This window comes from Atractosteus spatula (assembly GCF_055471065.1).
Source record: "Atractosteus spatula isolate fAtrSpa1 chromosome 10 unlocalized genomic scaffold, fAtrSpa1.hap1 SUPER_10_unloc_1, whole genome shotgun sequence".
Lineage (NCBI taxonomy): Eukaryota > Metazoa > Chordata > Actinopteri > Semionotiformes > Lepisosteidae > Atractosteus > Atractosteus spatula.
Window position 1 is genome coordinate 811682 of NW_028296612.1, and position 143331 is coordinate 955012.

Here is a 143331-nt window from a genome sequence, read left to right on the forward strand (position 1 = left end):
CGTCAATGTCCCAGTCACACACTGCTCCTGTCACTGTCTCAGACACTCACTGCTCCCGTCACTGTCTCAGTCACACACTGCTCCCATCACTGTCCCAGTCATACACTGCTCCCGTCACTGTCCCAGTCTCTCACTGTTCCCGTCACTGTCCCAGTCACTGTCCCAGTCACACACTGCTCCCGTCATTGTCCCAGTGACTCAGTGCTCCCGTCACTGTCCCAGTCACACACTGCTCCTGTCACTGTCCCAGTCACACATTGCTCCCATCACTCTCCCAGTCACTCACTGCTTATGTCACTGTCCTAGTCACACACTGTCTCGGTCAGTCAGTGTCTCAGTCAGTCTCTGTCTCAGTCAGTCACTGTCTCAGTCAGTCTCTGTCTCGGTCTGTCTCTCACTGTCTCGGCCAGTTACTGTTTCAGTCAGTCTCTGTCTCAGCCAGTCTCTGTCTCAGCCAGTCTCTGTCTCGATCAGTCAGTGTTTCAGTCAGTCTCTGTCTCAGCCAGTCTCTGTCTCAGTCACACACTGTCTCAGTCAGTCTCTGTCTCAGTCAGTCAGTGTTTCAGTCAGTCTCTGTCTCAGCCAGTCTCTGTCTCAGTCACACACTGTCTCAGTCAGTCTCTGTCTCGGTCAGTCAGTCTCTGTCTCAGTCAGTCTCTGTCTCAGTCAGTCACTGTCTCAGTCAGTCACTGTCTCAGTCAGTCACTTTCTCAGTCAGTCTCTGCCTCGGTCAGTCTCTCACTGTCTCAGTCAGTCTCTGTCTCAGCCAGTCTCTGTTTCAGTCAGTCTCTGTCCCAGTCACACACTGTCTCGGTCAGTCTCTCACTGTCTCGGTCAGTCTCTGTCTCAGTCAGTCTCTGTCTCGGTCAGTCTCTCGCTGTCTCAGCCAGTCTCTGTCTCAGTCAGTCTCTGTCTCAGTCAGTCTCTGTCCCAGTCACACACTGTCTCGGTCAGTCTCTCACTGTCTCGGTCAGTCACTGTCTCAGTCAGTCAGTCTCTGTCTCAGTTAGTCAGTGTCTCAGTCAGTCAGTGTCTCAGTCAGTCTCTGTCTCAGCCAGTCTCTGTCTCAGTCACACACTGTCTCAGTCAGTCTCTGTCTCAGCCAGTCTCTGTCTCAGTCACACACTGTCTCAGTCAGTCTCTGTCTCGGTCAGTCTCTGTCTCGGTCAGTCTCTCGCTGTCTCAGCCAGTCTCTGTCTCAGTCAGTCAGTGTCTCAGTCAGTCTCTGTCTCAGTCAGTCACTGTCTCGGTCAGTCTCTGTCTCGGTCAGTCTCTTACTGTCTCAGTCAGTCTCTTACTGTATCGGTCAGTCTGTGTCTCAGTCAGTCTCTGTCCCAGTCACACACTGTCTCGGTCAGTCACTGTCTCAGTCAGTCAGTCTCTGTCTCAGTCAGTCAGTGTCTCGGTCAGCCACTCTCTGTCTCAGTCACTGTCTCTGTCTCAGTCAGTCTCTGTCCCAGTCACACACTGTCTCGGTCAGTCTCTCGGTCAGTGTCTCGGTCAGTCAATGTCTCGCTCAGTCACTGTCTCGCTCAGTCACTGTCTCAGTCAGTCTCTGTCTCGGTCAGTCTCTGTCTTGGTCAGTCTCTCACTGTCTCGGTCAGTCACTGTCTCAGTCAGTCAGTCTCTGTCTCAGTCAGTCACTGTCTCAGTCAGTCTCTGTCTCGGTCAGTTACTGTTTCGGTCAGTCTCTGTCTCGGTCAGTCTCTAACTTTCTCAGTCAGTCACTGTTTCGGTCAGTCTCTGTCTCGGTCAGTCTCTCACTGTCTCAGTCAGTCAGTCTCTGTCTCGCTCAGTCACTGTCTCAGTCAGTCTCTGTCTTGGTCAGTCTCTCACTGTCTCGGTCAGTCACTGTCTCAGTCAGTCAGTCCCTGTCTCAGTCAGTCAGTGTCTCGGTCAGTCACTGTCTCAGTCAGTCCATCTCTGTCTCAGTCAGTCAGTGTCTCGGTCAGTCTCTCACTGTCTCGATCAGTCACTGTCTCTGTCTCGGTCAGTCTCTCACTGTCTCAGTCAGTCAATGTGTGTGTCAGTGTTACCTGTGTGTCCGTTGTTGGTCAGCTCTCTCATGATGTTCTTCTCTCTGTACCCAGTGAAGGTCAGCTCAGTCAGATTGGGGTCAGTGGTCACTCTGGAGGTCCTGATGTCCACAGGAGACTGAAGTTGCCCATTGCAGTGACCAAAAGGCCTGGATACCCAGGCAGAAGGGCCTGTAACAGGGACACAGTGCCTGTGTACACTGATCGGTTGTGTAGACAAGAGACTGGACCTCAGTCAGGCCATTCCTTAACCAATCATCATTCAGGGTCATTAATCAGAGCATTCCTTAATCAATCACTGATCAGGATTTTATTGATTAGATGATTCACTCCAGTGTCTTACCACACTGCCCGCGATGGTAGCACCAGTCACACTGATGAGACTCTGAAAGACAGAGTGTTACAAGAGGCAAATTCTCAGGACAACTGGTTTCCTGCTTTCTTACGACACTCAGAATTACACCTCCCATCCTGTTACTGAGGTTTGCAGTGATCTCCTCTCTCACTGTGTCTCCTGTCCTGTTGTGTGTGTTTATCACTGAGATATTCTCTGTGATCTCCTCTCTCTCGCTGTGTCTCCTGTCCTGTTGTGTGTGTTTATTACTGAGGGATTCTCTGTGATCTCCTCTCTCTCACTATGTCTCCTGTCCTGTTGTGTGTGTTTATCACTGAGAGATTATCTGTGATCTCCTCTCTTATTGTGTCTCCTGTCCTGTTGTGTGTGTTTATCACTGAGGGATTCTCAGTGATCTCCTCTCTCTCACCGTGTCTCCTGTCCTGTTGTGTATTACTGAGAGAGTCTATGTGATCTCCTCTCTCTCACTGTGTCTCCTGTCCTGTTGTGTGTTTTATTACTGAGGGATTCTCTGTGATCTCTCTGTCTTCAGGTATTCTTACTCCAGTCTGCAGGTGCTCTGTTGAGATGTGGTATCACCTGTGGGATCACAGTGTGGTTTGGCAGCAGCTTGATGTCTGACTGGAATGTGTCACAAGGTTGATCAGTTTGGCCCAGTCCATTACCCTCTGGTAAGCATTATAGGAGCACAAAGACACGGATCTCCAGACTCAGAGACAGCTTCTTCCCTCAGGATGTCAGCTTGTCTAATTCTACAGTGACTCTACAACTGCACACTGCTTGTGCTGCCTTTTATCTGTGTGTTATTCAGCTTCGTTGTTGCTGCTGCTGTTGTTGTGTGTTGAAGTTGGTGTTTCCTCAATGTCTTTGTATTGGAGCCTACATGCAAATAAGCATCTCATTGCGCTTGCGCCTGTGGCAAATAAACTAAACTGAAACTGCTCTGAGATTGTGTCTAATTAGATTGCTGATTGAATACTCAATAGAAATGTATATCACTCTGAACCACAGCAGAGCTTCAGTTCCAGCTCAGGATCTAAGGAGCAGGAGGAGTGAGAATAATACTCACTGGCCCTCACTGAGGACAGCAGCCCCAGACACAGCAGGAGGAGAAACACATCCATCTGTTAGAGAAAACCAGACAGATGAGTCTGTATCCCTTAACACACAGCTGGTCACTGAACACAGACGAACCCCAGTCCAATCGGGGCAATACAGCAACCTACACAGCCACACACAGCACTGAGACTTTCTGTCAAGTACTATAGTAAGATATACTTTGTTATTGTGTGGTGAAAGCACAGTACAGTGCAGTACAGTAAAACCCAGTGAGATTGTAAAAGAGTTGATTACAGGTAAAGTCCAGCGAGATTGTGGTAAAACAGTCCATTACAGGTAAAGTTCAGTGAGATTGTGGTAAAAACATAGTTCAGTGCAATACACCCCAGTAAGATTGTGGTAAAAACACAGTACAGTGCAATACACCCCAGTATGTTTGTGGTAAAACACAGAACAGTGGAGTACATCCCAGTGAGATCGAGGTAAAAACACAGTACAGTGCAGAAAAGCCCAGTGAGATCAAGGTAAAAATACACTACAGTGCAGTAAAGCCATGTGAGATTGTGGTAAAAATACAGTACAGTGCAGAAAAGCCCAGTGAGATTGTTGTAAAAACACAGTACAGTGCAGTAAAGCCCAGTGAAATCAGGGTAGAAACACAGTACAGTGCAGTACAGCCCAGTGAGATTGTGGTAAAAGCACAGTAGAGTGCAGTAAAGCCCAGTGAGAGTGTGGTAGATGAGACAGCAGATCAAAGGAGACACACTTACTCTGGGGGTCACTGTGGTGTCGATGTGCCCACTCACTCAGCTCTCGGTGTGAGCCCGTCTGTGGGCTGTGCCGCTGTTAAACCCTGCAGACAGCCAATCACACACAGAGCTGTTCAGCCCCTCTCGCCCGCTTGATTTTACGTAACTGATCTGAAAGTGCCGCCCAGCTTCAGTAGCATGGCTGGGCAGCTTGTTCCACACTCCCACCACCTTTCGCGTAAAGAAGATCCTCCTGTCCCGAGGTGAGTCAGGGATCAGTCTCCTGTCTTTTCTGATTCCATCTTCGCAGCTGTGTGTCGTTCTCATCTTGATGAGCTGCTGCACTGGCGCTTGTGTGATTCAACCCTGATAAGCGCTCCCAGACTTTGCAGATAACTCAGGCACACCTGATAGCTCTGCAGACTCCCCGAATCTGATTTCCAATCACCCTGGTGGGGAGACAGCAGGACAAAGCTGGAATTGAACAGACGAAAGAGCAGCTAGACCTCTGGCACTGAGCAGGGGTGAGCATGTGCGCCTTGTAGCGCTGAGGTCCTGGGGTTCAGCTCTGGGGTGCTGTGTGTGGAGTTTGCATGTTCTCCCCATGTTCATATGGGTTTCCTCCCACAGTTCAAAGACACACTGGTAGGATATTGGCCTCTGGGAATATTGGCCCTGGTGTCAGCGTGTGTGTGTGCCTTGTGATGGACTGGCGTCCTGTCAAGGGCGTACCCTGCCCTGGGCCCGTTGCTTGCTGGGATAGACTCCTGCTCCCTCACGACCCTGAGCTGGAAGAAGTGGTGCGACAACGGAGTGTAATGTTTCATAGCCGTTCAGGGACGCCAAATATGTAATCATAGTGGCTTTCTGAAGGCACCAGTTCTGTAGGGTTTGGGCATTTACTGAGACAATTATTAATTGTAGCAGTAAATCACAAAGTTAATTCTTTTGATGGCTTTAGAATCCAACCATGCGACATAACTCAAACAACGCACACACACAGGTACTAATACACGAGGATACATTTATTAATACATAAAATATGCATATAAACCTAACAGATCTTATAGAGAGGGTTATCAGAATACAAAAGGTATATATTCAATCAGTTACGAAGTGTTACACATATCAAGAGGACATACGTTCAGTATATCATTCATTAAGACCGTTTCATAAATGAACTTGGTTATAACTTCTACATTAGATACTCAAAACAAGTACATAACTCTTAGGAATTAAATTGATATCAACTGTTTGGGATAACAATTGAATTCTCGAACTGTAATGCATTGAAGTTGAATACTCATCCAATCTCTGGGGATTCATATCTCCTGCAGGCACAAACAATCAGCTGCAGGCTTGTTGCTGTCCAATCCGCGCTCTCTGGCTCCGTGCCAGGCTGTGCTGTGCGGCTTGCGACGGTGCGCTGCTGATGCTCACTGACCGGCTAGTTAGTGTTGGCTTTAACTAGCAAAGTTTGTGCACAGGAGAAAAGATGACTGTGGGTCCCAGCAAGTCAGGAAGAGGACCGGTTCGTTCCTGATGAAGCGCTAGTTCTGAATAGTGATTCAGCTGTCCACAGTTCCGACCTGTTCACGAGGCCTGCTGCTGGTTACTCTCTGGCAACCTCCACTCTAGACTCTTAGAACAAAGGAAAGTTCTGGCACTCGGACACACTGGCCGTTCCGTGGTTGTCCGGGCTGAGTCTCAGGATGGTCAGGAGGCGCGCTGCGAGAATGTCCTGCCCTTGGGAGCCTTCTGCTCCTGGGCTGTCCTGCCCTGGAATTCTCCTTTGAATTCCCTTTAGAAAAGTCCACTGAATCTTCTGAATCTTACTGAATCTCTGTGTTGCCTGTTTTTACCTAGAGGAACTTCAGCTCGTTGATTGGCTGAAAGTTCCATGGGCATCAGAGTCCCACGTGGGTTACTCAGCCCTACCAGTCCCTGATTGGTTGATCAAGGTGAGATGTGAGTCACTTACTCCTGACACTTAGGAATGCAGTCCAGATGTCCATCCGGCACTCCCTAGACTGATAGGCGCCAGTGGATGACCATTGATCATGATAGCCAGACTTAGCTAAGTGCATCCCCCTTTGGGAGCTGTCCTAGGACCTTAAATCACCCTAATGGTCTCTCTGTGGCTGCACCACAGAGATGAACAGAGAAATGGGGCCTCATTTGGAAAGCTCAGAAACACTTAATTCTGCCTTATTATTAAGCCTCGCCGCTACATATCCCCCCTTTTTGAAGGTCACGAGGTCCCGAGGCATTGTTGCCTTCAAAACAAAACAGAGTTAAGTGATGTCCCTTGCCATTTGAACATTAGTCTTAAATGTCTACATTACTCCTCGAGAATTCATACCGGAACCAGCATTGGATACAAACAGGATGAATAACATCTGGAGTATGTATAAACACGGTAGGAGACATTATCTAAGTCTAGGAATTACACATCAGGAAGTTCACTGTCATTATCTGATACCTCTGTGGTAGATATTTGGGGAGAAGTCACTTCCTTTCTTTTGGCATGCTACCCTTGACTCATTCATGCTACCCGGAGTACATCTTGATGTGAGAGTACATCATTCAGAGTACACTGTCAGTCATGATCCAGCTACCTGGCAGTAGTGTTACAATAACAACAGTTCCTGTTCCCAGCCCCCCCGATAAACCACAACACCTGTGTTGGGTATCTGCTAGGGTGGTTTGGAATTTTGTTCCATTAAAGCAAACTCAACTACCTGTACCTCTTCAGGGCTTACTGTTTCTTGGATTTCTATCCAATTCCTTAGTGTGGCACCTGAAGGCATCCACGACCTCAAGTTTGGTCTTATGTCTGGTTCTAGACAGTACAGTGTTAAGTCACCAAGCTGTACTATGGCCTCCTCGGGAACTTGCAGAAAAACTGATTGATTAGGTAGCTGCATTGTGGTAGCTGTATCATGCCTGTCACAAGTCATGGTGACAGTTAAATGTGGTGTGCTGACCAGCCATTTACTTCCCACCTGCTCTTCATGGGGTTCATTAACCTCCCTCTGCTCGTTAGTAGCTTTACACCCTTCATTGGTGAATCGTTTAGACACAGCCAATGGATAGCTTTAGTAGCCATACCCATCTCAAGATTTGGAACCGAATTCAATCTTGGATTGCCTTCTGGGTGAGCTTATGAGCGATGGGGTTAATGTCGCATACTCCTCTACTGAGAAGAGTGGAATCAAGTGGGTTGGGAATTGTGCCGTGGCTAGACTGGCTACAGTGGCACTAAACTCCCTTAACAGGTCTTGTGTCAACATTCTGGCCTGTTGCACACAAGCATAAACCCACTGTATAACACCAACAATCATGTCCACTGGTTGGGGAATAAGGTTTAACCCTGTTGCATAGGAAATTGCCTGTAGGGTTTTCCCTAAGCTTTCCAACTTTTGCTGCTGTCGATACAGTCTGTCACTACCCTCTGGCATCTCTGACACCTGCCTTCTTGGGGCAGTCAGGGTGAGAGTGCCAGTAGCAAACAAACCTACCAGAAATAGCAAATGCACAACAGTGGCAGCAGCAATCACTCCTCCCAAAAGTCTTTTAGGGTGGCTGATCCCAGTCATCTCCTTCTGAGTGACTGTCGCCTTTCTAAGCTGGCGCAGCGTGTACATGGTGTCTTTCTCAGTATGCCATGTGGCATCTTGGGCACCAACATCCTGGAAATCTGGGGAGATCTGACGCAGCTGCTGATGCTGCTCCTCCTTTTCCAGGGCATCTACTTTTTCGATTTGTTCATGCCTGTGCTCTAGGAACCCTGCAGGGTGTGGTGCAGCGGTGGAGCATGCCTGACCCTCGGCTGAGTGGTCATCTGGAGCACCTGAGTGATCTGGGATTGTTATCCCATTCTCACTGTTCAGGTCCACCCTGCACACTTCCTGATTGAGGAATCCCTCTATCGGCATGTATACAATCGTTCGCTGGGCGTGGGTGTAGGACACCTGCTCGCTCCCCCCTTCCCTCGCTAGGGGTTCAGGGAGCTGTCCCAGCACTGGGATAGCTAGTTCACTGTCTTTGAACTTACTATCACTCACCAGGCCCATGTCAGTGCAGGCGGGGATTCTGACATCCCTCTTTGCGATGTTCTGCACTGGCAGGCAGGTGACTTGACCATCCAGCTCCAGTCTGGCTGAACCACTGTTGGTCAGACTCAGACTGACAGACTGAGCTGGTGGCTGTAAGAAAACCGGCTCGGCTTTCATTCCCTGTCCCTTCTGGGGGACTGGGTGTGTTGGCAACCCTGCCGCTGAGGCAGGAACAATCAGGTCAGTCTCACTCACTACCTGGTAGTTGTGAGAAATAATGTTACCTGACTGCAGGTTCCCTGGGTCGCAGCAGAGGGAATCGGCATCTGGGATCAGGTGTGTCCACAGTGCAGTAGTCTCAGCGTCCAGCTGGACCTCCTGTCTAACCTGTGAATGTTGCACCAGGGACACCTGGCGGTGGCCCCGTGACAGCTGCTCAAGCAGATCCTCACTAAAAGAGGACCTCTCAGGGCTAAGGGTGAGGGCTACATCACCAACCTGCTCTCTTGCCATCTGGATCCCTTCCACCCCTGCGGGGTGGTGGTCCTGACCCCTCTTGGGTGCCAGGGTGCACAGGGAAAGCTCCTTTTCATCACCAAGTGGGGAGATCCGCTCCTCTTTAGGGATGTGAAAGGGGTGTGCTTTACCTGGTGGATCAGGCGGCTGCTTGGAGCACCGCTCCTGTGGCATGGAGGCTGTTGGGACCTTGGGCAGGGCACGACTTCCCTGTATATCCAGGGAACAAGAAAATATTTTTATTTCTTGTCCAGAGGGAACAGAAGGAATCTCCGCATAGGCTTCTGTGTTCGGTGAGCACTGTGTGAGCACAGTCTGCCTCTTGGCCCCCCTTTCCTTCTGTACAGAAGGCTTAGGAGCCTTGACCTGTTTCCACACTTTGCCTTTCTGGTGATCCACCAAAGGTTCCACTCTGAGTCGCATGCCCTTTTCTTTTTCAACCCGTTTGAGCTTGCCGTGTGACATCAAACACCTTTCAACCTCAGTGTCAATCAGTGTCTCACTGGGTAAGACATCTCCCATGGCAGCCTTGAGGTAAGAGCTTCCTGCTTTTCCTCTGTGTTTTACTGCCTGCTCTGTGACTTCAGGGGTGGAGTCAGCACTCGCTTGGGAGTGGCTGACCTCATCCAGGCAGGAACCCTTCCGCTCAATCAGATAGACTGAGGGAGGGAGAGGGGGTGGGTCTCCGCCTCCTCCAGTGGAGAGTATCAGCTCATTCACGCTTCCGGCAGCCTTGGGGAGCGGTTGTCCCTGTCCTAATAAAGCTTGTTCAAGCCTGGCCAGGCGGGCGGCTACTGAATCCTTTTGTTCAGCCTTTTCTAGCCCTTTCCCTCCCCCGGTGTTCTCATGGCACTTAGGACGCTGGGTGCGGTCCTGTGTGCATGCTTTGGAACGGGGCTTAGCCAGCTCAGGAGCCTGTGCTCCTTCGAGCAGGAGGGAGTTAACCCTGCTGGCTCTGACGGCGAACACAGTCGCTTTAGCCGCTTTTTGCTCAGAGCAACTTTGGACATCATACTCCCAGGCTTTCTGCACGAATCTCTTAATATCAGTCATTTTCATGGTCTGTGCATCTGTATGCATTAAGATCATCTTTCTGATTGACGGGTGGAGATTCGCAATGAATAAACCCTTGAAATGTGTGTTCTCTTCGCAACCCTCATCATTTCGCCCTGCAAAATAAGTTCGTCTAAGTCTCTTGTAATATTCGCGAGGGGACTCTGCTCTCTCGTGCTTAATGTTAAGGGCGGCAGCTATCGCGGCAGTCGGGTCAATAAACGCACTGTATTCTTCGATAAGTGCATGACATAGCTGCTCAAAATCATTACAGACTTCTTTCATCTGCCTAGCCATCCACTCATGTACAGCTCTGCTGGTAGTTTTCCTGACCAGAAACACTTTCTCCTGTTCTGTGGCGTTTGGCAGGTACTGCAGGGTATACCTGAGGTCCTGAATATAACTCTCGATATTATTATCTGACACTGCAGGGTCAAATCTCTCTATGTCCTTCGCTAGCTCTCTCAGAGAATGGAGATTTATTCTTCTAGCTTCTCCGCTGACGGAGATATGGTAGAGATCGTGGTCAGACTTGTCGCTGCTAGAGAGAGTGCTTAATAGCGACTCGAATTCAGACCTTTTAGCAACCATCGTTAAACTTAAAGAGTATTACTTTTAAGTCCGAAATCACAGTTTTACCACAGAAAACCACAAGATCAAGTTTGCAATCAACCTGGTAGATTGCAAAAGATCACAGAACAATCAAGCACTGCTTAAAGAGCAAGGGGAACTTTTTTTTTTTGGCTTTCAGCACACTGTATTGTCGTGTATGAAACCCGCGGCGTTTTATATTGAATTATTCCGCTTGGTTGACTCATTTCAGTCTTGCCACGCCCGTGCAGGGACGCCAAATATGTAATGAAAAACTGGTTCAGGGACGCCAAATATGTAATCATAGTGGCTCTCTGAAGGCACCAGTTCTGTAGGGTTTGGGCATTTACTGAGACAATTATTAATTGTAGCAGTAAATCACAAAGTTGATTCTTTTGATGGCTTTAGAATCCAACCAGGCGACATAACTCAAACAACGCACACACACAGGTACTAATACACGAGGATACATTTATTAATACATAGAATATGCATATAAAACTAACAGATCTTATCGAGAGGGTTATCAGAATACAAAAGGTATATATTCAATCAGTTACGAAGTGTTACACATCAAGAGGACATACAGTGGTGTGAAAATGTGTTTGCCCCCTTCCTGATTTCTTATTTTTTTGCATGTTTGTCACACTGAAATGTTTCAGATCATCAAACAAATTGAAATATTAGACAAAGATAACACAAGTAAACACAAAATGCAGTTTTTAAATGAAGGTTTTTATTATGAAGGGAAAAAAAATCCAAACCTACATGGCCCTGTGTGAAAAAGTGATTGCCCCCCCATTAAAACATAAATCAACTGTGGTTTATCACATCTTTGGAAAGCTGAGTTCAATTTCTCTAGCCACACCCAGGCCTGATTACTGCCACACCTGTTCTCAATCAAGAAATCACTTAAATAGGACCTGCCTGACAAAGTGACGTAGACCAAAAGATCCTCAAAAGCTAGACATCATGCTGCGATCCAAAGAAATTCAGGAACAAATGAGAAACAGAGTAATTGAGATTTATCAGTCTGGAAAAGGTTATAAAGCCATTTTTAAAGCTTTAGGACTCCAGCGAACCACAGTGAGAGCCATTATCCACAAATGGCGAAAACATGGAACAGTGGTGAACCTTCCCAGGAGTGGCCGGCCAACCAAAATTACCCCAAGAGCGCAGCGACGACTCATCCAGGAGGTCAGAAAAAAACCCACAACAACATCCAAAGAACTGCAGGCTTCACTTGCATCAGTTAAGGTCAGTGTTCATGACTCCACCATAAGAAAGAGACTGGGCAAAAATGGCCTGCATGGCAGAGTTCCAAGACGAAAACCACTGCTGAGCAAAAGGAACATAAAGGCTCGTCTCAGTTTTGCCAGAAAACATCTTGATGATCCCCAAGACTTTTGGGAAAATACTCTGTGGACTGACGAGACAAAAGTTGAACTTTTTGGAAGGTGTGTGTCCCATTACATCTGGCATTAAAAGTAACACAGCATTTCAGAAAAGGAACATCATACCAACAGTAAAATATGGTGGTGGTAGTGTGATGGTCTGGGGCTGTTTTGCTACTTCAGGACCTGGAAGACTTGCTGTGGTAAATGGAACCATGAATTCTGCTGTCTACCAAAAAATCCTGAAGGAGAATGTCCGGCCATCTGTTCGTGACCTCAAGCTGAAGCGCACTTGGGTTCTGCAGCAGGACAATGATCCAAAACACACCATCAAGTCCACCTCTGAATGGCTTAAGAAAAACAAAATTAAGACTTTGGAGTGGCCTAGTCAAAGTCCTGACCTGAATCCGATTGAGATGTTGTGGCATGACCTTAAAAAGTGGTTAAGGCTCGAAAACCCTCCAATGTGGCTGAATTACAACAATTCTGCAAAGATGAGTGGGCCAAAATTCCTCCACAGCGCTGTAAAAGACTCATTGCCAGTTATCGCAAATGCTTGAATGCAGTTGTTGCTGCTAAGGGTGGCCCAACCAGTTATTAGGTTTAGGGGGCAATCACTTTTTCACACAGGGCCATGTAGGTTTAGATTTTTTGTTCCCTTAATAATAAAAACCTTCATTTAAAAACTGCATTTTGTGTTTCCTTGTGTTATCTTTGTCTAATATTTCAATTTGTTTGATGACCTGAAACATTTCAGTGTGACAAACATGCAAAAAAATAAGAAATCAGGAAGGGGGCAAACACTTTTTCACACCACTGTACGTTCAGTATATCATTCATTTAGACCGTTTCATAAATGAACTTGGTTACAACTTCTACATTAGATACTCAAAACAAGTACATAACTCTTAGGAATTAAATTGATATCAACTGGTTTGGATAACAATTGAATTCTCGAGCTGTAATGCATTGAAGTTGAATACTCATCCAATTTCTGGGGATTCATATCTCCTGCGGGCACAAACAATCAGCTGCAGGCTTGTTGCTGTCCAATCCGCGCTCTCTGGCTCGGTGCCAGGCTGTGCTGTGCGGCTTGCGACGGTGCGCTGCTGATGCTCACTGACCGGCTAGTTAGTGTTGGCTTTAACTAGCACAGTTTGTGCACAGGAGAAAAGATGACTGTGGGTCCCAGCAAGTCAGGAAGAGGACCGGTTCGTTCCTGATGAAGAGCTAGTTCTGAATAGTGATTCAGCTGTCCACAGTTCCGACCTGCTGCTGGTTACTCTCTGGCAACCTCCACTCTAGACTCTTAGAACAAAGGAAAGTTCTGGCACTTGGACACACTGGCCGTTCCGTGGTTGTCCGGGCTGAGTCTCAGGATGGTCAGGAGGCGCACTGCGAGAATGTCCTGCCCTTGGGAGCCTTCTGCTCCTGGGCCGTCCTGCCCTGGAATTCTCCTTTGAATTCCCTTTAGAACAGTCCACAGAATCCTCTCCAGAATCTTACTGAATCTCACAGGCTCTCTGTGTTGCCTGTTTTTACCTGGAGGAACTTCAGCTCGTCGATTGGCTGAAAGTTCCATGGGCATCAGAGTCCCACGTGGGTTACTCGACCCTACCAGTCCCTGATTGGTTGATCAAGGTGAGATATGAGTCACTTACTCCTGACACTTAGTAATGCAGTCCAGATGTCCAACTGGCACTCCCTAGACAGATAGGCGCCAATGGATGACCATTGATCATGATAGCCAGGCTTAGCTACTTGCATCCCCGTCTGGGAGCTTGCTTCTTATCAAAAGAAAAACATCTTAAATCAGCCTGCACTAATGGTCTCTCTGTGGCTGCACCACAGAGATGAACAGAGAAATGGGGCCTCATTTGGGAAGCTCAGAAACACTTAATTCTGCCTTATTATTAAGCCTCGCCGCTACAGGAGTGTCCAGAAAAGCGCTATATAAGTGTAAGCAATTATTATTACTACTGGACTGGTTAAGGTACAAAGCCCTCTGACTGGCCATTTGAGCATGTTTACACCTCTGTTTCTTGGCAGCTCCACTGTAGCTAGGACGGAGTCAAAATATCTGCAGACTTTTCAGGGCTTCGTGATGTTGTTTGGTGAAACGCAACCTCCGCAGGAACACAGGACCGCGTCCACACCCGGGCTCAGACTCCAACCCCCGGTGCTGTTATTTCAGATACGCAGCGAGCTTTTCCGACCCGGGAGCAGTCGGATGGGCTGGTTTTCCACCAGGAGGAGGACAGCCGAGGAGGAGTAGGTGAGACGGGGGTCTAGCGAAGATCCTCCCCTATGGGCTAGGTGGACCTGAGTGATGTAGGTGCCCCCTGCCCTGGACGAGTGATAGAGAAGGGATCGAGCAGGCCGGAGCCACGCAGATTGATGGGTTTCTCTCATGCTTGGCCATTCCTGCCAACAGCTGTGTCACCCTGCAGCTCCCAGCTGGTAGCCCCCCCACTGGAGCTCAGCAGGTGTGAGCCTGGCCAGTACCTGGAGGGAAGACTCCTGGGAAAACTGAGGCTGCTGCTGGGAGAGGTGTAAGTGGGACCAGCAGGGCGTTCACCCTGCAGACTGTGTGGGTCCTGATGCCCCAGTACAGTGATGCCGTCCTTCGAATGAGAAGTAAAACCAACATTCTGACTCTCTGTGCTCGTTAATCCCAGGGTGTTTCTGGCTGGAAAAGAGTAGAGGTGTTACCCCAGCATCCTGGCCAAATTTCCCAGCGCAGGGTGTGTGTGAGAAAGATGTCCAAGGTGTGCAGTGCCAGATCCATACCGCAGGGTGATTAAATGTGCTGGTGTTTGTTCCGTCCACAGGGTAACGGGTCTTCAGACCAAACTGAACTCCAGCCTGACGGGTGTCACTACATGCTATTTCCCATTTTAGTTTCATACTCGCACATGAGTCCTAGCAATTTCAGCTGTTCATCTCATTTTATCACTAGGAAATAAAATATTAATTTTATGTGCAGGTTTTATTTTCTAAATCAAATTATTTTCATTAAAAATCTGAAATATTTTTGCTTTTATTTTCATAATCTTTAACATGTGCATAAGGACTAGCATTCTGCCTCGTCACTGTCACACTGAGCAGCACCTGACTCAGCTGGGATAATAAGGAGTGATAAACTGAGCTGTCAGACCCTTTCTAACAACTACAACATGGTGGAAACTGAAAGTAAGTCGGAGGTCCTAAGTTCATCTGATAACTTGTGTCTAAAAGTGTAATAAAGATGTTGACACAAAAGGCGTGATGCTTAAGAAGACATTCTAAATAGATACTTTATTGATCCCGTGAGGGAAATTGCAGTAAAGGTTGTGTGACTGTCTTAATGCTTAACAGTGTTTAACATAATAGCTCCCTGGGTGAAAACCTAGCACCTCATCCTCCACCTCAACTTCACCCTTGTAGCTGTCTCCCTGGTTCATTCCTCATGAAGGAGGTGGGTTATGACAGTGGTGATCTTCGGTCAGTGCTCTCAGTTCCTCAGCCAGGCAAGCTAATGTCAAAAACTGAAATATTAAGGAAGTATGCAATATCACCTGAAGACTATATTGACTTTATACCCATTTGTATAGTGATGATATATGAAAATTATAGTAACATTACAGTATTTTTTTCCCATATCAGCCTACTATATCAGCTGTATATGTATCTAGGTTTCTCTGAACTTTATATTATGAATCGATACTTTCAAAAATGATCTGTAACACAGGGTAATACAATAGTTTGTCTCCACAATCGCATTTAAATGATTTGATTATTCATGTTTTTTTTTATTGTGACTTTCTTTATGCTGCTGAAGATGGTAGCATAGGTGGGTGTTTGCTCTCATCCATAGAGAAGCTAAATAAAAATGTCAATCCAAAGTGATAAGGTCATGATGCCCCTATCCCGCCAAAAAGCCCAGAAGATCTACTTTTATCATGCCATGCAGGAGTAATTTCAACACATAAATACGCAGAAGAAGCTGGTCAATAGGCTTGCAAACAACAGCCTGTTACAAATCCCAAGAACCACAAGGGCAAATATCCACCCATTTGTTTTCCAACCCCTCTCTCCAGTACAGGGTCGTGGGGAAACTGGGGTCTATCCCAGCAAGCAACAAGTGCAAGGCAGGATACACCCTGGACAGGACACCAGTCCATCACAGGACACACACAGACACACTCACACACCCTGGACAGGACACCAGTCCATCACAGGTCAAACACCATGGTCAATTTTCCCAGAAGCAAGCTTTGTATGTCTTTGGACTGCAGTAGTGAAATAGCACCAGGGTTGTCTTTATTTTGTATCCACAGGACACAGTTGGAAGTCGTACAGGTAGAGAGACCCCACATCCGAAATGTTGTGTTTCTTCTCAGCATGGAATACACCCTTTACTTGTTCTTCCCATAGTTGAAAGTCTAAATATGTCATCCATAAATAAGACCAAAAAATTGGTCTATAGAAAGTCTGCACACTTAACCTTTTAAATGAGAAAGGAATAAAAAAAAACATACAAACTAAAAATAAACGTATAGAACTCAGTATTTCTGAAAGAATCACAGGTAGGAACAATTATCATTGCAAACGGATCATGTATTGTGCTGTTTGTAGAATAACGTTGCTATTATCCAGACCAACGCATGATCTGCAGTTAACAATACACTTTACATTACCACAAACAACCTGTTTTTTTTAACTGTTTCTCAAAGTATTGCAAATGCAAGTCATCTACAATACTCACTGGATACAAAAATCCCGTTTGTTTTCACAGCAGTGAAACTGTTTTGGTAACAAACAAATCAAACCGATAGTTTAATGCCGACAACTGCACTTCAGACAGAAACCGCACAACGAACATTTTGACCAGCAAACTCAAAACACGGCGCCACAAATTGCATATTGCAAGACATAAAACAGCAGCGTGTTTCATAACCGGATACAACCGCACATGAATCTTTTGTCAAAGGAACGCATAATCTAGTGTTGCAGTTTCTCCTGCAAAATACAAACCTCAAAGGCACAAATGCACACAAATACATAAAAGCCATTGTTTTTTTTGTTTTTTTTTTTGGGGGGGGGGGGGATAAACGAATTTCCAAAGTATAATGAATTCACAAAAGCAAGGGAAATAAAGAGATTTAAAAATGGCTATCGAAGGTCCCATTCTCTTTTCAAACTGACCGCTAGCCAACAGGCTGATCTCATGGGTGGAAAGAGCTGTCATTCAGCGAATTCCGACTAATCAGAGACTCGGGGCGGGTCTTAGCCGCGCTTTCCGTTGCTTTTTCCGTTTTTTTTTTATTTCGGAAGCTTGGAAAAAAATATTGCTTTTTTTAAAAGAGAAAATGATTATATTTAAACGCAATACTTATTTTGTGAACAGTATCACCACTATATTAATATCTTGCATTAATTACCTCTGTAATAATATTGGCCCACCCAAAGTAACATTGACTTTACCAAGAGAAGAATATCGTCACACTCCATTTTCTGGAAAAGTAAAATAATGTAAAGGAGCGCATGTATTGTCTCCCTGTCAGTCAGGAATGCAGTTTAATGACTTGTTAGCCTGTGTTAAGATGCCTGCGAGAGAACACCAGCACTCTCAGAAACTGCTACATTTATTGAAGTGTGAGTTATGAGATTAATATTTCTGTTTTTTCCAAAGGCAAATTAGTGTCCTGTGATGGACTGGTGTCCTGTTCAGGGTGTGTGTGTCCCGTGATGAAATATAATAACAATAATTGCTAACACTTTATATAGCGCTCTTCTGGACACTCCACTCAAAGCGCTTTACAGGTAATGGGGATCCCCTCCACCACCGCCAATGTGCAGCATCCACCTGGATGATGCAACGGCAGCCATAGTGCACCAGAACACTCACCACACACTAGCTATCAGTGGGGAGGAGAGCAGAGTAATGTAGCCAATTCATAGACTAGTATCCTGTCCAGGGTGTGTGAGTGTGTGTGTCCTGTGATGGACTGGTGTCCTGTTCAGGGTGTGTGTGTCCTGTGATGGACTGGTGTCCTGTCCAGGGTGAACCCTGTCTTGTGCCTGTTGCTTGCTGGGATAGACTCCAGGTCCCATTGTGAGCCTGAACTGAATAAAGTGGTTAGAAAATTGATGGATGCATCCTATTTTATACATGGAATAAATATATAAATAAAACTTTGTTACCTTAATATAAAAGATTATATGCATAACAATGGGACACACTTAAACATAATCTTTTAAATCCACATGAAGCTTGTAGGTACATAAATTGTTCTCAGGAATCACAAGCCATAATCTGAATAATCCGATTCAGTTGTGATATTGATAAACAGTGTAGTCCTGCTGTTTTTGTATATATTTAATAATAATATGAATAATATTCATATTAATATCATAATGAATTTGTAGAATTATTATCTACATATGCATGACAGCAAAACAATTTTAAATACAATTTTCATTTTCAGATGCACTAAGGCTGTAAATAATAAAAATCTCAGAAAGGGAAAAGAAAGAAAGGATATTGCTTCTTATGAAGTGCTGCCTTTTCATGAAAAAAAGGTTCCTTTGTCATCATTCTAAGTTAAGTTTTATTTGAAAGTCAAATGATTTCCTGAAAAGACGCATAGACAAAGGTTCCTCATTCCAGTCCTGGATTGAGAAGCATGAAAAATGCAGTGAAACAGGAACATTTGCCAGCTTGCACTCTGTTACAGATGCTTTTTCCTGATTGGACCACTTAAAAGTGAAAGCATCTGTAACACTTCTACCCACAAAAGGTTACGAGCAGATGTATTGCCTCTCTCTGAAAGTTACCATCCTCACTGTGTTTGGTTAAAGACTGATCAGCTGTTATGGTAGCTCTGGGTATGTGGAATAGTGTGGCACAAATTGTATAACACCAGTGTAATATAATTTTTAAGACTTTCGCTATCTGGGCTTCTTTGTTGGGTTTTTGGTCTTTAGACTTTAGTCTTAACCACAACAGCAAGCTGAGCCTACGCACTGAACTGCAGACTAAAAAAGTCTTGACATTTATAGCAGCAGGTGGAAAATATTTATTTGAAGTTGAAATGTAGAGGCACTTCAACCTATTTTTGTGTACTGTATGGCATACTTTCTGCCTGATGATATAAATTTGTCCCACATATAAATCAATGGATTTTGAAAAAAAACAAACATACATTTTTGACAATGTTCCAACCCTTCCCAGTGCTTCTAACATAGCATCAGACTCGATTTTTTAAATACTAGTAATTTAAAAAAGCACAGTAAAGTCAACAAAGTTTTTAATTCATTCACCATTTTACCTAATTTCTTCATGTCTTCAGACAGACCCCAAGGCATCTATTAAAGTCTTAAGGCTTTAATAGAAGGCTTTATTAAAGCTAATGGGCACTTCTATCCATTTATTGTTAATGTTTTTTTTTTCCAATTCAGGTTTGTAGGGGGAGCTGGAGCCTATCCCAGCACGCAAAAGGTGCAAGGCAGGGTACAGTCTATTGCAGGGCAAACACAGGACACACACACCACACCACAGCCCGTTTTCCCAGAAGCCCATTAACCCACCAGCATGTCTCTGGACTGTGGGAGGAAACTGGAGCACCTGGAGGAAACCCACGCGATTATGGGGAGAACATGCAAACTCCACACAGACAGCACCCCAGGAACAGAATGCCCCAGCTCTGCAAGGCAGGAATGCCAGCCCATTCCGCCTTAACGGACACTTTATCAAGAAAGAATGTTTCCAAAGTGAGTATTGCTACCACTTTTTATTTAATATTGTAGTCGACTGAATGGGTGCATCACTTCTCAGATTCATGAACACTGAAACCCATAGATAACTGGTGCATGTTGTGCAATATTTGAGGTTTCTTGTTATCTTATAGTTCATAAATATTTATTTGTCTGTCCAGGTTTTGACTGATTTCATTAGTGGTCTGCCAGAGCTGTCAAGAACTCACATGCAATTTCTTACCTCAAATTGTTCCCTGCTGCTTGGGTGCATTAACTTTGTATTCCCTGTATAATTTATTAAACCCCTCCCCTCTTATTTGGTAATAATACATATTAGCCTCAACAATTTCATTATTCCTAGTTCCTTCACCGAAGGTGATTTGATAGCGCCTACAGTTCTCTCACCGCATTTCAATCTTCCCTTCAAAACTTTCAGCAAGCGTCTGCGCAAAGCAGCCCTTCTCTCAATTCCACTCATCCTTGTTTCCCTCTTGTTTTCCCTAGGTGAGCCTATTATTCCCACTTTGTACCGTAATCCCTCAAACTTTTCCCGACTCTACCTGCAGATGTTTGATGTAGGATTTCTGGAGCCACACGTTAAGTTAAGTAAACCTTACATTCACTGAAGTAATAAATGCAGATGTCAATATCAGTCCTGCTTTGTCTTCTTGGCTTGCTTGTTACCTGTCATGCAAAGCTGTTTAATTGCACACCACTGTATGGTACCTTCTATTTTATCTTTCTTGAAATACAAACTTAGCAACAAAGCTGTTTTAACCAAAAATCACAGTAATATTAGTCTTTGGCTCGTCATTTACATTTTGCTGTACTTCCTAGCATTTCGACTGTTGCTCCACGATTGGATATTTATCCTTTCAGGCTGACATTTCCTTAGATATTCCAGAGCTCCTACAACACATACAACAACAGGTACAGCAGAAATCATGACACACAGGCATGTTTTGAGCACATAATTTTCAACACATCCTCATATGTCATTGAAGATTCACTGATTGTATTTTAGCATGCATTTAGCACGGCTGAGTTGAAAAACCTTGATGAGGCCTGTCGACCACCTTAAGTTATATCTAAAGATAAAATCTTCAGCAATCCATTATGTGTGTAAACGTATCAAATACAGAATATTTAAAGAAACGACAGTGCTCGCTAATATATTAATGTTCTTACAATGTTTAACTAATAACTGTGGAAATCGTGAAAGAAAACCAAGCAAGCCATCTAACAGATCCAGACGAGGCTGTATAGGACTTTGTTTTGTTTTGAGAGTCTGATTACAAAAACAATGATTAATGAAAGAAAAGCTAATTAACCATACAAAAACGGGATCTGCAACTCTTGTTTTTAAGTCGTTGGTCCTGACAGTGACGATGGATATATAAGACAATACAGCAAGATGAAATTGATCAGTTTATTGCATTTGAAATGCAATGAAATAAGTTTTTGAAGTCACTTGAATGGGTTTGGAGCTACAAGCTGTAGGGTTACTGCACATCTTGTTACAGTATCTGTCAATTCTGTCTGTCTTGAAAAGATATATTTTTTAATAAAACTATACAGAGTCATTTAAAGCTTAATAAATACTGAAAACAACTTCTTCCACTTCTTCTTTCATAATGTAAAATGAAATGGTATGTATGAAACATAAGTATGACCTGTTTCTCAGTGTGTTTAAAACTGAAGGTTCTCACAAAATGCAAAGCGCTGACATGGCCTCAGTACAATCGAAATCAACTAGTGGGTTTTTTTCAGACTTTTATTTTAATTTCAAGATTGCTCAAACATAGTCAAACAATACATCTTCTATTCAGAGATTACCATAAAACAGTATGATTAAAAGTAGTCCATTTGATTAATAGTAATCCCACCAACCTGTTAAAGCATTAGAAAGAGTAATTTCATTTGAATTGAGTGCTAGTTAACAGCTCCTCTCTTTGTCTGAATAAGGCAGCTAAATTCGCAGTGGAAATGGTCCATCTCTATCCATGTAATTTATTGAGGCTTATACAGAACTGGCCTGACTCTCCATTAGGCTCCTATAATATCTGTATTGAAACTTCTGAGCTATCATCCAGGTGGATGCTGCACATTGGTGGTGGTGGAGGGGAGTCCCCATTGTCTGTAAAGAGCTTTGACTGGAGTGTCCAGAAAAGCGCTATATAAATGTAAGCAATTATTATTAATTATTATTATTATTATTATTATTATTATTATTATTATTATTATTTTCAGCAGGGTGCAGGTCTCCTTCTGACTACTGAATTCTTTCTGTTTTTATCTCATTTGTAGTATATGTCAGCATTCAAAATCAAGAAAAGCTTTTAGTTTCTTTTAATGCTGACTTCAACAAGCTTTCCCAAAACCACAAACCTCTTGCTCTCTGTCTTAATTGCTCATTGTGCTCATTTTCACATGTTTCAGTCTGGATCCTGACATGCATGTTGGGCTAAATCTGTCAGTACTTGTCAGCCTATAATAATATTAGAATAGAAGGTCACAAATGAGAAGAGACCATTATTGCCTGTTCTGTATTTTCAATGGCTACATGCTGATTTATCAGAAGATCTCCCTCCTGGCTTTTAACCCGGAATCATTCATCTTCAACAACACTGTTCCAGTTACTTGACCTTTGCTATTATTATATTACCTTCACCCCATATATAGCCTTTTTTTCCCCTGTACAGAGGCTTTACAAACTATAGGCACATACAAAGTCTTGCATGACCTTCATCACTACACAGACCAACATATTTAAACAGCTGTAACAATACAAGTGACCATTATCATGATACTATTTGTGTGGAAAATGTTATGGAACACTGTATTAGGTACACATACATGGAAATAAACATTGGTATGTATTGGTGTGATTCAATGCCACTCAGTGCCTCTGTTTCTCACTTGTTGTTCTAACAATTTTACATAGCTTTTATTTTTAAATTCATTTATTGCTAAATAGTATAATATTGTATTTTTACACAGTATAATAATGCCATTTATAAATTGTTGTAAATCATTGGCAGTCATAGATCACTGACCACTACCGCTATTGGGCAACATTGATGTGTTTTCTTCAGCCTGTTCTGAATTCCTTATGTCCAGGCTCACCCCTGGAATAAATGCATTAAAAATTAAACAAGTATAAATGACAAAGTATCTAACAATGATGGTTAAATATTTACTGGTTGTGTTACAGCACAGCCTTAATAATCAGAAGTAGATATGAATAGATGACTGTGCAGTCTGAATACTCAGAAGACAATAGAGGACAACACGGACAGCGCAGCCTGAATAGTCAGAAGACAATAGAGGACAGACACGGACAGCGCAGCCTGAACAGTCAGAAGACAACAGAGGACAGACACGGACAGCGCAGCCTGAACAGTCAGAAGACAACAGAGGACAGACACGGACAGCGCAGCCTGAATACTCGGACGACAACAGAGGACAGACACCTACAGCGCAGCCTGAATAGTCGGAAGACAACAGAGGACAGACACGGACAGCGCAGCCTGAATAGTCCGAAGACAATAGAGGACAGACACAGACAGCGCAGCCTGAATAGTCAGAAGACAACAGAGGACAGACACGGACAGCACAGCTTGAATAGTCAGAAGACAACAGAGGACAGACACGGACAGCGCAGCCTGATCAAGAAGGACAGAGGACTGACACTGATAGCAGAGTCAGACCAAAAAGAAACTCAGAATACCAAAGTACAAATCCAAAAAACAGTTTACCTGTGCTTGACCTTGTGTCTGTTTCATTTCTCTCTGCAATTTAAAAAATAATAAGATTTCAATCTTAATGAAATAGACCACTTATGCAATCTCCACAACACACATTGCCAGTGCAGAAAAAAGAAAAACGAACAGAATATTCATTAAAGAAATGGTCAGAGAAAGTAAGAAGAACTATCTGATCGAATGTGTACAATTCCACAATACAAGGCTTTATGAAAGAAAAAATTTAAATGCAAAGGAGCGTTTGGGCAAAATATTAAACAGACTATACAACACGTGTTCTGTGATTTAGTAATAATGAAAGTCATTGTGTACAATACTTAAATAATACTATGCTAAAGTATTATATTATTGCATTTGACAATAAGGTACAGCACCAGCTGACCATGTGGACACAGGGGAGAGCAAACAAAAGCTCCCATTGGGAAAAAATGAACTTCTGGGGTTCCTAGGACTGGTGGTTCCTACACTACATCCAGAAACTGGGTTTGTGGTACATTGAGTGTGATAAATCTTGCTCCCCCAGATCTGTATTTCCTCACACTACTGTGGGCTCCTCGGCATTAAGGGGTGGATCAAGATTTTAAGCTGTTAAATGTTAGGCACTTTCAGGTCCTTGTGAGGAAAAATACTATGAAAATCCAAGGACTGACTAATTATTACTCCTTCTGTCAAGCTACTCCAACAGCAAGAAAAGCAAGAAAATCACGTGGTTCACTTGTCTCTCTGTTAATGATATTTCTGCCCATCATTCAGAGAATCATAAAATAAATATTTATTATCCTGCCTTGCTTCTTCTTCCAGTATAGTAAAATCCCAATGCTGGTGATAAAGCCAATAACTCCAACAGTAGCAATGCTCCCAATAAGAGCAGCAGAAGTGGGATCTTCAGACTCATGATCTGCAATGACTATAGAGAGTACATTAAACATCACACTGTAATACATCCCTGTATGAAAGTTTTAAGAAAGAAAGATTAAGAGGAATATGAAAAGCATAACGACTGCATTCAGTGTGCAATTCATAGCGTGACAACCAGTGTATCAGTAAAAACATCTGTCAGATGTTGAGTGTCAGACTGAGGGTGTGTGAGGCAGGGTGTCAGTTTGGCAGTTAATAAGTATGTCAGTCAGATGGTAGTAAATAGTCTATTGGTCTTTCAGTGTTGCGTGTCAGTTGTTTACCAAACCAAGTGATATTTGATTCACTCCTTCTTGTGACATTGCAGTAATAGAGCCCAGCCTCAGTCCTTGCAATCTCCAGGCTCTTCCGCAGCTGGTAGGTGCCCTCAGGGTCACCATTAGGCCTGACTCCACTGGATACAACCCCACCACTCTCCCCCAGCTTCACGCCCTGTCTGTACAGGTCGAGCTGGACATCTCTGGGGAAGAATCCTGTAGCCATGCAGGTCAGAGTGACGCGGTCATTTGACGGAGATCTCCTCTGTCGACGTCTTTGAGAGACATTGTCAGCAAGGGCAGATTTTGGAAATGCATAGACTGAGGCATTAACTGAGACAGAGAAGGAGAAAAGGAGTACAAAATAATTACAATAAATTCTCTTTGAACGTAGGTAGAAAAAGAGATGATGGACTGTATGCCTTAACTTACACAACAGTGATTTTGTGGCCTCTGCGCTGTTACTGATACGCTGAAAACAAATTTGACTGAGGTATAAAGCACTGTGTTTGTTGAAATCTCTCATCTTGTCCCAGATCAGTTTGACAGGGAGAGCTCTGGGAGACAGGGCCATCCACTGGCAGTTGTTCACATCAAATGACAAGAAGTCTTCGCCGTCAAGCCCGATGAGGTCAAAGACTCTCTTTGTGTGTCCATCTTCCAGCTCACAGCCAGTTCTCCTCTGCAGCACATGGGCGTCTGCACAAACACAGACAGAGTGAGGGGCTTAGAAATTTAGAGGATAGCTGAAGGGAAAATAAACTGCCGGGCTGTTATCAGACCTCTTCTAACGCAGGACCTAATATAACTACTGTTAATCTACTCAGAGGAAAACTATCTCTGTCCACACCATTTAAAGTCAGTTTTTAGACCTTCATTTAAATGAAAATGTAAAAATGTAATCAAGCAATTTAGGATTAAAAACACCCTTCTTCTTCTTGACTGGAAAGTAATCATACGTGACTGTGAAGAAATCCTACTAAGGTAAGAGCCAAGTACAGTAAAGCATTGCTTAGGGAAGAAAGACAGGTATTTAATCCTCTCCATTTTCTCTATCCTGACGATGGCACCCATTTCACAGCAGTCTGAACACTTTTCTTAGTGCTCTCAGATTCCCAGTGGTCAGACCCACTCAAGGTTTCACAGAGGGATCAATCAAAATGCCATTGAGTGCATTCTAGAGTGAGCCCATTTATGAGGCTATATGAACTCTTTCCCATCCATTCATTTTCTTACTGCTTTTTCCAGTTAGGGATTCTGAGGGGAGCCAGAGACTGTCCAGATTACGGGCAGAAAGCAAGGGAAACTCCCTGGATAGGACACCAGTCCATCACAGGACACACACACAAACACACCCTGGACAGGACACCAGTCCATCACAGGACACACACACACTCACACCCTGGACAGGACACCAGTCCATCACAGGACACACACACAAACACACCCTGGACAGGACACCAGTCCATCACAGGACACACACAGACACACACACCCTGGACAGTACACCAGTCCATCACAGGCCACACACACCAGTTAATCTACTGGTAGGCATTTGGACTGTTTGAGGAAACTGGAGCACCCAAAAGAAACCTGGAGAACATGCAACCTCCACACAGACAGTTGTGTTCCAGGTCTGGAATTGAACCCAGGGCCCCAGGTCCGTGAGACAGCAATGCTGATCACAGCACCACCGTGCCTCTCTTTCAAAAGATTTCAAACGCATTTCAATTTCTGTACATTGGACTGAGGAAATGTGCAAATAAACTATATATAGTTATATATATAATATGAACACAACAATTAATTTACAAGCACACAAGGCACAAAACAAGCCCTGGCCCATATTGCTCTTTAATAATTTTGTTATTAGAACTGTATCTTAACATCATTTGTGCCAATATTTCCATATACTCACTGCCTGTCATGTTTCTAACTGCTAGCTTCAGCATCCTGTTGAATATGTGTTCCTCATCAGAGCAACTTTTGAAGCGTTTTGTTGTGTCCCAGGTTTTTAAGGATTCTGCATTGTGGGTATTGCTGTCATAATGCATAACAGGCAGGCCATCAAACTGAGTTAGTGCAAAAAATCCTGGCATGTTCTGAGATGGGGAGCTCACTGTGTAAAGGTCTTCATAGGTGTGCTTTTCTGTGAAGAGAGAAACACTGTGATAATGAAAGAGCAAATCACACTGAGATTAGATCCTACTTGAGTTATCTTAGTGAAAATATCTTTACCATTTAAATCTCTCTCTGTGTGCATATGCTGTTGTGTGCATCAGGATATTAAGTGCACCTAGAAATATTTTCTTAACTTCAAGGAGTGACAATGTACTATAGACACCTCTAGAGTAATAAACACACCTCCACAGTGATAACAAGTATAGAGCACTGCAAAACACTCCCTTCCAATGATTTCTCATTTTGTTGAATTACAGTGATTGTTCAAATTAAAACACAAATGCTCAAGCCGAACTATCTTACTGGAAAAAGAAGCCAAAGCTGTGAAGAATAAGCAAATTTACTACAAATTAAAATATATAAATTAACTAAAATATATTGATTGATTCTCTGAACTGGCTTCATCACTCTGCTCTCCTCCCCACTGAGAGCTGGTTGGGGAGCGGACTGGAACATCATCCAGGTGGGGCTGCACACTGGTGGGGCTGGAAGGGATCCCCATGACCTGGAAAGAGCTCTGAGTGAAGCGGCCAGCAAGACGTTATATAGGTGTAAGGAATTATTATTATGCAAGTATTCAAGCCAGTTGCTATGAGATACATAAAATAGTTCAGGTGCACAAGATGACTTTGACAGGTCACTTGTCCTCAGTTTCCTTAAAAAAATACTGGTTCACTTGATTAAGAATATATACACGCATCTCTGAAAGGTTCCCTCAGTGAGTGAACTTCAAGCAAGGATTCATCTATGAACACCGATAAGCTAGCTAAACAACTCTGAGGTAAAATTTACAAAAGCACAGACCAAAAGAAGTCTATAAAAACATTTCAGAGAAGGGGGAAACTCATTTCATTTTCATTTTTTCCACAGTGATAAAGATAACCTCCAGAGTAACAAAACACCTGTATAGTAATAGAGGCAGATTCACAATAGCTGACACTTATAGGATCAAAAAAATCCCTCCATAGCAATAAAAAAACAACTCAGTATCATATACATTTTAGATGTATAATTTTTATATACAACATAAAATAGACATCTCTGCAGTAAAAAAAAATGTCCCATCCAATAAAAAAACACCTTCTGCATTAACTCTCAAACTATTTATTATTTTCCATTGATATACATTGTGTTTAACTCTTCATTGAGATTTCATGTCTTGCTTTTCAGTTTTCATTTTCTGAGGTCAGGGTTACATCTAAGGCTGCACCAGTAACTGATCTTATAACAAAAACTCTCGAGAACTTACTACTCACCAGCAGCAGTGCAGTGGCAAAGTCCTACAAGAAGGAAGAACAAGATCATGTTAACTTTCAATTAAAACAAAAATATAATTTCAAAGTCAGTTTGGTAAGTAATTGAAATAAAAATCTAGCTGTACTGACGCAGTTTAATTTTTTACTTCCTGATTCAAGAAATTTCTGTTTCAATCTTCACTGCAAAACCTGTCAGACAAGTACCTCAAATTACAAAGCTCCTGCTGTTCTGAGTATATTGACAGCATCACTTTGTTGTAACAGAAAGAATAAGGTTCTGGATCCCGAGATGAAGTAAAACAGATGAGTTTATTGCATGCAAGGAAGTATTGTTCGATGTGCCAGTACAAACTTTTAGGTTATATAGTCCTTGCTTGCTGCTTCAGACGTCATTCGGTGTTATGGTAAGGGGAGGGGGTCATGGTATTTGGCCAGTTAAAAGACCCTGGCCAAATGGTCAGTTTAAGATTATGCCCCCAGGGGGTTCCTAGCTCGCATCTGGAATCCTTATCAGTTAACCCCCTTTCCTGCCATAAACCCCTGTTGCTTAGAAGTCTAATTTTCAGGCAGAACTGACTTAAGTTAACCCTTTTTACATCTTGTCTCTTACTTCACAGCCTAAGGAACAGACAGTGAGCCTGTCTCTCAATAATAATAATACAGTGTGTGATCTCCTGTCCCAGCCTGAGGAACAGACAGTGAGCCTGTCTCTCAGTAATAATAATACAGCGTATGATCTCCTGTCCCAGCTTGAGGAACAGTGAGCCTGTCTCTCAATAATAATTATAATGCAGGGTGTGACCTCCTGTCCCAGCCTGAGGAACAGACAGTGAGCCTGTCTCTCAATAATAATAATACAGTGTGTGATCTCCTGTTCCAGCCTGAGGAACAGACAAAGAGAAAATGTGTTTGATTTGTATAATTGTCTAATACTGACATGTTTTGGTTGTAAGGTTTGCAGAAAGGAGCCACACAATATTTTGTCTGTGCAGCGATGTCGCTTCACCTTGCACAGTGTCCACACTAATTCTCAGTGTGTTAACATTGCTTCCGGTCTCCCTCTCAGTCTCTCCTCAGGTGTTTGTCTCTTCCAAGCATCTGGGAGACACACAGAGCTGTTCTCTGTCCTGTCTGGTCACTGGCTTCAGTCCTGGAGTCGTAGAGGTCAGTTTGTCCAGGCCTGGAGAGACCGAGGGAGAGGACGTGTGGTCCAGTGGGCTCAGACCCAACGGAGACAGCTGAGGAAGAGTGTGGAGATCTGAGAGAGTAAGATCGAGGAATACAGCTGTACTGTCACTCATCACAGCTCCAACCACAGCATCACGCTGAGCTGGGGTAAGTGTCTGGAGCAGATCAGTGTATGTTATACTATATCACACACAGGGGTGAGAGTGGAGCAGATCAGTGTGTATTATACTGTATCACACACTGGGGTGAGTCTGGAGCAGATCAGTGTGTATTATACTTTATCACACACTGGGGTGAGTCTGGAGCAGATCTGTGTGTATTATACTGTATCACACACAGGGGTGATACAGGAGCAGATCAGTGTGTATTATACTATATCACACACAGGGGTGATACAGGAGCAGATCAGTGTGTATTATACTATATCACACACGGGTGAGTCTGGACCAGATCAGTGTGTATTATACTGTATCACACACTGGGGTGAGTCTGGAGCAGATCAGTGTGTATTATACTGTATCACACACTAGGGTGATAACAGAGTCACATTCTTTTTGTTATGCAGCAGGTAACGTCTGAAACTTTTCTTGTCTCTATAACAGATTATGCCGCATGTCTGAACTCTGACCGCCTGGATTCCAGACTGCATGTCAGGGTGATTCTGGCACTTCTGTGTGTGATGGCAGCAGGGGCTGTAGTCATCTTGCACCAGAAGAAGCTGTGCTGTGTGCCATTTTTACCACTGTCTTCACAAAGATAAGACCCCAGCTTGCTCTCCATGAGACACACAGACAGGGAGAGAAGCTGGGGGTCAGAGTGCAGGGTCAGCCATTGTACAGCACCCCTGGAGCAGTTGGGGTTAAGGGCCTTGCTCAGGGGCCCAACGGAGTAGGATTCCTCTGCTGGCCGCAGATTTTTAAAAAAGATTTTAAATCTTTTCGGTTGCTGTGGTTACTCGGAAGGGTCTTCGAGCAATCCAACGTGAGCAGGCATGATACAATAAACAAAGCCAGCAAGGGAAAGGTCAGCACTTCGATATAACCGCAACTATGATCTCCAGTATTCTCTCTCTTATATTCTAGTTTAAAGCCCTTATTAACTCTATAACTCTACCCTGCACTTTTGGGCCTATTCATATGCTCCCTTAATTCAAAATGCCAAAAGGAAGATAATAGTAATTTCTTCTGTTTGTTTTTTATTGTGTTTATTAATCACTTCCACTCCCCAGTTTATAAATACTCCCAGTCTGTCCACAGCTCTGCGCTCATCTTCTCTTGCTCCCCTCCCTCCATCCCAACTTGACCCTTGCGTCTGCCTCCCTGGCTCATTCTTCACAAATGATTTCCCCAGCCAGGTGAGGTAACACTACAATAATAAGTACACTATCCCTTTATATTCATCTGATTGTTTCCTGAATTCCTAAAATGCTGCTTTTTAACCAAAGAAAATCCCCAATAATGATTCATATTGGTAGGAACCCACTGCGTGTAATGTGTGACAAACATTTTGATTGAGTGTATTTCTGATTTCTGTATAACGTAGCAATGTGTGGCTCATTATGCATAGCATTGACTGGATGATCTTTTTTGTCTACTGCAGCTCCAACAGTATGATTTGCTTAGTTTCTTCTTTACGAGGAGCCTGGAATATCGCAAGCCACCTGTACACACTGACACAGTCTAGTAGTTGATTTCCTATACCTGGACCAGAAGCCACTCTTTAACATCTGGGTCATTAGGATTCACTTCTGAGTCCATTAATATCCTCACTCTCAGCACCACTCTCTTCCCTGTGGAGGAAAGGATGAAAACAGCGTAGAAGACAAAAAAAGAGGCAAACCCCATTCTGAAGTAGCATTAAGTGATTCACCCTGCCTGGTCTGAGGGACAGTTATATGGTCAAGGACGTCAAAACATCACTTACAATATTACAAAAGACTGGTGCTCCGGAGGTGGCTCCAGAGTCTATCCCAGCAAGCAACGGGTGCAAGGCAGGGTTAACCCTGGCAGTAATGCCAGTCCATCACAGGGCACACACCACAGCTCATTTTCCCAGGAGCCGATTCAAAACCTACCAGCATGTCTTCGTACTGCAGGAGAAAACCCACGCAAAGACAAGGAGAACATTCAAACTCCATGCAGACAACAGCCCAGATACTGAACCCAGAGCTCAGGCACTACGAGGCAGCAATGCTAACCACTGCACCCAGTGCACCCTGGGACCGACTCTGGGCCACCACAAGTGCGAACAGGACAAGCGGTTGCGGAATAGCAAAGTGCCGGCGACGTTCCCCGCAAGGTTGCCCCCATAAGGCTGTTGAAGTGGCAGCGCGATAACTTACCACTGTAGCAGAAGAAAGCGTAGGTGGTATTGCAATAATAGTCATTCCAGGAGCCTCTCACGCTCCCCTGCAGATTCACGGCGCCACAGCTCTCGATGCCGCCATAATTGTTGGGCTCGCCCACGTGCCAGGGGCGGAAAGTGGAGACGTCCCCATCGGACCAGTTCCAGGGCTCGGTGAACAGCCTGATCCAGACATCCCTGCCTCCGGCCGTGACTCTTACTAACTCATTCTCGCTCTGGCTCCTCACCCGGGTCAGCTCGGTGTAATGTTCTCTGCAAAACGTCAGGGCTTCTGTCCAGTTCTTGGCCTAAGTCACCAGGAAGTATTGATCGGCTGCGCCTTCCCCCCTGAAGAAGTGAACCCCAGTCAGTAGTCGGGTTGAGGGTCGCGGAGCAGCCTCAGCAAGCAACAGGCAGGATACCACCTGGATGGGATGCCAGTCCACTGCACGGAGGCACAAGCACCGCATACAGTCACACCAGGGCCAAACATTCCCAGCAGCCAATTCACCCACCAGAGCGTCTTTGGACTGTGGGAGGACACTGGAGCACCTGGAGGAAACCCCCACGCACAAGGGGAGAACATGCAAACTCCACCTCGCCACCCCAGGATTTGAACCCAGGGCCCCGGTGCCGCCATCCCATCAGCCCAAGAGCCACTCGAAGGATTCAATTCCGAGAACAATCGGGAACTTCATAAGGAGGAATTACTCGTACTCCCAACCCCCACACCACCTTCACATGCAGTAGTCGCGTGAGAAAAGTCGCGTACGACCATAAAAGGCCGTAAAAGACTCAGGGGCCATTTACCTTGTTAGCAAATGGAATAGCTCACGAAACTGCAAGGGCGATCGGCCCACAACCCGCCGCCGATCATCGCCACGCAGTTCTCCTTGCCGCCGTAGTTGTTTGGTTCTCCCGTATGCCAGCTGGTAAAAGCAGACCTCCCCGTGCCGTAGAGGTAGCCCCCCCCAAGGGACCACTGCCACAGGTCCCAGACGTAGTACAAGCCGATCCAGGCGAAGCTGGTGGCTGGCTCGGCTGTGGAGAGGAGCTGCTCCAGGTCGGCTGGCCCGCTCACGGTAGCCATGTCCGTGTACTGGCCCCAGCAGTACTCCCGAGCCCCCGCCCACGTCCTGCACTTGCTCACAAAGTGGTAGCGGTGAGGTCAGGCCAACGCCCAGAGGCCTGAAACGCGGGAGGCAGGGTTGAGGCTTAGGAGCAGTGGGTGATCAGCTCGCGATGCCTGGCCAAGCCAGCCTATGACGGGCCAACGCATTGGAGAAGCAAATCCGGTCAGGAAATGGCCCGGCACTTCTCAACCCCACATTTGTGGCTGTCGTTTTGAGTGGTTTCGTCTTCCCTGGGGGAGAATTTCAAATGGGTCTGCCCATGCACTGTGAAGTGGCACAGGGGCTAGAGCACTGCAGTTTCTCAGCGCTGGGACGCTGGGTTCAGCTCTGCTTCTGGTCTGGTTTGTATATTGAAAGGCATGCTGGTATATTCACTGACGTCTGGGAGAGTTAGTGCAGGTGTGAGTGTGTGTGCCCTGTGATGGAGTACCACTCCTTGTGCCTGCTGTTTACTGGAATAAGCTCTGGCTGTGCCACCACCCTGAACTGGATGAGGTTGAACAGGTGGGAGGATGGAATATCATATAATCAAGAGCACCTCTGATATAAATGTCGGGTGGAACGATAAATTGACACAAAGCAACGGCATCAACAAGACCAGATGATAATCCGTCTAAGGAGGTACGACCTCCAAGTTGATAGGCTGGTGGCCACAGGTTTCTTGATGAGCAATCGGCCCCTCAGTCATTTCTGTACTTCGCTCAGGTCCAGATGAGCGGACCAGTCCAGACCGCAGACGATCGCAGGCGATACAGAGGGATTAGCGGAGGCCGAGAAGCGGGCAGCAAATGAAATTCAAATGATTTAAACCAGAAACACCTGTCAGATGACGTCTAACTGCAGGGTTCTGGCGTGCAGGCTGGGAAAACAAACTTTTGATGCAAAACTCAGGGAGGCGACTCAGGGAAAAGACTGAGGTGTTTATGCTGATGAGTCGTTTGCATCCTCAAAACAATGTGGGCGAGCCATAAGCCACAGGCACAAGGCAGGACAGATGAATGACTACGTCAACACAGGGACACCAGCCCATTGCAGGGCACAGATACGCCCACACTCACATCAGGGCCAGTTTTCCCAGAAGCCAATTGACCCTCCAGCATGTTTCTGGACTGTGGGAGGAAACTGGGGCAAACCTATAAGAAACACACATGAACTAGAGGGACATACGACCTCCATACAGCAGACAGCGGAACTGAACCCAGGGTTCAACCACTCCAGTCATTATACATCAAATGAAACCCAGTTAACTGACTGAAAAGGATCTATCCAGGTGAGCCAAGTGCTTATGAGAGGTTAGCCATCTTGATCCTGCAGAAAGAGACTGTACCCCCAACAGAAAAAGTCTTGAACAGGTGTGCATGTGCAAAACTCTTTGCAGAAACTCCAAACTCTCCTCGCAAAGCACATAATCAAAGGACATATCGATGTCCTTTCCTGGACTCTTAATGGCTTGAATACACTCTTCATGTAATTAGACTCGATTGGCGCTGTTACAAGGCTCTTACTCACATAAATTTACCTGTCATGCTCCAGGACCAGGAGTAAATAACAGTGCTTTGATCAATTAATAAAGGCCTGGATCACCTGGACTATGATCGATTAAACAGGTGGTCTGTTCAATAAAGTAACTGAGGGATCATTGGGAGCAAACATCAATAAAACCGGCGATTCAGTGTGACCTGTAAGATTTACTAGACCTGAGCTCTCCCTGGGTCAGGATCAGAGAGCCCTGCACTGACTGGACTAGAGTCACAGACCCCTGGACTAACTGGACTGGGGGCACAGATCCCTGGAATGACTGGACCAGATTCACAGACCCCTGGACTGACTGGACCAGGGACACAGACTCCTAGACTAACTGGAACAGAGTCACAGACCCCTGGACTGACTGGACCAGAGACACAGACTCCTAGACTAACTGGAGCAGAGTCACAGACCCCTGGACTGACTGGTCCGGGGACACAGACCCCTGGACTAACTGGACCAGAGTCACAGATCCCTGGACTAATTGGACCGGGGCCACGGACCTCCTTAACTGACTGGACCAGAGGTCACAGACCGCCTGGACTAACTGGACCGGGGACACAGACCCCTGGACTGACTTTATTGGGACTGACTGTAAGCGCCAGCCCTTTCAACACCGAAGTTCAGAGGTCTGAATAAACCCCTTTTCATCTTCCATCTCTGCCGGTCCATATTGGAAAGGAGAGAAAAAGCCCACATGAGGAGATTACAATACATATACTGTATATAATCATTTTTTAAAACCAGCCATAAATTAACCTTGGCAAATTGTCTATAACCGTTCACTGTTTTTTTTTCCCTATGACACTATATAAATTTGTGACCAATTCTAAATAAAATAAACAAGTAGGCAGGAGCAAACGGTGTATTTGAATGAAGCTGCACACATATTTCTTTGCCTCTTTACTGGAGAACTCCAAAAAGGTCGATCATGTGCCCCAGGAAAAACCTTATAGGCCATCATGGACATCTCCCATCTTTCCCTCTAAGACACGCTTGGGAGAATGAAGAGCACATTCAGCGACAGGCTGATCCACCCGCGGTGCGACAGGGGGCGCTACAGGAGGTCATTCGTGCCTTCTGCCATCAGACTGTACCACTCATCCACTGTGTGTCTGGGCAGGAGCAGCACTGACACTGACCTGGTTTTGGACTAAACAGTAAACTCTCTGCTTCCCTCTGTTTTTTTTTCCCCCGTTTACAACTGTTTTTTGTGCAATACATGCTAGGGACAATATATTTATATTGTGCAATACAACTTTTTTTGTGTACTGTTCCTGCTTGCTCTTTGTATATTCTGGACTGTGAGCGACTCTTCTTAGCACACTTCTCACTGACTGGACTGATTGGATTGTGTTGTTGTATTGTTGTATCATTTCGTTACACTGTTGCTGTGATGACTGTGCTGCTGTCGCACTGCAATTTCCCCTCAGGGGATCAATAAAGTATCTGTCGATAAGTAACCGTCGTTGCATTTCAGATAGTTACAGAGAGCTGGTGACCCAGTTCTGTTCACATACTGGGGCTGCCCTCCCATCTATACAGGACATTGATGACAGACGGTGCCTGAGGAAAGCTTTAAGCATCATCAAAGACCCCCACAGACCCCAGCTACAGACTGTATGACCCTCTACCATCTGGAAAACGGTACCGGAGCATTCGGGCCCAGGCTACCAGACTCAGAGACAGTTTTTACCCCTGCACTATCAAACTATTAAACTCCCAGCCTCTCTCACTCTCACCTCACCTCTCACCTGTGATCTGAACCTCACAGTGCCTTCTTTCTTACCAAAAACCCAAACACATATTGAAATCTACCTCTACCTTACATGTCAAAAAGCTCACTCCCCATAATTTCTATCCTTTTATTTAATTCTGTTGATGCATGTTTTTGCACATCTGATGTTGTTTTGCACATTACCTGTTACCTTTTGTTGTTTTGCACACTGCCTGTTGTCTCTGTCTTTCTTTTATTATACGATTGATTTTTTGTTTTTTTGTACTACGTATCGTGTGAGAGCTCGCTAAATAGCATTTCGTTATACCATATACCTGTATATGAGTATAATGACAATGAACTTGAACTTGAACTTGAATACTGTGCAGTAAAGCAACATCATCCATCCAAACAGAGGTTCGGGGTTAGTCCACACAAATGAAAAAAGGACTCACTAACCTGAGACGATCAAGGTGAGGCATGTCTTCTTAGCCATCACTGTGGGTCAGTGAATCTGCAATCACAGAAACACTTAAGAGCTCCTTTCAGATTTCTTCGATTTTCATTTAGATGTAGTTTCCAAGTAGGTTCCAGCCTTTAGTGGCCCAGATGGGAACTTGGCTTTGCCGGACAAACACAACACATACATAATAAAGACATACTGTAATACATGATCAATTTACCAAGACCTGTGATGGAGTGGCGTCCTGTCCAGAGTGTAGCCCGCCTAGTGCCCTTTGCTTGCCAGAATAGGTCCTGTGGCCCTGAATTGGTAAGATCAGATCACTTTTATTAGCCATATTCAATTTCTTGCATTAGGAATTTGTCTTTTCACAGACCCCAGCTTGTTCTCCATGAGACACACAGGCAGGGAGAGAGAAGCTGGGGGTCAGAGCGCAGGGTCAGCCATTTATACGACACCCATGGAGCAGCTGGGGTTCAGGGTCTTGCTCAGGGGCCCAACAGAGTAGGATTCCTCTGCCAGCCGCGGGATTTGAACCGGCAAACCCTCCCAGCCACAGGCACAGAGCCTTAGCCACAGAGACACCGACTTGTTTTTAACTGGATAAGCAGTTACTTAAAGCAAGGTGATGTCATGAAAATAAAGGAGAAGCTGATTTGTTTTTCATCTTTCTCATCAGGCTCTCCCTGGGTCAACATCGCTTGACCGGTACAGTTTCACTTAAGGCAGAGCCTGGCTTTGGAGTCGCCACTTACTCCAATAAAGCAACCAACCACTCCCTCTTCAAAACAGGTTGCGGGCTTACAGTGAAATAAACACTCTTTTTGAGCCCTGTCGGTTCACTAGGTACTTAAAAAAAACCTACCCATTTAAAAGTTCCCAGACTCTCAAACGAACAAAGCTTACATTTCTCGCAGGTTTGGACATTGACAATCTTTAAAATTTCCTGAAATTTCCCTATAATCCTCAAAATCTTCCTCCACACCTCGAAACAGTAACATCGGGATTTCCTAATAAGTCACTCATTACACAGCGTTTCTGAAACTTTACACTTTTTCTGAAACTTTGCTCCTCGATATTTTTTTCCTCTCTAATTTAGTCACCACTCACCCTTCTTCTCCCCTCTGGATGCGGGGAGTGTCTCCAACCTCCCGGGACGCTGCGTAGACACGGACTGTTACCAGGCCTGTACAGCCCTCGAATCACCTAGCTGGGGTCCCCATGGAAACCATTTGGGCTTAGCTAGGCCCTATCTAATTGGTTCTCCGCAGGGACAATATTCAAATCGGACTCTTCCCCCCACCCCGTGCCAGGTGCCTAGGCAAATCAGTCTCTCTGCTTTACTTTGGGCTCATTTAAATTTTAATCCCTGGCAAATCAGGTCTGGATTTATATCTATTGGGGTGGGGGGATAAATTTGTTTTCTTACGGCCAAGGTCCAGCAAAACCAATACGACAAAGACAAAACACTGTCAACAAAGAAGGTGGCGCAACAAAGTTTCAGCAGATTATTTCAGAAAATTAGTTTACACTGTTCAGAAGTCATACAGTGGCACAGTTCTGGTACAGTGGTTAGCATCCTTTGACGGACTGGCACCCTGTCCATCAAAGGTACACTGACAGGCTGAAAGAAGTCTTTAGTCTGAAGGAACTGAGTCTCTTTAGTCTGAAGGGAGTGTCCCACACTGACAGGCTGGAGGAACCAAGTCTCTTTAGTCTGAAGGGAATGTCCCACAGGTCAGAAGGAGCTGAGTATCTTTAGTCTGAAGGGTAGTGTTCTACACTAACAGAATCTCTTGAGTCTTGAACATAGATCAAAGTCAACCCATCTGATTTCTTCGGGATGAACCATGAAACTCCAACCACAAGTGGAAACTACCCTAAATTGAGAAGAAGAGGCACCAACATTATATGCACTATTCTAAATGAGATCCTCCTACTCCTACTGTGCGATACAATCTTAACACAACATAGTGTCATCTCTGCTGGCAGCTTTTCCCATATATATTCTAATCTATTTACTTCAGTACCGCTTCCCATGTGTCTGCAAATGTCTTGTTTAGCCAGCAAATACTCGTCTTTTTCAAAAACAGCTTCAACCTCAGTGGGTCCCCTTTTGTAATGGCATTTAGTACCAGCATGCAAAAACTCTTAACAACCTAGGTTGAAGGTGCAGGATCGTGGCCATAAACCCTGCTATTTACTTTGCAAATCACGGCAGTGAAGTGGTGTTTCTGTCCTGCTCGTCCCGTGATCACCACAGGGTTAGATCAGCTTGTCCTGAGCGTAAAAGACTAAGCCCACAGGCAAAGAGGTGCTTAACCCACCCAAGAAAAGTGCGATTTCTTAAAAATAAGTCATTGGCGATAAAAAAAGGCTGGATCTTGGGTTCCCCTGAAATTGTTCCTTTCTTGATCACGTACATTACGACGCATTACTTCTGGTGCGATAGCACAATCCCCGGTTGCCATCTTATAGTACAGATCGGCACTGGAATCAGTCTTCAAGAGAGCTGCAAACGTCTTACACTCACAGGCTGTGGCCCTGAGCCTTTTTTTGAGCACCGAAAACTCTGAAAACTAAGAGGGAAGATTCTCCAAAGCACGGACAAAGTTAACACAGTTGGGGGATGTACCCAGATTTGGGGGGGGGGGGGGCAAATCAGCTGCCCCCACCACCGTTTTAGGCGTTACCCCCAAAACCCCTATTGTCTTACATGTACCAACACAAGCACAAGAAAATGTAGAAACGTTTCAACAATTGTGATGTGTCTTCATGTGGGTCCGGCAGTCCCAATTTCTCATACCAGTGATTAAGCCCCAGTAACAAAATAAATCCATGGACAATTTAGAAAAATTGGAAAAATTCTGAATTAAGCACAAAATCATAAGCTTTGTGAAGTGCCGTAAAGCACCGTGTTGTTGCAAATCCCTCGTCTCTCCACAGGCGAGGGCAAGAGTTCCCACAAAAAGCACGTTGTGATGTAGCCCTTCCTGCTCACGAGATCACTGTGATGACTGATGTAATGCGATGGACAAGTGAACAAGTGCAGGTGGTGCAGCAGACATTTCACTGCAGAAAACATGACCTGCATGCAGAGTTAACAAGTCAGCTCCACGTATCAGCACAACAGCCTGGAGGTTGACAGCAATATTTCTGTTAGATCAAAAGACATGTATCCGCAAGCCTGCTTGTTTACAGTGTAATAAAGGCCGCTTCACCTCAGCCGAAGTCTTGTTGCCTCACTGAATCTATTTTGTGATGCAAATTGGAGGTTTTACAAGTTACTGTGTACATTTTACTTTTATTGTGGTTTGAAGTGCGCTCATCAATGGCGATTCTCTCTAACCCAGAACTATAAAAATAGCCGTGCAGCTCCCCTTTGTTTTAAGAGTGCATGTGCAGCCTATATCAGCATCTTGCAAATATGCAGCAGATCACTGCAGATCACATAAACAGAAAAAAACAGAAACTGTCACCAGGACCTTGTGTTATATTGCAAACAGGGAGTTTTTATTTAAAAAGCTCTTGAACTGTATGACAAAATATAGTGACAAATTACGCGGCCCACATGTCTCTCCTCACACAGAACGCATGTCCATTCCAGGAGATATCCCTGGTTTTGCGACCCTGAATCGGATAAAGGGCTCGGAAAACGGAGGGATGGAATGAGATTAAAACGTGTGTGTGTTCCTGTAAGGTTGAACCGGCTGCTGTTGACAGTTGGGAGGAGTGGAGGGGGTCAGAGGTTGGTTAAGCCACTGTGGTATGTTCCCGTAAACAGATTCAAACCCAAGACGCAAAGCCGCCTCCGGACGAATCGGTTGGATGCGGACGGTTGCCTTAACCCATCCGAACCGCTAACGTGACAAATCGTCTTCGGGAAAATGCATCATAACCTGTGACAGGATGTGCCCATCACGCCTCACTTTCGGTCAGTACTGGCGGCTCAAGTGCACAACCGGGAGGATCCGCCGCAGCTGTCTAATTATCCCGGACTTCGGCGAGGTTCTTCCGGACAGTGGCGAAGCGGATGACCCTGACCTCATTCACACGCTGCTTCTGGTCGTCCCACATGCACTCGGAGGACAGCAACTTGGTGGGCTTGTTGAGGATCAGGTACTGGTTCAGGTGGCTCTCCTCCTGCCAGGCCGCCTCGACGTCGTTCCTCTTGTCCACCAGCAGGTTCTCCTCGCAGGTCTTGACCAGCCGGTACACGTCGTCGACGAGCCCCCCGAACACGGCCGCCGGGTAGTAGAAGTCGCCCCGGTTGAAGGGGACGTAGGCGGCGGAGGCCGGCCGGCGCTCGTAGGGGAACTGGTCCCGGTGACTATAATAGAACCAGGCGTGCACGGCAGCCACCAGCTCGCCCAGCACCTCCGCGCCCACGCGGTTCTGGAAATGCATGTCCACGTCCAGGCTGATGGACCAAACCTCGATCCTGCAGTTCTTTCTTTGTGGAAAATCGTTTTTTTTATTTTTTTATTTTTGTAAATATACTGGGCCTCCCGCCGGATCTGCTCCTCGATGGTCTCCCGGATGATCTCCATCCGCCGCAGGGAGATCTCCTGCCAGCGGTCGAACTTGGGCACCTGGACAACTTGGGCGGTGAGGTTCCTCCCGGGGGCCAGGGACACCTTTGGCACCTCGCCCAGATGGTCCCTGAAGACATAGTAGTTCAACCGGAACCCCACCAGGAAGTGTTTCTCCACCGACTCAAGGAACCCCTTCAGGAACCGCATGTACCTGGGAAAAGAGGGGCAATGGTTCAGGAATGGAGGGGGCATGGTGGTTAGTCTTTGCTTCCTCGCAGTGATGGGGCCCTGGGGTGCTTTTTCGCATGATGTCACCCTGGGTTAGAGTGGGTTTCCTCCGGGTGTTCTGGCTTCCTCCAACAGTCCAAAGATGTGCTGGAGGGTAAATTGGCATCTGGAGAAAATTGTCCCTGCTGTGAGTGTGTGTGTGCGCGCGTCTGTCTATGCGTTTGCCATAAGATGGACTGGCGTCCCATCCAGGGTGTACTCTGCCATATTCCCTCTGCTTGCCTGGACACTCCACTCTTTTTTCTCTACCCCTCGAAAGAGATATCTTCCCTTTCCAGGGCCTTTTCAATAGCGGATCCTAAATTTCAGCCCTGCTAAAGATTTTTTCTGCCGACTCCTTTTTCCAGGCATTTTCAAAAGCTGGCCTATATGAAGTGAAATGTATTAAAAAATCAACATCAAGAGTTTAGCCCCCCCATAGCCAGTTAAATCTGCCAGCTTGAGTTTGTGATTTGCTAAAATGGTCTACCCCCCAGCCAGGAATCCAGAAGTAAATTGGATCGACCTCTTTTGCCCTTGAGGGAACTTGTCTTGCACATCAAAAGCTCATGAACACGTAACATTTTCGACAATAATAATGCTGTACAAGAACAGTGCAATAAGATAACACAAAACATTCAATTGCACTGCTCAATCAGAACTCCAGTACCATTAATAATAATAATTGCTTACACTTATATAGTGCTTTTCTGGACACTCCATAACTCTTCACAAGTAATGGGGAATCCCACTTCACCACCAATGTGCAGCCCCCACCTGGATGATGCAACGGCAGCCATAGTGCGCCAGAACGCTCCCCACACACCAGCTCTCAGTGGGGAGGAGAGCAGAGTGATGAAGCCAGTTCATTGATGGGGATTATTAGGAGGCCATGATTGGTAAGGGCCAATGGGAAATTTGGCAAGGACACTGGGGTTATATCCCTACTTTTTTCAAAGAACACACTGAGATTTTTAATGACCACAGAGAGTCAGGACCTCGGTTTTACATCTCATCCAAAGGACAGCACCTGTTTACAGTATAGTCCCCATCACTATACTGGAACATTAGGACCCACACAGACCACAGTTTGAGCACCCCCTGCTGGCCCCACTAACATCTCTCCCAGCAGCAGCCTCAGCTTTCCCAGGAGTCTCCCCTCCGGGTACTGACCAGGTTCACACCTGCTGAGCTCCAGTGGGGGCTGCCAGTTGTGAGCTGCAAAGCGATATGGCTGCTGGCATTAGATTTGAATCAAACAATTAGCTTGTAAAGAGTCTAAAAACAACAGTAGTAATAAGAGGCCTGCCTCTTTTTATTTTAGTGTTCAACAATAGAATGCTTTTAGTTAGAAAGAAAGTAAATGCTCTCTTAGTCTTGATACAGGGGATCTGGAACAGTGCCTCCTCCCAGAGTGTAGGAGAGCACATTCTAAAAGAAGGCACGGATAGAGAAGATATATTTTTGTTAAGTACTCTTTGTGATAAACATGTCTTGCTTGCCAACCGTGAAGACTGTGGTTGCTATGGTGACATTGAGGAGCTTGTAGATGCTGTCGATGATCAAGGGGTCAAAGGTCCCATCTCAGACGATGGGAGCCAGCCAGGGGGTGACGGTCAGCACGTCTCTCCTCCTGGGACACGAGAGAGGCGATCAGAACTCTGGAGACCCCAATTCCGGCTGGCGCCTTATTTTTACTTATGATTGCAGGGATTGAAACCCGGGGGGGTGACAGTGTTATGACACAGACCAGCCAGCAGAGGGCAGCAGCTCAGACGCGTTGTCTTTATTTCCAGGCAAAGCCAACAGAAAGTGTAAATACATGTCCTTCACTTATCAAATTTATTACATTTAAGGCCCGTCGAAAGCATCTAGTGAAAAAAGAAACGCTTCAGTTTGACCATGTTAACAGCAAGGCAGTCAGAGCCAACATGAGAAATATGAGGATTTGAATACTCACGGGGGCTCCAGGACCTTAGTCTGTTTGAAAGCTAACCTGAAATAAGGAAGATGAGGGTTTTCATTTGACATTTGTAGGGAGCAGATCATCGCTTGGCAACTATGGGATTAATTCTGATACTGAATTATCAAAGGATCATTAAGTATGATGCCAGCAGCCATATCACTCTGTAGCTCACCACTGGCAGCCCCACTGGAGCTCAGCAGGTGTGAGCCTGGTCGGTACCTGGAGGGGAGACCTCCTGGGAAAAACTGAGGTTGCTGCTGGAAGAGGTGTTAGTGGGGCCAGCAGGGGACGCTCACCCTGCAGTCCATGTGGGTCCTAATGCCCCAGTATAGCGACGAGGACACTATACTGTAAACAGGTGGCGTCCTTCGGATGAGACATAAAACCGAGGTCCTGACTCTCTGTGCTCATTAAAAATCCCAGGGCATTTCTCGAGAAGAGTAGGGATGTAACCCTGCTATCCTGGCCAAATTTCCCATTGGCCCTTACCAATGGTGGCCTCCTAATAATCCCCATCTCTGAACTGGCTTCATCACTCTGAGAGCTGCTGTGTGCTGGAGCGGACTGGAGCATCATCCAGGGGGCTGCACACTGGTGATGGTAGTGAGATCCCCATGTCCTGTGAAGAGTTCTGAGTGGAGTGTCCAGAAAAGAGTTTTGTTGCCTTATTCTGAATCGCAGAACACGGCACTGCGCAGACCTGGAGATTCAGTCTGCTTTGGAATGTAAATGGGAGGTTTTCCAAGTTACTGTGTACATTTTGCTTTTATTTGCTTTTATTGGTTGTCGATGCTGATTCTCTCTAAGCCAGAAACTAGCATTGTAGTCCCCCTTTAAACCAAAGACAGCTTTATCATGTATTAACAAACCTCCTAATAAAGGGGAACTCAACAGATACCAGCGATAACTCTTACGCCTTTGGTTAGGTAGTAACATGTAGTGCGCGCAATGTGTCCGAGATGAAAGGGGCAAAAACTGTGTTGCATTGTTCAAGTTCAAGTTTATTGTCATTATACTCATATACAGGTATATGGTATAACAAAATGCTATTTAGATAGCTCTCGGACATAAGTAGTACAAGAAAAAAAAACAACCACAACAATACAATTGTATAACAAAAGAAAGACAGAGACAACAGGCAGTGTGCAAAAAACAACAACAGGCAATGTGCAAAAACAACAACAGGCAATGTGCAAAACAACAAAAAGGTAACAGGTTATGTACAAAAATATGCATCAACAGAATGAAATAAAGGGATAGAAATTATGGGGAGTGAGCTTTTGACATGTATGGTAGAGGTAGATTTTCAATGTGTGTTTGGGTTTTTGGTAAGAAAGAAAGAAGGCACTGTGAGGTTCAGATCATAAGTGAGAGGTGAGGTGAGAGTGAGAGAGGCTGGGAGTTTAATAGTTTGATAGTGCGGGGGTAAAAACTGTCTCTGAGTCTGGTAGTCCGGGCCCAAATGCTCCGGTACCGTTTTCCAGATGGTAGCAGATCATAAAGTCTGTAGCTGGGGTGTGTGGGGTCTTTGATGATGCTTAGAGCTTTCCTCAAGCACCGTCTGTCATAAATGTCCTGGATAAATGGGAGGGTAACCCCAGTGATGGACTGGGCAGTTTTCACCACCCACTGTAGGGCTTTGCGGTCAGCAGCACTGCAGTTGCCATACCACACTGTGATGCAGGCTGTCAGTGTGCTTTCTGTAGTGCATCTGTAAAAGTTAGTGAGGATCTGGGGACATATCTTAGCCTTCTTCAACCGTCTTATGAAGTACAGGCACTGTTGTGCTTTCTTGATCAGACAGGTGGTGTTAAGAGACCATGTGAGGTCCTCGGTGATATGGACGCCAAGGAATTTAAAGTTACTGATCCTTTACACTTCAGTCCCATTGATGTGGATAGGGGCATGTCTGGTTTACAGTTTCCTGAAATCAACGATCAGTTCCTTGGTTTTGCTGACGTTGAGGGTGAGGTTGTTGTCATCACACCACGTTGTAAGGAGATTGACCTCCTCCCTGTAGGCCTTCTCATCATTGTCTGTGATCAGACCTACAACTGTGGTGTCATCGGCAATCTTGATGATGAAGTTGGTGTTATGTTTGGCCTTACAGTCGTGGGTGTAGAGGGAGTAGAGCAATAGACTAAGCACACACCCCTGGGGGACCCCAGTGTTCAGAGTTAGTGTGCCGGAGGTGTGGTTTCCAAGCCTGCCAGCCTGAGGTCTGCCTGTCAGAAAGTCCCGAATCCAGTTGCAGAGGGTGGTGTTGAGACCCAGTGCACTGAGTTTCTTGACTAGTTTCTCTGGGATGATAGTGTTAAAAGCTGAGCTGAAGTCGATGAATAGTAGTCTTGTGTATGTGTTCTTTTTGTCCAGATGGGATAGGGCAGTGTGTATGGCAATGGAGATTGTGTCATCTGTGGATCTGTTGGACCGGTAGGAAAACTGGTACGGGTCCACTGTGTTTGGAATGGTGTCCTTAATGTGCTTCATGACCAGCCTCTCAAAGCACTTCATGATGACAGGTGTTAGTGCCACTGGTCGGTAGTCATTAAGATATGTCACTGTGGTTTTCTTTGGTATTGGGATGATGGTGGTTGTCTTGAAGCAGGTGGGGACTACGGCTTGGGCCAGAGACATGTTGAAAATGTCTGTGAATAGACATTTGATTGGCGCAGGCTCTGAGAACGCGACTGGGTATGCCGTCGGGTCCTGCAGCCTTGCGTGTGTTCACTTTTAGCAGAGATCTCCTCACTTCATCTGCAGACAGTGAGAGCAGCTGGTCAGCTGCGGAGGGTGCAGTTCTGATGACTGGTTCTGTGTTGTTGGCTTCAGACTGAGCATAGAATGTGTTGGAGATGAGACTAGATGGGTCTTGTATCGGCCGAGAGATAACCCGGAGCCCACACATCCATCGTGACTTCCAGAGCACATCCGACCCAACCCTGAAGTTGAGAAGAGCTGGGGAAGGAATGATGAATCTTCAGGACAGCCCCCAGGTCTGGCTTTTGACACCCAAATCTTTCAAATAAACAATCCAGGATATTTCAGCTCCTTCAACTGCTTTCCTGTCTTATAGTTACCTTATCTTATCTTCTGGCTCTGTCCTCCTGTATTTAAATGGGCCGGGTGTTTGCTCAGTCTTGAACTGTATCTAGCTGGTTTTCGAACTTCTTGATACCGTTTATGGGCCAGTGGGAGTGTCGGTTGCAGTGTGCATATTGATTTCACTCTGTGCTCAGGACCTCGCTCAAAAAGCCGAGAACAATGAGCAGTTGTTTGACACCGGGGTTACACCCCTACTCTTTCCGAGAAACGCCCTGGGATTGTTAATGAGCACAGAGAGTCAGGACCTCGGTTTTACGTCTCATCCGAAGGACAGCACCTGTTTACAGTCCAGTGTCCCCCATCACTATACTGGGGCATCAGGACCCACACAGACCACAGGGTGAGCGCACCCTGCTGGCCCCACTAACACCTCTCTCAGCAGCAGCCTCAGCCTTCCCAGGAGTCTCCCCTCCAGGTACTGACCAGACTCACACCTGCTGAGCTCCAGTGGCTGCTGGCTATACAACACCCTAAAAGTCTGTGGATTTGAACCCAGGCTCTCATCGACCGCAAACCAGCACGCTACATACAAGCTACAGCACCACAAAGAACAATGGCACCTGGTGGGCTTGAACCACCAATCTTTTGACTAACAGCCAAAACTGCTAACCAAGTGCGCCACAGAGGCCCAGATCAATATGCTCCCAACGAGAACAGGAACAGAGGCAGGAAGAGGAAACAAAAGGCTGGAAAGGCGAATCGTTACACCTGAATGAGGCAACAGGCCGAAACCAGAAACATTTGCTTTGGGAGTGGAGAGACAGAGTATCTGTGAGGTTTTTTAGGTTGGACATGCTTAATTTTCTGGATTTAGCTGGGATCTTTGTTGGGCAAGATGACGAGCCAAAAGGAATTCAGGGTTACAAGCACAGCGGGTCATCTGTCTGGCTCTTGGTCGGATGAGAGGGACAGCGACAGAAAGCACTCCCGCTTCTGACTAGGGAGAAATATCAAGGTTAGCTGCGAAAAGAGATCATTGCAGGACACGTATGCAAAATCCACTAACAGCGGATAACAAGCCTTGACGTTCCAAATGCAGGAAACAGGCACTTGATAAAAACTGCCTAATGCGGGCAGTATTTCTAAGGTGGGGAGAAAAAAGCTGTCTTAATCAAATCTTTCACATGGGGCTCAAAAGACAGGAGAGGATCGAGTGCGAGACTTAGATTCCTGGCTACAGATATTGTCTGGGGGCCTTTTACTTCTTAACGATCAACTTCGCTGCGCTTCAAGTGATATTAAACATCTTGGAGATGTTTTAAACCTTGCTCCTGATCTGTGGCCTTAGAAAACTAGCTCCTTCATTTTCATTATTGTATCTTTGCTTGAAATTCACTACTACAATTTATTCTGAAATCATGAGAACCCCTAGTATTGCATCCAGACCGGAGGCCACTTCCATTGTGTGGCTCGTGAAGATAGTTTTGTGCACATAACTGAGGTATTCCAAAACAAAGAGTTAGAATCATGTGTTTCTTTCATACAGTATGCTCAATTTATTTTTTGGGTTTTTACTTTGAATGCATGGAGTGGGTTGTGGCCACTACCTAAATATGAATTGCCGGTTCAAAGGCTTGTGGCTACAAGTAATGAAATGTGAAGAGTACTGTATGCATCTTGTAAAATCCACTGAGCACTGAATGTGCTCATGAGGCCCGAAGGAAACCCATTCTAAAAAGTGTCAATACTTTTGCAGGGCTCTGTATATAAGAATCATCACAAGGAGAAACAGGAAGAATGAATAATGTAGTTAATAATGGCAATAAAGTAACAAAACGGTAAAAACTAGCAATAAAGAAGCAAAAGGAATTGCCCCGATGTCTTTCTGGTTTCTTTAAACAGAACCAAAACACTGTCCCATAAGGCCTCTGCCTCCTGTTAGCACACACAAAAAATTGTGGTGGGTTTTTTTTTTTACAGACTTGAGAAAAGCTGAAAAATGTACCCCCTTCTTGGCCAATAGCAGTGATCCAACAACGCAAAAATGAAGCACAAGAGCCAGTCCAGGGACGACCTCCAAAAAATCGCCATGAGAGCAACACAACTCACCTGATGATGGGACTGGAGGGGGCAGAATTGCAGGAGCGTCTCCGAGCCCCGAAAAGACAGCAGCTTCAGTCCCCTTATGAGCAAATGGACCAGGAACAGGAACGGGAATAGAGACCATGGCCCAGGAGCACAGCGCTGAAAAACTAAATCACAAGGAAGTTAATGGTTAACCCGCCAGGCAGGGGCTACGCCTCGTGTTGTGGCAACAAGTTGGGTTGCTCTGGAGATTCATCATCTCAAGCGGAAAGCAGGGCATCAGTGGTTAGCGCTGCTGCCTCACGGAGCCAAGTCCCCCCCCCCCCCCCCGAGTCCAACTGGTTGTCTGTGTGGAGTTTGCATGTTCTCCCCATGCTTGGCCATCCTACACCGACAGGCTGGAGGAACCAAGTCTCTTTAGTCTGAAGGGAGTGTCCCATAATGACAGGCTGGAGGTACTGAGTCTCTTTAGTCTGAAGGGAGTGTCCCACACTGATAGGCTGAAGGAACTGAGTCACTTTAGTCTGAAGGGAGTGTCCCTGTCCATCGGGGCAGTGAACAGTTTCTCAGACAGGCGCTGGTTACAGGATCTCTGAAATCGGCTCTGACCCACCATGCTGCTACTACAACGGTGCACCGCCCAGTGAAAGTGGCAGCCTGTCCCTGGACTGTGGGCAGAAACTGGAGCACCTGGAGGAAACCCACACAAACCAGGGAAGAACATGCAAACTCCACACAGACAGCACCCACACCCCAGGTCCAGCACTGTGAAGCAGCAATGCCTGATGATGCGGAAGGGTTTTTCCAAATTAGCGTGTAAGTCACACTGGTGCCCAGGACGGCCTACTACCGGAATGCAACCTCATTTTTTTTAATTTAGTTTATTCGAAGTGGTTCGCAGGAGCTGGAGGTGAGGACTGATCTGGAGTCCAGTGTGCGAGAGTGACTGCTGATGTTGTGTGTGTGTGTGTCTGGATCATTGTGAGCGCCGTCAGGTTTGTGTATTTGTTAAAACAAGAGGACGTGTCTGTGCGTGTCCGACTCTGTGTGAGAGTGCAGCTCTATCTATGTACACACGCGCGTCTGTCTCTCTACAATGCATGAGGGGCTAAATCTGCCTCCGAGAAATCAGCTTTTCAGAAGAAAAATCGATGAAAAGGCATGGCCTGGCCCTCTTCTCTCACTCCCGATTTATAATGCTCATTACACACCGAGGGGCGAAGCTGGTGTCTCCAGCTGTAACCTCAGCTATTTTATACAATGGGCACAGAATGGAAGAGAGACGTTAGGCCTCTTACAAAGAAAAAAGACACCCAGATGCATCTTTGATTTATGGTTTACTCAACGCAGATGGAGCCCTGCGATACTGTATGTAGGAACCGGAGATGAAGGATAAGCTGTTTAAAGAAATCAGCTCAGGAGTGCCGAGTGTGAGAGAGGTGGGGGTGCACATTTGTGAACGGGTAAGGCTCGTGTGTTTTTATCCTGACCTATCTTTATCAAGCTCGTTTGTGTGTGTGTGTGTCAAACTCTGTTTGTTACGGTGTGGGTCTTCTGTGCATGTGGAGGGCTAAGCCTGTCTCTGAGAAGCTGGGTTTTCAGAAGAAAAATGAATTAAAATGCAAGGCCTCACCCTCTTCTCTCACTCTTGATGTAGAATGCTTGTTTCACACTGAGGGATGAAGCTGGTGTCTTCAGCTGTAACCCTAGCTATTTATGCAAACAGACCAGGATGGAAAAGCAGCTCTAGGCCTAGACAAGAGGAACAGATACAACAAATCTGAGATTTATGGCTTATTCAAAGCAGACTGAGCGCTGCTATACTGTATGTAGGAGCCAGAAATGAAGAATGAGCTATTTAAGGTAATCAGGAGTGTGAGAGAGGGAGTGTGTGTTCCCCCTCCCAGCAGAGAAGGCTTGTGGTTCTTTCTGCTTTTCTGCACAGGCTGCCAGCGTGAGTACGTGTTGGGTTCTTGGTGTGAACGCTTGAATTGTCCGGCTGGCATTTTTTGTTCCTATTGGAGCCCATATTTCTGCACAAGGTGCTTGCGGCCGTCTCTGTGCGGGTGTGCGTTTGTAATGACGTGTGCGCGCGTCTCTGTTTCAGTATAAAAAACGCATTTAAGACATTCAGCCTTTTCATGTTCCTAATATTCTTTCCTTCTTGACAGTAATAACTAAGGTGGCTGCTGGAAGAGGTGTTAGTGGGGCCAGCAGGGGGCGCTCACCCTGTGGTCTGTGTGGGTCCTGATGCCCCAGTATAGTGATGGGGACACTATACTGTAAACAGGTGCCGTCCTTCAGATGCGACATAAAACCAAGGTCCCGACTCTCTGTGGTCATTAAAAATCGCAGGGCGTTTTTTAAAAAACGAAAAGAGTGGGGGTGTTACCCCGGCGTCCTGGCCAAATTTCCCATTGGCCCTTACCAATCATGGCCTCTTAATAATCCCCATCTGCTCTCCTCCTCACTGAGAGCTGGTGTGTTGTGAGCGTTCTGGCGCACTATGGCTGCCGTCGCATCGTCCAGGTGGGGCTGCACATTGGTTTTGGTGGAGGGGAGACCCCATGTCCTGTAAAGTGCTTTGAGTGGAGTGTCCAGAAAAGCGCTATATAAGTGGAAGCAATTATTATCAATTATAATGTAATAAGTCCATTATTTCTCACCACTCTATTGCAAGGCATACACAACACAAACACCAGGAACAATTATCCCTGAAGCCAGTTAATCTACCAGCATGTCATTGGACTGTGGGAGGAAACCCAATTGAACACAGGAGGACATGCACACTCCCCCCAGATAGCTCCCAAGAGTTGAACCCGAAAACCCCAGCAATACTAACCATCCCCAAGCTACTCCACAATCTGCATCCAGTCATGGCAAAAGACTCTTACCTCTTAAAATATTACCCTCAGTGGGTCTATATAACCCTGAGGAAAACCTTAGCACAACAGCTGGCTGGCCTCACAAGTTTCAGAAAGAGAGGGGACGTCATCAAGGAGCTCAGAAATAAGATCGGGAGGGACTGGAACTGTGGGAAGGGAGAAACTTCAGCAAGGAAGTCAGAGTCGGCGTGCTCTTCAAGGACAAAGTCAGACAGGAGAAATTGAGATCACTTCCCATTTCACTTATTAATAACAGGCTGCTCCCAGGCTCGGTGATTCTCAGCATGCACATCGGCACCACTGTGCAGCCCCAGAAGCGCTTGAACTTCAGTTCAGGATCATACAAGACTGCAATCAACTTAAGCATCCTTCACAAACGGAGGGTGACTAAGAAAGCCAAAAGCACCAGGGAGTGTGTGACTCACCCCCTCCATTTTGAATTCACACTCCTCCCATCTGGGAGACACCTCTGTGCCCCCCCCAGGTGTAAAACCAGCAGACTCAGGAAATCTTTCAACCCCACTGCAATCACACTCTGAAACCAAGCAGAGTAACTACCCAGTCTCCTGTTTCTTATCTCCTGTAACACCACTTTATTCTCTTCCCTTTTGATGATGTGTATTTGTCATTGTGTTCTGTTTGACTGTGCCGGAAAAAAAAATTTCCCCCAGGGGACACTAAAGCTTGAAATTGATGTTGTGAGCATTGCTCAGGACAGTCGTATTGGTCTCCAGGGACAAAAATTGACTGTAGCCTAGCAAGGGTGGATGAAAACAATTTTGTATTTTTTAGAGATCATGGATTCATGAATACCGCATGGATTCATGAATATGAATATGCGGTATTCATGAAGCTATGGATTCATGAATACCGCATCAGCCAAAGTAATTAACAAGGGTTCGTTTTGGCATCTTGAGAGCCACTGGAGTCAGTGGGGAGATAGGGCGAGATCAGATGTCATATTTGAATGCATATCTCCAGTTATCTGAATGGACTGCCCTGGTCACAGGCAACACAGAGAGTTTCCATACTGAAAGAGTGGGTAATTTGAGGTACGTGGCCTTCATTCACCGGTTCTAAATGCGGCCTGCACCAGCCTTTCTGAGCGTAAGCTCTCTGCTCTCTTCTGTCAACAGCCCTTGAAGGTCTCACATGTTTTGCAGACGTGGGCTGTGTTAAAGGAGCCTGGATGATGCCCAGAAATTGTCTCATTGATAAATTCAGGTGGCAAAACGAACTTGTCTTCTGGATGTTGGCTTTGCAGACGACACAGTTGTGTAATGTGGTGTCAGCTAAGATACACACTGGCATGCACACACTCAGACCAGGGCAATATAATAACATAACATCACTTAATTAACCCTTCACAATTTCTTGCACTTGGAATGATCTTTTCGCAGACCCCAGCTTGCTCTCCATGAGACACACAGACAGGGAGAGAGCGTCGGGTCAGAGCACAGGGTCTGCCATTGTACGGCACCCCTGGAGCAGTTGGGGTTAAGGGCCTTGCTCAGGAGCCCAAGGGGGTAGGATTCCTCTGCTGTGGGATTTGAACCGGCAACCTTCCAGCCACTGCTCCGCCCCACACTATATATAATATAACAGTGTAATAATACAGTGTGTGACCTCCTGTCCCAGCCTGAGGAACAGACAGTGAGCCTGTCTCTCAATAATAATAATACAGTGTGTGATCTCCAGTCCCAGCCTGAGGAACAGACAGTGAGCCTGTCTCTCAATAATAATAATACAGTGTGTGATCTCCTGTCCCAGCCCAAAGAACAGTATGCCTGTCTCGTAACAACAATAATACTGCATTATGTGTTGATTCTGTTTTTTAAACTCCAACCCTTGCACTGCCTCATTTAACCAGCCTGTTCATAATAGCAATCGTCGGGTTATGCAGCCCAATGCAAAATCATAAGATTAATTAAAATCATTTGCCCAGAATGCCTTTTGGAAATTCCTCCCAGCACTTCTACATAGCACTGGGGCCCTTGGTTCAATTCTGAACTTGTGGTGCTGTCTGTGTGGAGTTTGCATGTTGGTTGGTAGCTTCTGAGAAACCTAGCCCTGGTGTAAGTGTGTCTGTATCTGTGTCTGTGTGCATCCTGTCCAGGGTGTGTGTGTGTTTCTTTGTGTGTCCTGTGATGTCCTGGTGTCCTGTCCAGGGTATGTGAGTGTCCTGTGATGGACTGGGGTCCTGACCAGGGTGTGTGAGTGTGTGTGTGTCCTGTGATGGACTGGTGTCCAGTCCAGGGTGAACAGCACCTGTTGCTTGCTGGGATAGACTCCAGCTCCCCCCTGTGACCCTCTACTTGATAAATCAGTTAGAAAACAGACAGTAATAACACAGAAAAAAAAACAATACTTTCCCATTCCCTGCCATTAGTTTAAGCTGCTCTCTTTGTGAGGATAAAGAAAGCAAATACAAATTTGCATTTTTTTTTGCCTTTCAGCACAATTTCCTATGCAAATGTTCCCACAGAGTATTTAGCGACGTCTAAAACAACACTATGTCTAAGAAACAAACCTACAAAGTGCTCGGGGAACAAAATCTCTTTGCCTGTCGTGTTCATGAGGGGGAGGCAGGCTAATTTGAATGGCCTCTCTGTGATGCATCGAGCCGGAGGGGGTCTGGGTGTCACCTTTGCTGAACAGCCACGGGATCCCAGGCTTGCTGGATCCCAGAGGCTCAGAGGGAACAGGAGAGTGCAGGAGGAGAGGGGGGAAAAAACATCTTTCATCTCCGAGCAACGGACCGCACCCCACAGACCAGCAGCCTTCACCGCCAGAGGAAGGAGTTTTACCGCCGACTGAGGACCGGGCGAGAACCAGGCTGCCTGTGGATGAAACAGAAACACAGGAGGGATAAGAGACAGGCAGGGAGGAGGAAGGGGGATTTTGTATACTGTGCACATACGGTTTACAGACGTGCAGGCGCATAGCTCAAAGGTGTTTCTCAAAATACGCTGGAGTGGAAACCAATCTGGATCCAAACTCACTTAGAGGAGGGCGTTTTACCTCCAGGCAGTAAGACTGCTAAACAGCCGACCTGCAGCTCCTTCAGGAGATCACCCGTAATGACTACATGGACACACAGTTTTCACTGTATTCAGCATAACTGCACTACTTGTATATATTGCTTACACCATGGACTCATAGCAGCTCTATTCATACTGAGTTTCATTCAGTTTCTATTACATTATTATCTATTATCATGTAACCTTATTTTCGTAACCTTAAATTTGTGATTCTTGTGAGCTCGCAGAAAAGACCTTTCAATACCAGCAACTGCTGCTGCATGCTGTATTGTTGTGCATTTGATGAATAAATTTCGATTTGATTTGGTGTATTCTGTTCCATGCCTCGATTATTTGGCAGTGCTCTGCTTCTGTCACGGCGGTTTTTCCCCCATTCTCTGGGCTGAAACATAGCTCTGCGGTCCAGCGCGACCCGGGCGTTTCGCAGCTCAGGAAGCAGCTGTTCAGATGCATGCCGGAGCTGCACGTGAAATCAGGAGGAAAACGAATGGGGCGAATGATGAGACTTGAGGGCAGGTGGTTTGACTGGGAACTGCACCTTGCCTGCTCATGTGTAGCTCGAGTCCCAGCGATCGGGTTTTTAAAGACTCAGATCAGTGGAATAAAAATTGCAGAACGACAAGGTCATCTTGGAGTCCATCACAGTCCATCACAGAACACACACGCACACCCCCTGGACAGGACACCAGTCCATCACAGGACACACACACACCCTGGACGGGACCAGGCTCCAAAGTCCAGAATCGAACCAAGAGCTGTAAGGCAGCTATGCTAACCACTCCACTACTGTGCTGTCCACCAAGTGTACCAGGTTCTGCTCTTTGCATTCCGTTAACCTGTTAGCCACGTGATCTAATTAACCAGTTCAAAAATTAATTTTCTGTTTTGCCCGGCAGCGCAGAGACAGAATTCATTGGCAACCATTTGCTCTTTTGCTCACAGAGCGGGGCTTCCCCGTGATGGAGAGGACCGTACTCCGCCACCTGCTTTTAACAGGTCAGTGTCTTGCTGAGGACTGATCACATCGATGTACCCTGAACTCGTGCCTCCTTTATTCCAATCATCGTTTTTGGATCATTTGGTTATTTCAGTGCACGATTGTTTGCCAGGTCCCTTCTCATCGAACTTCACCGGACCTCGAACAGGTTGCACCACAGGCACAGAGCCATCAGAGACCAACACTATATCCTCGAAGGCGCGTTGATGCGTGCCTCCCTTCACACATGTGAGCCTTGGGGATCACAGAGTGGATTTATAGAAAGCTGATGTTGGAGAAGGATGATGGCACAACTGCTTTTTAAAGCTGATCATGCACAACATTTAAAACATGGGCAGGGGGTGGCTAAGCTTACTGTTAGTAAGCCTTGAGAGAAAAAATAATAAAATAATTAAAATATCCTTACACTTATATATGGTGCTTTTCTGGACACTCTGCTCAGAGCTCTTTCGAGGTAAGGGGGAATCAAATTACCTGCAGACTTTGCAGGGCTTCGTGATGTTGTTTGGCAAAACGCAGCCTCAGCAGGAACACAGGACCGTGTCCATACCCGGGCTCAGACTCCAACCCCAGCACTTGCAATGGAACTACACCCTCAATTAGGACAGTGTGGGGGGCAGTGCACTATGGGAGTTGTAGCTGTCTGCATGTGGCCTCGCAGTCCCGGAAAACGTCCCCACGGTTATGTCCATTTTCCAGGCACCGGAAGCCAGACACGTAGGTGCTTGAAAGATTATTTTGCTCCAGAAATGGGAAAAAAACAAATTGAGAGCAAAATCTGACATGCAAAACTCCCCTTCCTGTCGACAGTTGTGCTGTGACACATGAACTTAGTTTATAAATCCTGAAATAAAGTTAAAGTTGAGTTTTTACCACTATGCACTATCTCTGACTTTATAAAGCGTGAAACATCGACCCTGAACCAGTGCATGACTTTATTGGTTTTCTATGAGACAGCAGCTCAAAAGGAGTTGGTGATACTTCACTTTTTTTGCTTTGTTTTTTGTGAGTTACTTCCTCATGTAGATCAGATCACTTTATTGGCCATATACAATTTCTTGCACAAGGACCTTGTTTTGTCACAGACCCCAGCTTGCTCTCCATGAGACACACAGACAGGGAGAGAAACTGGAGGTCAGAGCACAGAGTCAGCTATTTATATGCCACCCCTGGGGTGAAGGGCCTTGCTTAGGGGCCCAACAGAGTAGGGTTCCTCTGCCAGCTGTGGGATTTGAACCAGCAGCCCTCCAGCCAAAGGCACAGATCCTGAGCCACAGAGCCCATATCTGAACTGTATGTTGGGATCAGATCACAAGCTCATTATTTTTTATGGATATTAATTCCCTTTTGCTAGACGTTGCATTATTTTTTAGGAACATAAGATGGCCTTATAATGGGACCTCTCAGTACTAGATTTGGTAGCTGCAAGTGAACCACAAACTCTGTTTAACTGTCTATAACCTGCCTCTATTCCATTTATTCTTATGGGAAAAGAACTAGAAGCCAGAAAGTTCACAAGGATTATTATTAATTATTATTATTGTCTTTCTCTTCTCCTCCGGTCTCACAGGACCAACTCCTCCAGGACGAGCTCGTGTCCTCTCCTACCTCATCCCTGTCCTGACTGTCCTGTCTGCCCTGGGAGTCCTGGCTGGTCTGTACTATAGCAAGACCAGGAGAGAGAACCAGGCAGGAGACAGGCCTGTGACATTCTCTGGCTTCAGAGATGGCAACGATGGAGAGACGGGAGAGGAGGAGGAACAGTCAGAGAGGAGAGAGTCTGGGAGAGTAGAGGTGCACACTGCTGGTGACAATGGAGAGATGAGAGAGCAGGAGGCACAGCCACAGAGGAGAGAGTCTGGGAGAGTAGAGGTGCACACTGCTGGCGACGATGGAGAGATGGGAGAGGAGGAGGCACAGCCAGAGAGGAGAGAATCTGGGAGAGGAGAGACACACTGCTGGTGATGATGGAGAGACGGGAGAGCAGGAGGCACAGCCGGAGAGGAGAGAGTCTGGGAGAGGAGAGACACACTGCTGGTGCCATTGGAGACGCAGGAGATGAAGAAGCACAGACCCTCCCCTGTGCTGCAGTGACATAAGATCTGTCCTCATCTGTTTGACAGGACTATTTAAGACCTGGCATTAGAAGACCCATCCCTTACACATGTCAAAGGGTCGATGTTTTCTTTTGGAACTAAATAATACGCGTTAAGCATGTTAGTCCCTTCAGCCAGGCCGGCGCCAGGGGGGAAAATCCGTAGGGTGGCGTCTGAAATTTGGAGGGGGGCGATTATATTTTGGTTGAAACAGAGCCATTGCAAAGCTCCTTTTTGCTGGTGCAGAATGATCACTGTGCATCTCCCAGGTGGAGCTGCTGGTGCAGAACGATCACTGTGCATCTCCCAGGTGGGGCTGCTGGTGCAGAATGATCGCTGTGTGTCTCCCAGGTGGGGCTGCTGGTGCAGAATGATCGCTGTGCGTCTCCCAGGTGGGGCTGCTGGTGCAGAATGGTCACTGCGTCTCCCAGGTGGGGTTACTGGTGCAGAGTGGTGACTGTGCATCTCCCAGGTGGGGTTACTGGTGCAGAATGATCGCTGTGTGTCTCCCAGCTGGGGCCGCTGGTGAAGTACGATTACTGTGTGTCTCCCAGGTGTGGTAGCAGTTCAGTGGGGAGTATATCCCCTCCTATATATAAATTACTATCTGGGTGAAAGGTGTTATATAAATGCAAGGAATTCTTTATCATTTTATTTATTGTCTGAACCTAGCCTTTGAGCCAAAGGAATGCATTTATTTTGAACAATGGAAGGGATTATTTCTACTTGGGGCAGTGCGGTGGCTCTGTGGCTAAGGATCTGTGCATGTGGCTGGAAGGGTTTGCTGGTTCAAATCCTGTGACTAGCAGAGGAATCCTACTCTGTTGGGCCCCTGAGCAAGGCCCTTAACCCCAGCTGCTCCAGGTGGTGCTGTACAATGGAAGACCCTCTGCTCTGACCCCCAGCTTCTTTCCCTGTCTGTGTGTCTCATGGAGAGCAAGCTGGGGTCTGTGAAAAGACAAGTTCCTCATGCAAGAAATTGTATAGGGCTAATAAAGTGATCTTAATACGAGGAGGATGGTCTTGGCATGCTCTGTCACTACATGCCACAAGGGGGCGCTGCTTTTGCTCTTTGCACTGTAGCCTGTATTACCATAGAGCTAATGTACGTGAGCAAAACCCATTCTTGAATTTTGAGACCCAGCTTGCAGGTAGATAGCAGAGAATTGTTCGAGGATTGCAGACAATTATCTCCTGGTACCGAAGAATAAATAATCGCATCTCTCAGCATTATAAATCCGTGATATGTCATGATATACGATCACTTTATTAGCCATTTACAATTTCTTGCATTAGGAATGTGTCTTTTCACAGACCCCAGTTTGCTCTCCATGAGACACACAGACCAGACAGGGAGAGAGAAGCTTGGGGTCAGAGCGCAGGGTCAGCTATTTATACAGCACCCCTGGGGCAGTTGGGGTGAAGGGCCTTGCTCAGGGGCTCAACGGAGTAGGATTTCTCTGCCAGCCATGGGATTTGAACAGGCAAACCCTTCCAGCCACAGGTGCAGATCCTTAGCCACAGTGCCACAATCCTGATATATCCTGAATGTACAAATATATATCCTGATCATGTTGGTGCTGCTGATTTCTGTAATGAACTTTTAGGCTCTTTAATGCGACTTTAAGTACACTACACTTCTAAAGAAGTGCTGAAGTCTGTGAACATGATCTCAGACCATTCTCTCGACATCTTCAGAGCTCTGTGATCTTTTAGCTCTTTTAATGTTAGCCAGTTTCCAGAACTAGCGTGGACCATAGCTTCTCAAGACTAAACTTGTTTAAAACAAAAAATGAACAACACTGCAATTAAAACCAATGACATTAGAGCAGGGTATTTTTTAAAATATTTTGTCAATACAAGTTGAAGTACATTGAAGAGTTTTACTTCTTTGTATATTCTATGAGGTGCTAATGACTGTTAAAGCATTGTAGCGTTAGGACTGATTTTGTTTTTTGATCATAAAAATTAACATTCCGGTTAACATTCTTAATGCCTTTTGGGTATTAAATCAGCCTGAGACATCCAGATGTACTGCTGTGTCAACAACTGTGCTGTTGTTCCCAAATCTATCCTGAAAATTGTCTCTGTATTTTAATTGAAGCTTTTCCGAAAATTTGGTTGGACTCACAAATCGGACCCTGGACACTGTCTCTGCACGTATCCAAGCCCGTCTCACACAGGTTTACCAGCGACTGGAATCCTGACTACAATCCTTCATTCAAAAGCAGTTCAGATTGTCTCTGAGGGCTCCAAAATGTGCAGATCAGAGTTTCACCACCCCCACCCCCCCAGGAGAGGGCACTGACAGAAGAAAAATCACAAAGCGACTCACTAAAGTTGTGTCTGTGGCACAGTTCTTAGTGGAGAGTGGCACAGCGGGGCACGGGGGGGCACACTTCAATTCTGGACCTGGGGGGACTGTCTGTGTGGAGTTTGCATGTCCCCCCCGTTTGAATGGGTTTCCTCCGGTTGCTCCGGTTTCATCCCACAGTCCAAAGGGATGGTACTGGGTTTCAATGGCTTCTGGGAATATTGGTCCCGTTGTGTGTGTGTGTGTGTCCCCTGTGATGGACTGGCGTCACATCCAGGGTGTACCCTCCCCTGTGCCCATTGCTTGCTGGGATAGACTCCCGCTCCTATGGCGTACACAAGGGGGGGGGGCAGCCGATTACACAGGTTACGCAGGGTCTCCGTTCTAATTCCAGCATTTCACCCCGCAGCCCCCAGCTGGCAGCCCCCCCCCCTTTTGGAGCTCAGCAGGCGTGTGCCTGGCCAGTACCTGGAGCGGAGACTCCTGGGAAAGCTGAGGCTGCTGCTGGAGAGGGGTCCTGAAGCCCCAGTATAGCCTTGCACGAGCCCCCGAGCAGAGCAGGCAGGAACCACGCGTGCAGAAAGTCTCAGGCAGGGCCATGGTGTCTGGCAGAGAGCACTGTGCCAGCTGAAACTTCTGACTATGTTGTCTTTATTCGCATGAGCAACGACTGTGGCAGACGTCTCTTCTTGAATCGGTTCAGTGACGGCGCAGACAGGCTGATCCGGGACACACACACACTCACGCACCCATCGGGCCCTCGTACAGCTCGCACAGCTGGGGGGCCGTCGTTTACAACACCTGAGCTGTCATACTGACGATACGTGCAGATTCACACCTGTCTCCTCTCTCTGTGCTTCAGAACTTGAACTTGAACTTTATTGCCATATGTAACCGGTACTGGTACAATGGAATTCTTACTCACAGAAAGTCTCTCGATTGTAAAACAAGTGTAAAAAACAAGACAAAGTGCAAACAGTGCATCAAGACAATGTACAAACAAACAATAGACAATGTGCAAGTAAACATGTAGACAGGTTGAATGTAAACAATACAGACGTGTAAACAATGACTGGAGATGTGCAATAGATAAGAAATCATAAAGAGGTAGATGGTGATGGTGTAGGTGAGGTCCGAAGGGGATGGCTAAATGTGTTCGCCAGTCTCACTGCTTGTGGATAGAAGCTATTGAAGAATCTGGTGGTAAGTGTCCATATGCTCTTATATCTCTTGCCTGAGGGCAGTGGGGTGAAGAGCTCATGCCCGGGGTGGTGACTGTCCTCTGTGATGGCCAGAATTCTACCACGGCAGCGGTCCTCATAGAGCTGTTTAATCTCGGTGAGACCGCAGCCGATGATCTTCTGGGCCATATTGACCATTCTCTGCAGTGCCTTTCTCTCTCGAGAAGAGGTGTTGCCATACCACACGGTGATCCCGTTGGTGAGGACGCTCTCGATGGTGCAGCGGTAGAAGCTCACCAACACATGTATTGGCATCCCCCAACGCTTGAGGCACCTCAAGAAATAAAGGCGCTGCTGAGCCTTCTTCATGATAGAGTCAGTGTTCACAGTCCAGGTTAGATCTTTAGAGATGTGAATTCCCAAAAACCTAAAGGCTACTATTGGATATATCTGTTGTACCCGAGCTCACAACCGGCACGTGCACACAGAACCACGCTTGGCTCGTCTCTGGGCTCACCAGAGCATTTAGACACACTGAATGTGCACACAGAATCACATCTGACTCACCTCTGGGCTCACCAGAAGCTGAGGCTACTCTTAGATGTATTTATGATGCCAGAGCTGCCCTGGTCGTGCGCACAGAATCACACCTCTTTCCCTGCACTGGGGGAGAGAAAGCGAAGACAAACAGAGTCTCTGCTAGAAAAAGAGATGTTGTACCTAGACTGAGAGGCGGCCGTTGTGAAAGAAAATGCTCCCCTCTCACTGCTCAGATCAGTCCAAACTGCGTGGGCATCTCCTCATCATAGTGAGGGTGGCTGGTGTGTGTCTCTGCCCAGCTTAATTATCTTCTGTCACGGATGTCGGAAAGGATAGACAGTGGAGAGGCAGGAGCACGAAAAAAGACCCTATGCGAGGCGGCGGAACAGGGAGTTAGCCCAGGCTCGATAGTGCAAAGAGTTCTGGAGTGCCGTATAGAAACCTATGCCCTCAGGTAACGGACGTGGGGCGACCTGGTGCTAGGCGGGTCTCAGGACATCTGAAAGTCAATGCCGAGCGAGGCAGAATAAGTGACCCTGAAATATATAGCCCAAGGAAAGAGGGAAACCGGAAGGACAGCAAAGCAGGAAACTAGGGACAGGACAGAGTAGGAGCGCCCTCTGGCTGCAGAGTGCGTGACACTTTCAGAGCTTTTGCCCATTGATCCCACATTTTTGGGGGGAGTCGGTGGTAAACGAAGTTAAGTCTCTCAACATCCCAGTTTCACGAAGGATCGTCTAAGAATGTATCACGCTACAGACACAATCAAAAGACCGCCCCTATCGCCAATCACACAAACACACGCATGCACACATGCACTCACACACCAAAATCCATTAAACACACTGGCGTTATTCCTAAATATTCAGTCATTTCCAGACCAACCAGCCATACGTTTTCTAATAATTTTATCTAGTCCAGGGTCACAGGGGGGAGCTGGAGTCTATCCCAGCAAGCAACAGGCACAAGGCACGGTTCACCCTGGACAGGACACCAGTCCATCATAGGACACACAGACACACTCACACACCCTGGACAGGACACCAGTTCATCACAGGACACACAAAGACACACACACCCTGGACAGGACAGGAGTTCACCACAGGACAGACAGACAGACACCAGGGCCAATTTTCTTAACCCACCAGCATGTCTTTGCACAGTGGGAGGAAACTGAAGCACCTGGAGGAAACCCACTTGAATGCAGGCAGAACGTGCAGACTCCACACAGACAGCACTCCATGATCTCAGACGGCCAGAGTCACTGACCTCATCTGCTCGGTGGGAGAGGCAGTAGAAGGTGCAGCCGGAGGAGATCAGGGTGAAGAGGAGGACGGCACCAGCCAGGAGCCCCCAGGACATCAGGGCGAGTCCGGACCGGTCACACTCGGTGGGGGTCACTCCTGTCCGGTTGGAGGATCCTCCTTCAGGTGCTGAGCCTTGGAAGAAGAGCCGTGATGATGGAATTATCTGCTGCCCCGATACGGGAGATGTCCGAGATCTCTGAGCGCTGGGTTACACAGCAGTACTCGGGACTGCATGACAGCTCCATCTAGACTCGTCCGTCAGCGCCTCGTCAGGTGGCGGCGCTGCTGTCCAGACAGACACCCCACCTCGGATACCCCCCGGGGCCACTGGGGGCATGAAAACAAGAAGACAGTCCAGCCCAGGAGGACAAGACCTGGCACACTGACACACTGATTGATTAACTGGCACACTGACCTACAGACTGGCACACTGATTGATTAACTGACATATTGACATACTGAGTGACTGATTAACAGGCACACTGACACACTGATTGATTAACAGGCACACTGACACGCTGCACTGACTGGCCAGGTCCAGCCTTGCTGAGCCCCCTCAGATCTCTCACCTGGGTCGGGTTCCGTTTCCGAAGGGGATCTGCCCCCCGACTCTCTCAGCACAGTAATACAGCGCCAAGTCTCCCTCGGTGACATTCTCGATCCGCAGGCTGCTGCTGTTCGGAAGAGCGGTGAAGCGAGACCCCAGACCCCCTGGCCTGTACGCCATATTAGTTTTCTCCTGTTTGGAGCCGGAGCGCATCAACTTCAGCACCGGGACCGGGTCCGCCAGGCGCGGTGCGCGAACCACACGGTCCCCGTTTTGGTAAGTGACGTCACAGCCCAGGATGACCGTGTCGCCCGGACTGTCACCTCGGCTTGTCCGGACAGCGGCGTCGGGCCGAGGACGGCGCCTGCAGAAAAAAAAAGACCTTCACAACCAGAGCTTTTCAATCCAGTCAGTCAAAACGGCCCCCTAAAACAACCCAAAACGAGTGGCAACGTGACATTTTTAAACGAAAAAGTGTTTTTGGATTGAAAAAAATCTCTGCTAACGCGTTCCGGCCGGGAAACACTTTGCTAGATAAACGAGTCTCTGAGTTGACTTCCAAGGTGAAGTAAAAAAAAAATAAAACGCTATTTTATGCTATTCGGCACCATCGTCAATTTCACGCTTTAACAACGCGCTCTGAGGGATTAAACCGTTTTGGCTCAAAGGACGTCGATAAGTGCTGTTTTTTGTTTTGCCAAAAAGGAAGCTAGTTGCAAGTGGTGCTCCAAAATCATGGTTTACGAACAGACGTGTATTAATAAGCTTCAGTAATTAGCGCAGCATTCATGTGCCATTTTTTTGCTGATTAGTCAATATTACGCGACACGCGGCAGGGGTATTTTGGTCAGTAGTGTTGCTACATTACAGGTCTGGGGGTCCCAGGTTTGATTCTGGACCGGGGAGGACATTCTGTGAGGAGTCTGCATGCTCTCCCCCCGTTTCCTGACGCTTCTCCAAACCTTCTGAAGCACGCAATGCCCGATTCTATGGGAATTTAAAATTTACACGAAGCACAACGCACAGGGCATTTACAACAATAAAAAACTCAACAAAACAAAACACCAGCATTACAGGAAGCTAATTAGATTTCAGACTGTCTGGAAACAGAGAAGCGGCTCGTTAAAATATTGTACCTTGCACCTTAAACACGCTGGACATCCCGAGGATGACATATTTAATTTATAGACTTTGAGCGTGTGATACCGAGTGATACCGTGTGATAGCGTTTGATACCGAGATACCACATCATACCGAGAGATATAGTTTGATACCGATTAATACCGTGTGATACCGATTGATAGCGTGTGATAACGAGAGCTGCACCGAACCTCACCGATTTAATCATCGACGTGCGGGGGGCAGTTTGGCACGCGTGCCTGGGTGTTCACTCCTGAACTGTAAGCGCTGTAATTAGCGGCGCCTGTTACTTGGCCCCTGCGCGGTGTCTTTGCCTGGTTCGGGAGCGATGTGACCTGAATGTAGATCCTGGGCGGTGGAGACGCGTTTTCGCTGGTTCTCACCGTCTCCATTGAGAGGTTTTTCGATGTTCTTTTAACCCCGAACATCCGGGGCCGTTTATACAGCAAGTGTCGTTCCGCATAAGCAAAAAAAAATAAATGGAATTTTATGTGAAAGACTACATATCAGTTCAAAAATGATTGGATTAATTAAACATCTGGGAATGTGTTTTCTCTGTCGTTAAGCGTCGTCGTTCTTCAGTTCGTCATTGGTTCGTTTTTGATCAGTGTTTCTTTTAAAACTAATTTGAGAACGCAGAGCTTAGACGTATATCCATATTGATCATCCTGTACGTTAATAATCTGTAATAGTGTGATTTCACGTTATTGTCTTGACTACAAATGACTTTTTTTAGTAACGGGCTTTGTCGTTTTGGATCAGAAAAGTTAGTGCTCTGAAATTATTATTGTGGTCGTGTTACAAATCTGTGTTTTCTGATTGATTCGAGTGTTCCATCGCCGTCAACGCGGCAGTCGATTAAATGATCGGCTTGTAGTGGACATTGGTCGAGTCGTTTAAAAATCGAACTTTGCTTTCAAAGTCGCAGAGTGGATAAATAAGAGACCTCAAACATCGAAGTATTATTAAAAAAAGCATTGCTGTACTTAAAAGTCACCCAAGGTCTAACGTTAAATAACCTAACACTTCGTGCCTTTTTTTACAAAAGGTTTCAAACCTCAGTATCTTGGAGTCGAGGATATTCTCTAGTGCCCAAATGCGTTTTAGGACATTTCCTTGTTCATATCATAGTTTACCTGTGGGACTCGCAGAGTTGTCCTATCTCTCCGACCAGGGACAGGAGAAGGTTGAAAAAGACATTTTCATGGGAAGCCCAACACAAATCGATTTAAAAAAAACGACTACTCACTGGAATCGAACAAAAGTCGAGCCCAGCGATACATTTTGGAGGCACGATCCTGCACGTGTCCGGTTTTGAAACGCATCGAGATCGATGTGACGGTCCAACAACCCACCCGGCGTCGAAAAAGTCTTGATTTCTGCAAAGCACACAAGGTTGTCGGGGATATTGGCACAAAATCGAAAAGTCCATTTTACACGTTTGGCGGTGTTCAATCTGTGTGTAAAAACTTCGCGCTTTTCTACAACGGTTTTCAAAGCAGCACCTCATCGCTCGATCAGACTGAAAGTTGTACGGGAAAATATTACGGTGGCTTTAAATTCGGAAAACAAAATGTACTTAAATCTTGCGATTAATACCATAACGTTAAAAAACAGCGCTTTTCCGACACTCTGTGAAGAGTTCATTTACCATGCCAATACGGAGCTATTTTTTCCACGTTGTATTTAATTCCAACCATTGGGTTATAAACTTGTTCCCAATCCAAAAATGTACCGTCAACCGTCGTCTCTAAAGTTACGCTGGAGCACCCCGGTTACTTCAAGAAGCTGGCACTCCTGTGAATAATTTAGCAATATTGCCCTTGCAGAGACCTAATAGGTTCTAAACCAAATGTAGACAATTCTACTTTAATCACTCTGAGTTGTTCAATAGTCACCGAGGAAGGCGTTTTTCGCTGATCGCGTGTTTTTACCAGCCTCACTAGATAATCCACCAGACGAGAGGTTTAGAACCGCTTTTCTGATTAGTTTTACGAGCCGTCTCAAGACGTCAATAAAATCGCCTTCGTTTTTGTATCCCCCTCCCCTCGTGTTTTCGGACATTAGGGAGCCGTGAAAAGACGAGAGAAGTCAGTTTATGTCCGTCTAAAAATAAAATAAAATAAACTTTGGCCGAGTGCTGCATGTTTGAACAACATTTAACCGTGACATCTTGCCTAGGAGGCCAGTTAGACATTTAGGCAAAAACGGAAGAAAAAAAATCAATCTTACGTTTCTACAATCTATTTCACTTGTATACTCAAAGATCACAAAGAGCAGCTTCATTATTTTTTTTTTTTTTTTGCTGTGTTGATTCTCAAACCGAACTCAGGCGGCTGACACCTTCCATAGGCAGCTCGACTCTCAGTGTCTCTGAGCTTTATCGCCCCGTCTGCCTCCTTGAACGATGTTAATCAAAGCCCCGCCTTGGGCTAAGCTTTTCTGTGACGAGAGGTTAAGGGCAGCCGATGTGTTCCTTAGAAATGTTGTTGGGAGTCGCGTATTTTTCCATTTTCAATGGGTTTTCACTGTGCCATAGTTAAATTTGCAATCGAAAAGTTACACAATTGGGATTAAAATCATTTTAAGGGTGCAAGGAAAAGTCGGGGTACCCCGGCATCTTTTGGGGGAAACAGCTGGTTAAGATCCTGCAGGCAGGACAGGAGGTGTTTCTTTACACAAAGGGTGGCGGGGGTGGGGAACAACCCCCTCCCAGCCAAGATGTTGAAGCCGCTATCCTGACTGGGTAATATCGATTAGAGGTGTAGCTCGAGGTAATGGCCTCCTCAATATTATATACCTTTTCTGTATAGAGAAAAGTCGCCAAAGATATGACCGTGCAGTTACTTAAAGGGAACAAAAGCGCAGATCTCGGGGGTTCTTTGAAGCTTTAATAGCGCATAAATGTGGGAGGTATCTTCAACTTTCAGAAACCCAGAGCTTCTTTTGATCATTATCTATGTAAAAAATGTGTCGAGATGTCGCACTCTGGGACAGTTCTATAAGCAAGTAACGTTTCTGTGTACAATGGATTCTTTACCGTTGCTCTGAATGTGATGCGGCTTTCAAGAAAATACGACGACCGCCTTCTCGTCTTTGTGTGACCGATCTCCCTGCTCGCTGGTGTCTTGGAGTGTAGAATTTTCTTCGGGGGAGGCACGGCATCGTAGTGGCCAGCATGGGTGCCCTCGCATTGAAGGGGACCTGGGTTCAATTCTGGACCTGGAGTTTATCTAGTGTTCGTGTGGTTTTCCTGCACACAGTTCAGAGACATGCTGGTGGGAAAACTAGCCCTGGTGTGTGTGTGTGTCCTGTGGTGGTCTGGCGTCCCGTGATGGGTGTATTCTGATTTGTGCCCGCTGCTTTCCGGGATAAGCTCCGGTTTGCCAGCGACCCTAAAGCTTTATCATGCGGTTATAAAATGGCTGAATGGACAGTCAGGCGATTCAGGCACGATCCTCCTATCAAAGCAAGCGTCCTTTCCTGGTCGCATGACTCTGGGGTGTGTGGATTTGCTCGTAGGGAAATAAACATTATCAAGGACCGTTCAGCTCAACAACGGACTAGAACATCAAGCCAGTTCTAATTTCTCCCTCGTCAGGGGTGGCTGAAATGAATTGTCGTTACTCTGATGAGTTTGACCATTATGTAAAATGATTTTTTTGTTGTATGTGTGTGTGTGGAGGGGGGTGTTCGTCTATATACGGAAAAAGGGTGTGATCTGGTGAATTTTTGCGTTTACCTCATCATTTTCATTTTCAATTCAGTTTTCAATTTCAAGCTTTATTGTCCCCTAGGGGAATTTTATTTTTACGGCACAGTCAAACACAACACAATTACAATACACATTATCAAAAGGGAAGGGAATACAGTGGTGTTACAGGAGATAAGAAACAGGAGACAGGAGACGAGGTACAGTAGTTACTTTGCATTGTTTTGGACTGTGATTGCAGAGGGGATGAAAGATTTCCTGAGTCTGAATCAGTGCGTCAATACCGATATGTCCAAGACCTGGCCTCATCCTGCTTTTGTTTGTATATGTATACACGTCGGACGCGGGATTGGTGATTAACTGCGACCGCTACTATTCTCTTGGGTGATATTTTGTTGTTGTTTTGCTATCTGTGGGAGGTTGGCGTAGCTTGGTGTGTAAAGACCTGCTCAGATCTGAGCGCAAAACCACTGTTGACATCCTGTTGACACTGTTGAAACTCTGGAAAAACTTGTACTGGACCACCTCAGAACCCTGGTGAGTACAGCACTGGACCCCCTGCAGTACGCCTATCGGTCACACCTGGGAGTGGAGGATGCAGTCATCTATCTGCTACACAGAGCTAACTCTCACCTGGAGAAGACGGGGAGCATTGTGAGAGTTGTGTTCTTTGACTTCTCCAGTGCCTTTAACACCATCCATCCACCTTTACTGAGAGATAAGCTAAGGGTGACACAGGTGGACACTCCCCTGGTGTCCTGGATTATAGACTATCTGACTTGCAGGCCACAGTATTTACGGCTACAGAGCTGTGTGTCTGAACAGGTTGTTAACAGTACTGGGGCTCCACAGGGGACTGTTCTTGCTCCATTCCTGTTCACCTTTTACACCTCTGACTTCAGGTACAACTCTGGGGCATGTCATCTGCAGAAGTTTTCAGATGACTCTGCAAGTGTGGGGTGTATTAGAGAGGGGAGGGAGGAGGAATATAGGGGCTTGATTACCAACTTCGTGGAGTGGTGTCATCTTAACCATCTCCAGCTTAACACCAGCAAGACCAAAGAAATGATCTTGGACTTCCGAAGGAATAAGTCTCCGCTGAACCCTGTTTCCACCCAGGGTGAGGACATAGAGGGGGTACAGTCCTACAAGTACTTAGGGGTACACCTGGATGATAAGCTGGAGTGGTCTGGTAACACTGACGCACTGTACAAGAAAGGTCAGAGCCGACTCTATTTCCTAAGGAGGCTCAGGTCCTTTGGTGTGTGTGGAACTGCTACACATTTATTATGAATCAGTGGTGGCAGAAGCCATCTTCTACGCTGTTGTGTGCTGGGGCAGCAGCATCATGACAAAAGATGCAAATAGGCTCAATAAACTCATCAGGAAGGCTGGCACTGTGCTGGGGATGAGCCTTGACCCCCTGGAGGCGGTGGCTGAGAGGAGAATGCTGACCAAGCTCACAGCCATCAGGAACAACGCCTCTCATCCGCTTCATGGGACTGTAACTGGGCAGTGGAGCACTTTTAGCCACAGACTGCTCCGGCTCCGGTGTTCAAGGGAACGTTTCCGCAGGTCTTTCCTCCCGGCGGCTGTCAGGGTGTATAACGCTGCCTTAGGCTAGGACTGTTAGCCCTTCATCTGCTCGTCTATGGACAGCATGTTGCTCCATTGTACTTTTTGGGCAATCAATCTGTATAAACCTATGCACATTTTGCACATATTTTTATTGTTTCTACAGTGACTACAATCATCATATTTTGCACACACCTATGTATTTTTATTTATTTTATATTTATTTTGTATAAGTTTTCATCTATTCTGATGTCTGTTTTTGCTTGTCTTGGGCTGGACTGCTATTAACACATCAATTTCTCTACGGGATTAATAAAGTCTTATCTATCTATCTTATCGAGTGTAGTATTCATGCACATGTTTTTCAGAAGCCAGTGCAGGAGATGAAGAAACCAGAGAAAGAACAGAACAGGGAATAATTGAGGAAGAGCTGAGGATTGGAGGAAAAGCAGACAGAACAATCGATGACTTCAATTTTCTCCCCGGACTGTCAATGCATCAGGGCTGGTTCCAACACTAGAGCTGTGATACCCCGGAGCTAACAGTAGATGTCACTGGTTGCAGTGGAGCCTTTAGTTCTTCTATATTATAAGATCACTTTATTGGCCCTATACAATTTCTTGCATTAGGAATTCATCTTTTCACAGACCCCAGCTTGCTCTCCATGAGACACACAGACAGGGAGAGAAGCTGGGGTTCAGCCATCATACAGCACCCCTGGAGCAGCTGGGGTAAAGGGCCTTGCTCAGGGGCCCAACAGAGCAGGATTTGAAGCAGCTGTGGGATTTGAACTGGCAACATTCCAGCCACAGGCACAGATCCTGAGCCACAGTGCCAACACTCCACCTTGAGAGACTTCAATCAAGAGACTTTGATTAAGTAAAAGTATGAATGATACAAGCCATGATACTCCGAAATACTGCAGATCTCACAAAGATAGCCTCCGCAAGAGCTAAATTCTAATGAGAATTTGGAATCTTTTAGCAGAAAACTGGTGTTGCTTTTTAAATCCTCCTTTTATTAGCAACAGTGTCAGGGCACCCCCTGCTGTTCTCTGGACAGTGCTCTTAGACAAAAGCAGACAGCAGGACTCACAGCATTGCAAGGACCAGGAGTTGATCAAGTTCCACAGTCTCGTTGCAAGCAAACACTTTCAGGAAGTTTCCTCACTTTTTACAACTTTTAACAAACAGAACTTTATCACCTAAAACAACTGGCAAAGATGTTGCATGTTACTCCATAGTTTCCAGGAAGAAAAACCAAAACCTTTATATTATTCCTTTCAATATAGATAGCTAAGTCTTTATCAGTCCCGAAGGGAAATTGATGAAAAACTGCACTGCCCAACATGGGGCTCAAACCCATGACCCTGAGATTAAGAGTCTCAGGCGCTACGTAAAATGTTGAACACAGCAGACTGAAACAACCCCCAATATACTAACATACTGAGAGTTCAGATCCACACACAGCACTAATACGAGGGCTGAGGGCTCAAATATCGACGACACTGATGTCTGTATGAATTACATTCATCTCAAGGTCTCTCAAGGGAAGTTTGTCCCTTTGTCCTCTGAGGCTGTATAACCTGAATTAGTACCAATCTCGTATGTAGATTGCGAAAATTGACGCTCAATCTAGTTTTGATCTGAATTTGATCAACTCAATCCATCATGAGTACAAAGTCAATAAAAATGCAAAAACAAAATCTTCAATGTGCCGATAGCCTGAGTATTCAGTAGTCTTTAGAAGCACCTTTGGCAGCAGGATCAGACTCGCTCATGCTGATGGGTACGCGTATTTAAACTGTATTTTGGGAAGAAGAGTAAGATTTAAAACCACAAAGAAATATCTGTTGGTCTATACTCAATACTGAATCACTGACCTTTGAGAGCAGAATTATTTTTATTGCAAAACATAATCATCAGATGATTGAGGTGTTTATTACACCCATTTAACTCCCTCAACCAGATCTCAGCATTAGGGGACTGACAAAACCATAAAGCAGGTTACCAGAGTAGATATGATATACTGACCCATGGCATTTGGGTAAGTTACACAATAATCCTAGAGTAACTTTTTTAGAAGTTCATGAACACACAGCCACAAACACAGGAAAGGTTTTCTGAAAACTTTATTCAGAGTTGGAAAGCATCATGATATACAAAGCAACTTCATTCAAAAATCTAAAAAAATAACAGAAGATCATGCATCAGACAGCTAGATTTACTGATACTGGTCTAAGAGGGTGAGGAGAATCACTGACTCTCCCCGACAGCCACGTCTCTCCTCTCTACACTCTCACCTTCCTTACCTTGCACTACAACACCTCCATCCCGCAGTCTTCCTCCTGTCCACTGCTGGACAGGCCTCCTCTCCTGGGCCAGGAGCTCAGCGGTCAGCACAGCCACATTCAGCTCCTCCCAGCCTGTCCCGGGACACCAGAGCCTGATGAAGAATAAATATTGAACACCATGTTAGCACACAGTCACAAATGAGAGGAGGCCATCTAAGCCATTTGGTAATAAGTAGCTAATTGATTGGAGGGATTTGAGAAGCTAGGTATTAGCTTCAACAACAGGGCTTGGCAGCTTGTTCCCCACCCCCACCACCCAGTGTGTACAGAAGAGCTGCCTGTCCTGACTGGAGGAGCTCAGCCAGCTGTGTTTTGAGAAGTCAGGATATCAGCTTCAACATACAACAGCATTCCTTACACCAGAATTAATCTCAACAAAAGCTGAGGCCCAAAACATTTTTAAACACGGTCACCCCTTGGTCATGGCATTGATAATAATTGCTGAAGAAGCTGTTTTTTAAAGTAGCTCTCCCAGGGCTGATGTATTTATGACAATGAACATTTCAGTAAAGTGTAGTTCACACCCAATAAAGTAAAACCAAAACAATCCAATGACATATCATGAATGTAATATTTTTCTAAACCTCACGATTGATTTGTAAATTACAACTCCTTTTACTGTACCTCTTGAGTGTTAAGTAAATATTACAAGTAGATATGTAGACACAAAATAGGGGGAAAAACGATACATTTTCGATAATCAGGAAGCAGAATCCCGTGGCAAACATCTAAAACCGAAACAGAAACAAAGTACTCTCTTCCGTTTTTTTGTCTGCTAAACCCTGCAGTGCTCATGTTACCAAACCGGCAAGTACATAAAAACGACAAAAGACACCCGAACAGATCCGTTGGTTAAAACTGTCAAGAAATGTTTCGTTAGTGTCCATATTGGGTTACATTTAATACAGCGCGTCAACACAGAGTGTGCTACAGAGGGATACTTTAAAGACTACGACAGCGCCTTCAACCTTATCGCGTTACCTCGTATCTACGAGATCCGCAGCGATCGTGTCCGTGTGTGAGCAGCTTGTCACACTCGGCAATCACCGCACGTCCAGGCTCCCGACAGCTGTGCTGGCTCTGTGGCTTGAGCGTTTCTGACCATGTGCGGCGCTGCAAAACGCACACAGCCCGACTCTCCCCCCGGAGATTAATGATGACACGATACAGTTTGCACCCCGTGTAAGCACGAGGTCGCTCATACCCGTCGTCCGTGTCCTGAAATCGATCCCACTGCCTAAAACCGAGTCAGATAAATGCTGTTATTCCGTGACAATTGTTCAGACGTGTATGATCACACACTGCACCGGGGAAGGTACCCAGGAAACGCTTTGAGATCCTCAATCTTTCTAACCCCCCCGCGTCCTCTGACACACGAATAACACTCTGCAGGTTTCTTGTGATTCACTCCACCGTTGAAAGAAATCGGGACTAGTCTGCGCTCATCGCGTCTCCTAATGAGATAAGAAGTGCGCCCTCTGGGGAAACTGGCATGCCTCCGCTCCAACGCTAAACGGTTTATACGCCTCCGCATATAGACAAACCTGGACAACTAGGAATTAAAAAAAAAAGAAAACTGATTTTTTTTATTGGGGCCAGTGACGCGTAGTTCACATTTCTGGGCGAGGCTGATCTCGGATAATCAGCGCGCCGTTTACGAAAGTAAGTAATGTTCTTGAAAACTGTTCGGTCTGAGAAGTTTCTCGAATTAAATGTCATTTCAGTCATTGCTTGTTTAATCACAATAACGGTAAAAATGGTGTTATACCAGCACCCGTTTGCTCTACAGTACGTGTGTAGTATTGTGCATGCCCTGAGAGCTCAGTGCGAATAAGAATCCCAGTGTACACGAACACAGGGCAATGAACTCCTCACTCTGCTACTACTAAAACATCAGGGTCATTGTTTTCTGTTATAGCTTTACTCCTGTCGCTCATATCCTTACTGCAGGTCCCTCATCATGTTGGTCCTGAGTATCGTCCTGACGGTGTTTTACTCTCAAGGTATCAGAGATCGGAGTTGTCGTTTGCTCGCCTGTGAAGAAATGCTGTCCACAAGCAGTTACAGTCACGTCCAGAGTGCTGTGTCTCACTGTTGTGTGTTTTAAGGGAGCTGAAGTCTCTCTCTGTCTCTGTCCTCTGTCTCCCAGTGTGCTCTGCTCTCCTCTCTGTATCTGGGCTCTATGGGGACACAGTTGCTCTACCCTGTGATGGGAGCTCCTACAGAGACACTCCGGAGGAGAGAAAGATTATACAGTGGGAGACAGCTGACCACTATGTGCTGGAGTTCAACAGAGGGCTAAACCGCACTGGCCCTAGGTTCGAGAACAGAGCTGAGCTGTCCAGAGAGAGGATCAGAGATGGGGATTTCTCCCTGATCCTTCATAACGTGACGTTCTTGGATGAAGATATCTATGAGTGTCGATTTGTGGATGACAAGAGCAACAGGAACTTCCTCGGAGATGTGAAGCTCACAGTTCTAGGTAATCTCCTTTTCCTTCCTTGTGATCTGAGCAGTTTGAGGGAATCGGGTGTTTACAGTGTAGTGATTCCTGACTCGTGTCGACTAACCTGACCTACAGTTGTTTTCTCTCTCAGTTCTCTAGGGTGCACCAGCATTTTCTGTTTATAATTTTTCTTCCTTCTCCTTCATCCCAAACCCCAGACCAGGGCCCTTGGTGAATTTTAGCCGGGGTTCAGCTTAAACAATGTTGACTGAATTCACTCTTCAGGACAGACAGGGAATTCTGGGAAAAGGCCATGTGACTTGTCTGGTCTTGCTGACTGATCACTTGTCAATGTCTTCCTGTAGGACACGAGGAGAACATCAGTCTCTCCTGGTGAGACCCCCTCAGTGTCCCTCTGCGCACACAGCAGGCTTTAGAGCTGTGGTTCAGGCCTGAGGGAGGAGAGTCTCGCAGGCTGTGCTCTGTGCTCGACAGCACTGTGACCCCAGACTCCAGCAGGCTGAAGGCCTGGGTTCAAGACCAGGTGCTGAAGATCTCCAGTGTGAGAGCTGAAGACGGGGGCACTTACACAGTGCAGGACTCCCAGAGGAACCCCATCAGCACTGTGCACATCACTGTAGGAGGTGAGGAGTGGGGCTCCAGTGGGGAACTTGCACAGTGTGACTCTTTTACGAGTGTCAGTCCCTGACATCTGCTTTTATAGGAGCTAAATGTGATAAGGTATTGATTTCCTGATATTTAAGGATTTTTCATTATAGCACTTGAATATATTTAACTTAAAACTCTAAATCAGTGTTGCTGTTATGAAACTATCTTCAATTTCAAGACTTACTGTCTCCTCTGAGTGCGTGCAGTCTTGACAGCTGTTTAATTGCTGTCTGCATCATTCTTACACTCTGCTCTTTTCCTTGAATTTCAGCTCGATCAGAAGTCCTCACCCTGCGGTCTGGAGACAGTCTGACTCTCCCTCTCCACACTGCTGCTCCAGTGGAGGTGCTGTTTGATCCTGCAGGATCTGCCCAGTCTCCCGGAGTCTTACTGAGCAGCGCAGGGATCCCTGGCCCCGGGTACAAGCAGAGAGTGTCGGTGCAGGATGGCTCTCTGACACTGCGCTCCCTCACACCAGCTGATCAGGGGAGCTACACAGTGAGGGACCTTCAGGAAAACACCATCAGCACTGCGATCGTCACTGTCACTGGGTGAGGTGAGTCTTCATTACAGGAAAAATTTAGTTAGATGCAGATTAGTTTAAATTAATTGTCTTCTGTCATTCAATCTCAGTAGACAAAATCAAGCAACTGTTTAAATACAATTTACTTGATCAGTGAAATATCTGCTGCACAATCTGTACTTCGTTCATCTCAGTACATCAGTCATCACTGTGACTAGTGAGCAGGAAGGGCCGCATCACGTCACAATTCTTGCCCTTGGCAAGATCAAGGCCAACTTTCCCATAGTACCTGATTTAGTGCTTTATTTGGAATTATTAAAATTTTGTGGTACTGTCAATTAATTTATTTGGTTACTGAGATTTAATAACTGGCCTGACAAAACTGGGACTGCAGCTCCCATTAAATTCTCTCTTTCCTGTTTTTCAGAGATTTGGCCTGGAATTGTTACTGGTGTCGCTGTGCCAGTGATTGTGCTGGTGGGAGGTGTACTGGGCCTTGTTCTCTATAAAAAGTGGCTCAAGAGAAGAGAGAAGAGAAACACAGTGTTGATAGCAATGTAGAAAACAGACAATTGGAGGAATCACAATTGGAAAGGCTCACTGATGCTGAAGACGATGGACAAGGAGAAGAGATTACGGTAATTGTACATTCTACTCCAGTTCCCAGTGGATCCAGTTCTCCCAGTGCTTCTACAGTAAGCCCTTCAGACACAGTTATTGTGAAAGACCCAGAGCAGAGAAAAGACTCAGGATTTTATATGGAGGAGGAGAATGATGATCTTCATTCAGGGGCGACTCTCTCCACAGGAACCTCACTTTCACAAAGAGGGGCCCCTCTCCTGCCTGCTGCTCCTGACCTGATCCCTGTGTCACAGAGCTGAATCAAGTCCTCACAGAAAACCACTCTAATTGACCTCCTGCGTGGATAATTTACCAGATTCGCTGGTTTGGCTTGAACAAAACATTGATAAAATCAGGGAAAGAGCTGAGCTGCAGGACACAATCGAAGCTGTGTGAACAAGGAGCCTGGACACTCACGCCCCCTAGGGGCAGGTCCTGGATTCTGAATGGGCTTTTCCCTCTGCAGCTGGACATGGGATTTGAACCCGACCACAAGTCTTGTAACCTGCGGGGTTCATTAATTTCACATTTTAACTAATTGCTGAAATGGGATATTTAAGCTTTTCTTCCCCATTTACCGCAATGCTGTTTTTAAGCTTTAATTTATTTTTTTGTTTCTCGTAGTGTGATGTTTAAGTATGTTTTATAGGTGTGCGATTCAGGCAGCTGAACCAGTAGGCCTGCTGGTCGTCCTGAGAATCTTCTTAAGGCCCTCACCTGCTTTATTCGTGTCTTTTTGTAAACTGTAACCTTTTCCACGAACGGGACTATAAAAAAAAATCGGTTGTAACATGTTTCAGCTCTACAGTGGTGTGAAAAAGTGTTTGCCCCCTTCCTGATTTCTTTTTTTTTTTGCATGTTTGCCACACTGAAATGTTTCAGATCATCAAACAAATTGAAATATTAGACAACGATAACACAAGTAAACACAAAATGCAGTTTTTACATTAAGGTTTTTATTATTAAGGGAAAAAACAATCCAAACCTACATGGCCCTGTGTGAAAAAGTGATTGCCCCCTAAACCTAATAACTGGTTGGGCTACCCTTAGCAACAACAACTGCAATCAAGCGTTTGTGATAACTGGCAATGAGTCTTTTACAGCGCTGTGGAGGAATTTTGGCCCACTCATCTTTGCAGAATTGTTGTAATTCAGCCACATTGGAGGGTTTTCGAGCCTTAACCGCTTTTTTAAGGTCATGCCACAACATCTCAATCAGATTCAGGTCAGGACTTTGACTAGGCCACTCCAAAGTCTTCATTTTGTTTTTCTTAAGCCATTCAGAGGTGGACTTGCTGGTGTGTTTTGGTTCATTGTCCTGCTGCAGAACCCAAGTGCGCTTCAGCTTGAGGTCACGAAAAGATGGCCGGACATTCTCCTTCAGGATTTTTTGGTAGACAGCAGAATTCATGGTTCCATTTACCACAGCAAGTCTTTCAGGTCCTGAAGCAGCAAAACAGCCCCAGACCATCACACTACCACAACCATATTTTACTGTTGGTATGATGTTCCTTTTCTGAAATGCTGTTACTTTTATGCCAGATGTAATGGGACACGCACCTTCCAAAAAGTTCAACTTTTGTCTCGTCAGTTCACAGAGTATTTTCCCAAAAGTCTTGGGGATCATCAAGATGTTTTCTGGCAAAACTGAGATGCGCCTTTATGTTCTTTTTGCTCAGCAGTGGTTTTCGTCTTGGAACTCTGCCATGCAGACCAGTTTTGCCCAGTCTCTTTCTTATGGTGGAGTCATGAACACTGACCTTAACTGAGGCAAGTGAAGCCTGCAGTTCTTTGGATGTTGTTGTGGGTTTTTTTCTGACCTCTTGGATGAGTCGTCGAACTTGGGGTAATTTTGGTAATTTTGGTCGGCCTGCCACTCCTGGGAAGGTTCACCACTCTTCCATGTTTTCGCCATTTGTGGATAATGGCTCTCACTGTGGTTTGCTGGAGTCCCAAAGCTTTAGAAATGGCTTAATAACCTTTACCAGACTGATTAATCTCAATTACTCTGTTTCTCATTTGTTCCTGAATTTCTTTGGATCACAGTATGATGTCTAGCTTTTGAGGATCTTTTGGTCTACTTCACTTTGTCAGGCAGGTCCTATTTAAGTGATTTCTTGATTGAGAACAGGTGTGGCAGTAATCAGGCCTGGGTGTGGCTAGAGAAATTGAACTCAGCTTTCCAAAGATGTGATAAACCACAGTTTATCAATCACAGGGGGGGCAATCACTTTTTCACACAGGGCCATGTCTTTGGATTTTTTTTCCCTTAATAATAAAAACCTTCATTTAAAAACTGCATTTTGTGTTTACTTGTGTTATCTTTGTCTAATATTTCAATTTGTTTGATGATCTGAAACATTTCAGTGTGACAAACATGCAAAAAAATAAGAAATCAGGAAGGGGGCAAACACTTTTTCACACCACTGTATAACGTTCACCGTGTTACTATGTGAGTGACTGGAAGTGTTGTGGAGTTAAGTGCCGCTGACAGACCCTGAGCCAGACTGTGCTTCATCTAATAATTGCTTACACTTATATAGCGCTTTTCTGGACACTCCACTCAAAGCGCTTTACAGGACATGGGGATCCCCCCACCCCACCCCAGTGTGCACCCCCACCAGTCCTCTCCCCACACAGCAGCACCCCGGGGGGAGGAGAGCAGAGTGATTAAGCCAGTTCAGAGAGGGGGGTTATTAGGAGGCCATGATGGGTAAAGACCAGGGGGGGAATTAGACCAGGACACTGGGGTAACACCCCTACTCTTCTCGAGAGACACCCTGGGATTGTTAATGACCACAGAGAGTCAGGACCTCAGTTTTACATCTCATCCAAAGGACAGCGCCTGTTTACAATCCAGTGTCCCCGTCACTATTCTGGGGCATTAGGACCCACACAGACTGCAGGGTGAGAGCGCCCCCTGCTGGCCCCACTAACACCATCTGACCAGATGAGGAAAAGTCGACAGGTCTGTGTGGGGGGAAAAAAACACTGCACTGAGGATTTTCTCCAGCTTAATCCTGGTTACTGGTGCAGTTTTAATGTTCTCTAACCCTTCCAATCGCCAGGAGTGATTAACTACAACATGAGCCCTACAGATGAGGAAGAGCGAAGCCAGTGTGAGCCGCTTGAATTTAAGATCCCGTCTGAAGTCTGATGCCGTCAATAAGGGTGTTTTATAAACTGTGGAGAAAAGCCAGATAAGCACAGTCGTTCTGTTGCTAGGTCTCAAGTCTGAAAATTCAATGTAGGCAACATTATCCTTTTGCAATGCACTTGTATTGCTTTCTTGTGTTGAAGTATGGTGCATGTGCTTGCCTTAGTCATTTTTAAGGGGAATAATCACAGCTTGTATTCGCCGAGAACGAGAGGAACTCAGTGAAACCAGCCGCCTGTTTTCTAGCTGGACTTTTGCCAGTCCGTAACCCTTGCCGTTTGTGAGGGGAGCTTGTAAGCTTGTATTTTTACTTCTCTTTCAAAAAAGACTTAACATCCCCAGGGCTGTTTCACAGATCACGTCTGTCTTTAAGCTCAGCCTAAAACCGCCTCTGCAGCATCAGATGGTTTCGAATGAGCTGCCTGAGTTAGAGATGAAACCTTTGCAGCACTGAAGTTGCCATGTTTATGCAGTTGGCAGTTAAAGCTACAGCAGGTATCTTCAATGTCCCTGTTGTATAACATTCCTTGCTTTATACCAGAACAGTTTCAGCTAAGGTGCCTTACAGCTTTCATTTTTAAGAATACCAGTATTTCCAACACTAGTTTCATTTTTGCTATTTCGTGGTAAAAAAACCTTTATTCCTCTTTGACTTGGTGACACTTATTGTTTGAATGTAACTAAGATATCACACATAGCATTTTGTTTTTCCGTCTTGGGTTAGAGGCTTCTTGCTTCCACTTACTGATAATTCTTTCTGCAAAACATTAAATCAAACTAAAGCCTCCGTTCATTAGTTTACTCATCCTGGTACATTTTTAAGGGACTGTTTAATATTTTAAGGAAAAAATCTATATTAATTTTACCCTGCAACTTAGCAAAACACAGCATCATGACTGTTCAAATCACAAAATCTCCTTCTAGAGAAGAATCACAGTCACAATAAAAAGTGACTAAAAAATGAGGATTGTGTTTATATCGTCTCGTCTGTCTTGTGTCCGTATCTGCTTTGCTGATGAGATCTCGCTTAGACTCGGCTTTTGTAGCGATAGAAGTCCGAGTCTCATCACTATGAACTCGGGGTGTCCACCTGCTGTTATTACTATACTGATGGCAAGGGGCTGATCTGTAAATAATGGGAGCTGGTATTTGGGTAACTGTATTTCCAAATATATCAACACTTCCCTGCTTTGATGCATTTAGATGCTCTTATAAGAAACTCCACTGCAGAGCGAGGTGTGTGTGACGACCGTACAAGAGAGACTTGATTGACAACAGGACAGGAAGAAAATATTTAGCAGTTCGAGTGGAGCATTAAAACCCTAAACACACAGGATCCACAAGGTGGCGCTCTTGAACATTGTAACATCAGTGTAGTGACGGTGATCTAAAACGTAAATCGAGGCTGAACAGATGGAAATCGTGGGAATTCGTGTTCGTGTAACCCTGTCCCAGTGCCTTCGTATGGCAAGCTCAAAAACCAGCTGCAGGAACAACAACTACAACTCCCATGAAACCCGCGGAGCGACTTCCTGACGGCGAGTGCGTCACCAGTGGTGAAGCGGTCTGGTGACGTCATGGAGACCCCGCCCAGCGCTGGTGTCTTCTCTGAAGCGGGCAATGAAAATGAACAGATGGGATCTCTTATTTACAGGTTTCCTTTCTAAACAATTAGAGAATAGCGCAGGCGGCGACGGACAAGAGTACTGCAGCTGACGGAGGGGAACCGCTTCTTCTAGCATAGGGTTGAGGGGAAGCTGGAGACTATCCCAGCAAGCAATAGGCGCAAGGTAAGGTTCACCCTGGACAAGACACCAGTCCATCACAAGACACACACGCACACACCCTGGACAGGACACCAGTCCATCACAGGACACAAACTCACACACCCTGGACAGGACACCAGTCCATCACAGGATGGACACACACACTTACACCGGGGCTCATTTCCCCAGAAGCCAGTTAACCCACCAAGCATGTCTTTGGACTGTGGGGGGAAACACACCAACACAAGGAGAACATGCAAACTCCATACAGACAGCACCACAAGGGAATTGAGCCCAAGGCTTCAAAGCTGCAAGGCAGAAATAATAATCATTGCTCCACCTTGTTGCACTGAGTGAGTTTTATTCAGGTAAAAAGGTTAGTATCAGCAAAGGAGGCTCTTCTTTACACAGAGGGTAGTGGGGGTATGGAACAAGCTGCAGAAAATTTGTGATTTACTTTTTTCTAGTTGAGACCTTCAGATTGATTAACTACTAACTACCCATCGGGCCAGCTGTGCCCAATAGCTGCCTCTCATGTGACCTGTCTTGTGTCCTCTGTCCAGGAAGGCACCACTTGTCTAACAGGTGCAGCTCTCCTCTGCAGAATCAAAAGCGTCTGATGTCTGAGAAACAGTCTGTGGGTCTTGAAAACAGGGGCACAGGCCTGTGTGGAATCCATTTTTACACCGTTTTATTTCTTGCCATCACATGAGTTTTTGGCGGGTGCTTCTGTTTTCTTCTTGACGATTTACTCAAGACAGGAAGCTCAATGCAAACTTGTTCTCAAGTTTGAAACCAGAGTCTCCACCTTCCTCCCCAGCCCCCTCTCCTCTTGAGCCCAGTGTGAAAATCATACGCCTAAGATAGAGAGTAAATATACAGAGCAGTTGAGCTCATGGAAACATCTGCGGTCGTCGTGCTGAACATCACTTAAGGGCTCACTAGCTTGTGCGAGACTCAAAGAATTAGTCAATCTAAGTTGTTTGGCTGCTTTCTTGTTTACTGCTTAAGAAACTCACACACCAGTCTTTGCTTCTGTATGGTATATTTTTTCATGCAATTCTCTGGCCAGACCAGGGATACTGTTTAATCCTGTAATTGCACTGAAGAGTTCGGAAAAAAACAATAGCGTAAATAAAGGCAGAGCCTAACTTCCTGATGCTTTCCAGAACAACTACTGTTGCAAGACTCCCCTATCAGTGCAAGGGCCTTGCTTTTATCAGCAATTAAGATTTTTTATAATTTTGCATTATCCTTTTTATGATTATATTTGTGTGTTTTTTAGATTCTCAGGGCTTTACAAGATAACTGCCAAGCAAAAATTTCTTGATCTGAAATAGTGGTTCGCATTGCTGCCTCACAATGAGCAAAAAGAGTACATTGTGCGATTCCTGGGGGTGCTGTCTGTGTGGAGTTTGTATGTTCTTTCCATGTGCGGGTTTCCTCCAGGTGCTCCAGTTTTTCTCCAACAGTCCACAGACAGGCTGGTTGGTGAATTGGCTTCTAGGAAAATTGGCCCTGGTGTGAGTGTGTGAGTCTGTGAATGTGTATGTGTCCTGTGATGGACTGGTGTCCTGTCCAGGGTGTGTGTGTGTGTGTGTGTGTCCTGTGATGGACTGGTGTCCTCACCAGGGTGTGTGAGTGTGTCCTGTCCAGGGTGTGTGTGAGTATGTGTGTGTCCTGTCCAGGGTGTGTGAGAGTGTGTGTGTCTTGTGATGGACTGGTGTCCTGTCCAGGGTGTGTGAGTGTCTGTGTGTGTCCTGTGATGGACTGGTGTCCTGTCCAGGGTGTGTGAGTGTGTGTGTGTCCTGTGATGGACTGGTGTCCTGTCCAGGGTGTGTGTGTGTCCTGTGATGGACTTGTGTCCTGCCCAGCGTGAACCCTGCCTTGTGCCTGTTGCTTGCTGGGACAGACTCCAGCTCCCGTGTGACCCTGTACTGGATAAAGAGGTTAGATAATAGAGATGGATGGATATCTTGCATTATCTATGTTATGATTGTAGCTATATATTTAAATTCCAAGGACTTTACAATATTGCTGCCAAGCATATAGATTTTTCATGTGAAATAAAGAGATACTTAATCTAAGAATAAATTTTAATTTTTAGAAATTTGGATCCCTCCCTCCAGTGTTCAACAAAAGATTCCTAAATTTCATTTCAGAGGAAGTTGTCTGGATGGTCCCCTTAATCCATATTAAAGCAGTGGAAAAAAACAACTGGAGACAGGAAATGTATAAATCTAACAGAAATCACAGTTTCACAGGATTATTGTGTAAGAGGACAATTCAATCCAGTTTAACTAGTTCTCCACTGGAAGACTTGATAAAATACATTTTTTATGAGTTACACATTTATCCATTTTGATTCCCAATACTCAACCTGCTTATGTTTTTTCAGCTCAGCTAAGCACTCTGTGAGTGTACTTCTGTACTTTACTTTCACACGCGTCTCCCATGCTTGATCTCAGCATACACAGTAGACTGTGTGTTGTGGCCACCTCTCTTCATGTGCTTTGTGTTTTGGCTGCTGATCTCTATAGTGGTCTCTCCTGCCTCCTCCTGCAAACACACAGACACACAGCACAGCTGCTGGTGAGGACGAGTCTGAACACACACACACACTCTGCTAATTTCGTCTGTGACCCACCTGACACACTGTGGTAAGAATGGCCAACTTTCGTCAGGATCGAAATAAAAAATCCAGAAAAAACACTTAGCTGCCCACAAAAATGCCAACAAATACCATAATCACTAATAACAGCTGGATCACACCTTCATTTATGGTTTGTATTGTTGTTGTTGAAACGAGATATGATCTGAGAATGTGTTATATCACAGACAGAAGCGACACTCCTGGTGATGAGACACAGTGTTGTATCAGAAAGAAAAATCTGATCGGTACCTGACTGTCCTGTCTCTTGCTGTGTCCTCCAGTCTGGGGGCGACTCTCAGAACTTTTACTGCCTGGTTTTTAAAGAGGAAACACAGTTATACTCCGCTGTGACCCCCAAAAATGACCAACAGTGACTGTAATACATTTATCACAATACATTACTTAGTACACTGAGAACCTACTGTATGGAGAACCAGAGTTAAAAGAACTTTTTGTCTCAGACAAAAGGTGACCAGAAAATAAAAGGAAATCAATGTTCTACACATCTGAGCAGCACCGTGAAAGATGTTTTTGTTAATCTGTCAGGTAACAGAGAAAGAGAAGAAAATGTAACCGGCCGGTGCTGACTGTATGTCGAATTTAAAATACGTCTTCCTGCTTTGATGCAACTGGTAAAATAATCATTGTTATACACAGTGACTTTTCATATCAGGGATTGACAGAAAACCAGTGTGAAAAAGTTCAATTCCAGCAAGCTGTTATATAAGGATAAGGCTTTGGATCAGTTTCATCGTTATTTTTATCTTTTCGCTCTCCTGGTTGTAATATAATATTACGATGTAATCTTTAGCATCACAAATACGAAATCCCAGTTTCAGCCCATGAAAATGTCAGCCCAAATACTTAGTACTCAATTGTCGCTTTTGTTTTTAAAGTGTTTTCTCGTGTTTTATCGTCATGTTAAAGTAAGTCCAGATACAACATTCATATCGCTGAAACCTTCATGAAACCATAGCAAATGTAAATGCTACAGTATCTCAATGATTTAGCTTTCACGCTTTTGCGTGTCTGTTGATGTTTTCCTAACTAACAGCAGCTTTTGCGCAAATTGTATTTCACTTTTCATAATAAAACACAGCAGTGTGAACACTCTTACCTCTTCTAAGGGAAAAGCAGGAGAAAACACAGACAGAGGACACGATGGCACAGACCACACTCACAGAGGGCAGAAGAGTCCAGCACGTCAGGCAGGGACAGGGACTGACCACTGTCCGGTCAGGTTCCTCCAAGGAGGAGTTTTCTAAAGGACACAGAGCAGGTGAGAGGCTAATTCACAACATCTTCACTGCCGCTGGACAGCCTTTCTGAAGTAACAGCTCAGACATGAAGAGTCACGGACTGGGATTGACCAGTGTCCGGTCTGATTCCTCTACAAGACCACAGATAGAGCAGGTGAGAGGCTACTTCACAATATCTACACTGCCGCTGGACAGCCTTTCTGAAGTAACAGCTCAGACATGAAGAATCACTTACTGGGACTGACCACTGTCCGGTCAGGTTCTTCCAAGGAGGAGTTTTCTACAAGACAAAGAGCAGGTGAGAGGCTAATTCACAACATCTTCACTGCCACTGGACAGCCTTTCTGAAATATGGACAGGACACTGTTCATTTTCCATGATATTGGTATTGATTATCGGTTTCTCTGGGTGCCTAAATGACTCTAACTAAGCTGTAATAAAGCACAGTAAAATCAGGTAAAGGGAAACGATTTCACACTAAGCAGGTGTGAAAATGGAAAGCAGCCGGTGTCGGGTATAAACATGTCAAAAACGAAACAGGTACCGAACAAGACTGTAGTGTTGAATAGTGAATGAATGGGACCCCAGGGTGTCTGTGCTGTGCAGGGGAATATGTGCACAGACTGGAACTGCAGACGCGTGTTAGCGTGCGTGAGGGGTTATCGGGGTGTCGGGCGGTGGTTGGGGCTCACCGGGGAAGACGAGCTCCGTCCCGTTTCCGAAGCGCAGCCGCCCGTAGACTCTGTCGGCGCAGTAGTACAGCGCCCGGTCGGACTCTGTCAGGTTGGCGAGCGTCAGGCTGACGGAGAGGGTTGAGGGTTCGAGGACGAGGGAGAGGCGAGACCGGTACTCCTCTTCCACATCCTTGGTGATTTCAGAGTTGCTAATTCGGGCGATGGCGGCGATGAGCGGCACCTCCAGGGGGCGCTGTATCACCCACAGCGTCTCCTTCTGGTGCCTGATGCCGCAGGGCAGGGTGACCGTGTCTCCGGCTCGGACCCGCAGCTCCACCATCGCGGCCGAGCCAGCGAACAGTTCCCCTGCCAGGAAGACATCTGAGACATGAAACTCGCGTCAGTCCTTTCAGAAACTCATCAGGATACAAGATCTATCTCTGCGATCTGAACAATACAGTAGTTTTGATTCAGATCATTCTTATTAAACATAATGAACAGAACAGTTACATATGACCATCATTTTGGGGTTTATTCCATCTTTCTGGTATTATTAAGTACCGTGTCACCAGTTCACGACTGATCCAAGAGTTAAATACCTCTAGAGGGAAACAACTTTCATGCTACTGTTTAATATTGATTTTTTCCCCTGAAATTTGTGAAAATTGACCATGTTTGGAAATTCTGGAACAATATAATAAAAAGTATAATAATATAAAAATATAATAAAATCTCAAACTCTTTTCGGCAGTTTCGGATAATTTCAAGATAACCAAAAACGTACATCACCTGTTGTACCATTTTTATTGACGTCGAATAAAGTTCGACTTCAGTGTGATAATCCAAACTTTGCATGCAGTTTTGTGAAGCTAACTGTAAATTATTTTAGACTTTTTTTTTCTGTGGCAGCTCATCTCAACTGAACAAACCCCCTCGTGCCTTCACACTATTTAATTGCTTGATAGCGAGTTACTTCCCTCCGGAAGAGAGCTGGCTGTTTCTTTCAGAGATCAACCGTGTAACTCAGCTTGGTACACTGTATCCAACCAACAGCTACATACCTTTATACTGTCTTTATCTCCAACCAAGAGCTATACCTATATACTGTACTGTCTTTACATCCAACCAACAGCTACATACATATATACTGTCTTTATATCCAACCAAGAGCTACATACCTATATACTGTCTTTATATACATCTAATAGCTGTATATTTTACATACTGTTTTTATATACAACTCACAACGATATACTTTATACACAGTCTTTATATACGTTGTATACACCTGTACATATACGGGTAATACATATTGTAAACATGTTATACATCATCTTTATATACAAGTACAGCCCTGCAGAAGACAGAGCACTGGAGAAGCACTGACCCCAGAAACTCTCATGCCGCCCAATATAATGTTTGAATGTATAAAACAATTTTAATTCACTGCTTTGTTGACAGAAGCATATTAACGAAACAAACATATATACAAATATATCTACTCACAGAGGAAGAGCAGATTATATGTCGTCCGCACAGTGTCCATTCCGTCTGGTGAAAGAGATAGAGCGGGTCTCTTAACCTGCGCCTCACTCTGTGCACACCGCGCTCTCATTGGGCCCAGATATTCGTTTCCAATGACGTGTAAACCGATGTACGCCAGTCCAAAAAAATTCACAAAAAATATCTTTAAGAAATGCAGACAGAAGGTGTCTGTCTTTGTATCTCCTCATCCCCTGAGACCAGAACCGCTGCACACTCGGGTCACAGGAATGCACATTTGTAAATGAATTGTTCGTTTTAATCGTTTTACGTGAATTCCGTGTGGTTTAGATGAAAAAGCCTTTGCACGCGTTACTGGGTGTCGTGTTAATGGCTGCACCATTCATGGCCGGTGCGGGACAGGAAGACAGAGAGAGCAGAGCTCTGTGATAAATAATCAGAAGATCTGAGGGTTGTAGGAAATCAGACGGATCAATTGCTCATTTAAACTTTCTCCCCGGACTGTCAGGGAATCAGGGTGGTTTCAAACCGAGAGCAGTCATGTCTGGAGTTGACAGTAGATCTCGATGGTTGTCGTGGAATCTTGTCGTTAATAACAGAAGTGACTTCAACAGAGTTTTTTTTTATTATCAAATGGTGAGTGATGTAATCTATAAACAGAGCTATAGAGAGAGCTGTTTTTTAATTAGGAACCTTATTAGACACGAGGCAGAATATTTTATATGCGTATACCTGGCCTGTCTCCTTAGTTTCTCCTTTTCTTTATTAGCAGCAGTTTCAGACGCGCCCTGCCGCTCTCTGGACACGGCGCTCTCAGAAATTGTCTGAAATTGTGATCTTTTCCTGTGAGTGAATTAGGTGTACTTCATTTATTAATTATTGACACTTTCTCTCTCTCGTGTGCAATAAAAAGAACAGGGAACGCAGGACCGGCCCTTGGTTTAGGCGAACTTGGGAACACGCGAAGGTTTATTCCGGTGCTGATAAGAGCAGAAAAGAAACTCGACGATTCGGCTGCGGAGGGTTCTCCGGGCGCCTTATCAGCTGACTGTCCCCTCTCTCCCTCACGCCTGAAGAAGGCTCCCGCAGCCGAACACATGGGCGGACTGGCGCACTCTGGCTGCCGTCGCATCATCCAGGTGGGGCTGCACACGGGTGGGGCTGGAGGGGAGTCCCCATGACCTGGAAAGAGCTCGGAGTGGAGGATCCAGCAAGGCGCTATATAAGTGTGAGCAATTTTTCTTTTTTTCCTCTTCCTTTGCAGCCTACGCCTGCTGCTACAAACACGTTGGTTTCAGTTTGATCCCATGCAACCACAGGACGGAAGACAAGCCCGATTTTCTCGCAGACAGGTAGACTGCTGGAGCTGTTTTACTCCATGTTAGCAGGGTAACATTTCTTGTTTTTATTTTTAATGTTAAAATACGTTACCTTAGTAAAAAGGGGTGCTTCTTGCTCTTGTTTGTAAGGTGTCTATTGTTACCACCCCGGCGTCCCGGTCAAGCCTTAGAAGGAGGCATAGACCACGCTAAATCAGCTAACCTATCGGTTCGCTTATTTTCCGACACACCCTCTCCTCTCAATGTGTTTAAGCACAGTTTGCCTCAGTGTTGGGTTAACCTGTCGAGCGTTTCTCCCGGTTAGTGTTTCTTCACTCCTCATGATAAAAAGATTGACACTCTCACGCCCCCTAGTGGCTACGAAAGCTTATTAGCGCCACGGAGAAAAAAATCTCGTTTAGACGAGAAATGCATTACATTGAAACACAATAGTTCATCTGTGAACAGTATTGCCAACTTCGATATACATATATTGCGTTACATTTGTAATAATATTGTCCCGTGCAAAGTTGCACTGACTTTAACAACAGAACAATATCGTTACACTCCTCTTTTAAGGGAAAAAATAATGTAAAGGAGCACGTGTTCTGTCCCCAATTTCTGTTTCTGCCTTGTGATTTTCATGTTTTCTAATGGAGTTTAAGTAATAACTGCATTTCATTAACATTACATCACATCACTTTGCTAGCCCTATAGAGTCATCTAGCGCAGATCAGATTATTAGCCCTATACAATTTATTGCATGAGGATTTGTCTTTTCGCAAAGTCGTCAGAGCGCAGGGTCTGCCATTGTACAGCGCCCCTGGAGTAGTTGGGGTTAAGGGCCTTGCTCAGGGGCCCAACGGAGTAGGATTCCTCTGCCAATTGCGGGATTCGAACCGGCAAACAGAGCCACCACTCCGCTCTAAACTCATGGCGACAGCTAAATTTGAACACCCGACCTTAGTGTTACAAGTTAGTGACGTAAACCATTATGCCACCAATACAGTCAACCTTCCACCTTATAAGCACTGCAGATGGGAGACGCATAAGACAATTCTGTATTGTGACTGTGATATCTGCCAGTCTTAATACCAGATTAAGTAATAAATAAATGTCTTCCATATACCATTTTGGAAAAACGTCACGTAATATCAAGTTTGAGCGACTGGGTTCGTATGACGTGAGGTCACATCTGGCGTCTTCCCGGAAGCGAAGGACATCAGGTCGCCGTCGTGTTAAGTAACTGGCGGCGCAGCGGTTGAGCTCAACACGTTTTGCGCCGAAAGTGTTGGATATATGTCGTCTAACTACATAAGATAAAAATGTTCTATCGCTTACCCCAGACCCCAAAAGAAAATAGAGAAACGAATGAGTTTTAGGTTACCTCACACTCATTTTGAAAATTACTTTCACTTTCGGCTGAACGTAACCTCCACTGACGCATCGAGCGCTTGATTCGGGGGGATCAAAGGTAAAGCGTTTTCCTTTCTCTTGTACCGCGGTGAAGTTGGCTCATTTCGGAACGTCAATACCGTTTTTAATAAATGTCCTAGGTATATGGAAAAGCTTGCGTTGTGATTTGTGAGTCTCAGAGAGGTTTGTTTTCAGAGCCTTCACTTCGGCTACTTCGACAGGAAGTTATGAATTACAGTAACACACAGGCCTGCGGAGTTTCTAGAGATCTCTGACTCCTCACAGTGTGAATTTCGACAGCACTGCTCTCTCTGAGCCACTGGGGTTAGAAACTACAGTAACACACAGACCTGCAGGGTTTCTAGAGATCTCTGAATCCTCACAGTGTGAATATCAACAGCACTGCTCTCTCTGAGCCACTGGGGTCAGAAACTACAGTAACACACAGAACTGCGGGGTTTAAAGAGATCTCTGAATCCTCACAGTGTGAATATCAACAGCACTGCTCTCTCTGAGCCACTGGGGTCAGAAACTACAGTAACACACAGAACTGCGGGGTTTAAAGAGATCTCTGAATCCTCACAGTGTGAATATCAACAGCACTGCTCTCTCTGAGCCACTGGGGTTAGAAACTACAGTAACACACAGACCTGCGGGGTTTATAGAGATCTCTGAATCCTCACAGTGTGAATATCAACAGCACTGCTCTCTCTGAGCCACTGGGGTTAGAAACTACAGTAACACACAGACCTGCAGGGTTTATAGAGATCTCTGAATCCTCACAGTGTGAATATCAACAGCACTGCTCTCTCTGAGCCACTAGGGTTAGAAACTACAGTAACACACAGGCCTGCAGAGTTTCTAGAGATCTCTGACTCCTCACAGTGTGAATTTTGACAGCACTGCTCTCTCTGAGCCACTGGGGTTAGAAACTACAGTGACACACAGACCTGCGGGGTTTATAGAGATCTCTGAATCCTCACAGTGTGGATATCAACAGCACTGCTCTCTCTGAGCCACTGGGGTTAGAAACTACAGTAACACACAGGCCTGCAGGGTTTATAAAGATCTCTGAATCCTCACATTGTGAATATCAACAGCACTGATCTCTCTTCTAGGTCTGCACACAGCCTCTACATACTTGTTTGCTACATAGATACAAGAATCGTAGTGAATATGGCTGCATCTGTGTTAAAAGCCGAAATTACTGTTCTATGTGTTTTTTAATTGGGGAGTGCTAAGGATCTTGCTCCCAGCCTGGTAGTATCCCTGTATCTCCCGGCTTGTCTTGTAGTGGAGTTCTTCATCACAGAGTTTGTTCAGATCTTCTATTTGAGGCCTCTTTGTCTTTTTGAACTGGTTTGATCCCGGTGCAGTTCAGTGAGGTTCAGGACTGTGCTGGCTGTGCAGGTGTGTTTGTTGGACTGGGGCAGGAGACAGGCTGGCTGCACTCCCAGTTTGCAGTGAAGGTGATGATGGATATTCCCCAGAACCCCTCACACTGGGCCAGGGCACCTGGGTAGACCACAGAACAGCTCCAGAATAAACTCATGAGCCCAGAGAGACGAGATAGGTTTCCCGGAAACTTTATTTAGAGAGTGGAATACAAAGTGAATTCATTCTGAAAAATCTGAAAGTCTTCCTCCTGTCCACTGCTGTCCGCCATGACACCTGGAAAATAGAGAGAGACAAGTTCAGGGTCAACCGTTGTCGTTCTGAGTGCGGTTTTCTGTCCCCGGTTTTTTAAACATCACATTCCAGAAACCTTTAACTGTCCCAGATGGGGACACCCGCCTTGCAGGCAGGGATCACACAGCATAAACCCCTTAACAAATTTGTTCATTATCCTACATGTACGTCTTATTATATATATATAAAGCCCGGTGGCTTTTGAATTAGCTTCATCTCGATAATCGCAAGATTTAAGACCTGATTATGTCCTCATGAAAAAAAAAATCAACTTTAAACTTTATGAGCCATCGCTGAAATAAAGGATTCAATAACAGAGCCACACAGGCTGCATTTGTAAGCCGCATTTTTAACAGCGTGAAGTCCCTCGCTAGAGCTGTGTTCTTAGGACAGGAAACTGGAAACTCCCCTCTGTGAGACGGGTTTATTTCTACTCTGCTTGTTCTTTCATTTTTTCCTCTAACATCGTAAGCTGATGGTGGATGTGCTTGTTTTTTAAAGGGGTTGGTAAATATGTGCTAAGTCTTGAAACCAGAAATTGGAGATAAAAGTAGGTTTATTCGTGGTTGTCCGAGTTGAGGGTGTGGTTTATTATCGTTCCAAAGCTCAGTGCGACTCAGTGGATGGGTATTAAAAGTCCTTCTTAAATCGTGAGCTGATGGTGGATGAGCTCGTTTTTTTGAAGGATAGGAATGAGTAGATTAGGAAAAAGGATTGGAAAAATATCAGAGTGTTTGGATAGCCTGGTGAGCACTGCTGGCTCAGTCATCAAGAAGGGAAAGCTGTTTCACACCACCCAGACCGTGCCTGGAAAAGGCTGTTGCTCAAAACGCAGCCTCTGAACAAGGAACAAGTTGTGAGTGTAACGTAGCGGTTCCGCGCGGGCTCGTGCCCTCCGCCACCTGTTCCATCCCGCAACACCTGGGGCGCGAACCCGGGTCTCCGGCGTAACGCAACAGGGCACCAACCGCGTGAGCTAAGGAGACCTCCCTCAGCCCAGGCAGCTGAGGACCCTGCTACGCGTAGTGAGGGCGCTGACGTCACCACACCAGCTCCGCTACATGAGCAATACCGCTGAGAGTAGTCACTCTGACAGACCTGAGGAGCTCAGGGGCTCAGAGTGGAGTCAAGGTGCGTCAGTCGACGATATCCAGAACTCTCTCGGCATAACGCCGGTCAGTATGAGAGGGTTGTAAGAAAAAAGCTATTGCTCAGAAAGAACCGTCTTACAGTCTCTCTGGAGCTTGCAACACAAGCGTGATTGAGCTAGGATTTGGGAAAAGGGTCTGCAGCTGGATGAGACCAAGATAGAGCTTTTTGGACCCAAATTCAAAGAGCTGTGTGTGACACTAGGCTGACACAGCCCATGTCCCTGCAGTGATGCGTGACAGAGGCAGCATCGTGCACTGGGGGGGACTGTTTCAGTCTGCTGAGGATCCAACGCTTGGGAGCAGGTCGGTGATGCCACATTCAGGGCTGGAGCAGCATGGGTGTGTGGCTCAAGAAAGACAAGCTGAATGTCCTCGAGTGGACCAGTCAATAAAAGTCAAAGTCCCCACCTCAACCCCAGCCAGAATCTGTGGTCCTCAGGTGCTGTCCCATAACCGTGAGTGAGCATCACTCCTAACCAGTGTGCTGAGCTCGTACACACCTCCTGTGCCCTGAGAGACTGTGTGTGGGGTCTGAATACATCTGCAAGCACTAGATTTCAGTTTTTGACTTTTCGATATTTGGCAGCAGATAACGGGTTATTCTGTTTGCCATCCCCGTACTGAGTGGAAAAAGATGTGCGAGTATATTTTGTAATCCAGCAACTTTTGTAAATGTTTAAAGGGTTTGGATACCTTTGCATGGCACTGTAGATGAAAATAAACGTGTGCATGTTTACCTGGCTGTTCCAGTGTTGAAAGAACTCATTGAACATTATTATGACATCCATTTTTATTTGTAGAATTTACTCCTTGTTGCTAGATCCTGGTGTCTTTTCATCATTTTACAAATAACTTTCTCTCTCTCTTTTCCTAACTTATTATTTAAACCAACTGGGACACTGGTTTTCTTTTTAGCTTTAATTTCCTCACTCATGTTGCAGGTCTCTCATCATGATGGTCCTGGTTGTTGTCCTGACGGTGTTTTGCTCTCAAGGTAAGAGATCAGAGTTGTCGTTTCGGTCTCCTGTTAAGAAATGCTGTCCACAAGCAGTTACAGTCACGTCCAGAGAGCTGTGTCTCACTGTTGTGTTTTTTAAGGGAGCTGATGTCTGACTTGTGTTGCTGAGTGTCTCTCTGTCTCTGTCCTCTGTCTCCCAGTGTCCTCTGCTCTTCTCTCTGTGACTGGGCTCTATGGGGACACAGTCACTCTGCCCTGTGATGGGAGCTCCTACAGACACATTCCTGAGGAGAATAAGATTATACAGTGGGAGACTGCCAATCACCCTGTGGTGGATTTCTACAGAGGACAAATCCAAACTTACTCTGAATTCGATAACAGAGCTGAGCTGTCCAGAGAGAGGATCAGAGATGGGGATTTCTCCTTGATCCTTCATAATGTGAAATTCTCAGATGAAGATACCTACGAGTGTCGATTTGTGGATGAAAACAGCTACAGGAAATTCCTCGGAGATGTGAAGCTCACATCAGTTATAGGTAATCTCCTTTTCCTTCCTTGTGATCCAAGCAGTTTGAGGGAATCGGTTCTGTAAGAGGAAGATCCCTACAGCTGTTTTTCCTCTTTTATATTTGGGCATATCTGATTTTTCTTCTACACTTCTTTTATCCCAAACCTCAGAAAAGGGTTGTTGCTAAATTTTAGCTCATTATAATGGCCGGGGCTCGACTCAGACAATGTCGGGTTACGTTGCTGAATTCTCTGTTCAGGAGAGACTGATCATTTGTCAGTGCACGAGGAGAACATCAGTCTCTCCTGTGGAGACCCCCTCAGTGTCCCTCTGCACACAGCAGGCTGTTGAGCTGTGGTTCAGGCCTCAGGGAGGAGAGTCTCTCAGGCTGATTATTTGCTGTATGAATCAGTCTTACTCTGTACCTTGAATTTCAGCTCGTTCAGAAGTCCTCACACTGCGGTCTGGAGACAGTCTGACTCTCCCTCTCCACACTGCTGCTCATGTGGAGGTGCTGTTTGATCCTGGAGGATCTGCCCAGTCTCCCAGAGTCTTACTGAGCAGCGCAGGGCTCCCTGGCCCCGGGTACGAGCAGAGAGTGTCGGTGCAGGACGGCTCTCTGACACTGCGCTCCCTCACACCAGCTGATCAGGGCAACTACACAGTGAAGGACCTTCAGGGAAACATTATCAGCACTGCGGTCGTCACTGTGGGAGGTGAGTCTTTAGTACAGGAAAAACTATGAGTTAAACTGATCTTCACCTAAAGTAAATGTCTTCTGTCATTCAGTCTCGGTAGACAAAATCAAGCAACTGCATGAATAAAATTGACTTGAGATCAGCTGATTTTCTTCTGTAGTGTGAAACCATCTGCTGCTGTTTCAGATATGAGAGTGAGACTGTCTTGTTTTCCAGCCCCTCTCATGGCATCTCTCGGGTTCTGAGCTGCAATTAGAGATGTTTCAGGATGTGATTCTTGACAACAAGATCCGTTACTGATGTAGAAAGCTCTGTGTCTCTGACGCCGGGTGCTGGATATTTTTCATTTTGCTGTTCTAGGTTTGTTTATATTGAATTGCCTCTGTTCTTGTTTTTTTTTTTTTCAGACGCAAGGACCATGTCATGGCCTGCAATTGTTGGAATCACTGTTGCAGTGTTGGTTGTGCTGATGTGCTGTATTGGGTGTGTTAAGTGTTGTTGTGAGGACTTGTGACCACTGTCCGGTCAGCTGAAAGAGCAAGATTGTTAATAACCGTAAAGAAAACGGACACCTTGAGGAATCTGAAAAGCTCACTGATGTGTGCAGAATCAAAAGCATCTGATATTTGAGAAAAAAAAAACGGTGGGGTTACAGGCGTCTTACAAAAACGGAGCACAGACCAGTTTTACACATTTTTGTTTCTCACCATCACCTTGGGATATTTTGGACACATTTGGGTAGTTTCTGATCCAAATTCTGCTTGACGGTGCCCTCCGGGGTGGATAGGAATAAACCAGCACACAGCCCAGCAGAGACACAGCAACAGACACAAGACAGGAAACTGTCAGTGCAAGTCTGTTGTCAAATTCTCCACCTTCTTCCTGAGCCCAGCGTTCGTGCTGCAGACGAGACAAAGGGAGCTTGAGCTCATGGGAACATCTGAACATCGCTCTGAAGCTCTGGTCCGGAGCCAAGCTCAGCCTGCGGTCGGGTCAGTGCTGCACAGAGCCCTTGATCTGCTCACTGGGGTACAGTCCAGGGCTCGTTAGCTTGGATGAGCAATCAGACAGGACGTTTTAAGAAATATACTGATGGGGGAAAAAGAAGTGCAACATTTTCGGGAATGAGAATACTATAGTTATCGTAGTTAAGGTGGGGAGCTGCGTCAGCATGCGTAGGCTGCAAAGGAGCAAGACAAGAAGATAAGACAACTTTTCGGCTCACACCTGAAGAAGGCTCCACAGCCGAAACGTTGTGTTTTCTTTCTTCTCTTTTCAGCACCGGAAGAAACCTGTTACTTGCAGCCTCCTATAGTTATAGCTTGTCAATTTGTTTTAAGCCCTCTGACCAGCAGTACAGCTTGTGCAGTGAGGCATTGCAACTTGCCAATCACATGAAAGCTCGTTAGGTGCACTTTTACCCAACGAGGTCCAGGTGGAACAATGCCTGATCAGGTTACCTTTAAAAAGGCCTTAATTCAAAGCTGAGGTCACTACAAGAAAAAGGCCACACTTAGTCAGTTTGCTGTGCATTCCATAATGCCTCGAATGTCACCAGAAGCAAGGGAGAGGGCCATTGGCATGCTGCAGGCAGGCATGTCATGTGCCAGCGTTGCCAGACACTATGGAGTAAGCCGCTCCACTGTGTCCCGACTGCAGAGAAGGTTTCAGCAGACAGGCAGGACAGATGATCCGGTCATCCTCGAGTGACCACACCAGAGCAGGACCGACACATCAGACTTGTCCATCTGAGAGATCGTTTCAGATCTGCCACCCATACTGCTGCTGAAACTGCCGGCAGACACAGTGCCCGCATCAGTGACAGGACAGTGAGGCTCCATGCTGCTGGCCTTAGAGCAAAGCGACCTGTCAGAGGCCCTCTGCTCACACCTCCTAGACGTCGCACCCGACTGGCTTGGGCCAGACAGAGGCTTTGTCAAGCAAAAGAGTAGTTTATCCACACGACAGTCAGGGACCCATTGAAATAGTTGAACATGGCCAGATTAGCAGTATTAATAATCAGTGTCCTGACCACATTCCTGGCTAGATCAGAGCTTGAACAGTCTGAGGTTCACGGGTGAACAGTGCCCTCCTATATGTAAAGCACCTTCAGGTCCTTTGGAAAGGATTTCATGAGTTTATTAACTTAATTTTATTAATTTGGGAGATTATTAAACTCCCAAAATTGAATGCACAGCAGTATTGATGTAAGTCTTATTTTCCTTCGCAAATATCCAGAAGGAGGTGCGTTAGGAACATCCCTTCAGGCTGGGGGTGGTCATGTGTCCTGATACATGTCGCTCCCTCTGTTAACTCCAGACTGCGCTCCACGGTGCTGAGGGATGACCCCAGCAGGAGTCTGTGATGGTCTATGGTGTGTGCCATTCACTGACACAGTGCGAAGCTCTTTGCACTCTGTCAAGTCTGACTCCACAGCGATGGTCTTCTGCTCTCCTCTCTCAAATCCTCATTCTCCTGACTTCCTCAGATCCGCCGGTCTGTCATGATCAATACCTCCCCAGTTCCCTGCAGTGCTAATCTTGATCTGGGATTGTACATTTTACTGACAGAGTACTTAATACTGGAGAATTGGCTCCACTGTTTTTCAGGAACCAAAACACAAGTTACCAGAAGCCTAAGTGCCTCTGTTTCCTGTGGGATTTCGGGAATAACTGAAAAATTGGAGAGAGAGGGAGCAGAAGACTGCAGAGGGAATTCACAGTATTGATGTGTCTTATTTTCATTTGCACATATCTAGAAGGAAGTGTGTTAGGAACATTCCTTTGGACGTTTTTTTATGTTACACTCGGCACTGAATCGATCAGATCTGAGTGTTTTGAGTGTATCATTGCACTGATGCAACATCTCTATATGTCTTACTGGAAACATCACACACTCCAGGCTGATTATGCACTGATTAGAGATTTGTTTTTTTTAAATGATGAATTGGTTTGTGCACAGGTTAATGCCAGTCATTCACAGAGTATAAATCTGGACACCTAGGAGATTTTTTTATATTGCTCAAAGAGCTTTAAAGCACTTATATAGAAGTAATTCTGGATACAAAACTTCTGAGTGTCCCAAAATGGGAAGGTAAACAATATAATTTCTGGGATTCAAAAATATTCTTAAAAATGGTTTGCTGAATAATATGAATCGTTGCAGAAGAATCTAGACTGTATTAAATGGGACTGGGAGATATACGGTGTTGCTGAGTGTCAGTAATCAAGTGGCAGTGTTTCCAGTGTAGCTGCCAACAGATTACAAGCCATGATGCGATTTCCCCTGTAGTGTGATAAAAAATACCCATTGGATGTGTACCTATTAGGTTTTTTGTAATTTTATATGTTTTCGGTACATGTTTTCATGTCTTGTGCCCTGTGGTTGAGCTTTCATATGAATTTCATGGTTTTGTGGTTTTGCGTTGATGGGATTTTTGTCTATGGGGTGTCGCATCCACACTGATACAGTTGCTGCTGTACAAACTGTGGAAAATGTTCAGTGTTGACGGTTGGAATGAATGGATGTACGGGGCTTGTACTGAGGGGTTTGGGGCGTTTTGAAGTGTCAGATACATGTGGCTTTCAAATCTGACAAGGGTTCAAATCTGACCTTCAGCTGTCTAGAAGTTTTTTTTTATCTATGTATTTGTGAATTTTTCTTTGTATAGATTTATGTTGTGTTGTTAATTGTGAAATGTGTCTATTGGAGCCATATGAACCAGAGGGATTTTAACTCTGGGTTTGTGCAGTATTTACATTAAGTTTTCTTGTCAGTTTTGAGATTTCAGATCGGGGCTTTGACTAGGCCTGTTTATAAAAGCAGGTCAAGGTTCATGCTGCAGCTTGTCTGTGGGGGGTCTGTGGGGCCCTCGTCTCCAGGTGCGAAGGAGAGATGGGGTGTGCAGCAGATCTGCTATCGTCCAGTCTCGGGGAGGAGTGGAAAGCTGAAACCGGCAGATTCACTTGTGGCTTCGTTCAGTAGGAGTTTGTTCAGTTCCATTGCAAGTTTCGGCTTTCCAGACCTTTCCTCCTCTTCTCCCCGAGTTGGGGCTCATTCCCGCCTGCTAAATGCCCTTCTCCTCCCTGCTCCTGCTGTTCTCCTGTGCCTTATTGATCTGCAGCTTGCCCTGAGCTGTGGAATGAACCTTTACCTTTTCCTGTGGAGCCTGTACAGGCTCCCCACTGGAATGGCTTCAATACATGTGCCATGTACTGTATGTGAGTGTTATTCATTGCACACCCAAGGTACATAAAAGGTTATTGTGTGGGCAGTGGGAGTGGGAAGCAAAACTGCCCAGCCGTGTGGTTGAATCCGATACCCTGGCTTCTCTGCAGACACAGCTGCAGAAAAGTCAGGGCAGGAAGCTCTTCTTTACACAAAGGGTGGTGGGGGTGGGGAACAAGCTGCCCAGCCCTGTGGTTGAAGCAGATCCTTGGCAAAGAATCATCAATGAGCCATTAACTACCAATATCCTCTTCCTGTTGGTGGCCTTACTTTTATTCTTCAAGCGCTGTCATTGTGTTGGGTGCTGGCAGTATGAGGGAACTGTGACTGTTACAGGAGGCCATGTCCCAGTTCTGAGAGAAAGAATGTTGCTTTAATATGGAGACGTGATCAAATTCAGATTCAGAGGAGAAGAAGATGCAATAAGCCAAGTTGTAATTTTTTTATCACAAAGCAGACACTTAAAATATGTTCCAGATTATGCAATACTGCTGCTGTGATATTCCAGATACTTTTTCCCCAAACCTGAGACTGGGCAGGACAGCCTTCGTTCAAAAGAGAACTGGTGTCAGTAAGCGATAAAGGTTCTGTTTGGAACCCTTTTTGTAAAACATTTTAATTTTTCAATAAAAGGGGGGGAAAAGACACAAGGGGCTTGTTTGTCCTTTGTCTTTGAAAGACGTTCTTATTTCGGAAGCTTTGAGTCCCAGTTTTCTGATCTCTCTGTGGGAGTCTGAGAGCCGCTGTCCCTTCAGATCCAGACAGATGCTGTTCCTCGTCCCCGAGCCGAGAAGAGTCGGTCCCCTGGGAGATCTGGGCCTCGGAGCCTGTTCTGTATTCAAACCCCGGCACCCAGGGGCCAGAGACGGTCTCCCTGAAATCTCGGTGGTCTTGACCTCCGTGAAGAGAGCGGGCGTGGTCCTCTTGACCAGACACCTCTCCAGGGAACTGAGGGAGATTCCCCTGCAGGTCAGTGTGGTGGTAAGATGGATCCTGGGTTTCCGAGTGTAGTGGGATCACAGGACACCAGTCCCTCACAGGACACTCACACACTCACAATTGAAACCTGGGCCCCGGTGCTATTTATACTGACCCATGGGCATCTGGTTAGATTCCAAATGTCAGAAATAACTTAATGAACACAAACAAATGAAAGGTTTTCTGAAAACTTTATTCAGAGTTGGAAAGTCGTGATATACAAAGCACTTTCATTCCTCTCTACACTCTCACCTTCCTCACCCTGCGCTACAACACCTCCAGCCCACAGTCTTCCTCCTGTCCACTGCTGGACAAGCTTGCTCTCCTGGGCCAAAAGCTCAGCGGTCTTCCTTCTGTCCACTGCTGCACAGGCCTGCTCTCCTGGGCCAGGAGCTCAGCGGTCTTCCTCCTGTCCACCGCTTGACAGGCCTCGTCTCCTGTGCTAGGAGCTCAGTGGTCTTCCTCCTGTCCACTGCTGGACAGGCCTCCTCTCCTGGGCCAGGAGCTCAGCGGTCTTCCTCCTGTCCACTGCTGGACAGGCCTCCTCTCCTTGGCCAGGAGCTCAGCGGTCAGTGCAGCCACAGTCACCTCCTCCCAGCCTGTCCCGGGACACCATGACACCTGGAAAACAGAGAAAAGGTCAGGGTCAGGAACAGCTGGGAAACTCTGAAATGTATTTGGTGATGTGGGGTACCACCACCCAAACCAACACAAGACCAGAGACCGAGAGGCAGAGGCTATCTGGCCAGTCTGGTCCTCTAGTGAGCAGTTAAGTGACCTCATCCAGCTGCTTCCTGCAATTAAAAAATCTCCATTAAAAACTAATTGACAACATTAATAATACCATAATATCCCACAACAGCGTAATACAATAACTTAGGATTTGCAAAGGTCCCCAGTTGAAGGTGCAGCTCATATCTCCCATCCAGTTCAACACTCGGTGCTGCCGTCAGCTGCATGAAGACGGACAGTTGGTTGTGATGTTTAGTCAAACATATCGGTGGGTCACAGCCGCGTCACAGCTGAGCAGGCAGCTTTAGATCCCGGGGAGAAGAGCAGCAGCAGTCAAAAGCTGGAGTGGGTCACTGTGCTGTCTGTAGGGGGAACCCAGCTTCCTCATCAACTGGAGCTTCACCACACAAGGTACAGAAACATGTTTAGGAAAAAAAAAGAGCTTCTACAATTTTTAGATCCTCCCATGCTGCTCTTTTGCACTATCCAACATTAATATACACTGCTTTTTTTCTGCTTAACAAAATAAAAATTACAATACAAACAAGAGTACGTATAACAATTCAAGACAAAAAGATCGTCGGGGGTACATATTACTACATCAATTCAAGTTATGAAAAAAGGTTAAATAAAAATAATGTCCGCACCGCTCTCATATTTTTTGCACTTCAAAATAGTCTGCAAATACCCCCTTACGTCCATTTTAAAATGCTCAAGCAAAGGGGTCTTCCCAGACCACTTCATTTTATGTATATAATAACATGCCATTAGAATAATTCAAGGTATTACAAACGAAATTTTAATATCGTTTTCGATGGGGCTGAAACTTAACATAGCATCTTTTTTCCCTCAAAACAAATTTCACTATTGGTTTCTCTTTTATAAGTCTGCAATTTAGTCCAGAAACTTTTTACCCTGGGACATAACCAAAACAAATGCTGAATAGTTTCAGGGCAATTGTCACAAAAAAACACATATGTCATCTATATTGATTTTAAATCGCTGGGTAACAAGAGTCTTAACTGGGTAAATTCGATTAATTATTTTGTATGATAATATACACTGCTGCAACACATCCGTGGAGTGACACCAGCTGCTGTGAGAGCTTTCTGACTGGAGAGGAAGGGAGTGTGGTCAGTCTCTTGCAGGGGATCATTCGTGCTGTAGGAGTGACTGGAGGGGAAGGGGGGGTGCTCAGTGTCTTGCAGGGGGACATTCGTGCTGTAGGAGTGACTGGAGGAGAAGGGGGGGTGCTCAGTCTCTTGCAGGGGATCATTCGTGCTGTAGGAGTGACTGGAGGGGAAGGGAGTGTGGTCAGTCTCTTGCAGGGGATCATTCGTGCTGTAGGAGTGACTGGAGGGGAAGGGGGGGTGCTCAGTGTCTTGCAGGGGGTCATTCGTGCTGTAGGAGTGACTGGAGGAGAAGGGAGTGTCAGTCTCTTGCAGGGGGTTCATTCATGCTGTTGGTTGACTGAACCCTCTTCATTTCCGTAATCCGCTGTGGTCTATCTGCTGCCTGTCAGAGCCAAAAAGCAAGAGCACACAGACATATTGTAACGAATGCGGGTTCGGTGAGGACGAACACAGAGACACTCAGACTTGCGGAGTTATAAACGGCGCTGTATTTCTTTCTCCGTTATCACCTGCCAGCAGCACTGCACTCTCCCGACCAGCCGAGAGAGAGCGAGAGAGAGTTTGCCCACACTAGACAGCGAGCGAGTCCGGTGTAATCCTTGCTTCACCTCGGCTCACAAAGTCGTTCTTCCAGCTCCTGGTTTTCAAAAGCGGTTCACGGTTCTCACTCCAGAAAAAGACTACTTTTTTTTATCTGGGCTCTCCTTTCCGGTTAATTTTTTTTCCCTCTTAAAGGAAAAAGGGCATCACCCGTCTGTTCTTCACTTTTGCTCACTTGCTCAAAGGCGATTTGCGGTAAGTAACCTTTTAAAGCTGAAAAAAGGTTTGTAAAAAACTTGGTTTAAATGGGGGATGTGGTCTCGGCCCCCAAGGAAAACTAATCTATAGACACTTGGTGTGTTTTAGATATATATATACACCGGTTTTGTTTCTGCTTGTCTAAATGGAATTTAAATCCGATTTTTGAAGGAAAGGGACAGATTTTTTACAAGCTACACAGCAATCAAAAAGAAGCCACTGAGGTTTAATCCATATTAAATGTCCACAGGAAATCTCCAATCTGACTTTCGCTTCTACTGTAGTTTCTTGCCAACCCGGCGACACAGTGCAGCTCTTATCATGCTGCCCGACGGAGACGTGTTTCCTAATTAAAAGAAAATGCAGTTTTTAAACCCCGTAACGCCAGAGACCTCAGTGCACCACTCAACATCAACGTTTCCTTTATTACAATGTTTGTAATTTTTACAATAATTGTAATTTTTTACAATTGTGAATTCCCCTGGCTGTGAAGTGTCTATTAATGTATATAGTTCACTATTCTGTCTCCTTTTTTGGTGTTTAGATAGATAAGACTTTATTGATATTTATTGTTTAAATAAAAACTTAATTTTAACAAAAGGAATTCAGAACAGGAGTAAACCTTTCCTTAGTCAAAATAGCGGGGGGTGAGTCAAGTAGAGAACCACGGTTTCCTGCCTCGTTTTTTTAAAAGAATCATTGAAGAAACCCGTAAAAGTACTTTACAGGCAGGTAAAGCATGAATATCTTGACAAATGAGCCACATGAATCCCCCGAAAATAAAGAGGAGCCAGTTAGACAAACGTGCTTAGTGAAGCACAGCGATTACGCTTTTGTTTTTATAGAGAGACGAACATCGCCATTAAGTCCATACATTAAAAAAAAACCCAACGGCAAACTATGTAGGAGACATCGTTAAATTAAAGAAACAAATAAAAAAGCACACGGGCTTGAAATGGAAGTGAAATCCGTCGGTAGAGCAGTGCTCTCAGGACAGAGACATACAAACCACTCCTATTGTACCCACCCCTTAGGACACTTAACTGCAAAACACCTTTTTAAGCTTGTTCTTTCCCTCCCCTTCCTTAAGCCTTAAAGCTGATTTGGCGCGTCCTGTACCACATTGAGTGGTTAGCCTGGGGGGTATTTAATGTTTCCCTGCGGCTCCTGGGCGTGAGATTGTTAGTTCAGCACCAGTGGTGCGATGACAGAGTCACAGTGCTTTACTCCAGTACCCCAGTACCCGGCCGGTCTCTGGGCTCAGGAAGGTGAGTCGAGGTCTGTCCCGGGTGCGAAACTTCAGCGAAGGAGATTCCCATCGCTTTACACGAGTAACCAACCAGGGGTGAGGACATAGAGCCCGGCTGCCAGCCTGCTGTACCCCGGATCAGCAGATATCTCTGCAAATCCTCCCGAGGTGTTCTTCTGATTTCGTAGGTAAGAGCCGTAAACCCGAAGTAATGAGGTGCTTTTTTAAAAGGTCTGAAGTTTCGTTTACCGCTGTCACCGTTTCAGTTTAAGGATTCAGCGTGTAGTTTTGTTGTGAAGTGTGTATTCAGGGGCTGCGGGTTGTCACAGATGAAGACCGACCCTCGTTTGCGAATTGTGTCGAGTCGCTGGGTGAAAAGTGTGTTGTAGTAATATTAGAGCTCATTCTGTTGTTTAAACGTGAGGTTAGAAAATAAACTTTAGAAAGGAGCTCCTCCCCTCGGCTGTAAGTGACTGCCCCCCCCCCCACTCGGCTGTGAGTGCCGGAAGTTGCCCAGTGCTTTTATGGGAGTTGTAGTTCGTAAAGGCAGCTGTGAACAGCTGTACCCAGTTCTAAAACCCGGCTCCCCTTAAGACAAGGTTACACGTGCAATAGCAAAAAGATAAGAAGCCCTCTGTTGTTCTGCGGTAAGCAGGCTCAGCTGCACCAGCATTAAACTTATTTTACGGTGTTACGAGCGGGGAAGAGATCCGAGAGCTGTTGCTCCTCTGTCGCCGGTCAGTTCACACTTAGCCGAAATTCGTCTTTCATCAAAGCAGAGCGAGTTTAGGCAGAGCCCGGGGTCAAGAAAGCATTTTATCAAGGAGTAGCTTTCATCTGAAAGCTCTTCAGGTGAGAAGTTTATTCTGTGAAACTGTCGTATCAGTGCAGTGTTCTGGGTGAGATCACTGCGTGAAGTCTATCTGGTACTTCAGTCTGTCTCGCTGGCATTAACAGATTGTGAGAGCATGTATTATGGGCATTACGGTAATACTGCGCGGAAATCACTCCTAACCAGTGTGCTAAACTGGTAGACACCTACTGTACCCTAAAAGACTTAAAGCTGTTATTGTGGTAAAATGTCTACCAAATATTAATGTGTGGGGTCTGAATACTTCTGCAAGCACTGTATTTCGGGTTTTGACTTTACGATATTTGTCAGCAGATAACTGGTTTTATCTTTAAATGCATACTGTTTGCAGTCCAAATACTGACTGGAAAAAGATGTCTTTTGTAATCCAGCAACATTTGTAAACTTTTAAAGGGTTTGGATATTTGGGCAAGGCACTTAAAATGAAAATGGGATATGGGGAGATATGTGTGCACGTTTATCTTGCTGTTCTAGTGTGAAAGAACATATTGAAAATTATTACATCATTGTACATTTTATGTGTTCAATTCAGCTCCTTGTAGCTGGATCCTGGTGTCTTTTCATCATTTTTTACAAAGAGCTTTCTCTTCTTTTGTATTTTTCTTAACTGATTATTTCAACCACACTGGACACTGGTTTTCTTTTTAGCTTTAATTCCTTCACTCATATTGCAATCTTATTGCAGGTCCCTCATCATGATGGTCCTGGTTGTTGTCCTGACGGTGTTTTGCTCACAAGGTAAGAGATCAGAGTTGTTGTTCCCTCGCCTGTGAAGAAATGCTGTCCACAAGCAGTTACAGTTACATCCAGAGAGCTGTGTCTCACTGTTGTGTGTTTTAAGGGAGCTGAAGTCTCTCTCTGTGTCCTCTGTCTCCCAGTGTGCTCTGCTCTCCTCTCTGTGTCTGGGCTCTATGGGGACACAGTTGCTCTACCCTGTGATGGGAGCTCCTACAGACACACTCCTGAGAAGAAGAAGATTATCCAGTGGGAGACCGCCGACCGCCGTGTGCTGGAGTTCAACAGAGGACAAATCCACACTTACCCAGGGTTCGAGAACGGAGCTGAGCTGTCCAGAGAGAGGATCAGAGATGGGGATTTCTCCCTGATCCTTCATAACGTGACGTTCTCGAATGAAGATATCTACGAGTGTCGATTTGTGAATGACAAGAGCAACAGGAAATTCCTTGGAGATGTGAAGCTCACAGTTCTAGGTAATCTCATTTTCCTTCCTTGTGATTTGAGCAGTTTTCAGGGAATCGGTTGCTTACAGGACAGTGATCCATGACTCGTGTCAACAAACCAGATCTACAGTTGTTATTCCTTTTTTTAATTTTGGTGCACCAGCATCTCTAGTCTTTCTTCTAAACTTTTCATCTCAAACCCCAGATCAGGGTCATTGGTAAATTTTAGCTCATTATCCTCACAGTAGCTGGGGCTCAACTTGAATGATGTCAGGTTCGATGACTGAATTCTCTCTTCAGGTTGTAGAGAGGGAATTCTGGGACACAGCCATGTGACTGACCGGTCACTTGTCAATGTCTTCCTGTAGGACATGAGGAGAACATCCGTCTCTCCTGTGGAGACCCCCTCAGTGTCCCTCTGCGCACACAGCAGGCTGTAGAGCTGTGGTTCAGGCCTGAGGGAGGAGAGTCTCGCAGGCTGTGCTCTGTGCTCGATAGCACTGTGATCTCGGACTCTAGCAGGCTGAAGCCCTGGGTTCAAGACCAGGTGCTGAAGATCTCCAGTGTGAGAGCTGAAGATGGGGGCACTTATACAGTGAAGGACTCCCAGAGGAACCCCATCAGCACTGTCCACGTCACTGTGGGAGGTGAGTAGTGGGGCTCCAGTAGGGAACTTGCACAGTGTGACTCTTTCACGAGTGTCAGTCCCTGATGTGTGGGGTTAATAGGAGGTATTGGGTTAGGTATTGATTTCCTGACATTGAAGGATTTTTCATTACAGTACTTGAATATATTTTAACTTAAAACTCTAAATCAGTGTTGCTGTTATGAAAATATCTTCAATTTCAAGACTTAAATGTGATAAATAATGTCTCTGAGTGAGTGCAGTCTTTCTAGCTGATGAATTACTGTCTGCATCATTCTTACACTCTGCTCCTTTCCTTAAATTAAAGCTCGATCAGAAGTCCTCACCCTGCGGTCTGAAGACAGTCTGACTCTTCCTCTCCACACTGCTGCTCCAGTAGAGGTGCTGTTTGATCCTGCAGGATCTGCCCAGTCTCCCAGAGTCTTACTGAGCAGCGCAGGGCTCCCTGGCCCCGGGTACGAGCAGAGAGTGTTGGTGCAGGATGGCCCTCTGACACTGCGCTCCCTCCAGCTGATCAGGGGAGCTACACAGTGAGGGACCTTCAGGGAAACGCCATCAGCACTGTCTCCCTCACTGTCACTGTGGGAGGTGAGTCTTTAGTACAGGAGAAACTGAGTTAAACTGATCTCCACCTGAACTTACCTGCATATAAAGAAAATACTTGACTTCAGCTGTTTTAGTGCTGATTTTCTCCTGTGGTTTGAAACCAGTCACACACATCCAGTGTTTCAGCTGGTATTTCAGAAACTGGAGTTTTCCAGCTCCTCTCCTGGTGTTTCTTGGGCTCTGAGCTGGGATGTGAAACCGGGCAGCAAGAACACTGTCAGACACTGGCTGCTAGATAGTTTTTTTTTTCCTTCTTGCTGTTCTAGATTTGCTTTCTGTGTAACTGTCTCTGTTCTTGTTTTTTCAGAGATGAGGAGTGTGTCATGGGTTGGAATTATTTTAGTCATCACAGCAGCAGTGGCTGTGCTGATGAGTGCTGGACTGGGTGCTGTTGTGTGTAAGAAATGGTTGAAGATGAGAGAGGAGAGAAGCATGATACCAGTTGCATGCAACAATATTGTAACGCAACGGGGACTCAGGCCCTTGCCGCATTAGGTTGGCCCCCCACCGTCGGGGGCTCGAACCCAGGACTCCCGCGTCTCTCTGCAGCGACCCAGCCCGGTGAGCCAAAGAGAGATCTCTCTACAGCCTAGTAGCTGTAGTCCTGCTATCACAGGGAAGGGCGGTGACGTCACCTGCTCTGGTACGCCGGCTTTTACACAGTGCCTGTCGGCTGTAAGCGTTACAATATTAATATCCGTAAAGAAAATGAATTCCTTAAGGGGTCTGAAAGGCTCAGTGATGCTGTGTCCCTGCGCATGGAAGAAGACGATGGAACAGGAGGAGAGATTGTTCCAGTGCTGAAACCCCAATCTACTCCAGTTTTCCCAGTAGATCATTCTCCCAGTGTTACTCCAGGAATCCCTTCAGGCACCGTTATTGTGAAAGACCCAGAGCAGGGGACAGTCTCAGGATATCCATCTGAGGAGGAGGAAGGTGAGCTGCCTCCTCCAGATGAAGAAGGATTAGTCCTCGAGCTCAGTGGAGTGACGACCCCAGCTGCCCCTGAAGACCAGGAGCCCAGCTGCTGTGTGGAGGAGAGGCAGTCGAGTCTGGAAGAGGCTCTGCTGTTTGATGGAGGAGGTCATTGACAGCAGAGACGGAGAGAGACATGGTCAAGCCCAGGACGAGAGCTGCTGATGTCACAGTTATTTCACTTGTCAAGGTGAAGGGACTCCCAGCTCTCCTGCTGTACTGGGGATACAGACTGATCAGAGAGAGACCCCCTGGACCGACAGCTCTTCTTCACCTCCACCAGTCTGATCTTCATCCAGGGGCGACTCTCCCCACAGGAACCTCACCTTCACAAGAGGGTTCCCTCTCCTGCCTGCTCCAGAGCTGAACAAAGACCTGAAGATTTTATCTTTAGATATAACTTAAGGTGGTCGACAGGCGTCATCAAGGTTTTTCAACTCAGCCGTGCTAAATGCATGCTAAAATACAATCAGTGAATCTTCAATGACATATGAGGATGTGTTGAAAATTATGTGCTCAAAACATGCCTGTGTGTCATGATTTCTGCTGTACCTGTTGTTGTATGTGTTGTAGGAGCTCTGGAATGTCTAAGGAAATGTCAGCCTGAAAGGATAAATATCCAATCGTGGAGCAACAGTCGAAATGCTAGGAAGTACAGCAAAATGTAAATGACGAGCCAAAGACTAATATTACTGTGATTTTTGGTTAAAACAGCTTTGTTGCTAAGTTTGTATTTCAAGAAAGATAAAATAGAAGGTACCGTACAGTGGTGTGCAATTAAACAGCTTTGCATGACAGGTAACAAGCAAGCCAAGAAGACAAAGCAGGACTGATACTGACATCTGCATTTATTACTTCAGTGAATGTAAGGTTTACTTAACTTAACGTGTGGCTCCAGAAATCCTACATCAAACATCTGCAGGTAGAGTCGGGAAAAGTTTGAGGGATTACGGTACAAAGTGGGAATAATAGGCTCACCTAGGGAAAACAAGAGGGAAACAAGGATGAGTGGAATTGAGAGAAGGGCTGCTTTGCGCAGACGCTTGCTGAAAGTTTTGAAGGGAAGATTGAAATGCGGTGAGAGAACTGTAGGCGCTATCAAATCACTTTCGGTGAAGGAACTAGGAATAATGAAATTGTTGAGGCTAATATGTATTATTACCAAATAAGAGGGGAGGGGTTTAATAAATTATACAGGGAATACAAAGTGAATGCACCCAAGCAGCAGGGAACAATCTGAGGTAAGAAATTGCATGTGAGTTCTTGACAGCTCTGGCAGACCACTAATAAAATCAGTCAAAACCTGGACAGACAAATAAATATTAATGAACTATAAGATAACAAGAAACCTCAAATATTGCACAATATGCACCAGTTATCTATGGGTTTCAGTGTTCATGAATCTGAGAAGTGATGCACCCATTCAGTCGACTACAATATTAAATAAAAAGTGGTAGCAATACTCACTTTGGAAACATTCTTTCTTGATAAAGTGTCCGTTAAGGCGGAATGGGCTGGCATTCCTGCCTTGCAGAGCTGGGGCATTCTGTTCCTGGGGTGCTGTCTGTGTGGAGTTTGCATGTTCTCCCCATAATCGCGTGGGTTTCCTCCAGGTGCTCCAGTTTCCTCCCACAGTCCAGAGACATGCTGGTGGGTTAATGGGCTTCTGGGAAAACGGGCTGTGGTGTGTGTGTCCTGTGTTTGCCCTGCAATAGACTGTACCCTGCCTTGCACCTTTTGCGTGCTGGGATAGGCTCCAGCTCCCCCTACAAACCTGAATTGGAAAAAAAAAACATTAACAATAAATGGATAGAAGTGCCCATTAGCTTTAATAAAGCCTTCTATTAAAGCCTTAAGACTTTAATAGATGCCTTGGGGTCTGTCTGAAGACATGAAGAAATTAGGTAAAATGGTGAATGAATTAAAAACTTTGTTGACTTTACTGTGCTTTTTTAAATTACTAGTATTTAAAAAATCGAGTCTGATGCTATGTTAGAAGCACTGGGAAGGGTTGGAACATTGTCAAAAATGTATGTTTGTTTTTTTTCAAAATCCATTGATTTATATGTGGGACAAATTTATATCATCAGGCAGAAAGTATGCCATACAGTACACAAAAATAGGTTGAAGTGCCTCTACATTTCAACTTCAAATAAATATTTTCCACCTGCTGCTATAAATGTCAAGACTTTTTTAGTCTGCAGTTCAGTGCGTAGGCTCAGCTTGCTGTTGTGGTTAAGACTAAAGTCTAAAGACCAAAAACCCAACAAAGAAGCCCAGATAGCGAAAGTCTTAAAAATTATATTACACTGGTGTTATACAATTTGTGCCACACTATTCCACATACCCAGAGCTACCATAACAGCTGATCAGTCTTTAACCAAACACAGTGAGGATGGTAACTTTCAGAGAGAGGCAATACATCTGCTCGTAACCTTTTGTGGGTAGAAGTGTTACAGATGCTTTCACTTTTAAGTGGTCCAATCAGGAAAAAGCATCTGTAACAGAGTGCAAGCTGGCAAATGTTCCTGTTTCACTGCATTTTTCATGCTTCTCAATCCAGGACTGGAATGAGGAACCTTTGTCTATGCGTCTTTTCAGGAAATCATTTGACTTTCAAATAAAACTTAACTTAGAATGATGACAAAGGAACCTTTTTTTCATGAAAAGGCAGCACTTCATAAGAAGCAATATCCTTTCTTTCTTTTCCCTTTCTGAGATTTTTATTATTTACAGCCTTAGTGCATCTGAAAATGAAAATTGTATTTAAAATTGTTTTGCTGTCATGCATATGTAGATAATAATTCTACAAATTCATTATGGTATTAATATGAATATTATTCATATTATTATTAAATATATACAAAAACAGCAGGACTACACTGTTTATCAATATCGCAACTGAATCGGATTATTCAGATTATGGCTTGTGATTCCTGAGAACAATTTATGTACCTACAAGCTTCATGTGGATTTAAAAGATTATGTTTAAGTGTGTCCCATTGTTATGCATATAATCTTTTATATTAAGGTAACAAAGTTTTATTTATATATTTATTCCATGTATAAAATAGGATGCATCCATCAATTTTCTAACCACTTTATCCAGTTCAGGCTCACAATGGGACCTGGAGTCTATCCCAGCAAGCAACAGGCACAAGACAGGGTTCACCCTGGACAGGACACCAGTCCATCACAGGACACACACACCCTGAACAGGACACCAGTCCATCACAGGACACACACACTCACACACCCTGGACAGGATACTAGTCTATGAATTGGCTACATCACTCTGCTCTCCTCCCCACTAATAGCTGATGTGTGGTGAGTGTTCTGGTGCACTATGGCTGCTGTTGCATCATCCAGGTGAGGCTGCACAATGGCGGTGGTGGAGGGGATCCCCATTACCTGTAAAGCGCTTTGAGTGGAGTGTCCAGAAGAGCGCTATATATAGTGTTAGCAATTATTGTTATTATATTTCATCACGGGACACACACACCCTGAACAGGACACCAGTCCATCACAGGACACTAATTTGCCTTTGGAAAAAACAGAAATATTAATCTCATAACTCACACTTCAATAAATGTAGCAGTTTCTGAGAGTGCTGGTGTTCTCTCGCAGGCATCTTAACACAGGCTAACAAGTCATTAAACTGCATTCCTGACTGACAGGGAGACAATACATGCGCTCCTTTACATTATTTTGCTTTTCCAGAAAATGGAGTGTGACGATATTCTTCTCTTGGTAAAGTCAATGTTACTTTGGGTGGGCCAATATTATTACAGAGGTAATTAATGCAAGATATTAATATAGTGGTGATACTGTTCACAAAATAAGTATTGCGTTTAAATATAATCATTTTCTCTTTTAAAAAAAGCAATATTTTTTTCCAAGCTTCCGAAATAAAAAAAAAACGGAAAAAGCAACGGAAAGCGCGGCTAAGACCCGCCCCGAGTCTCTGATTAGTCGGAATTCGCTGAATGACAGCTCTTTCCACCCATGAGATCAGCCTGTTGGCTAGCGGTCAGTTTGAAAAGAGAATGGGACCTTCGATAGCCATTTTTAAATCTCTTTATTTCCCTTGCTTTTGTGAATTCATTATACTTTGGAAATTCGTTTATCCCCCCCCCCAAAAAAAAAAAAAAAAAAACAATGGCTTTTATGTATTTGTGTGCATTTGTGCCTTTGAGGTTTGTATTTTGCAGGAGAAACTGCAACACTAGATTATGCGTTCCTTTGACAAAAGATTCATGTGCGGTTGTATCCGGTTATGAAACACGCTGCTGTTTTATGTCTTGCAATATGCAATTTGTGGCGCCGTGTTTTGAGTTTGCTGGTCAAAATGTTCGTTGTGCGGTTTCTGTCTGAAGTGCAGTTGTCGGCATTAAACTATCGGTTTGATTTGTTTGTTACCAAAACAGTTTCACTGCTGTGAAAACAAACGGGATTTTTGTATCCAGTGAGTATTGTAGATGACTTGCATTTGCAATACTTTGAGAAACAGTTAAAAAAAAACAGGTTGTTTGTGGTAATGTAAAGTGTATTGTTAACTGCAGATCATGCGTTGGTCTGGATAATAGCAACGTTATTCTACAAACAGCACAATACATGATCCGTTTGCAATGATAATTGTTCCTACCTGTGATTCTTTCAGAAATACTGAGTTCTATACGTTTATTTTTATTTTGTATGTTTTTTTTTATTCCTTTCTCATTTAAAATGTTAAGAGTGCCTAATTTTTTGGTCTCATTTATGGATGACATATTTAGACTTTCAACTATGGGAAGAACAAGTAAAGGTTTATTCCATGCTGAGAAGAAACACAACATTTCGGATGTGGGGTCTCTCTACCTGTACAACTTCCAACTGTGTCCTGTGGATACAAAATAAAGACAACCCTGGTGCTATTTCACTACTGCAGTCCAAAGACATACAAAGCTTGCTTCTGGGAAAATTGACCATGGTGTTTGACCTGTGATGGACTGGTGTCCTGTCCAGGGTGTGTGAGTGTGTCTGTGTGTCCTGTGATGGACTGGTGTCCTGTCCAGGGCATGTGTCTGTGTGTGTCCTGTGATGGACTGGTGTCCTGTCCAGGGTGTGTGAGTGTGTGTGTCCTGTGATGGACTGCTGTCCTGTCCAGGGTGTGCGAGTGTGTGTGTGTCCTGTGATGGACTGCTGTCCTGTCCAGGGTGTGTGAGTGTGTGTGTGTCCTGTGATGGACTGCTGTCCTGTCCAGGGTGTGTGAGTGTGTGTGTGTGTCCTGTGATGGACTGTTGTCCTGTCCAGGGTGTGTGAGTGTGGGTGTCCTGTGATGGACTGGTGTCCTGTCCCAGGTGTATCCTGCCTCGCACTTGTTGCTTGCTGGGATAGACCCCAGTTTCCCAACGACCCTGTACTGGATAAAGGGTTAGAAAACGAATGGGTGGATATTTGCCCTTGCGGTTCTTGGGATTTGTAACAGGCTGTTGTTTGCAAGCCTATTGACCAGCTTCTTCTGCGTATTTATGTGTTGAAATTACTCCTGCATGGCATGATAAAAGTAGATCTTCTGGGCTTTTTGGCGGGATAGGGGCATCATGACCTTATCACTTTGGATTGACATTTTTATTTAGCTTCTCTATGGATGAGAGCAAACACCCACCTATGCTACCATCTTCAGCAGCATAAAGAAAGTCACAATAAAAAAAAAAAACATGAATAATCAAATCATTTAAATGCGATTGTGGAGACAAACTATTGTATTACCCTGTGTTACAGATCATTTTTGAAAGTATCGATTCATAATATAAAGTTCAGAGAAACCTAGATACATATACAGCTGATATAGTAGGCTGATATGGGAAAAAAATACTGTAATGTTACTATAATTTTCATATATCATCACTATACAAATGGGTATAAAGTCAATATAGTCTTCAGGTGATATTGCATACTTCCTTAATATTTCAGTTTTTGACATTAGCTTGCCTGGCTGAGGAACTGAGAGCACTGACCGAAGATCACCACTGTCATAACCCACCTCCTTCATGAGGAATGAACCAGGGAGACAGCTACAAGGGTGAAGTTGAGGTGGAGGATGAGGTGCTAGGTTTTCACCCAGGGAGCTATTATGTTAAACACTGTTAAGCATTAAGACAGTCACACAACCTTTACTGCAATTTCCCTCACGGGATCAATAAAGTATCTATTTAGAATGTCTTCTTAAGCATCACGCCTTTTGTGTCAACATCTTTATTACACTTTTAGACACAAGTTATCAGATGAACTTAGGACCTCCGACTTACTTTCAGTTTCCACCATGTTGTAGTTGTTAGAAAGGGTCTGACAGCTCAGTTTATCACTCCTTATTATCCCAGCTGAGTCAGGTGCTGCTCAGTGTGACAGTGACGAGGCAGAATGCTAGTCCTTATGCACATGTTAAAGATTATGAAAATAAAAGCAAAAATATTTCAGATTTTTAATGAAAATAATTTGATTTAGAAAATAAAACCTGCACATAAAATTAATATTTTATTTCCTAGTGATAAAATGAGATGAACAGCTGAAATTGCTAGGACTCATGTGCGAGTATGAAACTAAAATGGGAAATAGCATGTAGTGACACCCGTCAGGCTGGAGTTCAGTTTGGTCTGAAGACCCGTTACCCTGTGGACGGAACAAACACCAGCACATTTAATCACCCTGCGGTATGGATCTGGCACTGCACACCTTGGACATCTTTCTCACACACACCCTGCGCTGGGAAATTTGGCCAGGATGCTGGGGTAACACCTCTACTCTTTTCCAGCCAGAAACACCCTGGGATTAACGAGCACAGAGAGTCAGAATGTTGGTTTTACTTCTCATTCGAAGGACGGCATCACTGTACTGGGGCATCAGGACCCACACAGTCTGCAGGGTGAACGCCCTGCTGGTCCCACTTACACCTCTCCCAGCAGCAGCCTCAGTTTTCCCAGGAGTCTTCCCTCCAGGTACTGGCCAGGCTCACACCTGCTGAGCTCCAGTGGGGGGGCTACCAGCTGGGAGCTGCAGGGTGACACAGCTGTTGGCAGGAATGGCCAAGCATGAGAGAAACCCATCAATCTGCGTGGCTCCGGCCTGCTCGATCCCTTCTCTATCACTCGTCCAGGGCAGGGGGCACCTACATCACTCAGGTCCACCTAGCCCATAGGGGAGGATCTTCGCTAGACCCCCGTCTCACCTACTCCTCCTCGGCTGCCCTCCTCCTGGTGGAAAACCAGCCCATCCGACTGCTCCCGGGTCGGAAAAGCTTGCTGCGTATCTGAAATAACAGCACCGGGGGTTGGAGTCTGAGCCCGGGTGTGGACGCGGTCCTGTGTTCCTGCGGAGGTTGCGTTTCACCAAACAACATCACGAAGCCCTGAAAAGTCTGCAGATATTTTGACTCCGTCCTAGCTACAGTGGAGCTGCCAAGAAACAGAGGTGTAAACATGCTCAAATGGCCAGTCAGAGGGCTTTGTACCTTAACCAGTCCAGTAGTAATAATAATTGCTTACACTTATATAGCACATTTCTGGACACTCCACTCAAAGTGCTTTACAGGTAATGGGGAATCCCACTACCACCAATGTGCAGCATCCTTCTGGATGATGCGACATGTGGCTTTCAGTGGGGAAGAGAGCAGAGGGATGAAGCCAGTTCATAGAGGGGGATTATTATTAGGAGGCTGTAATTGGTAAGGGCCAATGGGAAATGAGTTCATCCAACTGAGATTTGAATCACCATTGAAATTGAAAATTCATGGAATGATTTTGATGGTGCATCAACCGTCCCCTCTATAATTGATTTAATTGAGCTTTTGAAGAGAAGATCACTTTAATGGCCATATACAATTTCTTGCATGAGGAATTTCTTTTCACAGACCCCAGCTTGCTCTCCATGAGACACACAGGCAGAGAGAGAGAAGCTTGGGGTCAGAGCACAGGGTCAGCCATTTATACAGCAACCCTGGAGTAGTTGGGGTTAAGAGCCTTGCTCAGGAGCCCAACAGAGTAGGGTTTCTCTACCATCTGCAGGATTCGAACCAGCAACCCTCCAGCCACAGGCACAGATCCTTAGCCACACAGCCACTGCACATCTTACAGATCTCTAGGAAGGGATGAGCTAACATTTCCCAATCTAGGCGTGTTACACGGGTACAGACCTGTCCACACAGAATTATGCCTGTGATTTCAGATTAAAAGGTACTTCCACCAAGCACTAAAACTGAGGGGTGTGGACGTGTATCCAATCTGTTGCTCTTGATTTTCCTTTGTAGGAACTTTTTGGAATTTTTCCGAAGGTCTTTTTCCGATTGGAGGTTGTGTGTTATACAGTGTAAATATGGATACAATTATATTTTGATTTCGGCATGTGAGGTCTCGATGTGTGTTTCTATGGAAGGAGTGTGCAGACTTTCTATAGACATTGTGATTTAAGGCGGGTTTTAACATGATTTGATAAACTGATATGGTTCTTTAATGACAAGGAGTAGGATAAGGTTTGTAGTGTTAAAGAATTAGGGGATCCAGCAGGAGACCCTGTTTTTACCTACCTGGCCTAAGAGATGTTCTGTCATTTCAGGGTTATTTGGGTTCAGCCTTCTATCCAGAGAGATTCTGACCTTCATCACCACCCTCTTCTCTACAGAGACAAGCAAAAGGAATGTGAAGACATAACAGACTGGTAGGTGGAACAGTATCTGCATGGAGTTGCGTCACATCTGCTCATGGCAGACAGCACCCCTAGTCTGGAATCAAACTCAGGGCTCCATCACCACAATGCTTACCACCACCACTATTTCCTTAATCAACTCTGTCTTCTTTTCTACTTCCTGACAGTATGAGGCCACAGCCAGACTAGTAAGCCCGGACTCTCGGACTTGTTCCGCTGGCGTTATAACCTACGATTCCCCTTGCAATGTTTCTTATTATTGCTTACATCTTTTTGCAATCAAACTTATTTAAATTCTTTTCTGTTTTAATGACCAGAACTGAAGCTGTGATCCAACTTCCAAGTTCAATAGTTGGGTCAAATTCTAATAATGGACAAAAACCAAAGCCAACCTGCATAAAAAGATACGGTACTTCCTACATTAACGTTAACTAAACGCTCAAGAAGTGACAGAGTTGGCTGGAGAGCAGCTCTGTCACAGCTCTCCCATTGTAGTTACAAGGAATGAGCCAGGGAGTCAGCTGCGAGGGTGACGTTGGAATGAAAGGAGGGGAGCTAGGGAAAACGAACACAGAGCTGTGATCAGCCAGGAAATATTGATATGTAAGAGAACGGAAATGCAAGTTTAGGACTTGACTGCCTCCCTAGTTTCTGATATGTAACACTATTTGTCATGGAATGGATTTGCAGCAGCAGAGCGCAATCCCATTTTTTTTTCCATCTCACATCATCTATCATCTCCCCTCCCACCCCTCGCTGCTTCCTTTCCTCCTTTCTGTCACATTGGGCGTGACCAGGGCACGCTGCAAAAACGGTCGAAACAAGCGCCCCAAAAACCCCAACCAAACACAAATGCTTACTCTTGGAACAGAAGAAGGAATACTCCTTGCTGCAGTCGTCGTCTCCCCACATTCCCGTTCTTCATCATACTCCTGCAGTCTTCGTTCAGGGGCTGTGCCTTGCCCCAGTGGCGGAAAGTGAGGCTCTCCCAATTGGACCACTTCCAGGGATCGAGGAACAAACCAATCCACACCCATGTGTTCAGCGCCTGCTTATTGACTATGGTGTTGTCACTCAGATTCCTTATGATGGCCAGGTCTGTGTATCGGTCCCGGCAGTTCTTCTGCGCTTTGGTCCAGTTCTTCTGTTCCTGGATCAGGGTGTACTGGAGCGCGGCGCCACTGCCGCCGGTCACGGGAAACATCCACCCACCCGTGAGAAAATTTCATTTCGTGATCCGGCCCGCTTTTTCTTAAAAGCTCGCAGGGGAGGGCTTGCCCTGCTTCGCGTTAGTAATTAATGTAGGAGGATCTGCTGAGCTTAACCTCCATTTGCCATAATGCAGCGTTTTGTGTCAACCACTGGCAAAAAAAATAATTCCAAACAAATGCATTTTGATTTCATGTTTTAACATCTTAAAACGTGAAAAAGTCCAGGATGGTGAATACTTTTTCACCTCCAGGCGGGAGTACGCACCAGCCACTGTATAATGTACTCATAACCCTTAAAAACAGTAAATAGTAATAGACAAGTACCTTACTCCTCTTGGAAATGGATTTTAAGCTTAATGGTGGAAGTCTGTTTTCACAGCTACTTTCCCGCTAAAGTTGCCCTCTTAACTCTTAACGTTGCGCCAGCACCTCGGTTCCCACTCAGGGTTACAGGTTTGGATAGATACATTAAGATAAAGCATGTGCAATGCATTCACCTTAAGACCTACAGACAATGAGGAGGGGCGACGCAAAGGATTGTGGTGTGTGATGTCATGGCACACTACACCGCCATCACAGAACACGCCCGGCCTGCTGAAAGAGGTGTTAGTGGGGCCACCAGGGGGCGCTCACCCTGCAGTCTGTGTGGGTCCTAATGCCCCAGTAGGCGCTGTCCACTGGATGAGACATAAAACCGAGGTCCTGACTCTCTGTCGTCATTAAAAATCCCATGGCGTTTCTCAGGGTGTAACTTCCCAGTGGCCTTTACCAATAATAATCCCCCTCTATGAACTGGCTTCATCACTCTGTTGTCCTCCCCACTGAAAGCCACAGTTCTTCTGCTGCTCGCACGGGGCATCGTTCCAGTTCCGAAAGCCGTAGCTCCCCTCCCCCTCGCCCGACGACCACCGCCAGCCGCCGCCGTCACAGTACAGTCCCAGCCAGGCCCGGCTTGAGGCAGGACCCCGGACCAGCTCCAGGAGACGCCAGGTGTCGGCCGGGATCAGGACTGATCACACCAGGACACACACACACACACACACACACACACACACACACACACACACACACACACACACACACACACACACACACACACACACACACACACACACACACACACACACACACACACACACAGGACACGACCCCAGTCCATCAAAGGACACACACACACCCTGAACACGACCCCAGTCCATCAAAGGACACTCACACACCCTGGACAGGACCCTAGGCCATCACAGGACACACACAGACGCACACACTCACATACACTGGACAGGATGTGCACACACACAGATACAGACACTTACACCAGGGCCAGGTTTCTCAGAAGCTAATGAACCTACCAACATGCAAACTCCACACAGACAGCACCACAAGTTCAGAATTGAACCCAGGGCCCCAGTGCTGTGTAGAAGTGTTAACCACAGCGCTGGATTATTTCCTAGGAGGAATTTCCAAAATAAATTCTGGGCAAATGATTTTAATTATTCTTATCCTTATTTTGCATAGGGCTACATAACCCTACAATTGCTATTATGAACAGGCTGGTTAAATGAGACAGTGTTAGGGTTGGAGTTTAAAAAGCAGAATCAACACATAGTGCAGTATTATTGTTGTTATGAGACAGGCATGCTGTTCCTTGGGCTGGGACAGGAGATCACACACTGTATTATTATTATTATTACTATTGAGAGACAGGCTGACTGTCTGTTCCTCAGGCTGGGACAGGAGATCGCACACTATATTATTACACTGTTATGTTATGTATAGTGTATATTATATTGCCCTGGTCTGAGTGTGTGCATGCTGGTGTGTATGTGAACTACATTACACAGCTGTGTCATCAGCAAAGCCGACATCCAGAAGACAAGTTCGTTTTGTCACCTGAATTATCAATGAGAAAATTTCTAGGTGTCATCCAGGCTCCTTTAACATAGCCCACGTCCGCAAGACCTGTAGCGACCTTCAAGGGCTGTTAACAGAAGAGAGCAGAGAGCTTGGCTCAGAAAGGCCCCATTTAGAACCAGTGAATGAACTTGAAGCCCACATACTGTACCTCAAATTCTCCCCCCCCCCCCTTCAGTATGGAAACGGCTGTCCGTGTCGCCTGTGACCAGGGCAGTCCATTCAGATAACTGGAGATATGCATTCAAATATGACATCTTATCTCGCTCTATCTCCCCACTGACTCCAGTGGCTCTTAAAGTGCAAAAAATTGAACCCTTGTTAATTTCTTATGCGGCTGATGCGATATTCATGAATCCACAGCTGTGATCTTTAAAAAATGCAAAGTTGTTTTCATTCACCCTTGCTAGGCTACTGTCAGTTGTTTTCCTGGAGACCAATATGACTGTCCAGAACAATGCGGTCATGATTCGATTCGATTCGATTCAATTTCAAGCTTTAGTGTCCCCAGGGGAAATTTGTTTTCCGGCCCAGTCAAAGACAACGCAATGACAAATACACACCATCAAAAGGGATTTGTCTCAAGACAGAAACAGAACTGAGAACAGTCCCTCTGTCTCAGCTACACGCTCTGACTCTCGCTCATGTTAATGTGTATCAGAAAAAACTGTTTGTTTTTTTTGAGAAAGGGTGTAATGTAGCGGCCTCAGAATAAATATTTTTCTTTTTTTGTTTAACAATGAGAGGATTTACAAATACTACACAAAATAAGAACTACTGCTTTCACCTTCCGGTTGTTTTTATTATATAAAATATTTACATTATGCCAGCACAGATAAACACGGTCTTTCAAAGAAATAATGTCACAGACCCGTTTTAATGATTACTTTAAGAGCAGCTCTGTACATATTTCGTTACTTAATGCTGTAAACATATTTTCCATTATAAACTCACCGGAAATTTTTGTGGGTCAGTATTATTATATCCAGGGTTGTAAATATGCATTTAACGACAAAAAAATACTTTCTTTGCACCATTTAATGGGCTTTGAAACCTCATGTTAAAGCACCGGTTTATCCCATAAAAAACAGAAACTGAACCAAACAATGGATTTGTGTATAAAACCGACCCGAGCTGAAATATCCAATGTCTTTAAGCACAGACACACACTGCTGGGTCTTTAACTTTTAACAGCCCACAACAGACACATCCGACTACACGTGTGTATTTGCTTACAACGCGACGCTTCTCAGTTCCCCAAACGTTTTGAAATCGTTTCTCAAAATAAACACAAATGCCTCTAATCACGAACATTAACGTTTGTTTTCAAAGCAATTAGACTATTTTGTAATAAACGAGTCAACACTGACCAAGGCACTTCAGACAGGAACTGCCCAACAGGCAAATAAAATACATTTTTACCCGCAAAATCAAAACAACACCACGGACTAAACACCACAAAACACAAGACAGCCTAAACTTTGTAGAACCGTGTTGTGGCACCAGATACAACCGCACAAAGCAAGCGAACCTCTTTCACAGAAATATTCACCTCGCGTTTCAGTTTAAAACACGCCAAAGCACATCGCTCATGTATCAGCTTTCCAGCAAATGTCCTCTAAATTACCTAAAAACGCTTCCCCTTACCTTGGAAACAACGTTTTAGAACAGTTTAAAACACGACAGAGCATATCGATAACTTACCGGTAACATTTAAAGCAAAGGTTTGCTAAAGGTGCATCAAAACGGTTTCCTTCACCTCCTTCACCGGTTTGTTCTCGCAGTAAAAGCAGCGCACCTGCTCGCCTGAACACGCCTCACAGCCGGAATGACGACCAGCCCCTCCCACCGGCTCAAATAGCCCGGCTGTGGAAACCGCTCCTCTAACAGGTGGAAACCTCTGTCACTCAGCGACCTCTGGCCAATCAGAGACTGGTCTCCATCGCGCACCCGCCCGCTGTGCTTTCCCACCCTGTTTCTCATTAAGACCTCAGTCCAGCTCACGGTCACCTGCACAGGTGCGATGACAGGCTTATGCGCGTGTAGGCTCCAGGACAGAGACATTGAGGAAACACCAAAAACACAAACACACAGCAGCAGCAACAAGGAGTTGAATAACACACATCTTTAAAAAGAGAGCATCGGTGTGAGCCGGCGGTGGGGTAGAGTTCAGAACTTGAGTCACTTGGGAGAAAACACAGAAACGTGCAAGTAAAAAAAAAGGGTAAAATCGCTTTTTTAACTGAAAATAAGCCCCATGTAGGACCAGCAGTAGTGAGGTACAACATCAAAATAATACATCAATTAAATCATCTAAGGGGGTCTCTTTAATTCAAGACCCCAGCCCAGCCTGCACTCAGCTCCCTGTAAGTGCCCAGCAGTCTGATCCTCTCCAGGTGTGACAGTGCAGCAGTCTGATCCGCTCCAGGTGTGACAGTGCAGCAGTAGATCCGCTCCAGGTGTTACAGTGCAGCAGTCTGATCCACTCCTGGTTTTGCAGTGTTGTCAGACTCCCAGTGCGCAGCAGTCTGATCCTCTCCAGGTGTGACAGTGCAGCAGTAGATCTGCTCCAGGTGTTACAGTGCAGCAGTCTGGTCCACTCCTGGTTTTGCAGTGTTGTCAGACTCCCAGTGCCCAGCAGTCTGATCCGCTCCAGGTGTGACAGTGTAGTCAGACTCCCAGTGTGCAGGAGTCTGACCCACTCCAGGTTTGACAGTGCTGTCAGTCAGACTCCCAGTGCGCAGCAGTCTGATCCGCTCCAGGTGTGACAGTGCTATCAGACCCCCAGTGCACAGCAGTCTGATCCGCTCCAGGTGTGACAGTGCTGTCAGACTCCCAGTGCACAGCAGTCTGATCCGCTCCAGGTGTGACAGTGCTGTCAGTCAGACTCCCAGTCCGCAGCAGTCTGATCCACTCCAGGTGTGACAGTGCTGTTAGACCCCCAGTGCACAGCAGTCTGATCAGCTCCAGGTGTGACAGTGCTGTCAGACTCCCAGTATGCAGCAGTCTGATCCGCTCCAGGTGTGACAGTGCTGTCAGACTCCCAGTGCGCAGCAGTCTGATCAGCTCCAGGTGTGACAGTGCTGTCAGACTCCCAGTGCGCAGCAGTCTGATCCACTCCAGGTGTGACAGTGCTGTCAGACTCCCAGTGTGCAGCAGTCTGATCCACTCCTGGTGTGACAGTGCTGTCAGACTCCCAGTGCACAGCAGTCTGATCCGCTCCAGGTGTGACAGTGCTGTCAGACTCCCAGTATGCAGCAGTCTGATCCACTCCAGGTGTGACAGTGCTGTCAGACTCCCAGTGTGCAGCAGTCTGATCCGCTCCAGGTGTGACAGTGCTGTCAGTCAGACTCCCAGTGCGCAGCAGTCTGATCCACTCCAGATGTGACAGTGCTGTCAGACTCCCAGTGTGCAGCAGTCTGATCCGCTCCAGGTGTGACAGTGCTGTCAGTCAGACTCCCAGTGTGCAGCAGTCTGATCCACTCCAGGTGTGACAGTGCTGTCAGTCAGACTCCCAGTGCGCAGCAGTCTGATCCACTCCAGATGTGACAGTGCTGTCAGACTCCCAGTGCGCAGCAGTCTGATCCACTCCAGATGTGACAGTGCTGTCAGACTCCCAGTGCGCAGCAGTCTGATCCGCTCCAGGTGTGACAGTGCTGTCAGTCAGACTCCCAGTGCGCAGCAGTCTGATCCGCTCCAGGTGTGACAGTGCTGTCAGTCAGACTCCCAGTGCGCAGCAGTCTGATTCGCTCCTGGTTTTACAGTGTTATCAAGGACTCAATCCTATAAGAGCTCTTCAGGCATTCTGAATGTGTCACAGCCCTCTCACCGTCTAATTCTGAGCCTTTCACACACAAGCCCAACACTAGTGACACTGAGCCCAACAGTTAATTTCCCAATCCCAGCTCCACCCAACCACAGCCCTCATCCCACTACACTCAGAAACCCAGGATCCGTCTCACCACCACACTGACCTGCAGGAGGATATGCCTCACTTCCCTGGAGGGGTGTCAACATCACACCTGCCTTCCCTGGGGGATGATGGAGGACTGGTTCCCCTCGGACAGGAGCTGGGCGCCCTGCGTGTGCGGTTCTGCAGGCTGGACGGCCGTCAGGAGACGTGGAGAGACGCCACAGCCCCCCGTCAGTCTCGTTTCCCCTGGACTCTGTCTCCTTCTGCAGCGCGAGTCTGCAGGGCGCCGCTGGGCTCCGAGCAGCAGAACTGGGAGTCTGGACAAGAGGACAGCGCCGCCGGGCTCCGAGCAGCAGGACTGGGAGTCTGGACAAGAGGACAGCGCCGCTGGGCTCCGAGCGGCAGGACTGGGAGTCTGGACAAGAGGACAGCGCCGCTGGGCTCCGAGCGGCAGGACTGGGAGTCTGGACAAGAGGACAGCGCCGCTGGGCTCCGAGCGGCAGGACTGGGAGTCTGGACAAGAGGACAGCGCCGCTGGGCTCCGAGCGGCAGGACTGGGAGTCTGGACGAGAGGACAGCGCCGCTGGGCTCCGAGCGGCAGGACTGGGAGTCTGGACAAGAGGACAGCGCCGCTGGGCTCCGAGCGGCAGGACTGGGAGTCTGGACGAGAGGACCACTCCCACTCTCCTCACGGAGGTCAAGACCACCGAGATCTCAGGGAGAGCGCGTCTGGCCCCTGGGGGCCGGGGTTCGAGTACAGAGCGGGCTCCCAGGCCCAGGTCTCCCAGGTGACTGACTCTTCTCGGCTCGGGGACGAGGGACAGCGGCTCTCGGGCTCCCCCCCAGAGAGACCGGAAAACTGGGACTGGGAGCTTCCGAAATAAGAACGCCTTCCGGAGACAAAGGACAAACAAGCCTGTTGTATCATGTTTTTTTTCTTTTATTGACAAATTAAAAAAATCTTTGACAACAGTTGTTTCAAACAGAACTGGTGTCAGTAGTGATTAAAGTTCTCTTCTGAACGAAGACTGTTCCAGGTGTCCTGTCCAGCCTCAGGTTTGGCGAAAAGGTATCTGGAATATCACAGCAGCAGTATTGCATATTCTAGAACGTATTTTAAGTGTCTGCTGTGTGTTAAAAATGTACAACTTGGCTCGTTCCATCTCCTTCTGCTCTGAATCTGAATTTGATCAAGTCTCCATATTAAAGCAACATTTTTTTTATCTCGGGCACTTGTAAACACTGCCAGTGCACAAAGACAGCGCTTGAAGAATAACAGAACACCAACACGAGGATGCTGGTAGTTAATGGCTCATTGATGTCTTGGCCTCTTTGGCAAGGATCTGCTTCAACCACAGGGCTGGGCAGCTTGTCCCCCACCCCCACCACCCTCTGTGTACAGAAGAGCCTCCTGTCCTGACTGGAGGAGCTCACCCAGCTGTGTCTGGAGAAAAGCCAGGGTATCGGCTTTAACCACAGGGATGGGCAGCCTGTCCCCCCCCCCCACCACCCCTCCAGACAATACCTTCTGACTCGCTATCCAGCTGAAGGAAATGACATGAATATATATACACACCAAGACAATCTCTATTAAATTGAAAACTAAACCTTCACAGATCGTAAACCTACAATCACCGTTCAGCATCCCTTTGGTCAATGGCTTTGGAACAGTAGCAACTTACAATTATAATATTCTTACAACATTTTACAAAGACGTAGACAAAGACAATAAAAACCACAATGAAAAACAAAGAAGTGCCCGACTCCGTGACAGCAGAGCTGAAACCAGGTTTTAAACCCCACATGGATCTGACAGCTCCCTCAGTACAACTATGAACACTGAGCACCTCACACACTCAGTTCAGTGCACAAGTAGCCCTGTAGCTCCATGAAATAGTTTTTCAAGAACACTTTTACTTCGTCTAGGTCTGTTCTTCCCTTCATTACAACCAGTGAACATTTTCCTCAGTTTGCACAACAGCAGACTAAATGTAATACAATTTCAATGAATCTGTCATCTGAGCAAACAAAATATAACATCATAATATAAAATATAACAAAATGCTATTTATCACTGCGACACAACAGAACACACATCACCGCTGTGCAGGCATCGCTGCAACAGCTTCCAGTTGGTAATAGCATACAGCTTAAAATCAGTGCGGATGGGACCTCCCCAAATCATTTTCTATTACCCTGAAATAATGAAAACAGCAAAAGACATCTTAAATATAAAACATAGCACAAAAACAACAATATAAAAATACTGAAAATAACAAATAAACATTCAACGGTTATGTTTTTCATCACACTACAGGGGAAATCATATCTTGGCATCTAATCTTTTGGCAGTGTTATAATGAACAGCTGTTACCTAATTAACAGGACAGGCCCTTAACTACTGAACTGCCATTCGAACCCCTGATCAGCTTACAAGAAGTACATAGAGAATCCTTTTTATTCCGATAAGTTACTGTATAAATTATGGTTTGTTGCATAAAATATTTTATATTAAAACTCTAAATAAAGGTGTTAGTGGGGCCAGCAGGGGGCGCTCTCACCCTGGGGTCCATGTGGGTCCTGATGCCCCAGTATAGTGATGGGGACACTGGACTGTAAACAGGCGCCGTCCTTCAGATGAGACGTAAAACCGAGGTCCTGACTCTGTGCTCATAAACAATACCAGAGGGTCTCTCGAGAAGAGTAGGGGTGTTACCCCAGTGTCCTGGCCTAATTCCTAATAACCCCCCTCTCTGAACTGGCTCCATCACTCTGCTCTCCTCCCCACTGAGAGCTGGTGTGTGGGGAGCGATCTGGCGCACTATGGCTGCCGTCGCATCATCCAGGTGGGGTACACACTGGTGGGGGTGGAGGGGATCCCCATTACCTGTAAAGCGTCCAGAAAAGCGCTATATAAATGTAAGTAATTATTATTAAATTAAAGTTTATTTTTCCATCTCTTATATCTGTAGTATTTTTTTACATTTGAGATCTGTGTATCCGGAATCACTTCTATATGTAAAGTGCTTTAAAGCTCTTTGAGCAATATAAAAAACTCCCAGGGGTGCAGATCTCTCTAATACTCTGTAAAAGACTGACTTTAACCTGTGCACAAACTAATCCAGCATTTAAAGAGACAAATACATCTCTCATCAGTGCATAATCCAGCCTGGAGTGTGTGATGCTTCCAGTAACACATCTAGAGACGTTGTATCAGTGCAATGCTTTTAAAACACTCTGATTCATTCAGTGCTGAACGTTACACATCAAAAATAACTTCCAAGGAATTGTCTAAACCCGACAAAACTCTGGTTTCAGCTCAGTTCCCAGAAAGAGCAGGAGAACGGTCTAACACCTGTTCCCTCTCACAGTCTTCTGCTCCCTCTCTCTCCAACTTTTCCAGTGCTATATTCCCAAAATCCCACAGGACACAGAGGCATCTAGGCTTCTGGTACCTCGCGCTTTGGTTCCTGAAAAACAGCGGAGCCGATACTCCAGTGTTTAGACACGGTCAGTAAAATGCACCATCCCAGATCAAGATCAGCGCTGCAGGGAACTGGGGGAGGTATTGAGCCTGACAGACCGGCGGATCTGAGGAAGTCAGGACAACGAGGATTCGAGGGAGGAGAGCAGAAGACTGTCGCTGTGGAGTCAGAGTGCAAAGAGCTTCGTACTGTGTCAGTGAAGGGCACACCCTGTAGACCATCACAGACTCCTGCTGGGGTCGTCCCTCAGCACCGCGGATCAGTCTGGAGACAGCGCCGAGCAGCTGCTGTTAACACAAGGAGCTGTGGACCAGAACACTGAGCAGAATACATAACACACCCCCAGCCTGAAGGGATGTACCTCAAGCACCTCCTACTGGATACGTACAGGAAAAACAATAATGCAATATTGATAACTTATCGTTCTTCCTAAAGGACCCGAAGGTGCTTCACACATAGGAGGGCACTGTTCACCCGTGAACCTCAGACTGTTCAAGCTCTGATCTAGAAAGGAATGAGGGCAGGACACTGACTATGAATACTGCTCAGCTGTTTCTAACTAATACTCATAAGAATTGAAAGAACACTGTTGGCATTAATTGATTATTAATACTGCTTTTCCTTCATTTGGCCCTTGTCTTTCCAAACAATCCCAGGGTGTTTCATGTGTAGGAGGGGACAGTTCAAGCTCAGATACAGCCGGGACTCTGGGACAGTGGGACTCCACACCCCTGCTCCTACAATCACTGTCTCTGGGATCTTTAACGAATAAGCAGGCGGGACCTCAGCTGTAATCCTCCTTTGATCTAGTTCTGACCTCCTACAGCTCAGTGTCCCTGGTCCTCTCTAGTACAGAAATGACACCAGGCAGAGCGCCGCCTACTGGTCCACCAGCACTAGGTGGTTTTTGTTACCGTGGTACGGGCTGGGTCCAGCCTGGCCTGGCTCTCCACAGCCCAACTGGATCCAGCCCCCCTGTAGTAAGACTGCTCCCCAGGCAGCCCCACAGTGGGGAAACCAGAGAGTGGGCTCACTGGTAACCACAGCTGAGCAGTACTGTCTGTCCAGTAATAAGAGGAACACGTGCACAAGCACAGAAAGCACATCAATTCACTTGACATCCGGAACAAAATCCTACCGTTTGATTCTGCCCTACATGGTACACGATGTGTCTCCCTTGTTTGACTATTTCAATGGGTCTCTGACTGTCCTGTAGGTGTTAATGAGGAGATACGCACAGAGGCAATGTGTCAGTCTTAAGGCACAGTGAAGTGTAACATACATTAATGCTCAAATGTCCATTAATGCTCTTTCACCTAACCACTTTCTAGTGTAGAATATCACTTAATTACTGTAGAATAGCACCCAGTACTGAAATGTGTAATTAAGAGCTCCAGTTGTGTGTTCATGACAGATAGGGCCCATTTAACTTCGTACCACAGTTAAGATACCACTGCAAGGTTGTGGAAACGAGCCTGAAAGACAGAAACTACGTTCATTCTGGCAAATCTATTCTACCGCTGCGCTGAGAGTGCTAACAGCATGGCCTCCTAATACCCCCCCTCTCTGAACTGGCTCCATCCCTCTGCTCTCCTCCCCACTGAGAGCTGCTGTGTGGGGAGAGGACTGGTGGGGCTGCACACTGGGGGGGCTGGAGGGGATCCCCCTGACCTGGGAAGAGCTCGGAGTGGAGCTCTAGACGTGTGAGGAGTTATTAATTATTATTGTTAAATCCAAGGGGGAAATCTGGCCAGGGCGCTGAGCTCTTCTCCTCAGTAGACCCCTCTCTCGTGGCTTCAGCACAGATCCCCTCTGGGCCTGGGGGGGGTTCATCAGTTCATCAGTCCAGGTCGTCCGGGTGCATAAAATTAAGGCTCTGGGTGTCCAGCAGTTGAGCAACGTTGGCCTTTCACATTATTCTGAGGAGCTGCTCAGCTCTGTAGGAATGTTTCTGTGTCTGTGAGGCAGCAGAGGCGTCGCTCGACACTGTTTTGTCCTATAACTACTGCTGGAAAGGGCAGGGGGTGAGGGAGATGTTAAAAACAATAAAGTGTCACATGAACGACACTTCTCAGGGCTTTGGGAATGTTTAAATTGTACATTGGAGCTTACTGTACTCTGCCAAATTAAATTCCATCACCTGCTGTCAGCTTGTGGGAAAAGCATTTCATTGGCGACAAGCACTGCTGGGAGTTGTAGTGTTGTGCATTGATATAAAAAATAATGCCTGATTGATTGATTGAAGCAACTGGAAGAAAACCCACATTAACGTTGGGAGAGAACATACAAACTCTACACACGGAGACCTACACTTGATCCCAGGAACTCACACATCAGGATTCTCCCCATCCCACTGTCAATGCTTAGTGTAACAGGACTCCTCCTGCTGGGATCCATCAGACTGGGGCTTGGCTGGAGACTGGGGGAACTGTGGTGTTACCAGAGGGTCTGCAGGCCCTGGGTCATCTGGGCGATTTCCAGCAGCTCCGTTTCCCAGCAGCTCCACATCAGACCCAGGGGAACTCCGAGGCGATGGCCCTGCTCTGCTGGAGCCCTTAACGAAGAAGGCTGCGAGACTCTGACCTGACCGCAGGTGTCTGACCAGCACAGATATAACCCCAGCAGCCACGAGCACAACCAGGATCACGATACCGACAATCACAGGAGCCAGCCAAGTGGAGTCAGAGTCTGGAAAACATCCAATAAACCAGCTTAACAACCGACTTCATGCAACAGACAGATTTCAGGACCAGGACGAGCATCTTTAACTACAGACAGCTGAGTAATTCAGAAACAGGACGACGTTAACACATGCTCTGTCACAGCCTATTGTACAGCAAATGAATGTGCTCTGTCTCCTGTCCTACCTTCCACACGGACTCTCACAGTGCTGATGATCCTGTCGGCCCTGAGGTCCAGTACTGTGTAAGAGCCCTGATCACTGAAGGAGACTCCAGACAGCTGGAGAGTCTCGTCCTGGACGGAGACTCTGGGTTTGTAGTGCTGGTCTGGGGTCACTGAGCTCTTCCCTACAGCACACACCAGCACAGAGTCTCCAGAGCCCTCAGGGGTAAACTGAACCTTCACAGACCCTCTGGTGTAGAGACGGATGTTCAGAGGGTGTCCATTAGTGACAGTGACATTCTCCTCATGACCTGCACACAGAACAAGAATGAACATTTGAAGTGACAAAAAGACAGGTCTGCACCACTTTGCCCTCCTGCCTCAGTTTCGTGAAAACAGTTCCCACTTCCTGGCACTGTAACCTATGTTAGACTCTTGTTCTCCCTGGACAGATTAGCAACAAGAGTATAAAGGACACAGGACAATACTGCAGGAAGTGTTCTTTGTCTATCAAGTGGGATGGTTCACTTCACACATATTTTCCAGAACTTAGTTCAATCTGCATTAATACCTGCAGCAAAACACAGGACGTATCTACCTGTGACAGACAGGCGCACCTCTCCAAGGAATTTTCTGGTATGGTCCAGGTCTATATATCGGCACTCATAGATATGTTCTTGAGCGAATGTCACATTGTGCACAGTCAGGGAAAAGTCCCCCTGGCCAATCAGCTCTCTGGAGATTTCAGCTGCTGTCTCGAACCCGGCGCCAGGGTAGACCACTTCACTGAAGAACTCCAGCACAGGATCGTCTTTGTCCGTGTCCCATCTGAAGTGTATCAGCTTAAAGTAGAGTTTCCCTTACAGGGCAAAATGACAGAGCCGCCATATTTCACTACCACCGAGAGAGGATCTGAGGAGACAGAGTAGATATTCAGAGACACAGCGACACAGCTAGACACCCCCTCATTTTAGTCTGAAGGGAGTGTCCCACACTGACAGGCTGGAGGAACTGAGTCTCTTTAGTCTGGAGACAGAGTAGATATTCAGAGACACAGCGACACAGCTAGACACATCCTGCAGAGGAACAGAAAAACACAACTCTACAGCACCTAGAACTGTGTGAGATACCAGACACACCCATACCTCTGAATGCAAGACGGGTTATAAATCAGACATTATTTTCTAGATATGATTTCAAAGCCCTTACCGTTCAGAACACTCCCGACCAGAAACAACAGAAGTGTTATCCTCTTCATGATTAAAGATCTGCAAAACAGACAGAAATAGCGTAATGACAAGAGCAGAAGTCATGACGACAGCAGAGGTGGCCCACAGTGATATTCATCTTACGTGGAGTGGGGTATTTTATTGAGAGTGTGGGGGTGATCAGGTGATGTCAGCACACTGTCACGGCGTTAAGGCTCCTAATTTTAGCACTAATGGCCACCCCGCGCAGGTCAGTGAACGGACACCTCTCGTCACAGAGCATAGATGCGAAAGCAAAATTGCAGGTGTGCAAATTCACGCAGAACAAACTTGATGTCTGAAGCTCTGTCTTTGCAAAAGGTGAATCCGAGTCAAATATACCAGCACAGGTGTAGCGCCCCTGAAGAGGGAAATGATACCATAATACAAAATACATCAATAATACTTTGTACACAAAGAAAAATACGTTGAAAGTTACAAAAATGCTTCTTAACGTTTCGTACATATTTTTTTAAAAATATTCCACATGATGCCTTATTCAGTCTTGTCTTTAGGATATTACACGTTTCAGTAAGGACTGGTGGGGTGCTGGGGGTGTTGTCATTGGAGTTTGTTATCCTTCTCGGAAGTGGGAAACGGGTGGAGGTGGGGGTCGAGGGATCCGATGAGATGCGTTATCGAAGGAACACGAGGAGGAGCTGCTGCCCAGAAACATTCCTTCACTTTTTTGATGTTGTCAGCAAAGATAAACTGCAGACAGCAAAGAGGAAAAGATCATTATCCCTGTCTCTCTCACACCTGAAGAGGGCTCCACAGCCAAAACACTGCGTTTCCTTTCCTCTCTTTTCAGCAGGGATAAACCTTTACTTGTTCCTTTCCAGCCTACGCCTGCTGACGCGGCTGCCCGCCTGATATATACCATCCCTCTAATCACAGCTATGAATGTGCACTGTGGCCATTTTTCCCTTGATTATTTATTCTGGCATTGAAGCACATTTTATGTCATGCCGAAGTGTCCCAAGCACTGAAAAACAGACGTTTTCATTCAGGAAGTGAGACAATGACGAATCACTATGAACTGCAGTTAGCCTGCCCTGATCTAGGTTTCCTATACATATATATTTCCTATATATATATACGTTTTTATAATCGGCAATCGCCTTTTCCCAGTGGAAGTTCGTGTTATTGTAAGTTTCTTTTAATTGGTTTGCGATTTTCTGAAATATATTCCATACAAAAATACGACTTGGACAGTCGCTATTTATTTGGATATTCCCTTTTCAGCGAGGATATGTTCAGTAATCCATCCGGATTAGTACATTTAAAAATGACTGTAGAGCGAAAGGCGACATAACATCACTTCGGAAACGGAAAAAAATGTTTGTTAAAAGACACTGTTCGTAATAAAAACTGGACATTGTTTATCCAGTTCAAGAGATTTATACAAAAGAAACACTTTACCTTTAATTCCTCCGAAAAAAAATCCTTCGTGAAAATTCAAGAACGTCTCTTATGCATAAAATCCGATCGCCCGAAAAAAAGAAAAAAATGAAGACATTTGACTGTCAATGTCCAGAAACAGAAACAATATATGAAGTATCTTAAATGTTCGATACAAAACTGTTTCTGCTACTACTTAGGCATATAATTAGATCCCACAACCGAAACTAAAAGTAATTTGAAAACGAGTTTGCCGAAAGTTAAAACGAACTTTTTTTCTATTGTCTTCTGAGTTATGTAACAGAAAGACGTTCTGTTATGTAGTTAGACGACATACAGTATGTCCATCTCCTTCACAACTCGACCGCTGTCCAGCTCAAACTGGGGGTTTGATTTCGTACACAAATGGTGGCTAACAGACCTTCTCTTCCTGAAATCGCACAAACCGTTCAGTAGGATGTTATGTTCATGTTACGCAGTACAATATTCTCGAAGCTCCGCCGCCCTCAATTGAAGGTGTTAATCTTTGCCAGACACCGGTTGGAAGAAGCTTATTTTTGCCAGAGGACAACATTTCTACCACTGAAAAACTCTTGTGTGAGGGGTGTGGCTGGGGTCAAGCAGCCTCAAACCCGCTCTGTGTTGTGGGCTCCCCACCCAGCACTACGGATTTACCATAATGACGACGCTCTCGCCGCAGTACAATGACTGGACAGTCTGATTTTTCAGCTTTAAGAAGGAGGGAAAACCTCAAGCACACAGTCGGGGGCTTGTTACCCGCTCTGGAGCACAAATCGTCTCTTTGTAGACAATGTGTTGGAGTTGGCCCAGCTGAGGAGTAATTTAACATCGGCGGGAGAAATCCTTCCATTGTCGCGTTTTGAGATCAGGATTTGCAATCAGAGTTTTAGATCCGAGATCACACCGGCTCGTGGTGCCGCGGCATGGAAAGAGCACCAGAAGTCTCATTATATTCAGAAGCTTGATGAACAAATGACAAGCTTGTTGTCTTAGAAAACATGTGGTGCTCGTGTAGGGTTGTTGCCAGTTCTCACCAGACTGGAGTCTGTCCTGTATCTCGGATTCTGAAGAAGGCTCCACGGCCGAAACGTTGTGTTCTCTTTCTTCTTTTTTTCAGCATGGAATAAACCTATTACTTGTTGCATATTTTATTAGTAGGTGATTAAGTGATAAAAGCTCAAAATCATATTCTCAGTCGTTAAAATGCATCGTTTAGCAGAAGAGTTGTACATGATAACAAGACGTTATCATTCGCTTAAGGCCATCGTGATGCATTACACACAAACGCCCACTAGAGGGAAGTGTTTAACACAGAACAATCATTACCTTCTCTATTAACAACCACTGTACGTCCTAAAATGTGTAAATTGATCGGTTTAAGTAATTGTCCAGATGGAAAGATAAACCGTTCACAACCTTTACTCGTTTAAACAGTCAAGACAGGAGCAGTACGTAGAGAATTGCTAAAGTATTACCCATATTCATAAGGGGCGACAAAACCATCCCAAATAATTCTAGACCATTGTGTTTGTCTTCTATTTATTTCAGTCTGAAGGGAGTGTCCCACACTGACCGGCTGGAGGAACTGAGTCTCTTTAGTCTGAAGGGAGGGTCCTGCACCAACAGGCTGGAGGAACTGAGTCTCTTTAGTCTGAAGGGAGGGTCCTGCACTGACAGGCTGGAGGAACTGAGTCTCTTTAGTCTGAAGGGAGGGTCCCACACTGACAGGCTGGGGGAACTGAGTCTCTGTAGTCCGAAGGGAGTGTCCCACACTGACAGGCTGGAGGAACTGAGTCTCTTTAGTCTTGAACAGAGAAGACAGTTAGGTGACCTGATAAGTTCTGTACACAGAGGGTGGTGGGGTGGGGAACAAGCTGCCCAGCCCTGTTGTTGAAGCCGATACCCTGGCTTCTCTCCAGACACAGCTGGGTGAGCTCCTCCAGTCAGGACAGGAGGCTCTTCTTTACACAGAGGGTGGTGGGGGTGGGGAACAAGCTGCCCAGCCCTGTGGTTGAAGCCGATACCCTGGCTTCTCTCCAGACACAGCTGGGTGAGCTTCTGGGATCAATTAACGACCAGATGGCCCGAATGACCTCCTCTCATTTATAAACTTTTTTATGTTATTGTGTATAATTACTGCTTCATATACCGGTAAACAGTCTGTATGGACTCCTCATAATTGCGATCTAAACAGAAAATGCCCTTCTCTATGTCAAGATCACGACGACAGTGACACCTTCGTCAGTGTACTGTAGGTCGACTATCAGAGGAACTGAAATAGTTCATTCGTTGTTAGACGTGTAACAGTTGGGCCTCCGACCAATGAGAATCCGGGTAAAGTACAAAATAGGCTGAGAACTAGCAGGTCTTTTTTACAACAGCAGCGCAGAGGATGACATGGACGCAGCGCGCACCCTGCCCCTCTTCCTCTGTGAGTGACATGGTGGTGTTACCGGCTGAATCGCCAATTTGTAGGAATTCTTTGACTTCGATAAAAACTAAACGCTCGGCGGACTTCGTACTGATCATGCTTATTGTTAAATAAAACTATTTAGAACTGGGGCACTTTTCAGTTAAGCGCGTTCTCCGAATATCAAATCGATTGCTGATATATTTATATCAATTACGCAAGTTAATAACATACTGTAGGTCCAATAGCCTCAGTTTGCAGTATGTAGTGTCTTGTTACATGATAGTTTTTAGTTTGATTGATGCAGCGGTTTCCTTTTGGTTATATGCATGTGTGGGGCATTGCTGACCTTCTTGGGGTAAAAAACATAGAGCTCGTTAAAAGATTCATGCTACAGTTGGCATTTTCCACAACACGGCATTTAACGACGCCAAATCAATGCCTGCAAAACGCGAGTTTTAGAAATCGCCAGTATCCAACAGTGAATAGTCACTCTCCTCGTGTTAGACTGAAATACCCCCCTAGAGCCTTAGTCCGTCATTTTAGTATAATGGAAACAAACATCTTTGAAATATTTAGAGCATGTCCACTCTCCCTTCATTGTCTCCTGTTATCAGGTAAACTCCTTACTGTCTTACAGTTCTGTTACAGTCGGGAAACATCGCTGGAAAATGTTTTATACGCAGAATGTGCCTCTGTCGCGATATTTTTCTCTGATTCTCTAATCTAATATTTTTGACCGTTACTCTTAGCTCACATATTGATAACAAGATAACATATTTCGGTATCTTCCTAATGAAGTTTTTTTTCTTAGTTTCGCCATTAAATCACTTAGGTAATATTTTCCCGGACTTCGCCATTTAAGGGCTAAATGATTTTTTAAAATTGTTACATATACAGCAATTGTGAGAATAATAAAATTCTTACCCCTAATTTTATTCTGGCAACATATTTTAATTTCTATAGGAATAAAAGAAACAAAGCATTTAATACAATTACAAAGACGTGGGAAAGGTTAGAGAAGAGAAATTAACTGCGAACACAGGTAAAAATGGAATTTTTGAAAGATTTTAGGCTGAGAGAAAGATATAAAGGAATATTGAAATGGAGGCGTAAATTAGTAATAATATTTTTCAATATTGCAACGTAAGAATGGAGAGAGATAAAAAATGACAGTAGAACATTTGGCCCATCTTTGTTGTTCGTGTCTGGAGAGAGGCAACCACATGGCTGGGCAGCTTGTTCCCCACCCCCACCCCCCTCTGTGTACAGAGGAGCCCCCTGTCCTGCCTGGAGGACCTCACCCAGCTGTGTCTGGAGAGAAGCCCCAGGGTATCGGCTTCCACAACACGGCTGGGCTGCTTGTTCCCCACCCCCACCACTCTCTGTGTAAAGCAAAGCCTCCTATTTTCAGATGTATGTGTACTCCTCCCTTTCTGGTCTCTGCCTTGATATTGAACCATTGGGTTGACTGTATCGAGGCCTTTGTGGATTTTGAATACGGGAAAGCTCAAGACTTTAAATATGTACCTATTTCACCCCTTCAGTGTCGCCTGCGCCTGTCGCTCACGATGATCTAATTATTTTTTCAAACTTGAGGTTGAAATCAATCATTTCTGTCTCTTCTTCTGTGGGGTTTTTCCGAATGAACGGTGTTGCACCCGCCAGCAGAAAGCGATTGAAATGAGCGACATTAGCGCGTCTTCCTTACGAAGTGGTCTCGCCAGTGTGATTACAGTTTTATTATCTGTGTCTTGCGCAAAGGCGGTGGCAGGTTCTGGCCAGCTTCTGAAAGGACTGACGTGAGTTTCGTGTCTCAGGTGTCTTCCTGGCGGGGGGACTGTTCGCTGGCTCGGCCGGGGTCGTGGAGCTGCGGGTCCGAGCCGGAGACACGGTCACCCTGCCCTGCGGCATCAGGCACCTGAAGGAGACGCTGTGGATGATACAGCGGCCCCTGGAGGTGCCGCTCATCGCCGCCTTCGCCCAGTTCAGTGTCTCCCAGATCATCAAGGAGGTGGAAGAGGGGTACCGGTCTCGCCTCTCCCTCGTCCTCGAACCCTCGACCCTCTCCGTCAGCCTGACGCTCGCCAACCTGACGGAGTCCGACCGGGCGCTGTACTACTGCGCCGACAGAGTCGACGGGCGGCTGAGCTTCGGAAACGGGACGCAGCTCGTCTTCCCCGGTGAGCCCCAGCCACCGCCCGACACCCCGATAACCCCTCACACACACTAACACGCGAGCAGTTCCAGTCTGCACCCGCTCCCCTACACAGCACAGACACCCTGGGGTCCCACTCCTTCACTGTTCAACACTGCAGTCTTGTTCGGTACCGGTTCCGGTGTTGTCATGTTTGTACACGACCCTGCTTCCCCGTGTATCTCGGTATTTGAAAAAGGCTTCACAATGGATAAGCTTTGAATCTGACCTCACTGAAACTATACGACATGATTTCCACCCGCGAATCTTACTGTGATGAGACAAGTTCCAAGCAATACGATCGTTTGCATTTCCTTCTTGAGAAACTCATTACCTAAATCACAGAAAATGAACATTGTCTGAGCTGTTACTTCAGAAAGGCTGTCAGCAGCAGTGAAGATGTTGTGAATTAGCCTCTCACCTGCTCTATCTGTGGTCCTGTAGAGGAGTCAGACCGGACAGTGGTCAGTCCCAGTCCCTGATTCTTTATGTCTGAGCTGTTACTTCAGAAAGGCTGTCAGCAGCAGTGAAGATGTTGTGAATTAGCCTCTCACCTGCTCTATCTGTGGTCTTGTAGAGGAACCAGACCCGACAGTGGTCAGTCCCAGTCCCAGTCCCAGCTTGACGTGCTGGACTCTTCTGCCCTCTGTGAGTGTGGTCTGTGCCATCGTGTCCTCTGTCTGCGTTTTCTCCTGCGTTTCCCTTAGAAGAGGTAAGACTGTCCACACAGCTGTGTTTTTCTTTATGAGTGAAAACAGAAATACAGTCTGCGGAAAACCTGCTGTACGTTCGCGAGACATTCAAACATGTAAACGTGGGAAGGCTAAAGAACCGAGAGACTCTGACATCTTGCATTGTGCTGCTGTTTCAGCGATATTGATGATGTATAATTCAGTTGGGCTCCCTAGTCTTGTATGGCTGTGAGCAGCTGGTCAGTCCGTTTAACTCAATAAGAAAAACAGGAGAAAAGAGCTGAAAAACAAAAGTATCGGTTTAATTCTGACTTCAAGGAGTCCGAGATTTTCATGTCCTAAACCGGAATGTCTTATTTCTGACTTCTCTTGCATAGCAATGCTTTTAGTAGTTGTGTCAGAACAGCGGTACTTACTGAACATCCTACAGCTGTGTTTACACACCTCTTCTCCCTGTCTAAGATAAAGAAACACGTCTTTTACGGTGCCGTAGGGTAGGGCAAAATATTTCTTTCCTTTTTTCTGGTCACCTTTTGTGTGGGAAGACATCATTTTTTTAACTCTGGCTCTCCGTACAGTAGGTTCTCAGGGTACTAAGTAATGTGTTGTGATAAACGTAGTACTGTCATTGTCATTTCTGGGGGTCACAGTGGAGTATAACTGTGTTTCCTCTTTGAAACCAGGCAGTAGAAGCTCTGAGAGTCGCCCCCAGACTGGAGGACACAGCAAGAGACAGGACAGTCAGGTACCGATCCGATTTTTATTTCAGACAGGACACTGTGTCTCATCACCTGGAGTGTCTGCCCCTGCCTGTGATATAACACATTCTCAGATCATATCTCGTTTCAACAGACACAACTTAAAGACCATGAGTGAATGTGTGTGATCCAGCTGTTATTAGTAATTATTGTATTTGTGAAGATATGGCAATTTTTATGGGCCACTAAGTGTTTTTCTGCAGTTTTGATTTTGACTGAAACAATTTGGCCAGTCTTATCAGCGTGTGTCAGGAGGGTCACAGATGAAATTTGCAGAGTGTGTGTGTGTGTTCAGACTCGTCCTCACCAGCAGCTGTGGTGTGTGTCTGTGTGTTTGCAGGAAGAGGAGGCAGGACTGCAGTATGCCACTATAGAGATCAGCAGGCAAAACATGAAGCACAAGAAGAGAGGTGGCCACAACACACAGCCCACTACATATGCTGAGATCAAGCATGGGAGACGTGTGTGACAGTAAAGTACACAAAATACATAAAGAGCACTTAGCAGACTGAAAAACATAATCAGGTTGACTACTGGGAATCAAAATTGATAAATGTGTAACAACCCATAAAAAAAGTTTTTTTATCAAGACGTCCAGTGGAGAACTAGTTAAACTGGATTGAACTGTCCTCTTACACAAGAACCCTGTGAAACTGTGATTTCTGTTAGTTTGATCATTTTTCTGTATGTCTGGTTCTTTTGCTCCATTGATTTGATGAATTGGTGCCTGTTTACAGTCCAGTGTCCCCCGTCACTATACTGGGGCATCAGGACCCACACAGACCGCAGGGTGAGCGCCCCCTGCTGGCCCCACTAACACCTCTCCCAGCAGCAGCCTCAGCTCTCCCAGGAGTCTCCCCTCCAGGTACTGGCCAGGCTCACACCTGCTGGGCTCCAGTGGGGCTGCCAGCTGGGAGCTGCAGGGTGATATGGCTGTTTGTTAAAAAAAACAACCTACACCATACAGAAGACCAAGGAAGATAAGCAGTGAGCAAGAAAGCAGCCAAACGAGATTAAAGTTCTCGAAGTTTCCTGTGCGATGCCTTTGCTGATCCAAGCTAACGAGCCCTTGACTGTGCCCCAGCGAGCACATCAAGGGCTCAGTGCACCCTGTGTGCACCAGCCAGCAGCACTGACCGCAGCCTGATCTCACCCTCGCACAAGAGCTTCAGAGCGGTGTTCAGCTCAGTGACCGCAGATGTTTCCATGAGCTCAACCGCTCTCTATATTTACTGTCTCAGGCCTGTGATAGTCACACTGGGCTCGGGAGGAGAGGGGGCTGGGGAGGAAGGTGGAGAACTTGACAACAGGGTCGCACTGACAGTTTCCTGTCTTGTTTCTGTTGCTGTGTCTCTGCTGGGCTCTGTGCTGGTTTACTCTTCAGCCTCCCTGAAATGAATCATCAGGCAGAATTCAGGTCAGAAAAGCCCCCCCCAAAAAAACATGTGAGGATGAGATAGACAAGTGTGTAAAAATGGATACCACACAGGCCTCTGTATCTGTTTCCAAGACCCTCAGACTGTTTCTCAGACATCGGACGCTTTTGATTCTGCGCAGGAGAGCTGCACCTGTTAGACAAGTAGTGCCTTCCTGGACAGAGGACACAAGACAGGTCACAAACGAGAGGCAGCTATAGGGAACATACAGGAGAGAGTATTAAAGTATTGGCTACACCTACAAAACAGCGACCAACTCCTATCACCACAAAGCCCTGCTGAGCCAAGAGCTGAGCCCAAAACAGAGCCCCCTGAGCCAGCTGGTCCTGAGGCTCACTGACCTGAGCCACACTGATACTAACCAGCCTCAGGACAGCACTGCTAGAGCACCACAACCCAGACTCAAGCACATCACAGAACAGATCAAACAGCAATATCTCACACACTGGGACACACACACACAAACACAACATAAACTGGAATGCTACAGAACCCTAAACAGACAATACACACTAGCCGAATATCTAACCAAGCTAAATAACAGCAAAGAGAAACAGACCCTGACAAGTACAGGCTCAGTGACCACACCCTGGACACACACACTGGACACAGGCAGCCCAGAGAGGACAGGCTGTGCTCCCACTGCCAGCAGGGAGAAATAGAGACAGAGGTGCACTTCCTACTGCACTGGGACAGATACTCTGGGATTAGAGAAACATTATTCCCGAAATTCAGAAATCTAATCCCAGAGTTCCCACACCTGCCAGAATCCCAACGGGTCCCAATCCTACTGGGAGAGGGAGGAGGGAACTCAGCTGAACTGGCAGCCCAGTGTGTGATCTCCTGTCCCAGCCTGAGGAACAGACAGTGAGCCTGTCTCTCAATAATAATAATACAGTGTGTGATCTCCTGTCCCAGCCTGAGGAACAGTGAGCCTGTCTCTCAATAATAATAATACAGTGTGTGATCTCCTGTCACAGCCTGAGGAACAGACAGTGAGCCTGTCTCTCAATAATAATAATACAGTGTGTGATCTCCTGTCCCAGCCTGAGGAACAGTGAGCCTGTCTCCCAATAAAAATAATACAGTGTGCGATCTCCTGTCCCAGCCTGAGGAACAGTGAGCCTGTCTCTCAATAATAATAATACAGTGTGTGATCTCCTGTCCCAGCCTGAGGAACAGACAGTGAGCCTGTCTCTCAATAATAATAATACAGTGTGTGATCTCCTGTCCCAGCCTGAGGAACAGACAGTGAGCCTGTCTCCCAATAATAATAATACAGTGTGTGATCTCCTGTCCCAGCCTGAGGAACAGACAGTGAGCCTGTCTCTCAATAATAATAATACAGTGTGTGATCTCCTGTCCCAGCCTGAGGAACAGACAGTGAGCCTGTCTCTCAATAATAATAATACAGTGTGTGATCTCCTGTCCCAGCCTGAGGAACAGACAGTGAGCCTGTCTCTCAATAATAATAATACAGTGTGTGATCTCCTGTCCCAGCCTGAGGAACAGTGAGCCTGTCTCTCAATAATAATAATAATACAGTGTGTGATCTCCTGTCCCAGCCTGAGGAACAGTGAATCTGTCTCTCAATAATGCTCCATAAATTTATATGTAAATATTTTATGATTGTGTCTTTATTGTAAATGTCTGTAGATTTTTGTTTTATGTGAATTGTATTTCTTTTGCTTTGGCAACATTGGTTGTATTCATCAGTCATGCCAATAAAGCACCTCGAATTGAACTGAATACAGGGCACAGCTGGCCTGATGGGTAGTTAGTAGTTAATCCATCCAAGTGTCAGCCGGAGATGAGAAAATCACAGTTTGAAGATTCTCATTCTTAAAAGAAATAAGGGTATCGGCTTCAACCACAGGGCTGGGCAGCTTGTTCCACACCCCCACCCCCCTCTATGTACAGAAGAGCCTCCTGTTCCCAGTTCTAAATGCCCTTCAATGTAGATTTCCCTTGTCTCCTCTGGCTCCTGTTTCTCTATTCATTCTACCAGAGATTCAGTTTCTTCAGCCCGTCAGTGTGTTTTCTGGAGCTTAAGGGAAGCATTGGGTTGTTCTTGCCTGGACTGATACCAGAGCAGCGATATCTTTTCTACGCAGAAGGATATGCATTATATGTATGGATAAAAAGGGGAGATGAAAAATATAGATCTGTGCAACATTTTCTTTATAACGGGGGGACCATAACTGCACGTAGTATTTCACTGTGTAAAGAAACGCCTCCCTGGCCCAGTTTTAAAGATTCTTCTCCAGAATGACCCTTGTGAGGTGGAGAGGAGCTGCAGAATTATTTGGATCACCTTTGCTGATACCCATTTAGTATAGTATACCTAAATAAAAGAATAAATCTTTTCAGTAAACATCTACGTTGTTCACCTGCCTGTTAGGACTAACACCTAACACGCTCTCTCTCTCACACACACACACAGCGGTTCATCCGGACCGGGTCGGCCTGACGAGATTCAGGCGACACCTTCAGGCCCAGAGCCGGTGGTCACTGCCTCCCCCTGGTGGTCGGACGTGGTAGCGCCGCTTCACCGCACTGAAGAAACCGAGAACGGAAGGAGAATTTCCAAGCTGTCTGGAGCGCCTGAACTCACAAGCGTCGTGCAGCCTTTCTGCGTGCGAACAAGAGCTCAAGAGATTCACCTCCTTTCAGCGTGCGAGGGGGCCCGACTGATGAATCAACCAGTTGGCCAGCGAATCAACCCCACTGGAGCCCAGCAGGTGTGGGCCTGGCCAGCAGGGGGCGCTCTCACCCTGCGGTCTGTGTGGGTCCTGATGCCCCAGTATAGCGACGGGGACACTGGACTGTAAACAGGCGC

The 143331-nt window shown here is 45.9% G+C and overlaps 5 protein-coding genes and 1 pseudogene across 7 annotated transcripts; 2 read left to right on the forward strand and 4 right to left on the reverse strand.

The window, feature by feature from the left end:
* Positions 1-21311: 21311 nt before the first annotated feature.
* Positions 21312-28111, reverse strand: LOC148813336 (zinc-alpha-2-glycoprotein-like). Of its 3 annotated transcripts, XM_088908079.1 has the most exons (8): positions 28057-28111; positions 27928-27951; positions 26409-26639; positions 24923-25189; positions 24497-24823; positions 24100-24222; positions 23310-23342; positions 21312-22679 (listed from the first exon to the last, which is right to left on the reverse strand). In XM_088908079.1, exons 3-8 carry the CDS (start codon positions 26587-26589, stop codon positions 22600-22602), a joined length of 1011 nt encoding a protein of 336 aa, XP_088764205.1. In that variant the 5' UTR covers positions 26590-26639; positions 27928-27951; positions 28057-28111; the 3' UTR covers positions 21312-22599. The 3 variants fall into 3 exon arrangements, with proteins under 3 accessions (XP_088764205.1, XP_088764203.1, XP_088764204.1); XM_088908077.1 differs by having other exon boundaries at positions 27928-28110; XM_088908078.1 differs by lacking the exon at positions 26409-26639 and having other exon boundaries at positions 27928-28109.
* Positions 28112-40279: 12168 nt separating this feature from the next.
* Positions 40280-64633, reverse strand: LOC148813337 (histo-blood group ABO system transferase 2-like; annotated as a pseudogene).
* Positions 64634-83502: 18869 nt separating this feature from the next.
* LOC148813338 (uncharacterized) lies at positions 83503-87195 on the reverse strand. Its single transcript, XM_088907963.1, has 6 exons — positions 87156-87195; positions 85668-86030; positions 85077-85106; positions 84834-84944; positions 83966-84027; positions 83503-83622 (listed from the first exon to the last, which is right to left on the reverse strand). Exons 1-6 carry the CDS (start codon positions 87193-87195, stop codon positions 83503-83505), a joined length of 726 nt encoding a protein of 241 aa, XP_088764089.1.
* A 2482-nt stretch (positions 87196-89677) lies between these two features.
* LOC148813339 (uncharacterized) lies at positions 89678-107874 on the forward strand. Its single transcript, XM_088907964.1, has 17 exons — positions 89678-89945; positions 93669-93721; positions 93886-94221; positions 94631-94909; positions 95299-95401; positions 95798-95883; positions 98773-98871; positions 99015-99111; positions 99874-100087; positions 100524-100735; positions 101108-101239; positions 102697-102756; positions 105565-105617; positions 105758-106090; positions 106429-106707; positions 107014-107294; positions 107620-107874. Exons 2-16 carry the CDS (start codon positions 93679-93681, stop codon positions 107238-107240), a joined length of 2553 nt encoding a protein of 850 aa, XP_088764090.1. The 5' UTR covers positions 89678-89945; positions 93669-93678; the 3' UTR covers positions 107241-107294; positions 107620-107874.
* Positions 107875-128613: 20739 nt separating this feature from the next.
* LOC148813340 (uncharacterized) lies at positions 128614-131588 on the reverse strand. Its single transcript, XM_088907965.1, has 4 exons — positions 131540-131588; positions 130929-131189; positions 130354-130641; positions 128614-130174 (listed from the first exon to the last, which is right to left on the reverse strand). Exons 1-4 carry the CDS (start codon positions 131586-131588, stop codon positions 129843-129845), a joined length of 930 nt encoding a protein of 309 aa, XP_088764091.1. The 3' UTR covers positions 128614-129842.
* A 3808-nt stretch (positions 131589-135396) lies between these two features.
* Positions 135397-139525, forward strand: LOC148813341 (uncharacterized). The gene is made up of 6 exons (XM_088908409.1): positions 135397-135430; positions 137230-137608; positions 137983-138007; positions 138186-138318; positions 138982-139043; positions 139397-139525. Exons 1-6 carry the CDS (start codon positions 135397-135399, stop codon positions 139523-139525), a joined length of 762 nt encoding a protein of 253 aa, XP_088764535.1.
* Positions 139526-143331: the final 3806 nt, after the last annotated feature.

Excerpts from the sequence above, each read along its gene's own strand:
- LOC148813340 (XM_088907965.1), bottom strand. The coding sequence starts at position 131,588 with ATGAAGAGGATAACACTTCTGTTGTTTCTGGTCGGGAGTGTTCTGAAC. Across the intron at positions 130,642-130,928 it reads GGTGCGCCTGTCTGTCACAG|GTCATGAGGAGAATGTCACT; the intron begins GTAGATACGTCC and ends TTCTGTGTGCAG. Across the intron at positions 130,175-130,353 it reads TGTGAGAGTCCGTGTGGAAG|ACTCTGACTCCACTTGGCTG; the intron begins GTAGGACAGGAG and ends GATGTTTTCCAG.
- LOC148813336 (XM_088908077.1), bottom strand. The coding sequence starts at position 27,976 with ATGATCTTGTTCTTCCTTCTTGTAGGACTTTGCCACTGCACTGCTGCT. Across the intron at positions 25,190-26,408 it reads AGTTAGAAACATGACAGGCA|ACGCCCATGTGCTGCAGAGG; the intron begins GTGAGTATATGG and ends GTGTTTGTGCAG. Across the intron at positions 24,223-24,496 it reads ATCAAATATCACTTGGTTTG|TCATTGCAGATCATGAGTCT; the intron begins GTAAACAACTGA and ends TACTCTCTATAG.
- LOC148813339 (XM_088907964.1), top strand. The coding sequence starts at position 93,679 with ATGATGGTCCTGGTTGTTGTCCTGACGGTGTTTTGCTCTCAAG. Across the intron at positions 93,722-93,885 it reads GACGGTGTTTTGCTCTCAAG|TGTCCTCTGCTCTTCTCTCT; the intron begins GTAAGAGATCAG and ends TCTGTCTCCCAG. Across the intron at positions 94,222-94,630 it reads GAAGCTCACATCAGTTATAG|CTCGTTCAGAAGTCCTCACA; the intron begins GTAATCTCCTTT and ends CTTGAATTTCAG.
- LOC148813341 (XM_088908409.1), top strand. The coding sequence starts at position 135,397 with ATGGACGCAGCGCGCACCCTGCCCCTCTTCCTCT. Across the intron at positions 138,008-138,185 it reads CTGTCAGCAGCAGTGAAGAT|GAACCAGACCCGACAGTGGT; the intron begins GTTGTGAATTAG and ends GGTCTTGTAGAG. Across the intron at positions 138,319-138,981 it reads CTGCGTTTCCCTTAGAAGAG|GCAGTAGAAGCTCTGAGAGT; the intron begins GTAAGACTGTCC and ends CTTTGAAACCAG.
- LOC148813338 (XM_088907963.1), bottom strand. The coding sequence starts at position 87,195 with ATGGACACTGTGCGGACGACATATAATCTGCTCTTCCTCT. Across the intron at positions 86,031-87,155 it reads ATATAATCTGCTCTTCCTCT|ATGTCTTCCTGGCAGGGGAA; the intron begins GTGAGTAGATAT and ends TTCATGTCTCAG. Across the intron at positions 85,107-85,667 it reads GACGGAGCTCGTCTTCCCCG|AGGAATCAGACCGGACACTG; the intron begins GTGAGCCCCAAC and ends GTGGTCTTGTAG.